This window comes from Protopterus annectens, chromosome 3.part1, assembly GCF_019279795.1.
Source record: "Protopterus annectens isolate FY-2018-M chromosome 3.part1, PAN1.0, whole genome shotgun sequence".
NCBI lineage: Eukaryota > Metazoa > Chordata > Ceratodontiformes > Protopteridae > Protopterus > Protopterus annectens.
In genome coordinates, this window is record NC_056732.1 from 1,718,755,175 (window position 1) to 1,718,899,353 (window position 144,179).

The 144,179-nt window shown below is 40.0% G+C and overlaps 1 protein-coding gene across 1 annotated transcript; it reads right to left on the bottom strand.

Annotated features, from left to right (window-relative positions):
* Positions 1 to 19,219: 19,219 nt before the first annotated feature.
* On the bottom strand, positions 19,220 to 103,838 carry LOC122797843 (vomeronasal type-2 receptor 26-like). The gene is made up of 4 exons (XM_044066363.1): positions 103,404 to 103,838; positions 83,684 to 83,807; positions 37,150 to 37,156; positions 19,220 to 20,111 (listed from the first exon to the last, which is right to left on the bottom strand). The coding sequence occupies exons 1-4, from the start codon at positions 103,836 to 103,838 to the stop codon at positions 19,220 to 19,222; spliced, it is 1,458 nt and encodes a 485-aa protein (XP_043922298.1).
* Between the last annotated feature and the right edge of the window lie 40,341 nt (positions 103,839 to 144,179).

Consider the following 144,179-nt stretch of genomic DNA (forward strand, 5'->3'; position numbering starts at 1 on the left):
CCAACAAGGTGGTAAGGAAGGTCAGTGATTTTGACTACATGGTAGAACTGCTAGGCAGGAGGCAGGGGCACAAATTGTATCATGTTAACATGATAAAACCTTACCATGATAGGGAGACCCTTGTGCTGAGTATTTGTAGTGGAAGGCAGGAGGAGTCTGAAGGAAATCTGGTGACTGATCTCTTCAGTGAGGCTCGAACTGGCACATCAGTGGAAGGGGTAACAATGTCCTAACAGCTATCCCCTACCCAGGTTTGAGAAATCCAAGCACTATTACAGGTGTTTGGAGGCATGTTCACTGGGAAACCAGGTGCAGCACCATGTGGATACACGACCCTTAAGGCCTATTAAGCAGGCCCCTCATAGGGTGCCTGAGAGAATCAAACAGACTCTGAGGGAGGAGATACAGGACATTTTGGAAATAGGGGTAATTCAAGAGTCCAGCAGTTCCTGAGCCTCTCCAGTGGTGCTGGTGCCAAATAAAGATGGCAGCACCAGATTCTGTGTGGACTACAGAAAATTAAATAGTCACACAGAGGCAGATGCTTACCCCATGTCTAGGACAGTTGAAGCCCTAGAGCAGTTGGGTGGAGCTAAGTATCTTACCACTACTGATCTTACCAAGGGCTACTGGCAGGTGCCCTTGACTCCCAGTGCTAGAGACATATCAGCTTTCATGATTCCTTTTGGCTTGTATGATTTCATGAAGATGTCATTTGGGATGCAAAATGCCCCAGCAACTTTCCAGAAGGCTAGTAGATCATATCCTAGCAGGAGCAGGAGATTTTGCCCTTGCTAACCTAGGTTATATTGCTATCTACATCCATTCCTGGCAAGAGCGCCTTCAGCATGTCAGGGAGGTGCTGGGCAGACTACAGAGGGCAGAGTTGATCATTAAGCCCAGTTAAGTGTCAGGTGGGTATGGCAGAGGTCTCCTACCTGGGACATAAAGTGGGGAGTGGTAAGATCAGGCCAGAACCTGCCAAAGTGGAAGCCATTCAGGCATGACCTGGCCCTGTTACCAAAAAGCAGGAGAGGACATTCTTAGGGACAACAGGGTACTACAGAAAGTTTGTCTCCAATTATAGTACCATAGCTGCTCCCCTCACAGACCTGACAAGGAAAAACAAGCCAGATAAGGTAGTGTAGACCCCAGCATGTGAGCAGGCATTCCAGAAGCTTAAATGAGCTTTAGGAGGACCCCTTGTGTTAGCCAGTCCAGATTACAGCAAATAATTTGTTGTGCAGGTGGATGCTTCAAACCATGAGGTGGGGGCTGTACTTAGCCAGGTTTCTCAGAGGGAGAACAGCACCCAGTGGTATATCTCAGTCGTAGGCTCCAACCTAGGGAGGAATGCTATGCAGCAGTAGAAAATAAATGTCTAGCCATAGTGTGGGCACTTCAGAAACTTCAGCCTTATCTGTATAGAAGGAAATTCACTGCATTTATAGACCACAATCCCTTAACATGGCTACATCGAGCCAGCCAGTAAAATGCCAAGTTACTAAGGTGGATCCTAGGGTTGCAAGCATATATGACAGTGCAGCACCCTAGTGGGGTTTGCAATGCCAATGCAAATGAGCTCTCAAGATATAGAATGGGGTACGTTATTCCCAGATAGGCTCAACCCTCTTAAGCAACATTTCTCAAGGGTCACTTGAAAAACTAGCTTGAGTTTTCAGGGAGGGGAGAAATGTGACACTGCCAGCCCAGCTATCTGGAATTTTGTAAATAAACATATGTCATTTATGAATATTAATATAATTCATATGCTTATCTTACAAATGTAAGAGAACTATATGTTATATGTATATTAAACTAGTGATGTAGAAGTGTGTGTTGAACAGGGTTGTACAGTACTGAGCTTTTGGGATGTGTCCACGGTGTACCCTACGGGAAAAGAACAGAAATGTATATAAACAATATACATGTGTAAATCTATGTTTTAATAGTAGAATCTGGAACATACAGAGTTAACTTGCAAAACTTTAAGAAAGTAGGTTGAAAATGTTTTGCGATTGTGTTGTCTCTCGGTTTCTGTAGGGCAGTCACAATGTCTAGAGCTAGAGGTTTTTCTATTGTCATGAAACAGAAGTAATTGCTGGGTTTCAAATGTAGAGGCATTTTGTTGTTTTGCAACTTCCATGTTCTGCAGACTTCTGAGAGATGTGTATTTTTGACATAAAGGTGTTGAATTCTTGGTTTTTGTTTTGGCCTGTGAACTGGGGTCAGATGAAGTGGAGTGGTGTCATCCAGACTAGCCCAGCAGTGATGTTTAATGTTGATTTAGGGACTCTTGCAGAGAGAGACTGGCATTTTGTATCTTGTCTTGGACGTAGAACATCCACTCATCTGCATTTGCCTTGCTAATAGTAAGTAACTAGGGAACAGTAATTTATTTTGCATATAGTTAAGAATATAGTAAAGACTAGTTTAGATGTTTTCTGTATTTGTTTGAGACTGTCCTGCAATGCTGTTTTAAAATATTTCCTGTGATTCTGAACTCTGAAGTAACAGTGTCTGTTTTCTGAGTATTGTCTTGTTCTTTTATTATTTATTATTAAATATATTTTAAACCTTTTAGTTGTGGCTGGTTTGTTTAGACATATTTAAGCTCTTAGGGTACTTGCATATGTATTTGGTGACACTGTACAGGTCACCTCTAAACAGCCTTGCAAGTCTTGGTCAACACTATCCTTTGGATAATAGTAACATTACACAGTAGGATTGGTCACCCTTTGGTAAGGGCCTTAAAGTAGCTGATAAGCGGTTCTGGTGAAAGTGATAACTACCTTATAGTCTGGGCATAAGGGGGCATAACTATGTAACCTGTGCCAGCCTTTCCCAGGTGTGTATTTGTATATAAATCAAATCTCAAAGTGTGTGTGTGTGTGTGTGTGTGTTTGGGCAGGGACACAAAGCATTGGACAGAGAGAGTGTTGGGAGGACTTGGCTTGGAACCCTAGCTATGGACTCAACTCTATAGCTATGCCAGTGGGAAGTCTTACTGGGGATCTGGAGAGCGAAGTAGAAGTCAGCCCCAGACTGATTGTGATCTCTGTGTGCTCTAAAGGGAAATTGCATTTTACTGTGTGTGTGTGCGTATTTGTCATCCTCCTATTGTGTACATCCCTTACTGTTGCCAGTGGTGAGGATCAAGGCTCCTTAATTACTGGGCCAGTGCAAGGGTGTCACATATAACTTTTTGTATTTAGGGGGATGTATATGGAATATTACAGTGATTGGATTGTTTTAGATTGTTGTTTCTATAATGCTGATCACTGACTTTATAATGATATATGTTCTTGCACACCTACAAATGCCTGTACTACCCCATTCCTCAAGTGTGCTAAGTTTTTTACTGATACTCATTTTTCTTTCCATCCTAACAGTGATATGGCTTCAAAATAAGATTGGTGAGCCTTGCAGAAGCCTCCTTTCTCAGATGCTGAGAATGATGTCATAATACATACTCTTCATCTCCAAATGGAAGTCTTCTTGATAGGTATTCCATTGATAGGACCTTCTGTGACTGTGTCTGGTGACAGGTGGTCAGTCATCTCAATGTTGTTGGTGGGCAGGGTGAAGTATGGTCTGACATAGGGCCTTTGACGTTTAAAAAGGCTACTGAAAGACTAAGACAGGGAAGCAAAGCTCTACTGATGGTGGTGATAATCTAATGAACCACCACTCACTGATATGGAGGAGTTCCTGCCAAGTATTAGGTATATCGGCATCCAAGAAGAATGTCACAGTGTGGTGCTGAATGTTGGTGCAGAGGTGGCAGACCCAGAAGACTTCCACTATTGATTCCTCAGGTATGCTGTTCAGGGTCTATATTAGATCACCGACCACTTAAAAAAGCAAACAGTGATTAGTCAACCCTATGTATGCGAAAGCTTACAATCTCAAACTGTCAGAACAGCAATTTTTTTCCTAGGGAAAAAAATTGCTGTTCCAAAACACATTCACACAACACAAGCACACCAAACAAACAGCAATCCACACACATACACCTAAAATCTTAGACCTAACCCTACACTAAACTACACACACACCACTAACTATCCACTTACCTTAACCCAAACCCTAACCCTAAGGTCCATCACTATTGCACACTCACCTCACCCGCTCCCTAACTCACCTAACCGACCTAACCCTCACATCCACACAATCACACACTTACCTAAACCCAACCCGTAACTTTCCACCACAGCGCTGAAAATACCGAAGCAACAGAAACGGACAACCAAATTCTTTCCCTAGGAAAAAATTTGGTTATCTGTTGCTTTGATATTTTAAGCTTTTGCTGCATAGGGTTCGATATTAGAAAATTTGAAGGTTTGCAACCTCAATGTTCTAATATAGACCCACTGTTTAAATATTTATTACATCCAACTTTACAAGTGATATTAACTTTAATGCTTATAATACCTCTGTCAACCATTGTGTATAGGTAAATTTGGCTTTGAGGTGCAATGACTGCTTGCACATAATATGAGTATACTTTGTATTAGTTATATATATTGCCCTCTCTGAGATTCTAGCATTTGCATGTGTGGTTGTGTTATCTTGACATATTTATTTTATATCTATATATTTATTTTTGTTTTATTTTTGATTTCCTTCGTGTATTCACAGGTTAAGCATTGCCTAGCGCTAGCACTGTGAACCTCCCTCTGTCTGATGTTGCAGGAATGTTAACCTCTGACAGTGATGGTGGTGATGAAAAGGCACAGACTGGGGTTGCGGGAGATATGTCAGACATGGGTACTGTGGATCCCATGTCCTCTCCAAAGTATGGATACATTAGAATGCCTACACATACCCATGACACAGAAACATGTAAGGGTGGATAGGTTGATGGGGACATGGTCGATCAGGGTAGTGTGATTACCTCAGCTGCAGATCTGGCTAAATTTCCCTCTAGCCATCACGAGGGTGAGATACCATACAGGGGTGACAGTACAGGAGTTCAGAGAAGGTATGCTTACTGCCCTTCCCCTGAGGATCATGTCTCAGTAGCTGCCACCCACTGTATGTGCATGTCTGTTGTGGAGGCACAGGCAAATGCCACTATGGCCTTAGAAGAGATAGTCAGACTAAAGCATGTTATGCATTCTGATGTATGAGTCTGAATGAACCATGTGTGTGACTCACTGGACAGGATGAATGACACACTGGACAGTGCAGTATCTGTTCTGAATCATCTGTTAAAAGGAGGGCAGCATCCTTGAGGCCAGTCTGCTGATCATCATCGGATGTCACTTACTTGGCCATGGACATGCCAGATCCCGCTCCTGCAGTGTTGGCACTTCCATTGTTACATCAGCAATGGGTGCCGCTACACCCAGATGTGGCAATGCACGTGGCTGGAGATGTAGTCATGATGACAAGTCATGCAGCAGGCCTTGTTCATGTTCAGGTCATACTCTGACTTCCTGCCAAAGTCACAGAACTAGCAGTGCAACTCCTGATAGAAGCAGTGCATGTGATTGGATGCTTCCATGAACAACTTGATCCTCTAGCATGCACGATTCACACATGTCCAGGGTGCCAAGGCTTAGTGTTGGCCCAAATACTGAGGTTGGTTCCCTGCAGAGTCACACACACTATACCTCATGTTGACATGATTCCACACACATATGCATGCCTACACACACACACACACACACACACACACACACACACACACACGCACACACACGCATATGCACATGCACACGCACACACACACACACACACACACACATACACATATATGCATGCATGCACGCACACACACACACGCACACACACACACACACACACACACACACACACACACACACACACGCACACACACACACACTTCAAAATTAACTTCATCATGTCTGGAGATAGTGGCCCTGAGAGTGCATAATTGTGTTTTCCTCACTTTTCACACTCACTCACAGTTCCTCTGTCTAAGACTTGCCCTCCTGTAACCCCCCCCCTCACACACACACACTCACACACACACACACACTCACACACACACACACACACACACATTTCAAAATTAACTTCATCATGTCTGGAGATAGTGGCCCTGAGAGTGCATAATTGTGTTTTCCCTCACTTTTCACACTCACTCACAGTTCCTCTGTCTAAGACTTGCCCTCCTGTAACCCCCCCCCTCACACACACACACACACACACACACACACACACACACACACACACACACACACACACACACTTCAAAATTAACTTCATCATGTCTGGAGATAGTGGCCCTGAGAGTGCATAATTGTGTTTTCCTCACTTTTCACACTCACTCACAGTTCCTCTGTCTAAGACTTGCCCTCCTGTAACCCCCCTCACATACACACACACACACACACACACACACACACACACACACACACACACACACACACACACACACACACACACACACGCTGTGCAAATAATAATGGCTGTGCCCAGACCTTTGCATAATATATGATGCACAAAGTGGTCAACAAATTCTTAGTTAATCAAAGGTCTTGTTTTCCTTTGGCTGTATAGTACTTTTGTCTTTGTTTAGAATGCTTACTTTACTTATTCAGTTTATGTATTTTATTTTATTTTACATTTGTTTACCGGGAATGTCTAACTGGGCTAAAAGCCCATTTTCTGTGGAGGCCTGGGAGAAAAGCTCCATTACATTAAGACAATTTATGGTGAAAAAAAGTAAAAGGCAACATGATGTAATTATAACTGAGGTTACATTTAGAGATGGACATATAGTATATCAGAGAATAAAAGGGAACTGATTACAGTACAACAAGTATAAAAAATGCTATTCAAAATGAATTTGCAAATATATAACAAAAATATGATACTTGTACAGATGATGGTGAGAGCGTTCTGCCCTCGGGAGGGGTGTCTCACTTGGGCTATTTATGTCTGATACACGCACGCTGAGCAGGTGGTGCATACTTTAAATAAAAATGCTTCTTTGTACTGTACAACTAGAGATTATTTTGTCTTAATTTATTTGTTTACATTCTATACTTAATATGATGCTTTATAGACATCTTGTTCATACAGTGCCCTACCTTCTATGGGTTATTTAACATGGCTGATTATGTCTGATGCACAGGGTGGCCCTGACATGCATGGGAAAGAATTGTCTGTTATGTTTGCATCACCATTGGTGTCTGTATTTGCTGGATATATCACGTATATTGTTATGATATTCCTGTATAGGTATAATTGATTTTTACCAAAACACACAAAACAGGCATCATAGAGGTATACAGGAATAATCTTCTACCACAGACCAGGGATCCACAAACTAATATATTTAATAACGATCCAAGCAATCATACAGGGTAACTGAAATGCAAGCAGGCTCCTCAGAATTCCATACGCCAAGAATAATAAAAAATCTGGTATACAAAAAGCACGTAAAGCAAGTGAAATAAAAACGAACGTTCTTTTAATGGATACAGTTAGCGCTTTCACCTCCTCGGCTTCATCAGACTGTGTTCAAACCATCCAGGACAGTCATATATATACCACATCCAATTAAAACTGTAATTACTTAATTACATTCAATTAAAAACACACTAGACTTGTTTAATAAGTCAAGCACAAATACACATTTATAAACTTGTTTGTTCTATAAAAAACTAAAATATTCTCCAAAAGGTGTGTACTGAAAAACGTGCACTAACACATATATATACTTGTGTACATATAAAATTGTCCACTCAAATCTATAAAAATACATATGTATAATAGTGGATAGAAAAACCTAACACAAGCATAGTCCTCTAATAAGAGCACGCAAATATAATTATGCAACCTTTTGACTAATGCGAACATTAATATCCTAAACTATAAATAAAAACACGAAATAAACGCTCTTAATTAATATAAACATATAGCTAAAATAGGAACTATTACATCTAGTCCTCCTGCCATAAAGAAACTCAGACTAAACTCTATACCTCTCTATTTTCCTTTTATTTTTAGTCTCCTTTTCTTTAGCATGGTCTGTACATTGATCTTATCATTTAGACCAGGAGGGTGGTCAGCTCTCATCCGGATGATCCATCTGAGTTCCATTTCTAATGTATGGTTCTCTAAATCCCCACCCCTAAGGCTGGTTCTAATGTGTTGGACCACACTAAAAGTAAACTTGTGTTCAGGGCCTGACATCAAACAATGTCTGGCTAACGCATTATGTTCCTGGCCAGTCCTAATGTGATATAAATGTTCCCTGATGCGAAACCTGAACTCTCTGTTAGTCTTACCTTCGTTTTTATTTCACTTGCTTTACGTGCTTTTTGTATACCAGATTTTTTATTATTCTTGGCGTATGGAATTCTGAGGAGCCTGCTTGCATTTCAGTTACCCTGTATGATTGCTTGGATCGTTATTTTTGAACTGGTAACTGGAACTTTACTCGCCTGGGTTTACATCGTGGTTTGTGTTATTTTACTTATTGCTTTAATCCAGGCTGAGAGCATGGCGTTCGTAGGAGGGGACGAGATTGAGTTGGCGTACACACCAGAAGTGACGTCGAGGTTGGACGACAATATTGGGAGATTTCGAGAGTGTATGGCCGGTGAAGAGAACCCACTACTTTTTTATGAGCCGGAAGAGGAGCGTGGACCCGAAGGGGATAACGCCGCGGAGCTTATCGCATTGTCGGAAGAACTGAAGAATGTAGAGATGGACTCTATGAAGTTAAAAAGATTACAACTACAAAGACAGCATTTCGAAGCTTGCCTTAAGAAACGGGTCATCCCCCGTGGCCTCCGAGTGTTAAAGATGCCAACCTCAGGTAATCTTTTTCCAGACTTATTGTTAAGATGGCAAAAATTGAATATGGAACTCAGCTTCAGTTACATGAAGCTGTTAATAGAGTTCCATAAACCTGAGGAAGATATTTTGAGAGGGAAAGTGAATAAGAACTTTGCATCTTTAGTTTCTAAGTACACCTTCCCCAAAGCGATTTTGGGGATGAAGAGACTAATAGACAATGTTACAGTATATGAGTATATGAGCGACGGTTACTAGACTTAAAAAAGAACAAGATTGAACGGGACATCAATGATTTCAAATTGGGCCAGGTTTTCTCTTGGCCGAGGACTGGTAACGGCTACAATAACTTTAATAACAAAAAAGTCATTACCCATGTATCGAGGGACAATGTGAACGATAAGGCGACTGATGGACAGTCAATAGCTCCTATTAATGACAGTAACAATATAGTAACAACGGATGGTTCAATGTTTGATAGCACTGCTGACAACAGGACTAATGACCGTAATCTATATCTGATAGTAGTGAATAATAAACATAAACATATTATTGCATTTAACAATGAATCTTCTGATACACATGATAGAGAGAAAGTGAAGGATATTATTTGCAATGAAACAAGTGTGATGAGTAATGAAGCAAGTGTTGTTGTTAGTAAAAAACAGAAGCATACTTTGGTTAGTCATGATGGGGAGGGGAATTTCACCAATTTTGTTACCCCTTTCCCCATACAGACACCACAGTTCAGAGGTCGGACCCGTTCCATGAGTCGAGGTCGGCAGAAACGCAAGACCTCAGACACAGATATGGAAGGGCCCACACTGAAAAAACTTTGGGAGAAGAAAATGAATCCATAGTGATTAATTTATCTAGCAGACAGTTAAATGATTATGAGGCACAGGTATTAAACAGAGGCTTAAGCTTCATTCCGAGTCAAAAAAGTGAGATTTCTGATTCCATCATTGATGTGAAGTTGTTCACTAGGAATATTCAACTTAAGTTAGATTATGGTTGTAATGATATGAGTGGTATGATGAGTATGTTTAAATCTACTAGCACGTATGTACCTATACTACATCCAGTGTTAGAGACATTTTCTAGGCTTGTTGAGAATGACCTACATAGTTACTATAATAATAACAGGAGGAATGAGAAGAGATTTTATAATAGGAACAATCTCAACCGTGTTGAGAAACAAGCGTTACATGACTTAAAAAATGACAGTTCCATCGTTATTACATCTGCAGACAAAGGTGGGTGCATCGTAGTCATGGACTATGAGCAGTATAAGAGGAGTGTGGACCAGTTACTAAGTGATAGTAAGTCATATGGCAAATTGAATAGAGAGGATGTCGCTACAAAAGTTTACATGGTATATGCGATGATTGATGACTTACTAAAAAGCGCAGTTATTGATAAGAACATACACAAATATTTGAAGGTTGAATATCCACTTCTACCCTTGTTGAAAGGCCTACCTAAGGTACATAAAGATCTGTGCAATCCGCCCATGAGACCCATAGTCTCGGGTCAAGGTTGGCTAACTGAACCTTTCTCATTATATGTAGAACACTTTTTGAGACCTATAGTAGATGAGAACCCTTCTATTCTTAAAGATAGTAAGGAATTCCTACTCCAGTTTTATGAGTATATTTCCAAATTAGAAGAGCGGGATGAATATATTTTTGTGACATTTGATGTCAATAGCCTCTTCACGGTTATACCCAATGACCGTGGAGTTCAATGGGTTATGTACTATTTACAGAAATACACTTCTTTGAATAAGGACTTGATAGATCTGTTAGCATTATTTCTAGAAACCATCTTAGAGAACAATGTATTTATCTTTGACAGAGATATATACATCCAGAAAGATGGCGTAGCTATGGGCACTAGTTGTGCCAATAGCTACGCCAACATTGTTATGGCCTATTGGGAGAAGGAAATACTTTTTGTTTCGGATATATTCAAAAAACATGTGAGTTTCTATAGGAGGTTCGTAGATGACCTCTTTTTAGTATGGAGAGGTAATGAGGTAGAGTTAACAGAGTTTGAGGGATATATGAACAACTCTATGGAATTTTTGAAGTTCACGTCCAATTCCTCTAGAGTGTCTGTTGCATTTCTGGACGTAAACATTATGAGATTGAGTAATGGAATAGTGAACACTTCTATCCATAGGAAGAAATGTTACAGGAACACACTTCTACACAGGGGCAGCATGCACCCCAGACATGTTTTTGAAAGCGTAGCTAGGAGTCAGTCTCTGAGGGCTTCGAGGTTAAACCCAATGGAGGAAGGTTTTAGATTTGAACTGACTGAATTGGGTCAGAGGCTACGAGATAGGGCCTATAAGAAAGATGAGATTGAGAGAGCCATTAGTACTGCTGTTGAACTCAGAGAGACGAGAGCACGCCCATATTTTTCCAATCTCATTCTCCAAGAGGAGTATGAAATGAGTGATGATATCCCTGTAAGTGGTGATAGGAAAGGACAGGTCTTGAACATGCCAGTATATTTTACATCTGATATCAATAACATTAGGAGAATAATACGAGAGCGATGGGATGTTCTAGGAGCAGATGGAGAAATTATGAAATTAGTAGGTGATGAACCTAAGTTCATATACAAAAACAAGAAGAACTTGAAGAGGTTGTTTCTTGGCAGGCCAACCATTAGGGAGGAAGTAGGTTGCAACACCACTTCTTGTGGTAATTGTAACCAGTGTGGTTACATCAACACTTGTAACTCGTTTAACCCCCCCCATGTTGATAAGGAATTCTTTTTCATGACAGGCACGAACTGCAAGAGTATGAATGTGATATATTTGGCCCAGTGTGAGACATGTGATGCGTTTTACATAGGTAAGACTAACAGAGAGTTCAGGTTTCGCATCAGGGAACATTTATATCACATTAGGACTGGCCAGGAACATAATGCGTTAGCCAGACATTGTTTGATGTCAGGCCCTGAACACAAGTTTACTTTTAGTGTGGTCCAACACATTAGAACCAGCCTTAGGGGTGGGGATTTAGAGAACCATACATTAGAAATGGAACTCAGATGGATCATCCGGATGAGAGCTGACCACCCTCCTGGTCTAAATGATAAGATCAATGTACAGACCATGCTAAAGAAAAGGAGACTAAAAATAAAAGGAAAATAGAGAGGTATAGAGTTTAGTCTGAGTTTCTTTATGGCAGGAGGACTAGATGTAATAGTTCCTATTTTAGCTATATGTTTATATTAATTAAGAGCGTTTATTTCATGTTTTTATTTATAGTTTAGGATATTAATGTTCGCATTAGTCAAAAGGTTGCATAATTATATTTATGCTCTTATTAGAGGACTATGCTTGTGTTAGGTTTTTCTATCCACTACTATACATATGTATTTTTATAGATTTGAGTGGACAATTTTATATGTACACAAGTATATATATGTGTTAGTGCACGTTTTTCAGTACACACCTTTTGGAGAATATTTTAGTTTTTTATAGAACAAACAAGTTTATAAATGTGTATTTGTGCTTGACTTATTAAACAAGTCTAGTGTGTTTTTAATTGAATGTAATTAAGTAATTACAGTTTTAATTGGATGTGGTATATATATGACTGTCCTGGATGGTTTGAACACAGTCTGATGAAGCCGAGGAGGTGAAAGCGCTAACTGTATCCATTAAAAGAACGTTCGTTTTTATTTCACTTGCTTTACGTGCTTTTTGTATACCAGATTTTTTATTATTCTTGGCGTATGGAATTCTGAGGAGCCTGCTTGCATTTCAGTTACCCTGTATGATTGCTTGGATCGTTATTTTTGAACTGGTAACTGGAACTTTACTCGCCTGGGTTTACATCGTGGTTTGTGTAATATATTTAATACTTTAAGTCAACACTTGGACAGCACAAAACAAAATGAAACACATTAACTGAGTCGTCGCATTTTTCATCCTGTCTTAGGACTTCTTCAGACATCAATTCCTTCCACACTTGCTCATTATTTATACACCAAATTCTGCTTATTAATTAAAAACAATAATTTTATTATTGAAAGTGATATCTCAAATTCCCCCTAAAAGGAGCTGCTGTATTTTATAATACCTTATTTAGAACTACCCATCACATGAAATTAAAGTCTCAAACCCTATTCCTTTTTACACACAATATGTTTAACCTTGTTCCTGTCAAATGTAAAAAGAAAAGAACATATAAAAATATAAATAATCTAATGTTCATAAAACTATCAACTACTTACTATGTACATATAATGACAGAGGAATCTAAAACTAATAAATACTACCCTCTAGTGTTCACTCCTTAGAAAGCTAACCACTGCAAAACAAAATGCATGGTGTAGTGGTGCAGTAATTAACATTCTTTTCTCACAGCAAGAAGTTGTCTGGTTTGATTCTTAGCTGGGGTGCTTTCTGTGTGGAGTATATTTGTGTTTGTGTGGGTTTTCTCCAAGTACTCTGGTTTCCTCCTACATTTCAAAGACATGTATCTGGAGCATTTCTTCCCCAGGCCTCTGTTGAAAATAGGTTCTGTTCTAGTTGGACTTTCCTAGTCAACAAATTAAATGCTGTACTCTAATGTTCAGTCATGAAAAGACTAAACAATACTAAATCTTTATATAAAATATGATTACTTAAATTATTTATAAAGGATCAATGTGATTTATGGTTGTTTTCCTTGACATTAGTTTATAATTGAGATTTATTTCCTGCCTACTTCAATTTATGTATCATACTATTTCTTTGTCACACATTCATCACTCACTTTGGATAATGTTCCTGAGAATGTCTTAGCCTAGGGTTTCCTATGTCTGATGCTCATATTACCATAGCTAAACAAAGTCTGGTTTGTCTGTATGCATCAGTGTTACTGTTAGTATGTGTTTAGCTCTTATGTTAATTAAGTGGTGAATGTACATGCAATCATGTGCCGTACCCAGTGCCATGACATATTTTGCCTGCCTCTGTCTGCTATGATCATCCCCTGCTGCTAGTTCGTAATCTGATCCCTCATCTGTATCAGCTGCCCTTGCCTGTAGTGTTGAAAACTGCACTGGGGCACCTTACTGTAACTGTTTCCTAAGTAAAATGTTATGCAATATGGCACATGCAGTAATTATTTTGACAGAGGTTATAGGGTCATATTGCAGGACACCTCTAAATCTATCCAGACAGCGGAATCATGATTTGAGCAGTCCTAATACATGCTCTATGATATTTCTAGTCTGAGTATGTGAAGTCTTGTAAGCTTGTTCAGTGGTGTTAGATGGGTTTCTTGTGGGAGTTATGAGCCAAGGTTCTAGGGCACATCATGCATCCTCCACTAAATGTCCATGTGGGAGTCACAGAAACTGCCTGGGTGGCCTGCACATATATTATAGATGACTTCTTGTGCATTACAGACCACCTGAAAGTTAATGGAGACATAATCTTTTCTGTTGATATACCTACTTTCCATTTCATCAGATGGGGCCTTTATTTCAATGTGGGTGAAGTCTATGGACCCCAGTACCTCAGGGAAATGAGCTACAACATAGAACCTTTGCATGATGGTAGCTCTGCCCTTGGGAATACATTGAAATCATATATACTCTCCCATATGTTGTAGTATTGCAGCAAGGAACTTTTGGATTATTTTTGAGACTGAAGCCTGTGATACATCCTCTGTATCCCTGAAGGTTGCTGAAAGGTCCCTATACCTAAAATATATAAAGATACAGATGCCTTAGCATCCACTGGGACAGGTTTTCCATGATTCCCATGGAGCCTCATATGGGGCTGGGAGATGTTTACTATTTTACCTAGTGTGTCTCTATCTACCCTATATTAGTCCACAATTTCAGTTTCCTGTAATCTATGGTACAAAAATAACAGAAAAAGGCGCCAAACAAATATAATATACCGGCCCTAATTAAAATCGGGGCTGCAAAGTGTAACATCATTTCATAGCATATCTGAATTGACAGCAAGTATTTTGACTGAAGCACAATGTGTCAGTGAGTGTGTAAAAATCAAGCAAGTAAAAAAAAAAAAACTTTTTACACTTATTAAAAAATTAAAAATATATATATATAATATAAAATTTTAAAAAATAAAATATAATTTAATATAATAAAAAAAAAAAATTATTAAAAAATTTTAACAATTCATAATAAACAATTTTTTTCATCATTGCCAGGTTTTGGGTGTGTACAAATATAACAAATACATGTGTGATGTCAAAAAAACCATATGTCACATATAAAAATTATTCTAAAAAAAATGTAAAAAAAAAATGGAGAAAAAGGTACCAATAAATTGAAAAATAATGTTAGAAAAAATAATGTTAGATAAACAAAACTAAAACATAACTAACTATATTTCATAATCTCTATATTTCAATACTGGCAATACTGGCTGGAAATATTTTAAATCTCTCATTTTTGAATGCATATTTTTTGATGCAATATTTAAGCTGCCATAATATTTAGGATATTAAAAAAAAAGGAAACAAATAGGACCTCCCCTGATGGTTTTGTATTTACAATCAATCCTATGTCCTAAATTGGAAGAAACATGCCATTGTTGCCAACTTGTTTGTGGCACACTGGGACTGGGAGAAAATTTCTAAATAATTTGTTATTATGTAAAAAATTTAGTTTTTACACACACAAGATTTTACACAAATTTTATCCTTTTTAAGGAATAAATTGAAGAAGTGCCTCTGACATTTTTGGTTTAATTTGGTAATATAACCACAACATTTAAAAGGTTTACTTCCAAATTTGATAAAAATTAGGACATAATAAGTAGATGTCAAGTTAAGTCAGGACATAATGAATAATAAGTTAATTTCATCCATCTTTCAAATTCATTAACTTACATTAACTACAAACTAAGCACACAAGCGCTACGAAAATAAATACAAAAAGGATATTGTAAAAGGGCAGGTAATAATTTAAAAGATAATTTGTGTCTTAGTTAAATATTGTTTAAGAATTTTTTTTTTTTTTTTACCAATCTTTAATGATAATTTCTTTTCTTTTTCATTTTCTGATAAAGCCAATTTTATAAATTACCTTTATAAGAATCTGATTTAATTTTTTAATAGACTTATAGTTTTTCTAGAAAGATTAGTTATAAGAAAGGTTCTTTTTAATTTTCTGGACAAATTTGTATTAATTCCTTTGCATGTTTCTTTTAGGAACCTAGAATTTTATTTTCTTTTAATATTTTTTTTTTATCAATCACAAGTTTTTTCTATAAAATCAGATATTTTTAATAAAAATATAAATTTTATCACCAATAACTCATTTGATAAAAAAAAGATAGTAAAAAAAAGAAAGAAAACATTTAGAAGAGAAAAAAAATTACAAGTGACTAGCGCAAATGGAGTAAAAGGACATGTAAAAAAAAACAGTGGTGGGAAACAAAACTGGATAAAACAACAAATTTAACTTTAGCGGACATGGAGCTCATTTTGTTATTAGATACAACAAATACTGGATAAACAATGAGAAACTGCAAATATATGAAAAACAAAAGAATATTTGCTCTCTGTGTCTGCTCAGTATAATATGTATATAGAGCTATGCAGCTCAGGGAAGCTTTATCACACGAAAGCAGACGAGGAATAATAAATGTGAAATATTTAGACATAGCTTTGTGTCCATTTAATTTGCTTGTAAGCGTTCATGGGGAAGCGATTAAATTCCAAAAACCATTAGGGAGGGGAGTAGAATTACAATGGAAAGAGAATATTAGAATATCAATATAGTAATTAGATCTTAGAATTCAAATATAATGTTTTAACATTCAATATACAAATTTTCACCATTATCTTATTATTTTTTTGCTAGACTTTTTTAATTTTTTTTTCCTAATGTTTTGTTTATTTTTTTCCATACTTTTTCCTATTTTTTATCCATTTTAATTTTTCTTTTATCTGATTTATTTTAACCTTTTTCTTATCTTTATTTTTTATGTTTATTGTTTTTAGAATTTATCACCATTTAACATTTTTAATTATATTTTTGAATTAAAACATATTTTAATTTTTTACACAATATTATTTTTATTTTTTAATTAAATTATATATTTATTTATTAATAATTTTTTTATATATGAATTTTTTAAATTATATATTATAATTAATAATTGTTTAAACAATTAGATAATTATTAAAACTTTTTAAGTTAATGACAATGTGTAAACACTTTTAAAAAGAGTCCTTTAGAAATTCATTTATGTTATGATCGGTTATTATAAATTTGGTTTGTTTTTTATTAGGCTTGTTAGCCTCTATTTGGTTACAATGCAGTTTTTTTGTGTTTGTTTGCCTGAATTTGTTTTAATGTTTTTTAAGGGCTTTTTTTTGTTTCTTTTTGCATTTTCTTCATTTGTAATCTATGGTACAGTATATCAAACATGGCCTAGATACTCTCCACATTCAAGGTCGGCATCTGTCATGTTCAGCAACTACATCTTCTATCAAAGCTTGTTGCACATATATGTCTACAATGGCTACAGCAACCCCTAATGCTTTTGAAAGTATTGTTGTGGCTGTATTCCAGCATAATCAGGGTTAAAGCACATATTTTCTAACTTTCTGAATTGCTCTGCATGTTTGTTTGCTTCATTTGCATATAGCTCGGCTCATTTTATGGTCATTAGCATATACGGCTGCTAACACTTGTTTTCTGGCCAGCTGCAATATGTGTTGCTGCTTCATGAATCATGACCTCCCTGTTTGTCGTGCACAAAAGCTTAATGCAATGAGCAAGCATTTATAAATCCCAGTCAGTATCTGGAGTGGGTTGAGATGTCAGTCAGATGAACTCAGTCAGTAGGTTTCCTTTCTTGTATGACCCCACTAATGTTAGGAGTATATACATTCTGTCTTCCTAGTTCATATGTCAGGCATTCGTTTTTTTTTTCTTATGGCAGTCATGTTTTTTGTGTACTGCAGGTATTTCTCTCTTGGTCTCTCTCTCTCTCTCTCTCTCTCTCTCTCTCTCTATCTATCTCACACACACTGTCTTCATTCCTCATTCACTTTCATACAGATTTTTTTTCCAGCTCTGTTTCTTTCTGGAAAACACAGAAGTGGAATGACCGATGTGACAATATTGTGACCCAAACATTGATAACAGTATACTCAGATTGTAGAATCTACTAAACTAATTTATGAGATGTTGTCACTTGACAATATAGGTTTCGATAATATGGGATATAGATTAACATGTCCTCAAATGATATTAGTAAATAGATGATGTCTTTTACTGTGCATGTAAGCAAGATTCTGGCCATTCTGTGACCTGGTGAATGTCACAATGAAATTCAGTAAAAAAGATAATCACACATACACAAACACACACCACGCACACACATATGCACATACAAACACACACACACACATGCACTCACACACACACACACACACACACACACACACACACACACTCACATACACACACACACAAAACTACATTCACACAGACATGCGTGCACACACACATGCACACAACTACACTCACACAGAAGCGCACAAGCGCGCACACACACACACACACACACACACACACACACACACACACACACACACACACTCACAAAACTACGCTCACATATACATGTGCGTGCATGCACACGCGCACAACTACACTCACACAGAAGCGCACACACACACACACACACACACACACACACACACACACACACACACACACACACACACACACACACACACACACACAAGTACACACATATATAACACTTATTTCCCATCATTGAAAAGAATCCAGCTCATGGTTTGATCTCAACATGTGCAAGCAGTAACGGGAAGGAAGAGCAACAAGCAATAATTAAAATATTTAAATTATAAATGCAGCACAGCATTTTACCACCAGCATATGACAGTCGATACATCAAAAAACAAATTTAAATATCGCATAGCAAAAGACTGACATTAATTATTATAAAGCACAACATAAAATTACTGAGTCAGACTTCTTTACCTGTGAGTATAGTGAGCAAATTCAATTTTGAAAGATGCATTATTGACAAAACACATTTCAGTTATAAGGCTGATGAAAAAGTTGTTAACTAAATTAAACAATATTTGCTCTTCATCTAGGTGGGCAGTGATTCTTTCTTATATATCTTAGCAGCAACTATAGAACTCTTGGTAGGATATCTGTTTAATGTCTTTATTTGTTGTCTGTTAGCTTACGTGTTTAAAAATAAAATTATTTCAAACAGCATATGGTATAATGGTTTTAATAGTAGGTGTGACCCCTGCTGGTGTGTAAAACAGCTTGAAATAGTCTTTACAGCAAAAATATTTACAGTTATAATAAGTCAGGGAAAATCAACATGAGATAACTTCAGATTAAGATTACATATTTTGTAAGAGGATGCAAAGTTTTATTATTAGACTGCATTGTCTTATTTTCCCGTTACTTTTTCTTTTAAATTCATGTCAGGTCTAAGCAAAATAATGTAGCATTTTGGGATAAATATACAAACAAGCAATCCTGCACTAGAAGTCAAGATGGCAAAGATCTCCACTGCAATTGTGTTCTTCCCTCTGGTGCTCAGATATGCTGGGATAAACGATAACCAGACACTAATGAATACAAACATGCTAAATGTAATGTATTTAGCTTCATTAAATCGATCTGGCAGATTTCTTGCAAGGAATGCAACAACAAAACAAATTCCAGCTAAGAGTCCCAGGTATCCCAGCATGCAGTAGAACATAACAGCAGAACCTTCATTACACTCAGTTATTATTTTCCCAGGTACAGAGTTCATATTGTTCTGAGGGTAAGGGGTAGCAGAAGACAACCAGATTATACATATAATAATTTGCAGCATGGAACTAGAAACAATGATGGAGCTGGGTATCTTCCTTGACCCCACCCGATTCTTTAGATTGCTGGATGGTTTAGTAGCATTAAAGGCAATAACAACAATTACAGTTTTGGCTAGGACAGAAGAAATGCATACAGAAAATACAATACCAAAGGCTGGCTGTCGGAGAAGGCAGGTAGTTCTCATGGGATGTCCAATGAATATCAATGAACAAAGAAAGCACAGGGTGAGTGAGATGAGCAGAATATAACTGAGTTCCTGGTTGTTGGCTTTAACTACTGGGGTATCCTGGAATTTAACGAAAATACACAGAACAGATACAGTAACAAAGGAACCAACAACTGCCAGACCTGCTAGGGATGCGCCCAGTGAGTCTTCAAATGCAAGGAAGTCGATGACTTTAGGAAGACACTTTTCTCTCTTGACATCTGACCAGAGAAATTCAGAACACTTAATACAATCACTGGCACCTGAAAGAGAAAGTTTATCAAATGTATTTAGATTTTTATAGGTTTTTTTTTGGTAAGTGGATAGGTCTAAATCTTGATAGCTGGAGACCCTTTCTCAGTTGTAAGACTTAGGAAACAGTTCTACATGAAATCAAAAATCCTTGATATAGTATCTAATGCAGCAACAAGATATAGGTGGTTTACTGAAACTAATATTCAAATTAATATAAGATTAGCTATACAAGCACAGAAACATTGTGGAAGTTAGTAAGGCTGTGAGCTGCTAATGACCTGTTTCCTATAGTCAATCAAGGGTACAGAGTTTTATTCATTCAACTTCCCATTTGCATATTATGTGACTTGGACCAGACCTCTTAATCAGACAGCTTACCTGGGTCATCCCTATAAAGCAACACTTGTGTCGTGTCAGGTGGGCTTACCCAATTAACAAATGAATAAAACAACTTAATCTTAAGCTAAACATGCATTCTGATAACATAGCCAAATATATATCAGAATGGATTTAAAAATCAGAATCACAGCAAAGGGGTATATATATATATATATATATATATATATATATATATATATAGAGAGAGAGAGAGAGAGAGAGAAAGTAGAGAGAGAGAGTGAAAGAGAAGTACTTACTGTCACTGCAACTCCCAAATACTGATGTTCCAACGTTGATGCATAAAGACTGAAAAAAATAATGCCAACCTGCCATTATGTGTGCTGAGAGGTATAAACTTACAGCAAACAAATTTTATAATGTGTTTTGTTTACAGGAGAAGCAAGCCCCTGTATCCCCATGTGAGGGGCTGTGCCCCCCCAACACCTCTAATTATTTGTTTGTTTATTTATTTAGTCTAATTCCGGTACTGCAAAATTCCTAGGTAAAGGGCATATTCCTCAACTCTGGGGACTGTACAGTCTCATGCAACTGTTGACCAGCATGTTTTGTCGGCCAAAGTGTGTCAACACAGCAGTGGTTGACTTAATTAAATTCAGCGAAAAGAAGTGCATCTATATATGGATAGAAATATTTTACATCTATCTATATATATCTGTATCTATATCTATATCTTTATATATGGGTCTAGGACTATTCACTGAAAGCACATTTCACTGAAACACATTTGACTGTGCACAATTCACTGAAAGCTCAATTCACTGAAAACACAATTCACTGAAACACATTTCACTGAAAGTTATATATGGCCTTTTCCCCACTGTAGTGCGACCCTGGAGTTAGAATATATAGTAAGGGGGGGGGTGTGGGGGGCACCGCCCTCCACATTGGGGGGTGTGGAGGCGTAGCCCCCCACCTATTTTAAATATTTTGAACTATGCACATGGATAATTGCAATTTCAATAAATTAGTCTTTTCTAAACTTAATATATATCCAAACTACGTGGGGGGCTATGCCCCCCACACCCCCTTTACTATATATACTAACTCCAGGGTCGCACTACAATGGGGAAAAAGCCATATATAACTTTCAGTGAAATCTGTTTCAGTTAATTGTGCTTTCAGTTATTTGTGCACAGCCATTTGAGTTTCAGTGAAATGTGCTTTCAGTGAATAGTCCTAGAACCATATATATATATATATATATATATATATATATATATATATATATATATATATATATATATATATACGTATATCTAGACCCCCACCCACACCTACACACACTTGTTTGTATATGTATGTATATGAATATGTTTATATACGGGTCTGCTTTGATTCACTGAAAACTTATTTCACTGAATTTCAAAACACTCACACCACATCGCTGAAAGCTCAAATCACTGAAAACACATTTCACTGAATCACATTTTACTGAATGTAAGTACTGTTGGGCAAATAAAACATATATGCCCTTTTCCCCACTGTAGTGTGATTTTGGAGTTAGTATATATAGTTAGGGGTGTGTGAGGAACACAGTCCCCACACTGGGGGTGTAGTCCCCCACCTACTTTTGATTTTATATTGTTAGGTTTTAATGAAATGAGATTCATAAATATAAAAGCTAAGTAGATGGGGGACTACTCCCCTCACCCCCCCAAAAATATATATACTAACTCCAGGATCGCACTACAGTGGGGGAAAAGGTCATATACGCTTTATTTGCCCAATAGTACTTACATTCAGTGAAATGTGATTCAGGGAAATGAGTTTTCAGTGATTTCAGCTTTCAGCGATATTTTTGAGGGTGAATTGAAATTCAGTGAAATGAGATTTCAGTGAATCAAAGTAGACCCTTATATATATAAATATATATATATATATATATATATATAGAGAGAGAGAGAGAGAGAGAGACACACACACACACTCACATACACAGACATTTATATATTTTATATATATATATATATATATATATATATATATATATATATATATACATATATATATATACACACACACACACACACACACACACACATATATATATATATATATATATATATATAGAGAGAGAGAGAGAGAGATAGGTGACATTAAAAACATCTAAAGACCCAAATGTTGTTGCCATTAACATCTACACAAAATAAAAAAAAAAAAATGAAACTGAGCATGCTCTGAAACATACCCTCAGAGCATGCAAGTATAAAGAATATTCTGGCTGAGCTCCCACACCCCTGCCCCTTTAAACTTCTTTTATTGCAGGGGAACAGCCCCCATGCACCCCAGATGCCTCCCAAACTTATGTATGCTAACTCTGAGATCACCATACCTCAGACAAAAGGGAATAATGCAGGAAATGGCCATCCCAGACTTGTATATGTATGTCCATTTTTTTGGCCATTCAGTCTCTGTGTATGGGTCATGATGTTTCAGATGATTACTTAATTATCACTTTACGAAATCCAAGCAATCACCATTTAACGGACACTTAAGATGTCTTGCCAAACATCTCTGATGTTAATGACGTCATTACTCAGAGGCTGAATAAATTTAACATAGGCAGGATGATAAATTCAAACAAGCACTAGAAAACTGTCAGCAACCTGTAGCAATAGGACCGGTATCTTTGGGAAAAAATAATTAGATATAAAGTCACATACTGCATGTCACATCTTCCCCCTTATGCCTTTATGATTAATAATTTAGAATTAAATATCCAATACATATTATCAAAAGCTGTTTGTCACAGCAGTTACAAACTGACAGATTTAAAAAGTAAAAAAAATTACAAAGACTATTACTTCACTGAAGAACACTGTTTTAATGAGAACATACAGTCTCTAAAAATAAGACTTGTTTGCACCCTTTTCTACCTTTGGTAGCAGCAAAGGCAAAACATTATATTCTCAGCTCTTTTTGACTTTGGTGTCAGTCTAGAGGGAAAAAAAAGCAATATAGTCTAATGTTATATTATGTATCTGTCAATATTTGTTGTCAGCAAAGACAATTGCTGCTGTGTTGCAAATGGTGTTCTTTTTCGTCTGCAAGGTCAAAAGCATTTCATCTTCACATTCCCACAATTTTCCTTCTGCTGTACACTTTCTTAATACTTACATTTGTATGATGATTACATTTGCATGACAACTCCCATTCTCTAGCAAATAAATGTTACGTTTCAGTATTCTAAACCTAGGTTAGTATTTATCTGTTCACCTCTAGGTTAGTATTTATCTGTTCACCTCTAGGTTAGTATTTATCTGTTCACCTACAGACTCTGGTTCTGTTTCCTCTAGGTTCCATAGACACCTGCTCTTAGCACACCTTACCCCTAGCAATATTGGGTGGATTTTGCAGACACAGCACTTCCCAAGTGAAGCTCTGACAGTGCTAATTAGTTTCAGTGCACAAGATGTGTCATTGAACATGTTGCTTTTAGCAAACATATGACTGTAACACTCTACTATAAATACATTCCTGCCTGATTTATTCTAGCAAGTATATTTGTTAGACTGACTCCCCTTACTAGGATTAGGTACAGAATTACTAAGACTTAGTGGCTTACTATATTTCTGTTTACCAGTGACCACTCCACTACCTTCCCTCTAGACAAGGCAAGTCAGATTAGAAAGCTGACAGCAAGGCTCACAGACTGCCTTCCTCCATACTTATTCAGGTGCCAGGATGCAGCACTGCAGGGCATCTGTCCTCCTTACTATTTTTATGGTATTGCTCACACAACCACAACACTGAAATAGCAGCCCCTATTGCGATGTGACTATGTACACATGGCTTTATGGGACCTTTTTTATAACAGTGCATTACTACTTTCACACATTTAACTGAGAGTCCAACATTCTTACCAAGGGCAGGTTGAATGCACTTTGATAGTCCGCACATTCACACATGGATTGAGTCATGCTGCTGACCCACTGATAGGACATCAGTCTCTAGCCACCTATCCCCAACCCTAGCCACCCCTGGAACATTACACATATACCTATTAGGGACCATCTGTAAATCTATTCTGTGCTTCACTTTCTTTGCATTTTACAAATCATACTACTGCAGACACACGTTAAATACTTTTTTTCACATTTGCACTATAGACTATTAACCAATTGCACCTATACAACTTCCAGCATGTACTCTACCTAAAAATCCTCTAACAGATCCAAGAGCATCATCAGTTAATAGCAAACTAAAACTGTTAGTAGCAGTCTCCCACAATCTGCTCTTACATAACTTTTAGCACATAGCCATGTCACAAAAGTGAGTGCAAACCTTCTAGGATTCAAATATTTACCTTCTTCCCTCTTTCACCTACACAAGGGCACCAGCAGGCAGGTGCAAGGGGGTGCACTTGCACCCCCCTGAATTTTCTTAATTTAAGAAAATGATGGATTTAGGCAGGGACGCATGCCCGGCCCCTTTTAAGTTGTACCTGATTAAAAAAAAACATCTTCCCAAAGAACCCTGTCACCAAACATGCCAAATACATCAGGGATGTGATTGGAGGTTTCGGTCAAATGATTTTTTTTTATAACGGTCCTCCAGCTGCATCTACATAATTTTAGGTGGTTTGGTGAGAAGAACGGTCACTGTGATATCGTAAAAGTTAACCCTTTGTGAGAAATTTAATTTTAAAATAGAATACAGTGGGGCTAACAACTTTGAAACTGCTCCTCAGCAGTGGGGGAGTAATCTGCATTGAGGTAATGCTTATTCTTGTATTTTATGGACTTACAAAAAAAGCAGTACATTTTTCTCCGGCAGAATACAGTTCTCTGTATTCTTTAATTGACCATGGAATGGATAATGATTTTCTTAGTTCTCACCTTAAATAATTTATATACTCATTTTGAATTCTATCCATTCAGGTAGCTATCATAACGGCGCTTAACAGGCTGGACTGTTACTGTTATTTTGGCTCATAAAGTCAGGTGGTCATATTCTTGGCTCACGTTTAAATTATGGTTGTTTTCTTAGCCTGTCAGAAAAAAATGTGTATTTCTAGTGCCATACTGATAACATTAAATGTTGATATTAACAGACATTTAGCACACTGCTTCAAAACATAATTGTCTAAATGCTCTACGAAGAGCAAGTCTAAACATTTAGTATATAGCTTCAGAATTACTGCCCAGAGTCCTGACTATTCAAGCAGTCACATTTAAGTGTGATCCATTGTGTAAAAAAATGAGATTGTGCTGTTTGTATATATTTTGGTCATGTAAAGCCACCAGCATATATTTCCACAGCAATCCTTGAATTCAACAGAAAGTGAACAACACTTTTACTAAACTGTAGACTGTGTAATATTATTAATATAGCTAGATCAACATAGATACTAGAGAATAATTATATCAAGGTTTAATGAAGAACAGAAAAAAAAAAAACTTATTTTGTCCCAAAGCAAAACTGTGAGTTATTATAGAACAGGTCGCTTTTGCACAAACTATTACAGAAAGAACACATGTCTGAAAGAAGCCTGTCATCATTACACATGCTACAAATTTAGCTTAAAAGGTGGCAGCACTGTAATTGATATTATCATCTTTAGTAAATTACAATTAGTTTATATTTTTAGTTTTTCATATGGTCATTATTCAAAAGTAAGTTAAAACGTATTATAGCAATAACCCATGCCTGGGTGTGGGTAATGCTGGATTTACCCACAGTTGACGTGGTTTGGTCCCGAGGGCGAAGCCCGAGGGACCAAACAAAGCCAACCGTGGGTAAATACAGCATTACCCACACCCAGAAGTGAGTTATTGCTATTATACCATGACATTATTTAAGAAAAGAAACTATTACTTTTCTTAAATAATGGCATAGTATAATGCCTGTTTACTGCCCTTCCGCAGATGTCTGGCATCCACGGCAGTTCTGATGTATCAGAGCTGTGGGCAAAAGCAATGGAGAAAGCAAGATCTCCGTTGCTTTTTTTTTTTACTGTTTTCGCTATGTTAAATGGGTTTAACATAGCAAGACAGTTTTAAAATAAGCAACGGAGATGTCCGTTGTTTATTTTAAAACTGTCTCGCTATGTTAAACCCATTTAACATAGCGAAACAGTAAAAAAAGCAACGGAGATCTTGCTTTCTCCATTGCTTTTTTTTTAAAACCTGTCTCGCTATGTTAAATGGGTTTAGCATAGCGAGACAGCTTTAAAATAAGCAACGGAGATCTCCTTTGCTTATTTTAAAGCTGTCTCACTATGTTAAACCCATTTAACATAGCGAGACAGTGTTTTAAAAGTAGAGTTATACTAATGGAAAAAAGTTCGGGCGACCGGACCTTTTTCCATTAGTATAACTCGATTTACAATGTGCACGCTGGCCAATCAGCATGCACGTTTTGGGGGGGGGTCATGGTATAATATCAGTGTTGTGACTGATAACATTCATATGCTATCACTGAAATACAAGCATTTACAAAGGTCCCTTAACATCCTGTTTTCAGGATGGGCCTTCCGTCCAATGACCCTTATTCCATGACAAATTAAGTGAACAGGTTTGCAGAAGAGTCTACAAAGTCTGTCTCTAGCAGTATTGTTTATGTTTACATCTCTCTCTCTCTCTTAAATAATAATAATGAAACTTTTGCAATATTTAAATTCTGCATGGATCTTTACTGGGGAAATGGAAATGCTCTACTCACATAATTACGCATACGCATCCTTTACTGTGTTTGGGGATATCATCCACCCCACCCAACCATAATTTGTGCAACTCAGTTATTCTTAGGTAGGACACAGGTGCGGCCAACTTTCCAAGCATCTGTGGGTGCTTCTTTTCCTGCACAAAATGAAACCCCCAATGAAATCAGAGTGCTGAATATATACAAAAACTGAAAGTTATAACAAGCTGCCATAATGTAGAGTGAAGGGAATCAGTCACAAGTTGCTTGATGTTTAGATGACCAAGAGGTTTGGGTTTACCTGTACTTGTGAAACGTTTCTTTTTTGGGGGGGTGAGAGAACAGCTTGTCATGCAGATCAACAACTGTGATGACCATACTCTGGAACAAACTACCTATCTATATCAAACAAAGCTCCTCATTAGCACTCTTCAAGAAAAATCTTAATGATTGGATGGGAGATAGGAAATTCACCCCGGGGATCACTTCTGTGGCTCTGCTCGACAGTGGCACAGGAAAATAATTTTCTTGGGTGGCGAAAGCCAGGGTACATTTGGCTAGGCTTATATAGGCCCCAGGGCCAATAGCCTAGTACCTACCTATGAACCTATGAACCATCAAAACAGTTTTAATACTTCATTCAATGGTGTTTAAATGCACTAATAAAACATAGTCATCCGGCTTTGTCAACTTTATTTTGTGTTCTTTCTATAAGAGCACAGGATAGAAGACCAAATAACCTAAAGTGTGTTACATTGCACTTCCAACAGTTCTCAGCCACTGAAATAACTCTGGTGGCTACATTATCGTAAAACAGTGTGGCTGTCAGAAGTACATTGCAAATGTGTATTTCTAGTGCCGTACTGATAACATTAAATTTTGATATTAACAGGTGGATAATATATCCATATATTAACTTTTAACAAGAGTTGGTGTCCTACCAAAGTAATGCAGCACAAACTCATGCATTGCTCTTAATAATGTACAGTAATATAATAAAACAATCAAGTCATAGAAGTTCTTAATCACTTTGGGTAAAGAGCAGTAGCGTTACCTACAAGCAAGCACAAAGCTCTAATTAAACACATTTAACTGAGACCATAAGGTATAGAGAAACAGCATGGATGATGGCATACTCCACTTAATACTGTTTGACTTGGGCTGAAGTACCTATTGAGAGACTTCGTAACTGCAGTCAAAAACTGGCCACAGTGTCAATTAAATTCATTTTTATTTAGAGCCAAAATAGGTTACAAGACACACAGATCTGACTTTTCAACAGCACTGATCCATCCATACATTCACAGCCCTCTTTTTCCCCACTTGTGTGTACATGGCGTCAGGATGTCAGTTCATTAACAGCCCTGGTGCTCTTAGTAAAATGAAATGATGATTAAAAATATAATTGAAATATAAAAGAAAAATATATAATTGAAATAGATGTAAGGAAAAGAGACAAGACTTGAGAAATAATAATAAAAGATTAACTTATTTTACAAGGGCGATACGCATAGTAGCCAGTAACAAGTGATAGCGAATATGTATTTTCAATGGGTGGTGTTTGGGTTAAAGTTTCTAAATAATTCAAGAATGTTGTTTGTGTATATACCTGTGTAGCTCCCCATAATGTGAAAGTTTTACTAACAGCTGCATCTAGAAAGCTCACGTCATGATTAATAATGTCATAATTAAAAGAGTATATTGAGGAATTGACATGATTTTGTATTTACAACTGACATTACAACTGACAATTTGTATGGAGTTACATGTATTAGCATATCTAAATATGACTATGGAATCTTTTTTTATAAGACCCGTTGCCCCTACTACTACTGGAACTATCTGGCTATCTTTCTTCCACATTACTCTCGTTTCTGCCTTCAAATCCTGATATTTTATGAATGTGTCTCTGTATGCAAGACACTGTAGTCATTGGGTGTGGTGATTTCAATGATCAATGCTACTTTTGTCTTCTTTTCTTGGACCACTATATCCGGTTTTCTAGCAGTTATCTTTTGAACTGTTGGTAATGGGTGAAAATGTTCAAAACTTTAAATTTAAAATACATTCTATGAAGTGGTGCTGTATTATACAAGGGATATAATTCAATTATTATATATTAGAATTGATTCACCTTCCTGACTGCATTAAAGAACTTTTACATTGCCCTAAAATGTGTACAAGGGGTCAATGATTTGAAAACAGCCCAAAGGTAAACTTTTGGGCAGATGCATTTTCTTTGAATATGGGTTTCAGTGCTGTCTCAGTTAATGTGACTTTCAAAGGTAGATACGTTTTAATGCCAAGTCTGTTTTCATTGTCAAATGTCTATCAGTGTTTGTGCTAAAAAATTGTAAATTCAATCGAAATATCTGTAATATTGTAGAAGTAAAGCATAAAACAGTATGCACATAGAGTTTTGAACCATGTGTATGGCAACTGGGAAGAAATAGCCAAGTAATGGGACACTGAAATGGCTGTGTGGGGGGAAGGGCTGCATGGGAGGAGTGGGCGGGGCTCTGGGTTTGCACCCCCACTGCAAAAAATCCTGCGAGCTCCCTTGCACCTACAATCCTTTTTTGTTTGTTTGTTTGTTTGTTTGTTTTGAAACCACCTGTTATGGCTTCCTATTTATGAGGTCCTTACTGCTGAATACACAAAAATTAGAACCTGATTTACTCTTTCTTCTTCGCATAATTAAAAATGTAATACCAGGCCAACATCCTTGCATCTTCATACTGCCACAACAAATATATCCACTATACTGTACTATAACTACCTACATTCAAATAGATATTACCTTCTCCTAGCTAATACCTAAAACCAATATCCTTCCCTACCTCATTTTTATCAGCCGTGCCACTATTGCTATGAAAAATCTATCTGTCTTCACCAGTTATAACACTCGCAGTACTTGACTGACAGTACACATTCCCTCCAGCTTCCTCTTCCAGTTTTGTACCTCTTTACCACTTAGCCACAACTACTAATCAAAATTCTATATCCCATTTACATTTTAGCACGAGAGCCATCACTTTTCACTTGTAAGCTATAATAACTTTTTCACTAAATGTATAGTGTACCTATCCATTCCAACAAGTACAGGTATTTTACTCCTTCAAACTCCAACCACAACAATCTTAGCTCTACCATCTTTACTCCTGCCTAGCCTCTACATGGAAAACAAAACCCTTGAACTTTGTTTTCAGTGAATTCACCAAAGCCCAATAGAATGTAGGCACAAACCTCATATGCATGTGTATCCCACTGCTATTAGTATCATTATGTATTTCACCTGGGCTGAGGCTGAAATTAGTCAGTATTGATCAGCGCACTACCTCATTTCATAAATATAAATAAATAAAAATCCCTTTGATATTTCCTGCTCCTTCTCATTAGGTATGACAATGTCTGTTTGTAGTACCACATACCAAGCCATAACACAGAGCTACAACACACTCCACTTACACATTCCTTTTAGATCTCAACTTCAAGCCTCTTCTTCATTCACCTACACAATTTACAGTGCCATAAGGAAAAATACTCTAACCATTATATCATACAATCCATGCTATAAGGAAAAATGCTGTAACCATTATATCACACAATCCATGCTATAAGGAAAAATGCTCTAACCATTATATCACACAATCCAAACAAAGTCATCCTCAACATAACCACACTAAACTGAAAAAGCAACTCTGTACATTATTCAGTTTAGTAAGTAAATTTGGACGCACCCACCCCATTCTCAGCCATTTATGTCAATAGCCACAGTCAATATGTCATATCAATTTTTCGGGAACCAAAATGTGCTACATTAATATACGCAGCATATGCAACAAAACAGTGAAGCTATATGCATGGATGTCAAAGCACACACATTCTGTCCATCTCAGAGATAGGTTAAAACCAGACATTAAAGATGACAAAATCATCTCACACATAATATTCTACAAACTGATCTTATTAGTAAAAAGAGCAGGTGGTGTAACTGTAATATATTGAAATGGATATGCCTTGTACAAAAGTAATCTTCCAATAACAAATTAAAAAAACAGAAATAATACTAGCTATCAAGTAAAAGCATTTGAATAGTCACTTTAGATACCACCTAACAATAAAATATCTATTGTGGAAACTAAACTCTTGTGGATAACATCAAATATCACATATGAAACTAACACCTGGGGGTTAAGGTTAGCACCATGTACTATTAACTAGCTACTTCCTGTGGTCCTGTGAAACTTTAATGAGTACCATTATCGACCAACTGTAATAGTGTTTTACCAGGAAATCAAAGATTATAGGAAAGACAGGGCAAAAATATAAGGGAAGATCAGGGATATCCTGCAAAATTAGGAACATTTAAAAGATACAGCAGGTAGAAATGAAGTGTCACCCCAATAAAAGATAAACCACTTCTGTCTATTTTGAATTTTGCCCTAATGAAGTCCAAAGTTATATTTTATAGGACGAAAATGCTTATCATTTTTTATTTCTGTATGACCTTCAATTTTTATACTGGTCAAGCGCTTTTTATCTGTGTAACTCTGTTTGGTATTTGGAGACTCGTACTTCCAGATTTTGCTTGATGTTTTTCACCTGAGTGTTTCACATCCCTATTGCTATCTGTCATACATTTTATTTATATGTGTGGCACAGTGACATTCTTAAAGCTTTTAAAGACTGAAACACATTTTATTGCTCTCTTTGCCAGCTGGGTCTGTTTCTTGTGCAAGACCCGATTGTAACAGTGCTTGTGGATGTGTAACAAACTGCATTATGGAAGATCTTCACAATTTTAAGCTTCTACCCAGTTTTGAAGTGTAATCACTACACTCCAAGTATTATGATGTATGACATGACAATGTAACAAACCTAAAATAAAATTCAGTAACACTTTGGATCTCAATAAACTATTTGCTAAAGCCTTGTAAAAACATAACTGACCCCTCCTTCTATCTAATTCAGGCTATGACATCACAAGTAAATTTAAAAGTCACTTTATTTTTGCTTAGTATAATCTTCTAAATTACTCATTAGCCATTCAACATTGTCTTGTCTGTGGCTGCAAGACACCCACACCCCTAATATAAACACCAGAAAGAACAAATTCTACATTTATATAACAGTAACAATTAAGAAACTCCTCTCAAAATTAAAACCATCTTCATTGCCCCTAATATTTTAACAGTAGAATACATCAAAATAATGACATATCTCATAGTTTAGCCAGTACTTAGAAACCTCTCTATAAAATAATCCTATATGCCCTAATCTGTGAAAGCATTATTACGTCATCCTTCTTCAGAAGTAAAGGTCATCACATGAACTCCTACAAATTAGACTTATTGCTATCCTATTACCTCTGTCTAAAGTACTAGAAACATTTTTATAGCGAATAGTAGTATCCCATCTAATTAATGATAATCTATTATCTGCTACACAATATGGATTAAGACCAAATCATAAACCAGAGATTGCCTTTTTCACATTCCTGTATGTACTCTACCAAAGCCATAACCAAGGTGATACATCTTCATCCATATTCCTAGACGTATTCAAATCACTTGACCCTGTGTCTCATGATCTATTAATGAAAATATTAAGTTAATCTCCATACAAAGTCACTACAGTGGTTCTCAAGATACCTTTTTCATTGATCATAGTATGCAAATTTAATGTTACTATCTCATCTTCCTTGCCCATAACTGTTACAGTTCCTCAGGGATTCACTCTATGCCCATTAATATTCAATATCATCATAAATTATATCACTCTCTCATCTGAAAAAATCTACTGCTATCCAGTATGTCAATGATTCTACTTCCATTTGTTCAGCATCCGGCTATCCTCAATTGCAAACTATAATAAAAGAATATCTTCTCCTCTGAAAAGTCTCTTCAAAATTCCTAATGTCTCCTAAATTAACAGCCTGCATATCATTGCTTGAACCTGTGTCTAACAGAGCTCTTTTCAAACTATCTGGAAATATACAGAGCTAAGTATGTTTTTTTGGTTCTTCAGAATTGTGCACTGTAAATTGTTGCTGGACTAATTTTATTCAGAGTTGTGCACTGTTATTTTTGATTCACTGTATAGTTTTTCAGATCTCTGCTGAAAGTGTTTTGTCCCACCTCCCCCTATTTTCTGCTGTGTCTTAAGTTCTGACTATCTGAAGGATTACTTGCATAACGATAGACCCTGTTAGTTAACAGCCTGCATATCATTGCTGGAACCTGTGTCTAAGAGAGCTCTTTTCAAACTATCTGGAAATATAATACAGAGCTAAGTATATTTTTTTGGTTCTTCAGAAGTGTGTACTGTAAATTGTTGCTGGACTAATTTTATTCAGAGTTGTGCACTATTTTTGATTCACTGTATAGGTTTTCAGATCTCTGCTGAAGGTGTTTTGTCCCACCCACTCTCCCTATTTCTGGTTTGCTGTTTAAATTTTGTGGCTTTTGCAGTTGCCCGCCCCACTGTAGATTTGATCTGTGACACTCCCCTCAGTCCCATCTCTTTACCACATTCTACCTAATACACTCCTTCTGCATTTGTTTTTAGTCATTTTTAATTTAATTGCATTTTTTCAAACTGTGTTTGGTCTAATATTGCCACATACTCAAGTGTGCTAGCTTGCACTGCATTTGAATTGTTTTTACTGCTGTTTAGATACTTTTCTGTAAAAAAAAACTGTAAGCCTGTTTCCTACCTTTCCTGTAACTAGTGTAGTCCATATACAGATTTGCTGTATCCAGGACTGTATGTAAGCTTCTGAGCCCCCCAAGCCTTTTTGTGTTGGAGGGAAGCCTTCTAGCTTGTCAGTGGGAGTGGTAAGCACTAGGTAACCTGTCTACCACATAAGGAGTGGTTCTAGCCCAGAAATTGTAGTTACTGGCCGTCTGGGCAATCTTTTCTATCTCTCTAACTTTCTGATTTGAAAGCCTACATTTGCACTTGTTTCTTTCCTGTAACTAGTCTAGTGCCGATACAGATTCTTAGTTTTAGCACTTGAATTTGCTTATTCATGCTCAGCACATGTTCAGAACTTGTTGTAAGCACTAAATAAGCTACTAATTACTATAGCACTCAACCTTCCTCATTACCTAGAGGAAAATGTTTTTTTTGCATTTACTTTCACTTGCTAAGAGAAAAACATCTCTTGTACCTCACTTTCCTCACTTATCTAGACGAAAATAGTTTTTTTATTCAGGCATGTCCAAAGGGCAGCTCCCAGTGTTCTCCCATGTCTATCTGATGAATCTGGGCATCTTGGAGCAATGTAGAAATTGCCTCATGTACACAGACAACCCTCTCCTCCTATCACCCAACACTATAACCTGTGAGAGATGCACTTATCTAGCCAAACTGGAGGTAAAGCTCTCTCCAACCAAGATTGAACTTGACATTCAAGAGTAGAAGGTAAACACTTGCACCACACCACACTTCTCACATAGTCTCACTAAATCTACACCACCAAAATCAACACATAGAAACACAAAAACATTCGCGGAGGCTCTCAATAATAATCTGCCCAAGCAACAGAGACCTCCAAAGCAGAAACGCAAGCAACTTCCACCCCCAACACAACCCAAATGACACATAGCCCACAGACTCAGTGTGCCACTCAACCACAGCCAATAAGGCAAAACAACATATCCAACACACTAGTCATAAGTGACTCTATAGTCAGGCACACTGATGTCCCACTCACCAGGCTAAACAAGGAGAAGGTTACTGTCAGCTGCCTGTCAGGTGCCAGGATCTGCCACATAACCCACGCACTCAGGTCACTCCACAAGTACAAATATGACTCTGTCATTGTCCATGTTGGTGTGAATGACCTGAGATGTACCTCCCTGGACTACATGAAAAAGACATGGAAGAGCTCTCTGATCTTGTAGCCCAGGCAGGTATGACCCTAGCCCCGAGTAGCATTCTGCCATCACCCAGAATGATACCGCAGTACAAGGACAAAATGATTGACTTCAACAACTGGCTAAGCTTCTGGTGTCATTCTAAGCGGATCCAGCATCTGTCTGCTTGGGATGACATGGTTGACAGACCACAATGCTTTGCCAGAGATGGCCTGCAGCTGTTGCCCCTGGGATTCCAGATACTGGCTAAGGCTCTTGCCACCCATATAGTGCCTTTTTTAGGCAAGGTTCAAATGACAAATTCACCACCATAACAGGAACAGGCAAGCAAAAACTGAGGGTAATGCTACTCAATGCTAGAAGTCTAAATCTCAAAATACACTCACTCGAGGCACTCCTTAAAATAGAGAACATCGATATCTGTGCAGTGACTGAGACCTGGCTCAAGGCTCCAGAGAGCACTCCTGCACTACCAGGCTATAACTCATACCACACTTCTCGACCATGTAACCTGGACCAGAACACCAAAGGTGGAGGTGTGTTCATATTCATTAAGGATATCCACACGTCCAGGCTAGGTGCTCAGCATAATGCATCCAAGGTTATCCAAGTGCAACTAACTCTGGGCAAAACTGTAATCCAAATTGTAGCTTGCTACAGATCCCCCACCATGCCCCAGGATTCCCACTCCTCTTTTCTTGATGTACTGGAAAATATTAGGGTTCAACCAAACACCCTAATAATGGGCGATTTCAACTACCCCACCATTAACTGGGAAAACTACTCATGTACCAACTCCTTCACACAACGCTTTCTGGAATTCATAAACTCCAATGCACTGGATCAACTTATCCAATGCACTGGATCAACTTATCCACGCTCCCACCAGGGGCAACAATATCCTAGACCTAGTCATTACCAACATGAGTGACCGGTGTTCCATACCTGAAGTCAACTCCTCATTGGTCCGATCCGACCATAAGCTAATCACCCTTGACATCCACATCCCACCCCCATTACAGAAACCATGGTAAAAAATTTCTCCAAAGCCAACTTCATGCTTCTTAAGACAGAAGTATTGAACTTCATGACACCCATGCAGATGGACAATACAGTTACGACTGCTGAATCCTACACAAATGCACTCTATAAGCACTTACATGAGTGCATGGATCATGCTATCCCAAACAGAACCAAGACGCTATCCTCCAAAAGAAAAGGAAGCCAATCTGGTAGTCTCCTGCCATAAACAAACTGTACAACAGAAGGAATAAATTTTTGCAAAAGAGAGTAAAATCCATGAATGGAGAAGCTCCCTGGTCAGCCTCAGTAAGAAGCTGAAATCCCTTACAAGATCCTCCAAAGCTAGCTACGAAAACAAAATCATCACTGATTCTAAGGACAACCACAAAGCATTATATAGCTATGTCAAGAATCTCAATGGCAACACCCAGATCTGCTCTGAGTTACAGCACAATGGCATGAAAATTACAGAACCAACTCAAATTGCCAACATCCTGGTAGATAGGTTCAGTGCTAACTTTACCCCCCCCCCCACACACCCCCTAAAGCGCCCATATCTATACAGGAAAAATGCAGAGTCCCTGTAATCACAACTATGCAGGTAAACTTCAGAACTAACTTGCTCCCTACCTAAACACCATGTTCAATCATAGCCTCACATCAGGTTTTGTGCCAACTGAATGACATATAGTAACAGTTATCCCACTCCACAAAGGGGGAGCAACCACTGATCCCGGGAACTATCGCCCTATTAGCCTGACGAGTCTGGTCTGCAAGGCCATGGAACGTATCATCATAGAACTCATAAACAAAGACATTGATAACCTCCAAACTCTGGATCCCACCCAGTTTGGGTTTGTAAAAGGCAGATCATGCCTCCTGAACCTGATCAACTTCTTTGAGGCAGTCACCAAAGCCGTAGATGAGGGTAAGGTGGTTCACACAGCCTATCTTGACCTTGCCAAGGCTTTCGACACCATCCCTCATTCTGGAATTATAGCTAAACTCACTAAACTAGGTATAAATCCCTATGTCACAAGATGGTTTGCCAACTGGCTCACTGACAGAACCCACACTGTAAAAGTTGCACACTCCAAATCTGACCTCAAAACCAGTGACAAGTGGAGTACCACAGGGTTCAGTCCTGGGACCTCTCTTGTTTGGTATTTACTTCTCTGAAGTACAGGCTAACACAGAAGGCCTCTGGCTAACGAAGTTTACAGATGTCTGCAAACTAGGAGCCATAGTTGAGTCCCCAAATGATGTGGAAATCCTACAGAAGGGCCTCGCTAAGACAGATGCCTGGTGTCAGAGCCATGGCATCAAGCTCAAGTGCATTGTCATCCCCTTTGGTAAAAACTCTGTACCCATGAACTACTACATAGATAGCAGTATACTTAACAATGAATGTGTGATAAGAGACCTTGGGACTCAGGTGGACAGTAGTCTGTCCTTTGATAGTCACATCGCCACAGTAGTCAGGAAGTCCTTCTCTGTGGCACACCTCATTATAAAAGGGTTCTCATCCAGAAAAAAAGAGGTCATTGTTCCCATCTACTCGATACTCATTAGACCCATTATAGAGTACAACGCCCCTTTTGGAATGTACCTCACAAGACATCTGCAGCAGCTGGAAAGGCCACAGAAGTACCTCACAAAGAGGATTACTGGCCTCAAACAGATGCTCTACACTGACCGTCTCAAAAAAAAATCCAGCTTTACTCCATAGCATATCTCCTACTCTGAGGTGATCTCTGCCTAACATAAAAAGCTATGTCAAACCCAGAGCTGTTGGACATGCTACATCTAAAGAAATCCCAATAGCTCCAAGCTACATGCTCTAGGGACCTAAACCTTGTCACCACAATAAACAGGACATGCTGGAGGGATAGAGCCCTGTCCCAGAGACTTTCCATACTCTGGAACAGGCTACCCATCTATGTAAAGCAAAGTTCTTCATTAGCACTTTTCAAGAAACATCTTGATGAGTGGATGGGAAATAGGAAATACACCCCGGGGATCACTTCTGTGTCTCTGCCCGACAGAGACACAAGAAAATAACTTTCTTGGGTGGCGTAAGGCAGGGAACCTTGTTGGCTAGGCTTACGTAGGCCCTCGGGCCGATAGCCTATTACCTACCTATGAACCTATAAACTCAAATAAAACAAAAGTGGTAGTATTCTCTGCATGTACAAAACACTACATACAGCATCTCTATCACATCTTTTAACACAGAAATAGAGACGGCATCAAAAGCTAAACTATTAGAGGGAATTATTGATAATAACCTAAACATTTGATTAGAACATGCATTCTAGTCCCAAAAAGAACTGCAAACCTGGACTACTTTACAAAGTTAAGTCCTGTCTTAGTTCTACAGTATACCTGACTACTAACTGGGGTTTCTATCTCCTACCATCCTCAATGCAGTTGCCGTTCTAATTAATTTTCAGACGGATCAATTAGACCAACTATAAAAATTGCCAGATTTATGTAAAGCAAACTAAACAAAAAACAACACCACTGCTTAGCAGTAAAACAAATCCATTGATGTGACCTGCCCAATCTCCTAACTTACTCCCAGATATAAAAACACATGTGTCTTACATTTTCCTGACAAACATGATTGCAACAGTCAATTACTACAGTGGTACAAACCCACATGTTTGTCTTTGGTCTAATAACTAAAATTTGCCCTCATCCAAAATCCCACACCACTTGAAGAGATTGTCTTTGCTCTTGCTATGCTGTCAAGCTCTAGAACTATTTAGTTCCTGCCCCTAGTGCATCCAAAACTAGTCTAAAAACATATCTTAGTAGCACGTGGATATGTTCCTGCTGCCTTCCAATAGATTAAATCCCACATTACTTAGTCTACCAATCATAAAACTGTAGCATTAACACTAGGTCTCCTTCTCTTATGTATGCTATTCATATCCTTTCTGTGACTGAGAGCTGCAAATACCCCATTACTGTAAATATAATCAGTAACTAATTCTTATTTGTTATATCTCTGGTACCATTAGTCTAAAATGTGCGGCTCTCATTTATGTATTTGTAATTATCCATAGTTTACATGTTTCCTGGTTTGACTACAATAAGATTTTTAAATACACGGAAGGCATGGCATATATACTCTAATAACTGTAATTATTAAATCAGAATAGTACCTCATTTGCTTTCACTCGAATGCAAGAATAAACAGTATTTTTAAATATTTTAGTCCATAAAGTACACCAGTCCATAAAAGCTGTCCCAAGACACAGGTAGGTCATTGCCTAGGTATCTCTCCAAGTTCAGGTACTCATAATGCAGTGCCAGGCTGTAGGCATCCTTCTTCAGCCTCATTCTTGTCTCCTAAAGTTAAGCACAGTCCCCATTTCCCTTGACTGGGTCCTTTTTTCAATCTATGCCTTCAAGTCTTCCTTTTAGCACAAAACACACTGTCCTTCCAGAGAAGGAAATCAATCACTCACAGCATGGCTGTCTTACACTTTCCTCATTATAAACATTTTTGTATATTTCCTAATTCTCTGTCTGACACTGTTTCTATCACACTTCCCCATTCAGTTTATCTACATCTGACTATTTTCTAAACTTCTCAATCGTATAACCAAATTACCTTTGCTAATGCTAATTACTACACCGTGCATTACAAACAAGCAACATGTAATCCAGCTTTATCTTTTCCAGGTGCATCTGAAATTGGACAATGCTCTTAAAAGTACTACCAATATTACATTTCCAATCTATTAAATTATTGCGATCTTGAGATATTTTTACAAATCCAAGTCCAGACTTCAACAATCAAACAGGTCAGGGACCCAGCTGAATATGGCTAAATGTCTTAATATTATATTGCTTAATACTGGTAATAGTGATATATGGACCAAGTTAGAAACTTGGTCCTTTAACAAGAAGCCTGCCATAGAGGAAATAACTGAAACGTTGTTTAGTAAAAGGGCAGGGTCTGTTTTTCAAACATTATAAAAATACAACTACGTCACTACAATCTGGTTAAATTCAGCAGTCCCAGTATATGAGTAAGTGATGTGAACTACTTCTTATAATTTAAAAGTAAGGGCTTCTGTTTCTGAGTATAACACCTCACCTAACTGGATTTCAGCTAATCTAATTCTGAGTAACAGTACATCTCCATGTATTAGGCACATACAAATCAGCCACCATACATCTGTCCTCTTCTCGAACAAACCCTAATGGATACATACCCAAAATGGCTTAACAGAGACACCATCATTCTCAGAAACTTTAACTTAAATGTTGCAGGAGACCCACTCCCTAGCTATAAAGAACATAGCAGTTTATGGATTATTTTCAAGAACATTCACAACTTTGAAGTTACTAAGACATGGTTTCAATGCAATGACACCACTCCTTCTCAACCAGTGGTTAGTACTTATCACAACTTCATGCCCTTGGACAACTGCAGGAAAGTATCTGTATTTGTCAGTAACACAATTACCTCACATCATATTACCCATAACCATAACTAAGATCTCTTGGAGATCAAAATCACCTTTAACAAATCCAAATATTACATCACTGCTAGTTACAGACTGCCATCAATATCCTCCAAAGAGCATGGAAATTACCATACATATTAAACCAAATGCATTCTTATAGGACTTCAATTCCTCAAGCGTTGATTGGGTAATAAGCAGCTCATGCGTGTACTTCACAGGTTTAGAAATGTTAATTGGTCAGGCATAGTAAATATGTGAATACACCACCATTCTCAGTATCATCATAATCCTTTTTCCTGTTTTCTACATGGGTTGGAGTGTCATGTCAACGGTTGCCATCTCTGTCTATTTCGTGCCAGTCTCCTAACTTCTTTGACAGCTTTACCTGGCTGTCATGTGTTTCCCCTTACACAATCTAGTCCTCTCTTTGCTCGACACCCATCATTTTCTCTTTCCTTTTTTCTTCACATCCCAAATCTTCATCAGATTGTCTTCTGCTTTTCTGGACATGTGCCTGAGCCACTGTAATCAGTCCTCTTTGAGCTTTTCTGTAAATAGAGCTGCTTTGGCTTCTGATCTGATGTCCTCATTTCTTTGTCTGTCCCACAGTGTGCATCCTACCACCCATCTCAGGCACTTCATCTCCCTCATTTTTAACTTCCTCAGCTGCTTGGCCTTTACTGCCCAGGTTTCTGTACCATACAGTAGTACTGATCAAGCCATTGTTGTCTACACCTTACTTTTCAGTTTCTTTGGCAGTCTTCTGTCATACACGACCCCTGACACTATGTGCCAGAGGTTGCAGCTTCCCAATTCTAGCTTTGACATTCTCATTCACACTTCCCTTCTCCTCAACCAACCCTCCCAGATACTAGGAGCTGTTAACTTATGGCAGTATTTCCCCTTTTATCTCAAATTTTACTTTTGTCTGAAATCCCCCATTTGCTGTCATTACAACTGGCTTTTCTGTATTCAGTTTCATCCCATATGCCTTCAGTTTTGAATTCCATTCTCCTATCCATTGCTTAGGTTCTTGCTCAGAGTCTACCTGCAATGCCACACTGATTGCATACAGCAACTTTGTTGATCTGTCCACGCTGACCAATTTCCTAATATAGTCTATCACCAGTATGATTAGCAGTCAGGTCAGAGATGCACCCTGACGGACACCCCCTCCCACTGAGAACATCCTCTGTGACTCCACACATTGTTTGTGTTTGAGTCATTGGGTCCTTGTACATATCCTGCAATAATTCAACCAATGTTTCTGACACTGTATGTGAGTAAAATAGGAAGCTATAGCTAAATTCTAAATAAACTGAATTTAAATGGTATATAATAACATAAGAACATAGGAATAATACAAGCCAAGAGATCACAGGGACCTAAAGATGCCTAGACATATACACATATACACCTTTAAACAGACAAACGTAAAAGTTCTTGCTACCCTTATCAAGTACTTAATACTCCACACCTACCAAACTGAGCAGGGCCTTATGTATTTAGTCTGGTGTAAATTTCTGTCCACCCATCCTGTCATCAACATTAGACTTAAAAGTAGCCAAAGTAGTACTTTGTTTGACCTGTAGTGGCAACTTATTCTAAAGGCTAAGGGTAAACTATGTTAGGAACTTATCCCTCCAGAATGTCTTGTTTGTGTTTTGTGTAGCCTTGGGTTCCTAGTGCAGATGTTTGTAGAGGTATTGGTTTTGCAAACAAATAGGAGGTACAGTAGGAATGGGGCTATGTGTGGCCCAAAAAACTGCATGCAGGTTGCATTAGACAAGCTAGTGACTACTACTATAAGAAAAAATCATTCAGGATAGTTGAAGGATTTAAAATCTTTAATATTCCTGATTACAGATCTTTAGGGACTTTCCAGTTAAGCAACATGCTTTTATTAGTACATACCAAATTGATTAATAATACCTAATGGAATATGAGATCACTGTCTTGTTTCATCAGTCTTGGCTTTCAAAATACAGACAGCCCCCCACCCTCACAATAGACCTACCCTTTAAAACATGGAGGATAATCTTCTCCACCACTTGTGCTGCATAGGGACTAGACTCCAAGATACCAAGAGAATTATCTAGAATGATTCATGCAGCACAGGAACCCTGAAGATTCCCATGCTTGGGAGTTGCTAGGTATCATCACTCAGAATGGCGGGATATGTAGAGAATGTTGCACCTTTTTATGGTTTATGTTTGGGATTGTCCCTGCTACTGGCATGTATTTGCCAAGGTCAGCTTCAGAAATAAGTATAGATTATGGTGTGGATCTGTCAGGTGGAGCTGGTAGTGACATTTCATAACATATGCCAGTTACAATTAATGTAGGTTTCTGCAGGGACATCTTACAATGTGAGGTTGTGTTGCTCCAGCTTGCAGTGATGGCACACTACTTGCTGTATCCCTGTGTGTTACTGTGACATTTTCTGTGCAGGTATGTTAATGTATATGCAGGAGAGACACATGTTCTTGCTGCCTGTTATGGAGCAAAGGGGATATACTTGGGACTAACACTTGTCTTACCTTGTAAGTGCCACATTTTTCTGATGTGCCATTTTACTTTCAGCATAAAGACAGCAATTATGTCACCTTCTACAGGAGTCAGGAGAGGCTTGAATTTAACCATATTTAGTTCCACACAGTGCTTATGTCATGTGTTTTGAATATATTAAGTCCAGCATTAAGACAGTTCACGTACAACAAACTTTCCATTGTAACTGACCATCTCCAGTGACATGGAGAGTCATGTCCAGGTTATAGCCCAAGTGACCTAGCCTCGGTTATGGAGATGAACAGCTAACACAGCTGGAAGCAGGGATGATGAAATGATACAAATCTACATGAATCTTCCTTCATTATTGTGTGTATGGGCCAGCAGAAAAATGTAGCTAAACTCCAAAGAAAAAAAAAACAGCATCCCAGTCAAAAGCATATACTACAATGCACCAAAGTAACCGGTTTAATGAAATGTATTTTATTAATGTTACTTTAAATAATAGTTTGAAAAAAAAACTGTTACAGAGAGAAAAAAAGAAAGATGGAGTGCTCATCCTTGGTGGAAGGCATCTGCAGGTGAAGGTGGGTTATTTGTTGAAGCCTTGCTGGAGATCAGGGCTTGGAACAATTGCTTAGGCTGTGTATGCAAGATGGCCAAGAAAACATGGTTGCTCTACTGCACAAAGCAGGCATGCCCTCATAATCAACTCCTCATTGCTCCCCCCATCCTTCATAAGTAGCATCGTCTTGTTAGATGGTAGGGCCTAAGAAAAGCCTGGTGTAAGCAGCGTATATGATGCTGAAGTCCACTCAGTCCTCTCTGTGTCCAAGCTTCTCTCCACTTCCCCCCCTTCCCACCCTGCTATGTGGTGTCACCTGGGGATACTGCAGAAAACCAAAGCCACTGTCCACTGCCCCTTCTTTGGTTTTCAGTAGCCACTCCAAGGATGTAGTACCAGTAGTAAACATTGGTGGGGTATATGGCAACTGAGAGTTAAGCTGCAGCACCAGGGAACAAAAAAAACCTGTGTTCTTCTAAGGCTGCATCTAAGAAAAGTGAGGGTGATGAGGCTGGGAGTACTTCCAGAGAATGAAACCAGTTCTCACTGGCATGTAGCTTGCCTGCATTGCACTACATGGTCCAGCTGCACCTGCAGCAGGTGATGGAGGTTGTGATGAAGAAAGCTGATTTATAGTTCAGATGGAAAGACTCCTGGAGCAGAGTGTAGATACACTAATATAACCAGCCATGAGTAGATGGTTATAGCTTCCTTCAACTGGTTACCATGATCCATGATGTTAATATCTCGACTGCTGTGGTGGTGCTGCGGTAGCGTTGTCGCCTCATAGTAAGACGTTGTCCTGTTTGATTCTCAGCTAGAGCATCTTCTGTGTGGAGACATGCATGAATGGGCGTACCTTCATTGAAGGTTGTGCGTCAGAGCTGGCAACTCGGCACGTAAAAATCTACTGCCAATCATTAGCGGACTGGAGTTCCGCTGTGGTGACCCCTAACTGGGAAAAGCCAAAAGACACAACAAGAGCAAAACAGCAGGTATCAAACGACTGCTGACAGCCCAGTCAATTCCCAATCATGTATGGCCCCACCCTCTTGTGTCATATCTCACACCCTCTGTGTTGTCAAGCCCTCCCCATTGCCATTTGTCTGCCATCTATCTCCATCCTAATGTGTGTATAATTATCCCATTTATCTATATTATGAGTGTCAATCTGTCTGCTACGGTAATCTGCCCTGTCCACATTTCTGACCTTGCTTTGACTTTCATCCTTCCCCTTTTGTTTTCTGTCACTATAAAGAAAACAGGGGTCCTTTCCCCACAAGAAAAAGTTGGCATACCCTCCCCATCTTGCATACTCCTATTTTGTGCAACGCTACTTGTATTTTTCTTTTTCCCTTCTTTTCTATATTCCCTGTTAATCCCCACAATCCCCAATAAAGCATATATATGGATACCATAGCAGTGTAGAAGCATATACCTATCCATGTATAGCTTTTTGTGGCACATTGTGCCATCCTGCCATGCCACATGCTAGCATGTACTGCCTAGCAACTACATGCACTGTTTTATTTTACAGATCATTCAGTCTGTTAGGTCACATTTTTGTTTTCATGAGATTATGCAATTTGCCATTGACAAGGTTTTTGGATGATGATGTACACTTCTGGTTACATGTTTGTCCTTGCATAGTTGTTATGTTGCTCATTAGTATAACCTAAAGCACAGCCAGCTACTCAAGAGCAGTAGCTAGCAGTGCTGTTTCCCTGTCTGTTACACCCCCCTTTACTTAATTAAAAATAAAAGTTCTTTCCTTGGAAAAAAAATCATAGTCTAGGGGGAGAAAATCTCTTTTCTTTTTAAACTGTAGTGGCTTCCTGCAGTTTATACCAGACATGAAGCACCAAACTTCTTCAATTCTGACTGCAAGTGTAATTCAAAACTGCATGCCGGTATTATACAAAAGTTTGATTTGCACATGCCACCTTGCCCTGGGGCAGCTGCCCCCCCCCTCCCTTTTTTCCACCCAAGCTAAAGTCTCTGAGCTATACAGAAGCATTTCTCATGGAACTTTAGATATTCACTGCCTTCCACTGTTGCACACTGCACATAGCTATGCATGTGTTGTGCGGAACTGCAGCTCATCTGCATGAATCCTGGACACTGTTTTTAATTTTTGCAGCACATACTGTTTTAATATATTTCATTTTAATTCATTATCTACATTTTTAAACTGTAAATAGTTATGAAACACATAAAGTACAGGAATTACTACTTACCACTTATTAACTTATTGCACAAAAACATACTTTTAATCAGTCAGTTGTAACTGTGGCTGAATTAATTTATGTTATCATAGTTTATGCTCTTTGCACACACTCATAATTTGTCAAATCATCTAGCAATGAAAGGCAGCTTTGTAAATTCTCTGCATATGTTGACATCCAACCCCTCTATACCCTACAGATATTCCAAAAGCATCATCTAAACAATTCTAAACAGCAGGCCAGGCTACAGTGCAGATCTGCTTTATGTGCTGACACATCTGACAAGCTGGACCAAACCTCACTGGTTTACATGCTGGTTTTATGCAGCCACATTCACATATAATATATCCTGACTGGATTAGATCACACTAAAGCTATTTACTAATACCATAATATTCTTTTTCGCACATTTCATCTGTCTAATCATGTATTGTCTGCCTTGGTGTAGGTCATGGTTAAAAATGGTCAAAGGACCAGTCTCATCTTGTTAATGAACAAACATACAAATACACAAATGCAATGCTGGAAACAGCAGCGTGCTCAGTCCTACATAAGCGTACAAAGACAGCAGCTTACAGTAGCATGCCAGACCTCCTAGTTAATTATACATGAGAGCTTCATTTTGATTCTTCTTTGTGGATCAGAATTTGTGTTACTCCTGCATGACAGGCTTATTATTTATTCACAAGAGCACCATCTGCCTCCTTTTTCATGTATTAGAACTTGTGGTTAAACGGATCCTGTGCAGAGTGGTGTGCCCCAGGAATGAGCTGCAATATAGCCTTTTTGATTTTAGTCAGCTCGTGTCATTAATTTTACTTACTTTTGCCATCTGGATAAGAACAGTAGGTAGAGGTGTCTCACTAAATATTTGACACCACCTTCATCGTGTCACCACTAAAATAAACATGAATAAAAAAGATTACCACAACACAGAATGCAGCACAATAGAGAATGTTTTCTTACACACACACACACACACACACACACACACACACACACACACACACACACACCAAAAAAATAATTCTAGACAGTATTTTATGAATTCTTCCCCAAAGATAACATAGTTTATCACTTTAAAACCGTATGTAGTTTTCAGATAGTTGTTTTTTTTACTTGCACCACATTTAATTAAAAGTGGGACATCACTGGGATCAAATGTGCTGCTTGCTGTTGTTGTCCAGGAGATATTACTGGAATGCATACAGGTGTATAAATAACACATCTTATACATGAACTGTTTTAAAGTCAGTTAAAAAAAACTTGCATGGGCACATTTATACTTATTGACTGGGTGTTTAGTTGCTCACAGTTGTTCAGTTTTTTTTTGTGTGCGTCTTAACTCTGGTTGTAAGCATTAGGGTTGTTCATGAGAAAAGTTAGGATGAAGGTACATATATTACTACAGATGATCTAAAGCATTTCTAAAGTTTTTCACTGAATTGTTAATGAAACAGCTACTCTTGTACACACTAGTAAAAATATGCATCTTCCAATGACCTCTGATTTCTTTTTTAGAACTGGAATGACCTTGTGATATGCTTCTAATCACAAATGCAACTTGTTGTAGATCTTACAGATATGATCAGCAAATTAGATGCTGGGGTCTATCCTTATGTAAAGAATAAAAAAAATACTCTTCAAGTGCCACATTTTGCACTATGTATTTATCCCAGCTGGTCTGGATGGGTGACAGCTTAGTAGATGACTCAAATGGCATCATCTTAATTTGTCTCTGTATTATTTAAGAATTAATTTTCAGTGAAGCATACATAATTTATGAAGCACACTAAATCTTGCTTAGATTTTGTCATGGTGTCCTTGACAGTAGGTCTCCTCTTGGTAATCACTTGCCCACTGGTGAAAAAGAATAACCTAATGCCTAGCATGTTACAATACTGCTCAGTCTTTCATTGATTCATTCATTTATAGATTCACAGATAGATATCTACTAGGAAGGACATCTAGGCAATCATAAAGAGCCTAGTTAAGCAAAAGAGAGACTTTATTGAGTGAATATGCTGATTTGCTACCCCACTTGATGACAACCTAACTGTTTACATCAGGAGTAAATTTACCCATCCAGTTGTCAAGGGAGAGTTTGAAGGAGGCCAATGTGTTATACTGTTTGTCATGCGAACAGGGGTAGGGGATTCTTTCTGTGAGGAAGCTATCTCTCCAAGAGGTCTTCTTTATGTTGTGATGAAGCTTGAAAGTCTTCAGAACAACTATTTTGGTATTATCAATATTTTTGAGTTGGAGAAGGTCTAGAAGGATAGGAACTTTCATGGCCTAGAAAATAAGGCAGAGGTCATGACATAGGGGCTGGTGTAGTTTTTAGTCTGTTTGGGTAGCTAATGGAATCTACATTTTTTTACTTTAGTTAAGTTAGAAAATTCTGTTGTGTTTCTAGCTGGGCAAGGTGTTTAATATTTTAAATTTCAGACAATGTACTGTATCTTATGACAGGCCTAATGAGGAAAGAATGGAATTATAAAAGTCTTGTACCCACAATATATACCCTCAATAATAAACTGGGCAAAGTAGAAGGAATTCATTACCTTAATCTATACATGATTACTAAGAGATACTCCATTGTTGATGAGGATGTCGAAATTTCAAATGACTGAGTTATTCTTAAATGGGATACTGTATATGTGATAATTAGTGGGGAATTGTGTACATTTTGTTTGTAATCCTGTGAGTCATTATGGAGTTTCTGTGTGAGATTTAGACTATTAATCGGAGTCTATTGTGATGCCCCCTTCACTGGCCCAGTAATCAAAAAGCCTCAGTCCTCGCCACAAGTACCAGTGAGGGACGTACACAATGGGAGGATGACAAGTGTACACACATTTAAATACAATTTCCCTTAAGAGCATACAGACATCACAGTCAGTCTGGGGCTGGTTTCTCCCTTTATCTCCAGATCCCCAATAAGACTCCCCACTGGCACAGCTATAGGGTTAAGATCTCAGCCGAGTGGCCAAGCTAAGACCTCCAGCACCCTGTCTGTCCAACCAGTGCTTCGTGTCCCTGCCCAAGTAGCTAACACACACACACACTTTGAGATTTAATTTATATACAAACACACACATACACCTGAGGAAGGCTGGCACAGGTTTACTAGCTATGCCTCCTTCTGCCCAGGCTTTAAGGTAGTACCAGCTGCCACCAGTCACCTTTACTTATCAGCTACTATAAGGCTCTTACATTACTATGTAATGTTACTATTATCCATATGGTAGTTTTGACCAAGGCTTGCAAGGCTATTTAGGAGTGGCCTGTACAGTGTCACCAAATACATATGCAAGTACTCTATGAGCTTAAATATGTCTCACAAATATCAGCCACAAAGATAGGTTTAAATATATTTAATAATAAATAATAAAAGAACAAGACAATACTCCAAAACCAAACACAGTTACTTCAGAGTTCAAAACCAAAGGAAATATTTAAAACAACAATGTAGGACAGTCTCAATTAAATACAGAAAACATCCAAACTAATCTTTACTATATTCCTAACTATATTTAAAAAGAGTTACTATGCCCTAAAGAAACTTACTTACAGAGCAAGGCAAGTACAGATGTTGATGAGTGGATGTTCTTGTTAGGCCCAAGACAAATGCAAAATGCCCAGGCTCTCTCTGAGAGAGTTCTTAAATTAATAATAAACATGACTGCTGGATTAGCTTGGATGACATCACTCTTTGTCACCTAACATCAGAGACTAACAGAATTTTAACATCTCTGTGTGAAAAGTACATATCTCTCAGAAGTTTGCAGAGCTGGGAAGTCATAAAACAATAAAATGGTTTTACATTTGAAACCTAGTAATTATTTCTATTTCAAGATAATACAAAAACTTCTAGCTCTAGACATTGTGTCTGCTGCTGAACTGAAACTGAGAAATAACACAATCGTAAAACACTTTAATTTCAACTTATTTTCTTGAAGTTCTGCAAATTAGCTCTGTATGTTCCAGATTCTACTATTAAAACATACATTTGCCAGGTATATAGTTTATATACATTTCTGTTCTTTTCCAGTAGGGTACACTGTGGACACATACTTGAAGCTCAGTACTGTACAAACCCTGTTCAACACACACTTCTGCACCAGGAGTTTAATATACACATAACATATAGTTCTCTTGTATTTGTAAGACAAGCATATGAATCATGTTGATATTCAAAAATGACATAGAATTATTTACAAAATTCCAGCTAGTTGGGCTGGCAGCATTTTGGTTTGTCACATCCATATTCTACATGTGCTTGTAGAATGCATTTGCCTATAGCTATCTTGGGTATATAGAAAGAAAGGTGGAGATTTTGTTGGCCCAAAATCGTAGCATGTTATATTGTTTTCCTAGCGATTTCTGAATATAGACTAAAGTTAAGGGATAGGTCAAGCTGACTTCCTGGTTATTTACATGAAGAGCAAATTTCTTATGCAGTGTTATTGTGATCAAAGATTGGATACGTTGGGATTTGCTTAGCTTTGCCTTAGCTCCGAAGAGTATTGTTTTTGTTTTGGTAGTTTAGATGAGTAAACTGGCTAAGACTGTCAATTGTTCTAATGCCAGGTTGTAGCAAATTGCTAGTGACTGGATTACATTTTGAGAAGGCTTTATTAGAAATGTACTTTCACAAAACTGCAACAAAGAAAGCTGCTGAATATGAATATGTGTTAGTTGAATGAGTATGTGTTAGTTGTTCAGAGGAAAAAAAGCATGGAAGTATCAAACTCCTGTCATACTGCATGAAAGTATTGCAGAGAATGACTAATAAATGAATACACAGAGTAACTGAAAATAAGATTGAAAATGAGCAGTTCATAGTTGTATCAGGACGCAGCACAACTGACTCACTGTTTTAAGAGAAACAGATAGTTGAAATGAAGCTAAAAATGAGGAAAGACTCCAACTGGGCATTCCTAGACTTGGAGAAGCATATAACAAGGTCCAAAGAAAGCTGATTTCGACAGTTCTATTATGGTTCAATGTCCTAGAAACATGGGTAGAATTAGTGCAGGTTATGCACTAGGACCCAATAACAGAAGTATGAACAGTGTTCAAACTCAAAGAGGGGGTTCCCAGTGGAAGAGTGTGTATATCAGAGTTCAACTCTGAGTCCAGTTCTGTTCACAATGGTCCAAAATTGTTGCACAGATGAAGAAATAAGGACATCAGAGGCAGAGCAGAAGCGCGAGTAACACCAACTGCAGAGAAGGTCAAAGAGAACAGATTACAGTGGTTTGGGCACATATTCAGGAAAGCAAAAGACAATCTGGTGAAGAAGTTTTGGGAGAGGCAGAAAGAAGGCAAGAGGAAATGAGAGCATCCAGCAAAGGGGTGTATGGATTGTTTTAGAGAAGAATTGCAACAGTCCGAAATGACCATCAAAGAAGGTAGGGGAGTGGTATTGCATCTAAAGAGATGTTTGTTTGCATGACCCCTTGCAAAAAAATGGGAATAAAGGGGGTTGAAGAAGATGAATTTTACAGGAATACCAGCACTATGCTGGTTTGACTATATATTTAAGCAACATTGGGCTGTGTTATACTATGATATCTTTAATAATTAGCACTACACCATGGTTTTAGGTTCATAGGTTCATAGGTTCATACTAGGCTATCTGCCCTAGGGCATTTATAAGCCTAGCCAGAATGTGTTTGGCTTTCGCCACCCATTTTAAATTTATTTTGCTATGCCCTTTTTCGAGGTTAGTATACTGTGCCTCTGTCTAACAATGACACAGAAGTGATACCCGGGGTAAATCTACGATCTCCCATCCACTCATCAAGATTCCTCTTGAAGAGAGTCAATGAGGGACTCTGCCTAACCTGGACTGGGATTTTATTCCAGAGTGAAGGGAGCCTCTGGGTTATGAATCTGTCCCTCCAGCATGTCCTATTTATTTCAGTGCTGAGGTTCAAGTCCCTCGAGCGCGTAGCTCGATGGGATTTGGATTTTCTGAGGTGCAGCATGTCCATTAATTCCAGGTTGGACATGGCTTTATACGTCAGGCACAGATCGCCTCTGAACAGGCGGTATGCCACTGAGTAGAGCTGGAGTTTCTTTAACCGGGCAGCATATGGCATCTGTTTGAGCCCTTTGATCCTCTTGGTGAAGTACTTTTGGGGTCTTTCCAGTTGCTGCAGTTGTCTGGTAAGGTACATCCCAAAAGGGGCATTGTACTCAATTATGGGCCTGATGAGGGATGAGTAAAGAGGCACGATGACTTCCCCTGATCTAGATGTGAATCCCTTCATGATTAGGTGGGCTATATAAAATGTTTTTCTAACCACTTTGGCCACGTGGTTGTCAAATGAGAGATTGCTATCAACTTGGGTCCCCAGGTCCCTAATTACTTCTTCTGTACTTAATGGATTACCACCTAAGTGGTAATTTGTGGGCACTTTGTTTTTGCCAAAGGGGATGGCTATACACTTTTTGGCATTTAGCTTGAAGCCATGGCTCTGGCACCAGTTGTCTGTTTCTATCTCCAGATCCCAAATAAGACTCCCCACTGGCACAGCTATAGGGTTAAGATCTCAGCCGAGTGGCCAAGCTAAGACCTGCAGCACCCTGTCTGTCCAACCAGTGCTTCGTGTCCCTGCCCAAGTAGCTGACACACACACACTTTGAGATTTAATTTATATACAAACACACACATACACCTGGGGCAGGCTGGCACAGGTTTACTAGCTATGCCTCCTTCTGCCCAGACTTTAAGGTAGTACCAGCTGCCACCAGTCACCTTTACTTATCAGCTACTATAAGGCCCTTACATTACTATGTAATGTTACTATTATCCAAATGGTAGTTTTGACCAAGGCTTGCAAGGCTATTTAGGAGTGGCCTGTACAGTGTCACCAAATACATATGCAAGTACTCTATGAGCTTAAATATGTCTCACAAATATCAGCCACAAAGATAGGTTTAAATATATTTAATAATAAATAATAAAAGAACAAGACAATACTCCGAAACCAAACACAGTTACTTCAGAGTTCAAAACCAAAGGAAATGTTTAAAACAACAATGTAGGACAGTCTCAATTAAATACAGAAAACATCCAAACTAATCTTTACTATATTCCTAACTATATCTAAAAAGAGTTACTATGCCCTAAAGAAACTTACTTACAGAGCAAGGCAAGTACAGATGTTGATGAGTGGATGTTCTTGTTAGGCCCAAGACAAATGCAAAATGCCCAGGCTCTCTCTGAGAGAGTTCTTAAATTAATAATAAACATGACTGCTGGATTACATCACTCTTTGTCACCTAACATCAGAGACTAACAGAATTTTAACATCTCTGTGTGAAAAGTACATATCTCTCAGAAGTTTGCAGAGCTGGGAAGTCATAAAACAATAAAATGGTTTTACATTTGAAACCTAGTAATTATTTCTATTTCAAGATAATACAAAAACTTCTAGCTCTAGACATTGTGTATGCTGCTGAACTGAAACTGAGAAATAACACAATGGTAAAACACTTTAATTTCAACTTATTTTCTTGAAGTTCTGCAAATTAGCTCTGTATGTTCCAGATTCTACTATTAAAACATACATTTGCCAGGTATATAGTTTATATACATTTCTGTTCTTTTCCAGTAGGGTACACTGTGGACACATACTTGAAGCTCAGTACTGTACAAACCCTGTTCAACACACACTTCTGCACCAGGAGTTTAATATACACATAACATATAGTTCTCATATATTTGTAAGACAAGCATATGAATCATGTTGATATTCAAAAATGACATAGAATTATTTACAAAATTCCAGCTAGCTGGGCTGGCAGCATTTTGGTTTGTCACATCCATATTCTACATGTGCTTGTAGAATGCATTTGCCTATAGCTATCTTGGGTATATAGAAAGAAAGGTGGAGATTTTGTTGGCCCAAAATCATAGCATGTTATATTGTTTTCCTAGCGATTTCTGAATATAGACTAAAGTTAAGGGATAGGACAAGCTGACTTCCTGGTTATTTACATGCAGAGCAAATTTCTTATGCAGTGTTATTGTGATCAAAGATTGGATACGTTGGGATTTGCTTAGCTTTGCCTTAGCTCCGAAGAGTATTGTTTTTGTTTTGGTAGTTTAGATGAGTAAACTGGCTAAGACTGTCAATTGTTCTAATGCCAGGTTGTAGCAAATTGCTAGTGACTGGATTACATTTTGAGAAGGCTTTATTAGAAATGTACTTTCACAAAACTGCAACAAAGAAAGCTGCTGAATATGAATATGTGTTAGTTGAATGAGTATGTGTTAGTTGTTCAGAGGAAAAAAAAGCATGGAAGTATCAAACTCCTGTCATACTGCATGAAAGTATTGCAGAGAATGACTAATAAATGAATACACAGAGTAACTGAAAATAAGATTGAAAATGAGCAGTTCATAGTTGTATCAGGACGCAGCACAACTGACTCACTGTTTTAAGAGAAACAGATAGTTGAAATGAAGCTAAAAATGAGGAAAGACTCCAACTGGGCATTCCTAGACTTGGAGAAGCATATAACAAGGTCCAAAGAAAGCTGATTTCGACAGTTCTGTTATGGTTCAATGTCCTAGAAATATGGGTAGAATTAGTGCAGGTTATGCACTAGGACCCAATAACAGAAGTATGAACAGTGTTCAAACTCAAAGAGGGGGTTCCCAGTGGAAGAGTGTGTATATCAGAGTTCAACTCTGAGTCCAGTTCTGTTCACAATGGTCCAAAATTGTTGCACAGATGAAGAAATAAGGACATCAGAGGCAGAGCAGAAGCGCGAGTAACACCAACTGCAGAGAAGGCCAAAGAGAACAGATTACAGTGGTTTGGGCACATATTCAGGAAAGCAAAAGACAATCTGGTGAAGAAGTTTTGGGAGAGGCAGAAAGAAGGCAAGAGGAAATGAGAGCATCCAGCAAAGGGGTGTATGGATTGTTTTAGAGAAGAATTGCAACAGTCCGAAATGACCATCAAAGAAGGTAGGGGAGTGGTATTGCATCTAAAGAGATGTTTGCATGACCCCTTGCAAATAAATGGGAATAAAGGGGGTTGAAGAAGATGAATTTTACAGGAATACCAGCACTATGCTGGTTTGACTATATATTTAAGCAACATTGGGCTGTGTTATACTATGATATCTTTAATAATTAGCACTACACCATGGTTTTAGGTTCATAGGTTCATAGGTTCATACTAGGCTATCTGCCCTAGGGCATTTATAAGCCTAGCCAGAATGTGTTTGGCTTTCGCCACCCATTTTAAATTTATTTTGCTATGCCCTTTTTCGAGGTTAGTATACTGTGCCTCTGTCTAACAGTGACACAGAAGTGATACCCAGGGTAAACCTACGATCTCCCATCCACTCATCAAGATTCCTCTTGAAGAGAGTCAATGAGGGACTCTGCCTAACCTGGACTGGGATTTTATTCCAGAGTGAAGGGAGCCTCTGGGTTATGAATCTGTCCCTCCAGCATGTCCTATTTATTTCAGTGCTGAGGTTCAAGTCCCTCGAGCACGTAGCTCGATGGGATTTGGATTTTCTGAGGTGCAGCATGTCCATTAATTCCGGGTTGGACATGGCTTTATACGTCAGGCACAGATCGCCTCTGAACAGGCGGTATGCCACTGAGTAGAGCTGGAGTTTCTTTAACCGGGCAGCATATGGCATCTGTTTGAGCCCTTTGATCCTCTTGGTGAGGTACTTTTGGGGTCTTTCCAGTTGCTGCAGTTGTCTGGTAAGGTACATCCCAAAGGGCATTGTACTCAATTATGGGCCTGATGAGGGATGAGTAAAGAGGCACGATGACCTCCCTGATCTAGATGTGAATCCCTTCATGATTAGGTGGGCTATATAAAATGTTTTTCTAACCACTTTGGCCACGTGGTTGTCAAATGAGAGATTGCTATCAACTTGGGTCTCCAGGTCCCTAATTACTTCTTCTGTACTTAATGGATTACCACCTATGTGGTAATTTGTGGGCACTTTGTTTTTGCCAAAGGGGATGACTATACACTTTTTGGCATTTAGCTTGAGGCCATGGCTCTGGCACCAGTTGTCTGTTTCTGTGAGGCCCTTTTGGAGGATGCTTGTGTCAGCTGGAGAGTCGATTATGGCGCCCAGTTTGCAGTCATCTGCGAACTTGGTCAGCCACAGTCCTTCCGTGTTGGCCTGTACCTCCGAGAAATATATACCAAACAAGAGAGGTCCCAGGACTGAGCCTTGTGGGACACCACTTGTAACTGGTTTGGAGTCTGACATGGCTCCAGCAATTCTAACCATGTGGGTTCTGTCCTTGAGCCAGTTTGCAATCCATCTAGTGACATAGGGGTTTATATTTAAGCTGGTGAGCTTATCTATAATGCCTGAGTGGGGTATTGTATCGAAGGCTTTTGTGAGGTCCAAGTAGGCTGTGTGGACCACCTTCCCCTCGTCAATGGCCTTGGTGACTGTTTCAAGGAAATCAACCAGGTTTAAGAGGCAGGATTTGCCCTTAACAAAGCCAAACTGGATAGGATCCAGTGTCTGTAGGTCCCTAATATCTTTATTTATGAGATCCATGATGATCCTTTCCATAGCTTTGCAGACCAAGCTAGTTTGGCTTATGGGGTGATAGTTTCCAGGATCCATTGAGGCACCACCTTTATGGAGAGGGACCACTGTTGCTGTACGCCACTCTTTGGGCACATATCCTGTAGTAAGGCTGAGACTGAACAGTAGTTTTATGTTTGGGTTTAGCTCTTCTTGGAGTTCATTTAGGACACAGCCCGGGACACCGTCTGGTCCCATTGATGCTGTGTTTTTTGCTTTGGAGAGGGCGGCTCTTACCTGAGCATCTGAGATGTCAGGGGGCAGCACTCTGCTGGGATAGATATTTGCCCTTTGGTGGGGAGAAGTTTGCACTGAACCTGTCAGCTAGGATGTTGGCAATGTCTGTGGGTTCGGTGTATTTTTTGTCATTTCGGACTAATTCTGAGCATATCTGGGAATTACCACCCAGGTTCCTAACATAACTAAAGAAAGCCTTGTGATTATCCTTAGTGTCCTGTGCAATTTTTCTCTCAAAGCTGGCTTTAGACAATTTTATGAGTGCCCGTAGTTTTTTGCTAATACTGATCAGTGATGCCTTCCCTTTTTGGGATTTTGCTCTATCATTTAGTAGCTTCCTCCTTCTATTGTATAGTTTGTTTATGGCTGGGGTCCACCAGACAGGACGTCTGCCTTTGGAGGATTGGGTCTTGGTTTTATTTGGGATCGCATGATCCATGCATTCCTGAAGGTGTTCATAGAATGTGTTTATAAAGGATTCTGCGGTCTGGGCCATATTTTCCACAGGCCCAGGGGCTTTGAAGGATTCCACCTCGGTTTTGAGGAGTGTGAAATTTGCTTTAGAGATGTTTTTCACTGTGGTTTTCTGGGCAGGGGTGGGGTCGGGATGTGAATATCCAGTGATATTAGTTTATGGTCTGATCTTACCAGTGAGGGATACACTTCTGGTCTGGAGCATAGAGTCCCCATGTTGGTGATGATCAGGTCCAGTATGTTTTCCCCTCTTGTGGGAGTGGTAACAAGTTGTTCCATAGCATTTGAGTTTATAAATTCTAGGAACCTTTGGGCTAGGGTGTTGGAGCTAGAGTAATGCTCCCAGTCTATGTTTGGGTAGTTGAAGTCACCCAATATAATGGTGTTTGGAGAGACCTTCATATCTTCCAGTGTTCTCAGGAAGGCCGAGTGGGGTTCCTGGGTTTGGGACGGTGGTATGTAGCAGGCTATAAACTGGAAGGCAGTTTTACCCACTGTTAGTTGCACATGGATAGTCTCTGATGCTTCGTGCTTTGCCACCAACCTGGAGGTGTGGGTATCTTTGATGAATATCGATACTCCCCCTCCTTTTGTGGTTCGGTCCAAGTTTTGGGGCCGAAAAGCATGGTATGAGGTATAACCTGGTAGTGCTGGGGTGCTCTTGGGAGCCCTGAACCAGGTTTCTGTTACTGCACAGATATCAATGTTCTCCATGCTAAGGAGAGTTTCGAGTGCATGCATCTTGAGGTTTAGACTTCTGCCATTGAGTAGCAGTACTCTTAGTTTCTTATCCCTTGTGATACCTATGGAGGTGGGTTTGTCTTTTGAGCCTTGCCTAAAAAAGGCACTATGGGGGTAGCAAGAGCCTTTGCCAATATCCGAAAGCCCAGGGGTGACAGGTGCAAGGTTTTCCAAATGTATTTGAAAATCTCTCCCTATAACACTGCCTATTTTATGGGACTTTCTGCACAAGAAGTACAGATTGTGAATCTGTGAATATGCATACATTTTATTTACCTAACATTTGTTTACCAGGAAGTCCAACTTGGACAGAGAAAATTTTCAGCAGAGGTCTGAGGAGAAATTCTCCAGACACATGTCTTTGGAATGTAGGAGGAAACCATAGCACACAGAGGAGACGCACAGGAATGCAGGGAGGACATGTACACTCCACACAGAAGGCACCTCACCTGAGAATCAAACCAGAGAGCCTCTTGCTGTGAGGTGCATGCACACTCCACACAGAAGGCACACCACCTGAGAATCAAACCGGTGAACCTCTTGCTGCGAGGCAAGAACACAAATCACTGTACCACTGCACCATCCAAACATCATCAACTTCATACATACAGACAGTCTTTCAGAAACTGTGTGCATATATTATTTGTTTTATCCTTTGTTAACCAGATTAGCCCCAATAGGCTAGTAGCCTCTTTTCAGGGGAGACCTGATGATATTGATATATATATATATATATATATATATATATATATATATATATATATATATATATGGGTTCCGTCAATTTGTTCGAAGTTTCACTACTTCGAACTCCACTTCATCAAGTCCACTTGTTCGAAGTAGTGAAACTTCAAGCATTGACTTCGGCAGGCATACTATAGCATGGAATGGGAATATTCCCTTTTCCCTGCTGTAGTGCGATCCTGGAGTTGGTATATTTAAGTAGAGGGCATGTGGAGGGCACAGCCCCCCACATGAGGGGTGCAGCATGTTTTAGTGTTTGTTTTTTTGGGGGGGGGGTAGTAGACCAGCAAAAGTGCACTTTCATTTAAGTGGACTTTTGCTGAAGTGTAGGGTCTACTGCTTAAGTGTATTTTCGATGTTAAGCAGTAGACCCATATATATATATATATATATATATATATATATATATATATATATATATATATATATATATATGTGTGTGTGTGTGTGTGTATACATAGCTATCTGTATCTGTATTCATATTTATCTATACGTGTGTGTGTGTGTGTGTGTGTGTGTGTGTGTGTGTGTGTGTGTGTGTGTGTGTGTGTGTGTGTGTAGGTATGTCAATAACCATATTTATACAGCATTTATATATATATATATATATATATATATATATATATACAAACACACACACACACACACACACACACACACACACACACACACAAAACATCGAACTTGAAACAGCCGAGACCATAAGATCAAAGTTTTGAAACTCTCAACGTTTTAAATGGAGATCGCCATGCAGTTCGGAATAGTTTACTTACCATTTTCCTCACTGTTGTGCAGTCTCGGAGTTGGTATATTTATTTAGCAGGGGGGTGTGGGGAGTGCAGGGGGGGCTTGCCCCATTGGCAAAAACATTTTTTTTTTTTTTCATTTTTGAAGTTTCAGAACTTCATTCTTCTGGTCTTGGCCATTTGAAGTTCAAAGTTTTGAAACTCTTTAGAAGCAGATCCACATATATAAATACATACATATATATATATATATATATATATATATATATATATATATATATATATATATATGGGTCTACTTTCTATCACCGAACTTCCAATTCACCGACACACAAGTTACCGACCCCAAACAACTGAAAACACACAATACCGACAAACACCAACAACTCAAAAAAACGAACACCACTACACCGACACAAAAAACGTCAACTACACATTGCACACAATAACATATCCACTAACCTTAACCTAAACCCTAACGTCCGACACTACCGCACACTTACCCAACCCGCACCCTAACCCTAACTCACTTAACCCACCCCTAAACCTCAACACCGTCACTATCGCACACTTACCCTACCTGCACCCTAACCCTAACTCACTTAACCCACCCCTAAAGCTCAACACCGTCACTGTCGCACACTTACCCTACCTGCACCCTAACCCTAACTCACTTAACCCACCCTAAAACATTCAGCCCGTCACTATCGCACACTCACTCCACCCGCATTCTAACCCTGACACACTTAACCCTTCCCTACACTGCTCTATGTCACTTCCACACACTTACCTTACCGGAACCCTTAGTCCGACACTACCGCACACTCACCTTTCCCACACCCTAACCTAAAATCCCTCACTATCGTACACTTACCTGTCCGCTCCCCAATCCTAAATCTTTCACTTTCGCACACTTACCGGATCGCACTCACACGCTGCCATTGTCGGTCTCTCAGCTGTCGGGATATCGCGTTTTCGGTAGCCTACCTGTTCGATCGTTCCGTCTCGGTCTTCCGGGTGTCGGTGACGTGGCGCTTCGGTTATTCGAAGTAGACCCATATATATATATATATATATATATATATATATATATATGGCATACATTTGTTTTGTCAAACTTTTTTGATAGCAAAATGAAAGCCTGCGTATGTGATCAAAAATCAACTGATAGCACATGTCGATTTTCATTACCATGTGAGATCGTAGTGTAGTGGGGATAACTAAAGCTGATGGGACCTCCTTCTTCAACAATGTACTACTGAAGTTTGATGACCTAATATGCCATTGTAAATACCACATATTTAACTGTAACGTAGTATAAATTATGAGTCAATTGATATTCAGATGTAAATATGTACACACAAGGATTTGTGATGCACGTATTAACTCCCTCCTATTGCTCTTTGCTCTTATGAGTCCGGGTCTTAACTGAGAGTGGTAATTTGACCAGTTCACCCAAATGTCTATCAAATAGTATATAAATAAATAAATAAATCACACTCACATTGTGATGCAGTTGCTATTTCAGATATCAGAAACACTGATGCAATAGACATAAACCATGCATTGTGGTAGAAACTAACGCTCTCTAGAGACAACATATTCTAGCAGTAAAAGCATGTATCAGCATAGTTAAAGTGGATAACCTCAAACATTATGGTTAATACAAGGGTTGAAAGCCCATGGCATTTGAGACATTTGCCTCATGCTGAGAAGAATTTCATGACTAGGGGTACAGACTCCTGGGGGATACCTGACCAGAAGAAAATGCAGATGTACCAAAAGCCTGTCTATGGGTTTGCTTAGAGAGTACCAGAAGCTTAGCTGATGGTTTATCCAAGGAGTCTGTTTTTGTTTTGGCCTTCTCTGCACCTGGAGATACTTTGGCTTCTTCTCTAAAGCCACCATTTCTTCATCTGTCCTGCAGTGTGTATATTATCATCCATCTTGGTACCTCATCCCCATCACCTCTACCTTCCTCAACTGCTCTGCCTTCACTGGCTGAGTTTCTGTGCCACGCAGAAGTGTTGGTTGTACCACTGCTTTGTATGCTTTACTTTCATTGACAAGGTGTGCACGTTTGATTCTAGTTTTGACCTGCTCCTTCAGACTTCACTTTTTCTCAGCCCCCCCCCCAAAAAAAAATATCTGAAGCTATTAACCTGATCCACTATTTCCCCCTTTTGCTTCAGTTTTCATCTTCTTCTGATTTCCTCCGTTTGCATTCATGACAACTGTCTGGTCTGTATTCACTTTCATCCCATGTGTTTTTGGTTTTGCATTCCATTCCTGTATCATTTGCTGAATTTGCTTGTAATGCCACATTGCCTACATACAGCACCTTTGTTGCTCTGTCCCCCATGACATGGTTGCTAATGTAGTCCATCTGTGGTATAACCAGTGGCCTCAGAGTTGGGCCCTGATGCACACACAGACACTTCCATTGGGAACCCCTCTGTGAGTCCAAATACTGTCTGTACTTCTGTCATTGGATCCTTGTACATGGCCCAAAGTAACTGCATAAATGTTTCTGGAGCTTCAAACCAACAAGGGACATATGCTTTAATGAAGTCTAGGAATGCCCAGCTGAATTATTTTTCTCATTTCTATCTTTTTCTCTCCTATCTGTCTCACTGCAAACTTCAGACCAGTTGTGCTGTATTCTTATGTAAATCCAAACTGTTCATCTCCCATCCTATTTTCTTTAACTCATTTATCAATCACCCTCTCCTCATTTTCATGCAGTGTGACTGGAGTTTGATAACGCTGTACTGATCTCAAGGGTATAGCTAGGCATACTCAGTGTACTCAAATGAGTACATTTTTTTCTGAGCATCTCTTGGAAACTTCAACATTCAAAAAAGAACAGAATGTTTAGAACTGTGCAAATGAATATTTAGAGTACAGAGGCATACAAAAATGCTTGTGCGAAAAGAATACAGCTCTAAAACAGCTATTTATGGGGGTAAATGATAATAGTTGAAAATAACGTGCCACCTTCCTATATGTATTGGGGTAGCACTTTGAGGACTGAGTTCATTTTTAAAATACTAGGTGGGTGGTGGGTACAACAACAAGAGGTTTGAGTACAAAATGCAGATTTCTGGCTACACCCCTGCGATCACAACTGTGTATGTCCCCTTTATTCTTGTATACTGACTCTAGAATGCTTATTCTGCATTCATCTGATGTTCACCTTTTTCTCCATTCTGTTACGAGTACCTCAGGAACCATTTCACCTCAGCTTGCACAATAGCTTGACCACATCTGCTGTAAATTAATCTGAGCCCTTTCCCTGACTTTATTTTCCTTAGTTCTGTTCTTCCTTCTTCTAGAGTAGTTTGTTCTTTCTCTTTCATCATAGGCTTTGAGAGGATTTATTCATTCACAAGTCGATAGAAGTACTGCTTCCATCTGCCTGTGATGCCATGTTTACTGCTTACAGAATAATAGGCTCATAGGATCCACAAGGCAATTTGACTAGAGGCCATCTGCACATTACCAATAACCACCCTTAGGCTGTATCACCCCTTCCAAGGTGAGGAATGCCTGTAGGTCCCACAGTAAAGTTAATAGTATTCATGCAGTTGTCCACACACTATGTTTGAAAGAAGAGAACTACATTGCTTGACAAATAGTGTGAGTCTACTTCAAAGTAGAAGGGGCACTAGGCAAAAAAATGTATCCTCCATATAGTTTTATTTATTTATTCCCAGATGTAGATTGAGCTCTCTTGTTCTACTATTGGCTACAATATTATATTTATTGACAAAAATGAAGTCAAGTTAGCAGGATTCCTGAGGGCATGGTAAATGAGGTACAGATCCCCCTTAGAAGCCTGTAAGACAGGGACAAGGGTTCCAGTCTTTCCTGGTAGCTACAATTTTTTGACATTTAGAGATTGTTTTGTTAGGAACCTGTACTGTATTTTAAACACTGTTTGTATTTTAAACCCTGCTGGGCCAAAGTCTTGTAGTTTATTTCACAGTTGTGGCAGAACTGTGTAATGCTACTACCACATTTGTGCCTTAATCATTGTATTACTGATTTTTTTCCATAAACAGTGCTAGTGGTAAATTTCTGCATTGGCTGGTGCCTTAAACTCTAGTAGAAGTTCAAATGTGAGAGAATTGTCTCTGTCCCAGTTTGTGCTTTTATATTCTGCTGATCATTTACCTGCTTGCATTATGTGTCTCCCAATCCCCCACTAACACATTAAAATAAAATTTCTGCAAGAGCTCCAATTTTGCATTTATTTAATTGGTAGCTCTCTAGCTACCTTCTATTTCCAACACAAAGTTACCCACTAAGTGTCTTTTATCCAAGACTTGGAGAGGTATGGAACTGTCAATAACTAGCATTTCAAAAAAGGGAAAGATAATTAATTTATTTTAATTATTTCAATTCTGCTTAAACATTTAAGTGCACTTATAGTGACGTGTGTGATTATAATACTTTGTACATTAGTTTGTTCTGGGACCTTAGTCATTCTGCACTTCTATTTCCACAAGTAGAATTACTTATAAGAGCTATCTGTCTGCATTTTAAACCCTGCTGGGACACAGTATTTTTGTTAAGATGGCACAGTGGTGCAGCAATTGTGTTTTTGCCCCACAACAAGAGGTTCCCCAGTTTGATTCTCAGCTGTGGTGCCTTCTGAGCAGAGTCTGCATGTCCTCTCTGTATTTGTTTGAGTTTTGTCCCATATTACAAAGACATGTGTCTGTAATGTTTCTCCCTGGGTCTCTGTTGGAAACTGCCTTCATTCCAAGCCAGACTTTCCTGGTAAACAAATGTTAAATACATTTAACTCACAGTTGTGGCAAAACTGTATAATGCTACTACCAGATATGTGTCGTAATCATTTTATTACTGATTTTTTCCATAACAATGTTACTGGTAAATTTCTGCATTGTCTGGCACCTTAAACTGCAGTAGAAGTTCAATAGTAAGAGATTTGTCTCTGCTTCAGTCAGTGCTTCAGTGCTTTTATATTCTGCTTATCATTTACCTGCTTGCATTCTGTGTCTGTCCCACCCCTCACTAGCACATTAAGCTAAAGTTTCTGAAAAAGCTTCAGTATTGCCTTTATTCGTTCAAATGTCTCTGCAACTATCCTGCTTGTTCCTTGAAAATTTCCCAACCCTATAATGAAGCTGTGTCTCTGGCCTTCACCCCTTATGATTATTTGATTTCCAAAGCCCTCCCTCCCCTTTTTCATTGATATTGACGGTTATATAAGCTATTTTTGTACTCTTTCCACCCATTGTTTTCCATAGACACATAATACTGACTACCACCCAGCAACCAGTATTGTTCTTGAGTAAATCTCCCTTACTACATACTGTCTCCTGCTCATTTTCCTGGAGCTCAGCAAGGCCTGCATTCCTGAAGTGTTTTACTTGTATCCAGTGCTATCCAGGCAAAGTTAAATACCGTTTATTGCTAAATCGCACTTCAGCTGTTTTCAATGATCGTGTTTGTTTCCTGTTTTTATTTGTGCATTTCACTGATTTTTTTTAAGTAGAATTCAGTATTGTATAAACACTAATGTTAGTATAATGCAGAATTGTTTAGCTTAATATGCCCCAATAAAGCACCCTTATTAGTCTGCACAAACTAAGCCCAATGCACCACCCCCTTTTAACTTACAAATCAAAGGACTGGACATCACGGGTATGCAATTTTCTAACTTCTCTGTAGGCAGCTTGGTGGATATGGGTAATCTGAGACAATGTAGCAAGTGTTTCATGTTTACTGGAAACCACATAATCCTTAAAGAATCAAGCACAGTATGCGAGATGTGTAATTATACAATGACACTGGAGGCTAGCCTTTTGTATACAAGTCTGTGTCAGCTTGTTCAAACAACATACACAATATCCACCTCTCAAAGCATAACACACACATAGACTAACATATGCTGAGGCACTTAAAAGTAATATTCTTAAACAACAAAGATCACCTAGACCATCAGCTGTCAATGCTATACCCCAGAAGCCCAAAGGCACTCAGGACTCTCATCATAGGGAACTCCGTTGTAAGATATACTGGTGCCCCTCTAACCAAGCTGAAAAAGTAGATGATAACTGTCAGTTGCTTATCTGAAGCCAGGATCCACCAAATCATGCACAAACTCAAGTCATTACACCACAGGTACCTGTATGATTCCATAATAGTCCATGTAGGTGTAAATGACCTGAGATGTACCTCCCTGAGCTATATGAAGAGAGACATTATAGAGCTTTCAGATTATCTGTCTCAGGCTGGTATGAACGTGGCACTGAGCAGTATATTGCCATCACTGAGAATGATGCCACAATATGAATAAAAAAATGATTGATTTCAACAACTGGTTGTCTTTCTGGTGTAATTCTAAGGAGATCCAATATTTATCAGCTTGGGATGACATGGTCATTAGACCATGTGGCTTTGCCAAGGATGGTCTGCACCTGTATGCCCCATAGTGCATTTTTTAGGCAATGCCAAATCGACAAACCTGCCAACATAGCAAAATCAACTCATCAGAGCTTCAAGGTGTTACTGTCAATAATATGAGCCAAAATAAAAAAACTACACTCCCTCCAAGCCCTCTTGACACTCTAAAATATAGATATCTGTGCAGTTATTGAGACATAGTTGAAAGAAGCAGAAAGTACCCCAGGAGTGCAAGGTTTCAGTACCTTCCACACTTTTAGACCAATAGCTGCACAGACAAGGGTTAAAATGGAGGTGTCTCAATATACATCAGTAACAAGCATACCTCTAGAGTGGTCAAGCAGGATGAGCTGCTGGAGTTCTTCCATGTGCAGATCACCATAGTGAAAATTCTGTACCATATTTTAGCTGGTTATGGGTCACCTTCCATGTTCCAAAAAGCTCACAATGCATTCTTGGACTTACTAGAGACACTTACCATCCATCCTAACATCCTACTCATAGAAGACCTTAATTATCCCCTATATAGATTGGGAAACCTATATGGATTGGTAAATACAAACATTCTTGACAAAATAGTCAATATGGCCACTAGAAGCTCCAACATTCTGGACCTTGTGCTCATAAATATGGGAGAATGCTAGCCCCCAATGTCTATCACTCTCTCTGGTAAGGTCCATTCATTAAGCTGTTTCCTTCTAAATCAAAATCAACTCCATAATCCCACTGAATCCATTATCAGTTAGGAATGATTCAAAGGCAAATTACCCATTATTAAGTGACAGCTTGTCAAAATTCAGTGCCACTCTAAATCCCGAGAACACACCAGCCTGTGCTGAATTGCTCACAGAAACTCTGTACAACTATGTCAATGGCTGCATAGAAGCTGTCATACCTACCAGAAGTAAGTCAATAACTAATCCCGGAAATAAACTGCCCTGGTGGCATCCCAAATTAAACAGGATATACAATGAAAAGAAAAATAAATATGGCAAAAATCTATAATTGTAATTCTTGTAAAGATAAAAACTCTCTCATCAAACTAAATAGGCAACTAAGAGGGATAACTAAGTCAAACAAACCCAACTCTGAAGATATCTTCCCAGATAAAAGATAACAGTAAGGCCTTCTATAGCTATGTCAAAAACTTCAAGGGCAGTAGCTGAACTGGTGGTTAATGGTGCCACATTCACCAAGCCTGTCAAAATAGCAACCTTGTTAGCCAACAAATTAATTTCCAACTTTACTCCCTTCTCAGCCCCAAACCATCCCCCCAGTAATACCTTAACATAACCCCTCCAACTAAAACTAGGGAGCATGTGCTGGCTGCACTGACTAAAGCCAAGAACATGGCCTCAATAGGCCCGAATAACACTCAGGGTTGCCACAATAACATTCAGGGTTGCCCCAATAGCATCCCTTGTTGCCTCCTGAATAGTCTAAAATATCATTTATCCAGGACCCCTGGAGTTATTACTTAACTATAGTCTTAGAACATACTTTGTGCCATGTGAATGGAGGACTGCAACATTCATCTCCCTTCAGAAGAGAGGCCCTTCAACAGATCCTGGAAACTACAGACGCATTAGTCTGACTAGTCTTATTTGCAAAGCCATGGAAAGAATTATCATGGAAATTATCAGCAGGGATATAGAAGACCTCCAGACACTGAATCCATCCCAGTATGGCTTTGTCAAAGGAAGTTCATTCTTACTGAATCTGGTAGATTTCTTTCAAAAGGTCACTAAGGGGATGGAAGAGTAGAAAACTGTGCATATTGCCTACCTATATCTGGATTTAAAACCCCATTTGGGCATTGTCAACACACTTAGAGAACTAGGTATAAATACCTTTATAACATGCTGGATAGCTAGCCAGCTCACTGATAGGACCCAGGAGGTTAGAATCAGTGAGGTCACCTCCACAAAGAGGCTGGTCACCAGTGTAATCTCCCAGTGGTCTATGCTAGGCCCACTCCTCATTGGCATCTACTTCTCAGATGTCAAAGCCAATGTCAAAGGCCTATGGCTAGCCAAATTTGCAAATAATTGCAAACTGGGAGCAGAGATAGAGTCCCTTCAAGACAAGAACACCTTTCAGGAAGGTCTAATACAGACAAATGCTTGGTGCCAAAGCCGTGGCTTAAAATTCAATACCAATAAATGTATTATAGTACCATTTGGAAAGTGTGCCACCTCAATTACTACGTCATCAATAAAACACCTTTGAAGTTGCTAAACTAGTCAGGGATCTGGAAACTCATGTAGATAGTAACCTAACTTTGACCAACATTTGTCCAAGGTAATAAGTATATTTTTCTATGTTGTTCAACTTGTAAGCAAGTCCATGTCATCTAGGTCCAGAGAGGACATCATACTACTGTACTTTGCCCATATCAGGCCCATCATAGAGTATAATGCCCCCTTCAGTAGGTACCTGACCAGATACATACAGCAATTGGAGCTCCCACAAAGTTCCTTATGAAAAGAATACAGGGAGTAAACAAAATGTCCTAAGGTGATTGCCTCAAAGCCCTGTCTCTTTATTAAGTATCATACAGACATCTGAGAGGTGATCTTTGCCTGGCATATAAGGCATCCCTGAGCCCTGTTTTGATGACCTTTTTGCACATTGACAACACAAACAGCATCAGAGCTACTAGATTAAAAGGTCTAAATTTTGCTTGCGATATAAACGGAACATGATGGAGAGACAGATACATTTCTCAGAGAATTCCCATTCTATGCTACAGACTCCTCATCCATGTGAAGCAGAGTTCCTCTGTATCCCTATTTAAGTGCAACTTGTACCAATGGATGGGTAATCTAAAATTCACCCCTTTTAAGTAAGGGGATGAACTTTGTTCCCACAGCAACACATTTTACAGAACAAACAATTACTGATTTAAAAATGTATTTAAGACATTTGAATTTAAAGACCTGGTTCAATGACAAACTTAACCAACACAATTATAGTATTTTAAGAAAGAGTAGTACATTTAACCCCCCCTCTTGATTTGCCTTTATTAGTATTCGAAAAAATTTCTGAATCTGACATTCGTACTTTATGGCAAGACAATATCGCTAATATTTATTTAAATTTCCCAGTGACAGAATATGAACTATTGAAAAAGCTGTGTAGTAACAAATCTATCATGGTTATGACACCTGACAATGGAGGGGGGATGGTATTATTGACTATGAAGACTATTTAAACAGAATGCATGATTTTGTATTTGATGAGTACTATGATGAAATGTTATTAAATTGTATACCTATCTCATACTCTAAGATAGATTGGATATTGCAAGATATGTTTGATCAAGAACAAATTAGTTATGAAGAATGGTTGTTTTTATAATGTCAACATCCTGTAATAATGGGTTGCCAAAAATACACAAAGATTTAAAGAACTCCCCAGTGAGACCCATTGTCAATGCCTCAAGATCAAAGACTCACCCTTTAGCTAAATATATTTATATCAAGTTGAAAAACATTTTGGATAGGTTTTCACACATTTACAGGGACTCTTGGGATTTTTTTATTGAAGCTTAAAAAGGTTAAATATGCAAACTATTTTACATTTGCTACTGTTGATGTAGTCGATTTGTTTACTATGATTCCACATGAAATAGGACTACAATGGTTCCAATGATTTTTGTTTGAAATCATTGAATTTAATAACAGTGAATTCAATGTGTTAGTTACTTTGATGGAACTAGTTTTGAAAAACAACTATGTGTACCTATATGGCCAGCACTTTTTACAGAAAAAATTGTGTAGCAATGGGGGCAGCACGTGCTTCCATTTTTGCCAATATTATTATGGTGTATTGGGAGAAGAAGTTTATTTTTGGATTTGTAGGACTGACCCCATGGGAATTATGTTTACATTTCCTGGATGACGTATTCGACATTTGGAAACAGACACCGGGTTTAATAGTAATATATACAGGAAACCTGCATATTGTAACAGTATTCTTCATTTTGATAGTAGTCATCCTGAACATCATAAAAAAACTATTATTAAGGGGTAGTATGTGTGTGCGACTTGCAAGGTTAGCATCTGAAGAGACTATTTATCAGACAGAAACTTCAGTCCTAGCCGATATGTTCTGGGCCCGGGTATATCCTAATACCCTTATTCAAAAAGTGAAGGAAGAGGGGAAAATAAAAAGAAGGGATGGTTGGTTTAAACCTTTACTTAGAATCGATGGAGAAGGTGAAGTGTTTAAGTGGAGAACTAAACCACCAGTGGATAAAGAATTTCATTGCTCTTTTGTAACCACTTATAATAACAAATATGAACAAATCAATGACATTTTGAAAAAGAACTGGAATTTATTTTGTTGCTTTGATGGTTACACTGATATTTTGGGTACTGGTCAGCAAGTTGTTTATAGAAAAGGGAAAACAATTAAACAACATTTAAGGTGGGTTGAACACTATAAATTTTTACACCCACAAAAAAAGCAGGGACAAGTAGATGTGTTTTTTGCAGGCAATGCAATTATTTGTGGTTGGTTAGAAGGCTAAAATCAACAATGTGGTGATTAGGACCCCATTTTACTGTGACTGTAATTCACATGTCATTGTCTATTTGGCTTTATGCCAAGAACGTCCATGTTTTTATGTAGGTAAGACTCAGAGAAAATTTTATGAACGTATTTATGAACATTGCTTGAATATTAGGAAACAGAATGTCAATAATTCCCTTGTAAAACACGTTTTGAAATTTTCTGAACATGCTTTTGCATTTATATGCATCAACATGGTAAAGGAAAATCATAGAGGGGGCCATGGAAGGTGCTGCTTGAATATAAGGAACTAAAATGGCAAATTAAATTGAATGCATACAGTTTTCCTGGTTTAAATGAATGTGTTTTGATTATATTCCTATGAGGTATGATTAAAGATGCGTTTCTCTTTAAAGTGAATTTTACTTGACTGAGGAATTTCTATGACTGGATAAGTTAAATTGATGGATTTTGGTGGTTGGATGTTTTATGGCATGTGACTTATTTGGAGGATATTTAAAACCCTGTTGTTACATGAAATATGTTTCTGAGGAAGTCTGTGTTTTAAACATGATGAATACGCTTAAACATTTTGATCTGTGCCGTTTCCAATAAATGTGTCTCATTTTTACCGTCCTGTTGAGTGTGGTTTGAACTTGTCTTTTTTTATTTTCCACAGCCAGTGGTACGTAAAACTGCATTTAACTTAAAGAAACGGTTTCCAGCGAAGATCCTTTGCTACAATATATATGCATAGCTACACACCAAACATACAAACACACACACACACACACACACACACACACACACACACACACACACACACACACACACACAAACACACACATGATAAATCACAAACTTGCTGTATCACTGATTCCTAAGTTGTTTGAACTCAACAGCTATATGCAATTTGTTTTCACATAGCTTTATATGTTAGTGGAGATCCATTTGACCTCAGAGAACATGTTTGTGTCACTGTTAAAGATCATTGCATTGCAGTGACTGAACCTCTGGGTGCAAATGTAAACACAATGGCATAGATGAGATTTATTCAGAACAATGTTTTTTTTGGTCTACTTCTGCCTCAGAAATGCATGCATTCTTCCTTAGAATGTTGTAAATAACCATCTTAGTCTAAGAGACCAACAAAAATGTAACACATTCAAGTACAGATTACAATGATCTATGGAACTCGATCTCTCTCACCTGATATGTCTAAAATAAACACAGTAAGATGCTTTATTTTAGGGCACTTTTTAGATTACTCAAGGCATATATGTGACACTCCTGGCTATTATATTTCAGTCTTAGTACTGCTACTTTACTAGTTTTCTAGGGTACTGACCCACAGGACATAATTTGCAAAAAATAAAATCTTGGTCCTCAGGGTATTAGTGCTGGTGTGGTAATGAGTGTCACAATTCAGGAAGTGCCTTAATTAACTACCTGTCGGTCTCTCTCTCCATATATATATATATATATATATATATATATATATATATATATATAAAATTGTGTGTGTGCGTGTGTGTGTGAGTGTGCGTGTGCGTGTGTGTGTGTGTGTGTGTGTGTGCGTGCAGCGCGTGTGCATGTGTGCGTGCGTGCGTGTGCGCGTGTGCGTGTGTGCGTGTGTGTGTGTGTGTGTGTGTGTGTGTGTGTGTGTGTGTGTGTGTGTGTGTGTGTAAATGCAGACTGAAAAATAACAGCAGAGGAAATGCAGCAACATACATCCAGTCAATGCAGTCCTAGTGCTGGAGCTCACACTTCTCAATAATCCCAATACATAAAGTAACCAAACAAAGAGGAGAGAGAGTGACTATATATACATATCTCTACATATCTATCTAGCCTTCCATGTCTATGTATATCTACCTGTGTTGCCTTTTCTGTCATTAAATCTAGAGATTAACCTCCTATATAACTAATAGGCAGTGATGTGATATGATGTTTACTGTTTCATAAACAATTTTATATTGGCTAGCAAACTTAAAGACATTTGTTTACAGCAAAGGAGATTGTAAATGTATCTAGTTAAACATTTAAATGTATTCAACATTCTGCCTTCCATTCTCTTCTTAACCTTTTTCATCTTGTGCCATGTCCTCTTGAATGTCTCTATGGATTCTCTCTCTGTTTCTCTCTTTCCACAACCCATTCTGGTAATCTATTCCATGGGTTCATGACCTTGTCCAAGAAGAAGACATTTCACAGATTCAGGCAGTAGCTGTTCCCTAAAATCATTCAGCCTGATTGATCACTGCTGTACCTATCATGCTGTCCTTTCCCATCCCTGTCCTTTCTATTCAGCACAAACCATTCACATGTCCATGACATGTTTTTGTGTGAATGTGTAAGGCTCCCAGTTTCTCTTCCAGTATCTTCTAGGAGAAGATTTCTAGTTCTTCTACTCGTTGGTCATATTCTCGCACAACCTATACTATACTCTTTTCTGGGGCCTATCCTCCACACTCCTTCTAGCAGCCTGGTGTCTCTTTCCTTATACAAGCCTATAGAGCTGCAGACAGTGCTCAAGGTGGGGGTTAACTTTGGCTTGGCAGGATGGTAAAATTAATTATTTGCCTCTGGAGATAAGTGTTGTGAGGATATACCCCAGTGTTTATTGGATGCTATTCCACCCCTCCTATTCTGCTTATAGCGGTCTAGTCTAGGTAATAGCAGGATATTCTAGTCTTTTTCCTGTTGTGTTACCATCAATTCCACACCCCTGGCTGATATGTCAAAGCAATGTTGCTGTGAATCAGCTGTGGTGCTTTTCATTTGCTTATGGTGTGCCTCATATCTCATCTGTTTGATCAGCCTTTCCAAGTCTTTCATTATAAATTGCCTTATTGCCCACTGCTGCACCTAACTTTGTGTCCTTAGAGAAGAGGTTGATTGTTTTCTGTCAGTGACAGGATATCTCTGGAATGAGGAGATGGAGGAGTACTGTACCCAGGAATAACACCTGGCATACCCCTCCAGTCATCTGGAATGAGGAGATGGAGGAGTACTGTACCCAGGAATAACACCTGGCATACCCGTCCAGTCATCTGGAATGAGGAGATGGAGGAGTACTGTACCCAGGAATAACACCTGGCATACCCCTCCAGTCATCTGGAATGAGGAGATGGAGGAGTACTGTACCCAGGAATAACACCTGGCATACCCCTCCAGTCATCTGGAATGAGGAGATGGAGGAGTACTGTACCCAGGAATAACACCTGGCATACCCTTCCAGTCATCTGGAATGAGGAGATGGAGGAGTACTGTACCCAGGAATAACACCTGGCATACCCCTCCAGTCATCTGGAATGAGGAGATGGAAGAGTACTGTACCCAGGAATAACACCTGGCATACCCCTCCAGTCATCTGGAATGAGGAGATGGAGGAGTACTGTACCCAGGAATAACACCTGGCATACCCCTCCAGTCATTTTCTGTATGTTAATCTCTCCACAGTGCTCGCTGTCATACCCTTCAGCCATACAGTAGTCCAGTTTTGTAGTCTTGATCCTTCCCCCAGCCCCTCCAGTTTTTGTAACAGGTACATCTATGGGAATAAGTCAAAGTCCAAGTGAAGGCCAGGTACACCACTGGTACTCCTCTTCCAAGTTTTCTTGTAACTCAGAAAAAAATTAACCAGATTTTGATGACAGATTTTTTTCAGGGAACTGGTGATTGTTTTACTAGGGTGTACAGGAAAACAACAACAACATACCTCATGATTATCTTCATGACTTCAGGCTAATATGAATGTAGTCTATTGGATAGTTTCTGCTTCCTCACATGTACAAAGGAACTATACTTGTTATTTTCTAGTCTTCAATTACTCCCAGAAATGGTCAATGATGTAGTGAAAACCTTCTTCAGTGGATTTCACAGAAAACTAGATAGATGTCTGTGGACCATGGGAGATAGCTCACGTGGTCCATGTGCATTATCATCCCTCACTAAAACTAGTTTACCCTCAACGTCCTCTCTTTCTATCTCATGTTTGTTTTCCTGCTGTCTCTACTGTACTCTACCTCCTTCCCAGCATGGCACCCCCATTTCACTTTTCATTATCAAGACTGAATCAAAGTAATCAATTAATACCTCTACTTTTTTCTTATCTTTCATAATGTCCTTCCCTCTTTGCTTACCCTGGCCAAGTCCATCTCCTCCTGCTTTCTTTCATTCTGCTATATATCTAAAGATGTCTTTATTCCCGCTTTTGTAGCCACAGAACTGAGAAACACTTGGCAACCAAGCTGCTGTTTCCAAAATGTTTGGCTTCAATCCAATGTAATTCAAGTACAAGATAAGTACTTTTGGTCATTTTTGCAGTTTTTTTTTAATTATTTTGACTGTGTTGCTGTTATATTTCCAAACTGTTTGTTATATTTTGTTTTTCTTTGTCTTTGTAAAGTGCCTTTGCATGTCACTGATCTTATTGCTGGCTCATACACTGTTGAGTATTTTTTATGTTTCCTCGTTTGGTCAGGTGATTACAACTTAGTTCCCAATCTTTTGTCTTTGTGATTCTACATTAAAGTAACTCATGACTGAACTACATACCTCTCAACCTCAGAGCAAGAAATCTGGACAAAGCCATAAATAAAAGTGGGACAAAAGCCCAAAAATAGGGACATTTTTTAAATATTGCTTTTACAAACTTAGAAAGTTGATAAAATAACAGGTTTTGCATTAGCATGAATTTTCTGAAGGGTATGAAGTCTGAAATTTTATTGTCTGTCAGTATTTTCTAACTTTAATTTTACTGATTTGACACTAATTTGCCAGAAAACCACACTTTTATGAAAAAAGAACCTAAAATATGAGGCAAAATCAGGAGTCTGCGGAAATTTGTACCGTTGAGATGTATGCTGCACTATGGTGGGAGATGAGGGCAGCTTAGTCAGTTCTCAATTTGAAATCAGAGAGAAATAAGTTCAACTTTCAAGCAAAACCAAGACTCACTTCTCCAAGAAAAGGAAACCAGTCTGGTGGACCCCTGCCATAAGAAAGCTATACAATAGAAGTAGAAAACTAGTACAGAAAAGAGTAGAATCTCAAGAAGGGAAGACATCCCTGATCAGTATCAGCAAAAAACTACGATCCCTCATAAAATCATCCAAGGCAAGCTTCGAAAGAAAAATTTCCAAGGACTCCAAAGATAACCACAAGGCATTCTTTAGCTATGTCAAAAATCTGAGTGGCAATGCTCAGATCTACTCGGAGTTAGTGCAGAATGGCACAAAATACACTGAACCAACCGATACTATCAACATCCTGGTAGATAGGTTCAGTGCAAACATTACCCCCGTCTCACCCCAAAAGGGCCCATAACCATACCAGATGATTGTAGAGCCCCTGAAATCACAGACATTCAGGTTAAAACAGCCCTCTCCAAAGCCAAAAACACAGCATCAGTGGGACCAGACGGTGTCCCAGTCTGCATCCTACACAAGCTCAAAGACGAACTAACCCCTCACCTAAACACATTGTTCAAACTCAACATCTCCACAGGCTACATACCCATAGAGTGGTGCACAGCAATGGTTATTCCACTCCACAAAGGTGGAGCCACAACAGACCCCGGGAACTATCGCCCTATAAACCTGACTAGCTTGGTCTGCAAGGCTATGGACCAAATCATCATGGAACTCATTAACAGAGACATTGGGAACCTCCAAACACTGGACCCTACCCAGTTCGGCTTTGTTAAGGGTAGATCATGCCTCCTGAACCTGATGGACTTCTTTGAGACAGTTATTAAGGCTATAAACAAGGGAAAGGTGGTACACATAGCCTACCTAGACTTTGCAAAGGCCTTCGACACCATTCCCCATTCTGGTATTATAGACAAGCTCACCAGCCTGAACATAAACCCCTTTGTCACAAGATGGGTTGCCAACTAGCCCATGGACAGAACCCACATGGTGAGAGTTGCAGGAGCTAGGTCCGACTCTAAACCGGTTACAACTAGTGTTCCCCAGGTCTCAGTCCTAGGACCCCTCCTGTTTGGCATATACTTCTCAGAGGTACAGGAAAGCACAGGAGGACTATGGCTGACCAAGTTCGCAGATGACTGGAAACTAGGGGCTATAACTGACTCTCTGGCTGACACAGACATCCTCCAAAAAGGTCTCACTGAGACAGATACCTGATGTCAAAATCATGGCTTCAAGCTAAATGCCAAAAAGTGCATAGTCATCCCCTTTGGAAAAAACAAAGTACCCACAAACTACCACATAGGTGGTAGTCCCCAAAATACAGAAGATGTAATAAGGGATCTGGGGACCCAAGTAGATAGTAATCTCTCTTTTGATAATCACATTGCCAAAGTGGTTAGAAAATCCTTCTATGTGGCTACCGAATCACAAAAGGGTTCGCATCCAGATCAAAAGAGGTCATTGTGCCTCTCTACTCATCAGAGCCATCATGGAGTACAATGTCCCATTTGGGATGTATCTTACAAGACACCTGCAACAGCTGGAAAGACCACAGAAGTACCTCACCAAGAGGATCACTGGCCTCAAACGAATGCCCTATGCAGCTCGACTGAAGAAACTCCAGCTGTACCCGGTTGCATACCACCTACACAGAGGTGATCTCTGCCTGACATACAAGGCCATGTCCAACCCAGAATTGATGGGCATGCTCCACCTATAGAAAATCATATCCCCTCGAACCACATGCTCTAGGGATCTCGACCTCACCACAACAATAAATAGGACATGCTGGAGGGATAGATTCCTGTCCTAGAGACTTCCCATGCTTTGGAACAAGATTCCAATCTACATTAGGCAGAGCTCCTCGCTAACACTCTTCAAGAGAAACCTTGACAAGTGAATGGGAAACAGAAAGTTTATCTCGGGGATCACTTCAGTGGCTCTGCTGGACAGAGGCACAGGGAACTAATCTAAGGGGGCAGCGAAAGCCAACACATTCTGGCTAGGCTTATAAATGCCTTCAGGCAGATAGCCTAGTACCTACCTATGAACCTATGAACCTATGAACTGTGACATCTGACTGGCTACAAGGCTGTTTTGTGTGTTTAGTCAGTTTCTGTGCCTGTGTAAAGTTGCACTGTTTGTACAAAGCTGCTTATCACACAGTGGTTTTAGCAGTGCCCTGTATAAACAACACCTCTCAACTGTCCAGATTTTCACAGAATGTTCACATTTTTGCCTCATGTTTTTAGTCTGTTCCTCATAAACTTTGTGGTTTTCTGGAAAATTATTTGAGTTTCAGACTTCATATCCTTCAGAAAAATTAATGATAACACAAATCATATTATTTCTAATTTAATATGAGCAATATTTAAAATCTGTACCTATTTTGGGGCCTTTGTCACCCTCCCATGCACACAGTATTTTAGGCTTTTCTAGATTTTGTGCACAAAGAAGTGGAGAGGTATGGTATAGATGCACGCAGCTAGAATTACCATTTTCTCTATAAAACTATCTTTGGAACATCTCATGTCCTTAATTGTGCTAGGAGAAACTAACTTGTGCAGTGGCAAGCATTGCCCCTTGAGTTTTGCATTAGACAATCCTGTTTTTACTTTATAACTCCTTCAGCAACCCTCTGATCAAGTAAAAAGGGTGTGCAACCATGGATATGAACTCTCTTGCTATCTCTGCAGCCGATTTGGTGAATATGGGCATCCTAAGGAAATGCAACAATTATCTCATGTTTACTGACAACCAACTAATTCTTAAACAAAATGATAAGGTGTGTGAGAGATGAAATTACACAATGGCACTGGAGGCAAAGCTCTCACATGCAAGCACTCATAATATCAATCAGGTCATAAGTAATGTACCCAGTACACCCACCACACATAATAAGGATCAGGCACATAGACCCACATATGCTGAATCTCTTAAATGTAATCTTCTTAAATCCCAAAAACCTCCCAGACATTGCATATGCAACAGATATCCTCAGCATCCTCAAAACCACTCCACCAAAACAACATGGGAAGCAATACATACAACTACATCTCATGGGTCCTCAACTTCTAAACCCATAAGACAAGTCACAACACAAGACAATATTTTGGTCATAGGAGAATCCATTGTGAGACATACAGATGTCTCACTCACTAGGCTGAGTAAGGATAAAGTCAAGGTCAGTTGTCTATCAGGGGCCAGGTTTCACTAAATCAAGCATGCACTTAGGTCATTGGATTGCAAGCACCAGTATAATTCAGTCACAGTCCATGTGGGTGTAAAAGATATGAGCTCTGCCACCCTCTAAGACTATACAAATAGAGATAGGATGGAGCTCTTATGTGTCGCAGGCTGATATAGGCCTAGCATTGTGCAGCATTCTAAATTTTCCAAGGATGATGCCACAGTATGAACAGACGTTGATTGATTTTAATAATTGGTTTAGTTTCTGTTGTCACTTCAAGGGGATAGAATATTTGTTAGCATGAAAGGATATGGCCAACAGATCATGCTGCTTTGCCAGGGATTGTATGTTCCTGAACTGACAAACCTTCCGTCATAGCAAAACCAACTCAAAAAAGTCTAAAGGTGCTACTCCTCAATGCCAGGAGTCTAAACAAAAAACTCCAATCCCACCATGCTGTCCTCTTCAAATCCTGGAATATGCAGACATTTTTGCATTTACCGAAACATGGTTTAAAGCCATGGATAGCACTCTGGCAGTGCAGGGTTGCAATGACTTCCACACATTTATACCAGCTACTAAACAGGCAGGGACTAAAAGTGGAGGTGTATTGATTTACAACAGAAACAAAAATGCCTTAAAGCTGGTCAAACAGGATGATGTGCTTGAGCTTCTCCATGTCCAGATTATCTTAGGCAAAGTCTCATACCATATCCTTGCAAGCTTTAGGTTCCCCTCTATGACCCAGGAACCCATGACATGTATTTAATCTTATTGCAAACACTTGCCATTCAGCCCAATACCATATTCATGGGCAACTTTAACTACCCCACTATAAATTAAGAATCATACATGCCCCCAGTCTAGCAGGCACAGAGATTCTTGGACTTTGTCAACACAAATACCCTGGATCAAATATTCCCCATATGCCCACTAGGAGAGCAAAAGTATAGATCTGGTCCTCACTAGCATGGGAGAACACTGCACCCATCTTAGTGTAATGTCCTCCCTAATAAGGTTAAACATAAAGCTGCCTCCTTTGAAATAAAAATAAAACCTGAAAAACCTGATAACCTTGGAATATTTAGGATCTATTCTAAGGCAAACGTCTTACTATTTAAACCTGGCAAAATTTCAAGCCCCCCCCCCCCCCAAGCTTGATAGCACTACTACCTATGCAGAATTGTTCACAGAGACCCTATACAATCATGTTAGTAGTTGCATATTGATAACTGAGTCTACCAGGAAAAGTCAAGGAACAAACTCAGAAAGCAAGCCACCCTGGTAGAATCCCAACATCAATAGGATGCATAACAAAAGGAAGAAAGTCGTGACAAAATTTAGGAAGTGTAATGCTCAGTGGGAGAAAAAAATCTCTCATCAATCTAGATAATCACCTCAGAGGGCAAATCAAGTCTACCAAATTCAAATCTGAGGTAAAAATATCCTCCCTTACCAAGAAAACCATAAGACTTTCTTTAGCTCTAACTACAACCTCGAATGCAGTACACAATAAACCAAAGGTCAAAAGATATATGTAGGAATGCTGATTTATGATTCTCCAAAAAGTGAAATTCCATTCTCAAGAGATGAAATCCAGGAATTATACCCATGATTTTAAGTGATGTGCAATCATTACCATAGTTTCATTACATTTCCCTAGTGCATCTGTATGTATGCAAAACTAAATCAGATTCTTGGTACAAAAGTTGCAATAAAGCAAGTACTAAATGCGAGAAGAAATTAATATTGTGGTAAATGAGTGTTGTGCTCTAAAAATCTATATTTCATGAAAATAGAAAATTCACCCCGGGGATCACTCCAGTGGCTCTACTCGACCGAGGCACTGGGAACTAAGGTCGGGTGGCACTATGCCAGTGTAATCCTATGTGCTAGGCTTGTAAAGGTTCCAGGGGCATTAGCCTAGTATACACCTATGAATCTATGAACAATACTCAGGCAGTTCAGAATCAAATTTGAGATTTGGTGGCATTTTCCCAGAAAAATGAAAAATCAGTATAACTGGATATATGACTTTAATGGTAGTTTCTATTTTTTTTTTTATAAAAGCTATTATATATGGTATTTTATTTAAGGATGCTGAGGGAATTTATTAGTAAGGCTTATAAATCCATCCACAACCCCTGTTTTGCATATGATTTGGGATGTCACTTCAACATTGACAATCATCAAGAGCCAAGGTTTACACTGCTAGGTGGCTAGCCCTGCCACAATAGTTCTTCCATACCACACACTCACATATGGCCAATTTAGAGTGTCCATTTCACCTACAGCATGTTGGAGGACACCAGAACACAAACACAGGGAGGACATACAAATGTCACACACAAGGCACGCCAACCATGAACTGAACCAGGGAACCTCTTGCTGTGAGGTGACAGCACTATCAACTGTGCCACTGTGTCAGACATCAACAAGGCTTATAAATCTTTTATGCAATGTTTCATTCAAGATGGCAGACTTGATACATCTTTACATAACATAGTTGCATTTATTGCCATGTTTTTATACACCTGAAAAGTCTGTAGAATGCAAAAATTTTGGCATTTTTTCTTAATAGTGTACAGTATGCATAAACTTCTTAAAATGCTGAGTTTGCTCAAAGACTTTAAAAGTTCCACTTGAAATATTGCAGTGAAGTTTATCTGAATAATAAATAGTTAAAAACAAACACCGCTGAGCAAAACAATGGAGGATTGCAGTCTCATTTAAATCACAAGTAGCTCCTAAATCCAATAGCCAATGATGTAAATAATCCAAGTGCAGGCGAGGTATGTAAAAAGCAGGTTTATTAATAAAAGAGGTGGCGCTTTCATGAGCTTCTTCAGACCTATACAACTAAACTGTCTGTAAGCATCAGTTTAAAAGCCAAAATGGCCAAAATCCTGTCCATTATTTAAAGGTACATGGCTCATTAAAAATATCATGTAAAAAGTCATATATAAAATTCCTATACACCATCATAAAACAGTGCGGCATTTCAAAACAAAGCCATTCATATTCATATCCATTATTGGAATAAATAAATCAAAAGTATGTGTGACAGATGGGAGGGAGGAAAAATTTTTAGTAACATAACTATCAAAACATTGACAGAGCATCTATGCATATAAAGGTTCAAAAAGACCCTACTGGCCACAAAGTAAAAACTCTTCATAGCCTCTTAACATCTTTTGGACAATAACCTTCTCGATTTCAGCAGAGGTCAGGGGAACCCTTCCATTGAGACCTGGGGTGATATCTGCCCTAAACTTAATAATCCAATGGATTTCCCTGGTCTCTGTATAATTGTTAATGTCCCCTCTCCTGTATGTCCTTGAGATCTGTTCCAAGATCCTGAACTTAAAACGATGCTCTTGACCTTTGTCATTAGTGTGTTTGGATAGTGCATTATGTGTAGTACCTCTCCTTGTGTGGTATACATGCTCACGAATCCTATCCCTCAGTGTCCTATTGGTCTTGCCTACATAGTAGGCTGGACAGACTGTGCAGCAGGCTAGGTAAACTACATCTCTGGACATACAATTGCCCCTCGTCCTGATGTAGTAAATACCCGAACCATATGGATATCGGAAGACAGGGTCGGTTTCTATATATGGACAAAAATTGCGGATGTCTAGATATACACCCCTAGACAGTCATCTGGCAAGTGAATTAGGAGACCTTAGCAGCAAATTGAGGGAACGTGGCTATGACCACTTAGATATCTCCAGAGGGATGGCGGGCATTGCAGATCTGAGGATAGACAGAGCGAAACCATATTTCTCAGATGGTGCTGTTGAAATATACGCGGGAGAGGCCAATGATGGCTTGGATAGCCAAGAGGGCGGTTCAAATATGGACAATGGAATTGCATTTCCCATTTTTTACACCAGGGATGTAGGTACACTTAAAGATATTTTCTCTAAGCATTGGCACGTTTTATTAGTTGACCCAACTATTAAGAGCCTTACAGGTACTCGACCTAGATTCGTTTACCGGAATAAAAAGAACTTAAAGAGTTTGCTCTGCTACCCAAGGGTCCATAATGATCCACCTGCTTTGTTGGGTCCCTACATGACCACATGCGACAAATGCAATTTTTGTCCATATATAGAAACCGACCCTGTCTTCCGATATCCATATGGTTCGGTATTTACTACATCAGGACGAGGGGCAATTGTATGTCCAGAGATGTAGTTTACCTAGCCTGCTGCACAGTCTGTCCAGCCTACTATGTAGGCAAGACCAATAGGACACTGAGGGATAGGATTCGTGAGCATGTATACCACACAAGGAGAGGTACTACACATAATGCACTATCCAAACACACTAATGACAAAGGTCAAGAGCATCGTTTTAAGTTCAGGATCTTGGAACAGATCTCAAGGACATACAGGAGAGGGGACATTAACAATTATACAGAGACCAGGGAAATCCATTGGATTATTAAGTTTAGGGCAGATATCACCCCAGGTCTCAATGGAAGGGTTCCCCTGCGACCTCTGCTGAAATCAAGAAGGTTATTGTCCAAAAGATGTTAAGAGGCTATGAAGAGTTTTTTACTTTGTGGCCAGTAGGGTCTTTTTGAACCTTTATATGCATAGATGCTCTGTCAATGTTTTGATAGTTATGTTACTAAAAATTCCCCCCCCCCCCATCTGTCACACATACTTTTGATTTATTTATTCCAATAATGGATATGAATATGAATGGCTTTGTTTTGAAATGCCGTACTGTTTTATGATGGTGTATAGGAATTTTATATATGACTTTTTTACATGATATTTTTAATGAGCCATGTACCTTTAAATAATGGACAGGATTTTGGCGCCATTTTGGCTTTTTAAACTGATGCTTACAGACAGTTTAGTTGTATAGGTCTGAAGAAGCTCATGCGAAAGCGCTCACCTCTTTTTATTAATAAACCTGCTTTTTACATACCTCGCCTGCACTTGGATTATTTACATCATTGGCTATTGGATTTAGGAGCTACTTGTGATTTAAATGAGACTGCAATCCTCCATTGTTTTGCTCAGCGGTGTTTGTTTTTAACTATTTATCTTTGAGCTTGTTGTTCCGTTGAGCATTCACTCCACTGGTCCTCTTTATTCATTATAGATTATCTGAATAATAGCTGACTTCTAAATATTAGATTAATGTGAGCAAAAGTATGATTTTATGAGTACATGTGAATAAAAGGAAGCATAGAAACTCTACCTGTCTGGTTGGTGATCTCCCCCATGGAACAGGGTACACAGTCAAAACAGCAGATAGGCTGTCCTACCCGAGCGGCCTTCCTGTAGCCAGAAGGGCAGGGCTCACTGCATACTGAGCGGGGCACCTGTAATGCACATAAGACATTAACAAAGATCCAATTTTACAAGAACAGAAAAAATAGTTAAATGGTTAGTCTGAAAATATATAGGCATACCAGTTTACTTATGTTTTATTGTGGTTACTAATGATCTTCATAAAAATGTATTATTTATTTTTTCATAACTTTTTATTATAATTTTAACAACAAAAATGATTAACAATTAACAAACTCATAACTATATACAAAAGTCCACAACATGAGTAATATATATATAAATGATAAAAAAAAAAAGTTTACAATAATCATTCTTTGGCACCTTTCAAGTGCAATCTGAATGATTGGATGGGTAACCATAAATTTATCCTGGGAGTTCCACCTGTGCCTCTCTTGGGCAGGGGCAATAGGTGCTGATCATTGAAACAAGGGGAGAAAATGGCTAGGCTTGTAAAGCCCTAGGGCCATTAGCTTAGTAACTTTCTATGATCCTATGATCAAAATTTTCAAGAAGATCACTTAGTTTAAGCCAAGATTTGTAACATGATAAAAGGAGTCATGTATTACTAGGCCGTGACTGAGATCAAACTCTTAATAAATGCATTGATGCATTCTGTCTTTCCTTGAAGGTTTCATTTTTGGGATGACTGAAACTGATTTAGGTAATGGTGAAAAAAATATGCCAGATTGTTACAGGTGTAGCTACAGGCTGTAGGTGCCCAGCACTCTGTCTCTGCATTATTAAACATTCTTGAGAGACACACACACACACACACACACACACACACACACACACACACACACACACACACACACACACACATACACACACGCACACACGCATGCACTAACACATGCGCGCGAGCGCACGCACACACACGCACACACACAAACACACACGCACATGCACGCGTGCACACACACACACGCACACACACACACACACACACACACACACACACACACACACACACACTCACACACACACAAACGCACACAAACACATGCACACACATCTACCTATCTCTCTCTATATATATATATCATCATCATCTTCTTCTTTCGGCTGTTCCTGTTAGGGGTCGCCACAGCGGATCATCTGTTTCCATTTCTTGCTGTCCTCTGCATCATGCTCTTTCACACCAACCGCCTGCATGTCCTCTCTCACCACATCCATAAACCTCATCTTAGGCCTTCCTCTTTTCCTCTTACCTGGCAGCTCCATCCTTAGCATCCTTTTCCTAATATACCCAGCATCCCTCCTCAGCACATGTCCAAATCAACGCAATCTCGCCTCTCTTGCTTTGTCTCCAAACTGTCCAACCTGAGCTGACCCTCTAATATACTGATTCCTAATCCTGTCCATCCTAGTCACACCCAGTGCAAATCTTAACATCTTTAACTCTGCCACATCCAGCTCTGACTCCTGCCTTTTCGACAATGCTACAGTCTCCAACCCATATAACATAGCTGGTCTCACTACCCTCTTGTAGACCTTCCCTTTCACTCTTATTGGTACCCGTCTGTCACAATCACTCCTGACACTCTTCTCCACCCATTCCACCCTGCCTGTACTCTCTTCTTCACCTCTCTTCCACACTCACCATTACACTGAACTGTTGATACCAAGTACTTAAACTCATCCACCTTTACCAACTCTACTCCCTGCATCCTCACCATTCCTCTACCCTCCCTCTCATTTACACACATATATTCTGTTTTAGCCCTGCTGACCTTCATTCCTCTCCTCTCTAAAGCATATCTCCACCTCTCCAGGGTCTCCTCAACCTGGTCCCTACTCTCACTACATATCATAATGTCATCTGCAAACATCATAGTCCATGGGGCCTCCTGTCTAATCTCATCTGTCAACCTGTCCATCACCACTGCAAATAAGAAAGGGCTCAGAGCTGATCCTTGATGTAAACCCACCTCCACCTTAAACGTATCTGTCACTCCCACCGCAGTCCTCACCAGTGTCACACTACCCTTGTACATATCCTGTACCAATCTTACATACTTCTCTGCCACTCCCGACTTCCTCATACAATACTACAACTCCTCTCTAGGCACCCTGTCATATGCTTTCTCTAAGTCCACAAAGACACAATGCAACTCCTTCTGACCTTCTCTGTATTTCTCCAACAACACTCTCAGAGCAAATATTGCATCTGTAGTGCTCTTTCCTGGCATGAAACCATACTGCTGATCACTAATCATCACCTCCCTTCTTAACCTAGCTTCCACTACTCTTTCCCATAACTTCAAGCTGTGACTGATCAGTTTTATCCCTCTATAGTTACTGCAGCTCTGCACATCACCCTTATTCTTAAAGATAGGTACCAAAACACTTTTTCTCCACTCCTCAGGCATCCTCTCACTTTCCAAAATTTTATTAAACAATCTGGTTAAAAATTCCACTCCTATTTCTCCTAAGCACCTCCATGCTTCCACTGGTATGTCATCTGGGCCAACAGCCTTTCCATTCTTCATCCTCTTCATAGCTGTCCTTACTTCCTCCTTGCTAATCTGCTTCACTTCCTGATTCACTATCCCCACATCATCCAACCTTCTCTCTCTCTCATTCTCTTCATTCATCAGCCCTTCAAAGTATTCTTTCCATCTACTCAACACACTCTCCTCACTTGTGAGTACGTTTCCCTCACTGTCCTTTATCACCTTTACCTGCTGCACGTCTTTCCCAGCTCTGTCCCTCTGTCTTGCCAATCCATACAGGTCCTTTTCTCCCTCTTTAGTGTCCAATCTCTCATACAACTCTTTATATGCCTTATCCTTAGCCTTCGCCACCTCTCTCTTTGCAATGCGCCTCATCTCCTTATACTCATGTCTACTTTCTTCATCTCTTTGACAATCCCACTTCTTCTTCGCCAGCCTCTTCCTCTGTATACTCTCCTGTACTTCCTCATTCCACCACCATGTCTCCTTGTCCTCCTTCCTCTGCCCAGATGTCACACCAAGCACCTTCCAAGCAGTCTCCCTTACTAGCTCTGCTGTAGTTACCCAGCTATTCGGTAACTGAATATCCACATCTTCCAGTCTCCACAGCCTCTACTTCTTTTGCCTAAGTTTGGTAACACGATGTTTATTTTGAAGCAGCTTGTTTCATGCTATAGTTTTTATCAGTCATTCCATAATTTCTCAGGGATCACACTCTGCCTTACTTTATATTTTAGGGAAGACTTCTAGATTCCCTAGTAATAACATTCTCCATCTTAACACAGACTTTCTATGAAAGTTTGTAAACTGATGAGCAAAATAAAGACTGAAAATTCTTCCCATGACTAATGTCTGTGAATTGGACATTTACATTTATTTATAAACTTATTGCATTTGTTTAACAGGATTGTGTGGATGGGCCATTAAAGACCTTTCTTTAGTGGAGGCCTGTGGAGAAAAGCTCCATAACATTTTATAATATATCATATTTGGGCTAGCATGATAATTAGGTAAATATGTGTCAGGTAAAATATTTCATTATTTTATATACACATACGTACGAAAGCAAGCCCATCTTACAATAAATGTCTTACAGTGAGTTAAAAATATTGCAGTGCAAATCAGTCAGTAAATGTCCATCTCTTGGCTGAATACTTTCATTTCCTTTTGCCATCTTCCTGCCTGCCCCAAATCTTCTTCAACAGATTGTCTTCTGCATTCATGCACATGTGCCCAGACCAGTGTAACCTGTACTCTTTGACCTTCCCTGCAACTGGAGCTACTTGGACTTCTGCTCTGATGGTCTCATTTCCTCATCTGTCCCACAGGGTGCATTCTACCACCCATCTCAGGCACTTCATCTCCATCATCTCTACCTTCAACTGCTTTTTACACCTTACTTGTCAGCTTCTTTGGCATTCTTCTGGCATATACTACCTCTAACACTCTGTGCTATTTGGTTGCAGCCCCTCTGATTCTAGGTTTGACCTCCTCTTTCAAAATTCACTTCTCCTCAATCACGCCTCCCAGAAAACTTACTGAAGCAGTTAACCTGCTCCACTATTTTCCATTCTGTCTCAGTTTTCAGCTTCTTCAAAGCTGCCATATTTAAAAATAGCCGCCACTACAACTGCCATATCTGTATTCAGTTTTAACCCATCTGCCTTCGGTCTTGCATTACATTCCCCTATCTTTTAGTGAAGTTGCTGTTCAGACTCTGACGTAATGCCACATTGTCTGTATTTAGCAACTTTTCTGATCTGCCCTCTCCTACCTGTTTGCTAATATAGTCCATTACCAGTATGAACAACAGTGGGCTCAGAGCTGAACCCTGGTAGACACCCACTCCAACTAAGAACCCTTCTGTGTGCACTTGTCTTTGTGTCATTGGGTCCTTGTACATAGCCTGCAATAATTCTATCAATGTTTCTGAGACTTCAAATTAATGCAGGACTGCCAAAATCAGCTTTCTTGGGGCCTTGTCATATGCTTTCCTACAAGTCTAGGAATGCCCATTGGACTCCTTCCTCATATCTCGCTTCTTCTCATCAACTTGTCTCACTGTAAACATTGTATCAGTTATGCTGCATTGTGATCTGAATCCTGACTGCTCATCTTTCATCTTACTTTGCTGGCTCATAAGAGCTTGTAGCCTCCCTCTCTCATCCCTTAAGTGATAGTTACCTGAGGCATTCCTCCACACATATCTGTGAAAGGCTTCATGGGGGAAATCTGGGGAGACTTTGTCAACCAATGGCCTCCAGCCAACTTCAGCAGACCCCTGATCCAGAATTTCATCATGCCATCCTTGACATGAATCCCCCACCCTGGCTTTCAACCTTTCAACCCTTGCCAAATCTAATGATTCAATAAGACACATATAGTAGCTAAACCCTTCAGACCTTGAACCACAATTTGGTGCTGTTGCTGTAAGCAATGACTCTCACTCTCTCTCCCGCTCTCTCTCTCTCTCCCGCTCTCTTTCCTGTTCTCTTTCAGCTACCGCCATTAATCCACGTGGTGCTACCATAAAATGTTTTCTTCAACAGGTCCACTGGCTCCTTTTCCATGTCTCACCACATGCCTCTGAAATTATCTTCCCGGGATTATGTTATAATTTAGCTAATAGCTATATTGCCTGAGATATGGCTGCCTTCCGTGTACCCATGAATTGCTCAGATTCTGTTGTTATACTGTGCTGAATGCAAACCATATACAAAATAGTTACCACAATAGCAGCACTAACAATCTCTCTTAGTCAGTATAACTATGACAAGAAAACAAAATGTCTCCTGACTTACTCACTGTAATCCCTTACAGACTTATGCACAGCATATTCTAATATTTAATTCACCTATCTGGTTATGTTGTAAGGTAAAATAAACATCTAAAGTTTGTTACTTGTCTAAATTCTACATTGTTCTAGAATCTAGATGCCTGGGTGAGATATTTTAGATTTAGATAATATGTACTTTAGATTTAAAAGACATTACTAAATAATGTAAATTATGGTGAGAAACGAAGATTAAAGTGGGGAAGTTAAGAAGAATGCAACAGCAAAGGAAGACCACCCTTCTCTGCACCTACCCCTACTGCTCCTAGCCCACTAAAACCCCTTCTGACACACGTTCCAATTGCAAGTTTCATATAATAGACTAAATGCATAAATGTATTAATATTATCCTACCAGTCATTCACTCAGCACTTCCTATGATGTCACATACCTCTGGAATAAATTAGGTCTTTAGGCAAATTTCCATAAAAAAGGCTGACCTCTGACGATATCATAGACAAATATAGCCACCTCCAGTGTGCACACTGCAGTCTGTGCAGCTATTTAAATAAAGAAAAAACCCCAAGCAAAATTTGAAAAGTAACAACAGATGATTAAAACCTGAAAGTATTTAGATTAATGTCTTAGATTACCCAAAACACATTCATTCACTGAACCACATGAAATTATGCCTTTGTTTAGTCTGCTTTACAATTCACGTATGTGTGTTTGTAGTTCATTGTGGCATCCTATACTACATATAAAATGTATAGTATTGAAGCTGTGCTGTGTAGAAAGGTGACCAAGACTTAAACCACTGATAAGACTAAGGGCAAGATTCACGAAGCCCCCGTGTAAGAGTTATAACTCATACACGGAGGCTGCAGATAAACGGAGTGATGTCAGCATGCTCTGCATATTAATTAAAGAATGCTGAATCACACTTAAGGCCAACACGGTCCGTGTAAGACAGTATGGGGCATGTCCGTAGGCCGAGCCCTGTAAGTGGACACGCCCCCAGAAGAGGAAAAGTACCCAAAGTAAACACTCACGACAGAGTCCACGGAAATGTGAATAAACATAACACAACACATGCCCCCACAGACTATGAACAGAAAACAAATAAATAAACATGTTTTATATTTTTTTTAAATTGTAAAAATGTTTAACCGTGAGTGCACTCTTTTGCGCGGGCGTGCCCGTAGCGCAGCTACAGTTAGCAGTCAGTGGGAAAGCATATAAGAACTAAATATGCAAAATAAGCCAGGAAGCAATAGCGTAGCGGTAGAGATGTTGGCTGAAGAGCAGCCATTCATGGTTCGAGCCCCCATAACACCAATTTTTTTTTTCAAAATAAGCAGGAAACAAGTCCCTGACAAATATGTACACATAAAACCCCAATTTATGTAAAATGTAATGAAATAGCCCATTTATATTGAAGACATGTGAGGTAACAAAAGAATAAAAAATGCCAGATGTGCTCATAGCTGAGCTACAGTTTAACAGAGTGAGTGCATCTGCCCGTAGATGAGCAGTGGTTTAACTGGTGCAAAATGAGTGCCCGTAGCTGAGCAGTGGTCTAACATGCTAAATCTATGTGCCCCTAACTGAGCTGAGCGTAATATGCGTGCCGATAGCCAAATGAGACTTAAACCAGCGTACCACATTTGCGCGGAGCTGCGCACCGTGCAAACAAACTAACCGGCGGGCAACGTTGAGCAAGCCGTATCAAAACTGACTTTACACAAACACACCCCTCAGCATGTCTAGACAGTCATGAAAAATAAAAAGCAGTGGCCGGGTTTGAACCCAGGATACTATACACCATAGTCAAGGTGCAGAACCACTAAGCCATGACAGCAGTACCTAGAAATGCAATAATAGCTAATATATAGGAATGAATACAAACTACAGCATGACAATGCAGGTTTACTGAAGTTGATACAATTCCAAAATGGCCAATCACCGATATGTGTGGGAAAAACGGACTATATAAGCCCCATAGGCGGGAATACACAACATAAACGATTGTAGAACTGACCTGCAGGCAGAATGACAGGAGTAGGAGAGGGTAGTTGCTTCTGAGCACAGAGGTGGGGTGCTGAGGAGTCCAGGTACATGGTCTGGCTCCTAGTCCATAATCATGAGGCCCAACTCATGCAGGGCCAGGTCCTCTGGGGAGCATACAGGGCCGAGGCATGGGACCGGTTGGCTCATGATCTCACCAGTGCCACAGGGATTCCAAGGACTGGTGAGCAGGTCCGTCACCACCATGCAGACCTGAAGAGACGCAAGCAGGACCAACTGAACCTTTGGATCCAGGAGGCCCGGCAAACACCCAACGCCCCACTACTGAGTAAGTAACATTTAATTATGTATGTAAGAAATTAAACTAGCTGATATTATGGAGATGTGTATTCCAATATTACTTCATTTATATTACAGCTGCAGGTGTCCATTCTGCGAACCGCAGAGCCTATGGCGATAGGCTGGTGCGGTTGCGCCACCAGGCAGGTCAGTAATCCACTACCAGTAACCGTAAAGAAATATAAAAGTATGACAGTCAGCAAAAGAGTGCAGTGTAGTCAGTAAGGAATAAAATCTGCAAGTAACAGTGTGAAAGTGTCTGCAAGTCTTGCTTGATTACAAAAGTGTTTCAGCCTGTAAGTTAAACCGAAAAATGAAACTGTCTGACATATATTCTGAAATAAAAATGCCCTACCTGTAAGAAAATAGTACACAACCTGCAGCAGGCTGAGAAGTATAGCTGCAGAAGATGATGAAATCACATGTGTGAAATATATCCCTGTGGAAATACTGAAACATGACAGAAGTGAGACTGCTGGAAAGGATTGTAATAACTAGCAGTAAAACATGTCAATAAAGCCTAGAAATAAGTACCATCCTGAATAGTAAAATGAAAGCAAGTGAGAGAGTGTGAGAAAGTGTCATGAATCCAGCAATACAGTAGTAATAACCCCTGAATAAAGCATACTGCAGTCAAGACAGAATGAAATGCATGTGAGATTCAAAACCAAACAGCAAAATCTGTTCAAAGTGTTGCTGCATGTGGAATGTGTATCCCAAAATCTGGATATGTTGCTCTCAGTCTGAAATATGCAGCTAGGATGATTGTCTGATATACCAAACATCCACACTTGTCTACAGCTATATAAAGCAAATGTAGCAAGATGATGTAGCTGAACAAAGCTAGATATGAATGTGTATGAAGAACACTAAAATGTATATTGATGTTGCAGTAACAGTCCTATCGCCAAGTTGAAATAGTTATCATATAGGAAACTGTAGTTAGAACAGTAGTGTGTATATAACTGTAGCTATTAGAAATGTACAGCATTTTACAATTAACACCCCTGGACGTTTGTCCTGTTGGGTCATATATATCTGCATGTCCGTTGATATATGTATTGTTATTCAAAGGTGTTAATATTACTTTCTTTACCCCACCCTATAACCACATATAACCCATTCCATGTGAAAATGGTATGTGCAATCACAATTAACACCCCTGGACGTTTGTCCTGTTGGGTCATATATATCTGCATGTCCGTTGATGCATCTGCCCTGTTCATACATCCGCACCTGATGGCCTGTTGCCATCAATTAACCCTGCATGTTGTTGGACTGTGTATTTCTGTTCAAATTATGCATGTGTTATGCACGCTGTTCAATGGTGTGAATATCTGGGTGTTTGGTTAATGGGAATACTAATGCACGCTGTTACAACTAATTGTGAATGGTATTATATGTCACTAACCCAAACTGTCATGACATAATGCAAAACATAGGATGACAGGGAAGGCGGGTTCCAGCGGACCCACCTCTCCCACCTCAGCTGGCGAGTGCACCTGTCACTAGTGCCGAGTCTGGAACCTCCTCCGGTGGCCCTGTGCCACCTGCGGGTGGAAGCGCTGCAGGGGATGGGGCTCACCCCCCCTCTGCAAGTGTGGCCGGAGGAGAACCACCACTCACCCTCCGTAGCATCCGGACTGTGGTGCGTAGGGAGATTTGGGACTCTGTTCTTGAGCCCCTACACCAGCTCGAGGCACAGGTGGCGCAACTAACAGGCATGCCTGTTGCCCCGCCTACACAGCCCCCAGCACAGCCCCATCCTGGGCAGTGAAGGAACAGTGGCAACTGCCTATGGGTGGGGATATCAGTTCCACTGTTGCCATCTGTGGGCTCATGGGCTCTGGATATCCAAACCTCCATCCCAGTCAATTGTGTAACCCCCCCCACACATGTCATACACCGCCCCTGTATGCGTCTTGTTTGTCTTGTCTGTTTATCTACCCAACCTACCTCCCCAGCTATACCGACTTCGTTCACCTGACATACCACTCTCACCTGAAAAAAAAAAAAAAAAAAGGGCACTCTGTACCCACAAAAAAATTATGCCCCATACATAGCTGCCCATTCCACACACATGTCTGCTGGACATGGAACCTATCAATTACAATTGGCTGTACAACAAGTATTATTGTTGTCCTGACACCTCTCTCAGGGGTGGAAGGTTTCAAATGTCACACCAAATTACATACATATGCACAGCTGTTGCTGATGAAGAAATGGGCAGCTATGGGCCTTACCTACATCCCTCCTGCACATCCCAAGCTTGTTTCCCTACTGTCTTACCCTCTTTGTGACCCCTTTTTCACCACTTTCCTGTCTCCCCATTTTCTTTTCTTTCAAAGAAAATAGCGCGGGTGTGCGCCAGAGTAAGCACCGTTAAGCGGTTGTAAGCGGATGTCCGCTTGTGTGCGTGGAGCTAAATGCCAGTGCGCATGCGTGAGCTCCACGCAAACCAGTGCTAACCCGGTTACAACTGCTTAAAAGTGCCTTAGTCACTTTGATTGACAGGTCCTGTACTCAGTTCAAAAGCAAAATAAAATCCCACTGTCAGTCCCGAACCCAGGACTTTGACAACACTAGTCTGTACGACCTACCACTAAGCCATGACTCTTATACAAAAACATTGTGCTAAAATAAATATAACATGTAATAGTAGGGATGAATGTAAAGGGAATATAGGATGTGTAGTACACAAAGCATGTCATTTACAATTACTGTCAAAACTACTGGATTTCCATAATAGTAGTGTGTGAACAGAAACAGCCATGCTAGTTGGCAGCTTGTAGATAATAAGGTCAGTTAAAGTACATAGATATATGTATGCATATGTACATATATATATATAAATATATATCTATATATAGTTGTAGGAGTCAATGTGCATACACACTTGCTACAGGGAACATGAGAGAGGACTGGAGAATTGTGAATATACAACACAGCCTGAATCATGAGAGAGATGCTAACCTTTACACTCACAGAACACTGTCCACAGCATACCAGCATGGTCCCCGCCCTCACAATCTGAAAGGGCAATGCCTATCCCACATACCCTTTTATAGCCCTGACCTGAAATCACAGTGAGAACTGCAATCAGTACACAACTGGCTGTATGCAATTAGCAAATGCTGGCTTACAATTGGTGCAGAGGCCATCACATGGACCTATGCAGATACCTACAAAAGCATCAAGGTCTAACACTCCGTACATGCAATACATTCATTGCATTGTCTGTAAGCAGACAGAGGGAGAGCGAGAAGTGAGAGAGAGAGAGAGAGAGAGAGAGCAAAAATAAAAATAAAAAATCAGACACTGTGACTCTGTCACCCGAAGCTGTCAGCACTGACAGTAGCAGCAGCAAGCAGAAGCTGTGGTAATGCAACCAGCTGTGACAAACAGAGGTAATGCAAAATAGCAGGTTAATAGTGTGCATACTGTGAACCCTCCAAATGTGTCATAGGTCTGTATCCATAGGTATGTCCATGTGATATGTTGTGTGTACGTAGTTCCACCAAAAGGGGATGACCATACATCACATGTCAATCAGTCTTAGGCCATGATCCTGGCAGCATTTGTCTGTGCGTTGGCCCAGCAATGGCTGTAGTGACTGCTTTGAAAGGTCAGCCAGGTTCAAAAGTCAGGATCAGCCCATCCCAAAGGCACACTGGCTGGGAACAAGTGTCTGCAGGTACCTGATGTCACTGCATATGCATCCCATACTGCATAATTCCATAGCTTAGCAGACCAAGCCCGTTATGCATATGATGTGGTAATTCCCAGGGTTAGTCGAGGTGCCCCCTTAGTGGTGTGGGACCACTGTTGCTGTATGCCACTGTCCAGGTACATATCCTGTAGTACGGCCAAGATAAACTATCAGTGTTATATGCGGTTGTATGTCCTCTCGGAGTACCGGTAGCACACATCCAGGGGTACCACGAGGTCACAGTGATGCTGTGTGTTCTCCTCTGCTGAGGGCAGCCCTGACCTGGACATGTGAGATGATAGGGAGGTTACATCCAGCTGGGATAAATATTTTAAAGGTGGGGGAGAAGGAGGGGGGATACGTGCACCGAACATGTCTGCAAGATTGTTGCCAATATCCGTGTGTTTGGTGAATGTTAAGTAGGTGTGGATTAACACAGAGCATATCTGAGGCATGTGGTCCATATGTGTAACATAACTGAAGAAGACCTTGTGATCATCCATAGTGTTTGTGTCCATTTCCCTCCCAGAGTAGGCCGTGGCCGTTATGACGGACCATAGCATAGTACCAGTGCTGACCACAGATGCCTTCCCTTAATGTGAATGTGCTCTGTCCTGCAGTAGCCTCCTGCTATTGTTATACAATCTGCCTCTGTCTGGGGTCCACCGGACAGGATGCCTAACCTTTGTGCATAGAGTCTAGGTTAGACATGTGTGTGCAAGTTCCATGCAATCCATGGCATGTCCGTGGTAAGCATTTGCAAAGGGGTCAGCAGTGTGGCTTGTGGCTTCCACTGGCCCAGTGTGCTGCATGGATACCATCTCAGTCCCAGCAAGTGAATAACTGTCTAATCACATACCTATCAAAGTAGTCTACTGTGCTGGTGGTGGTGGTGGTGGGATATGTATATCCAGGCCGAGTAACGTCTGTCCACATCACAGTAGTGGGCGGTGTCCCACATACAGTACCTTGGGATGAACCCCTAGAGTGAGGTTGTGCATTGCACCTGTCAGTGTGTGCTGACCGATGGGGCATGCTACTATGTTGTATGGAATGTGGCAGGTATTGTTGCACAGGTGTTGGCTGAGCACTGATATCTGGCCATGTACCTGTGTATCCACCACGACACACACACATGCAACATATGGGAGTAGTAGTATATCACTACACATGAGTATCATGTATAGTATGTGTGCCATATATTGCTGACATGGTCTGCTGATATCCTGTCTGCGTTCTCTTCCAGGGAGATGGCGCGACAGCGTAACCCCGCCTACTCTGTGGCTGAAGATGAGGAGATCCACCAGAGCCTGGTGCGGGAGTATGACATCCTGTTTTCCCGCACCAGTCAGAATCAGCAGGAGAGGGCCGCACTGTGGCAAGACCTTGTCCGTAGGGTAAATGATATTGGCACGCATAACAGGACATATGAGCAGGTACGACATCACTGCAGTGATTTAATCCAAAGTGTCCGGCAGCATGCATCAGATATCCACAGGCAACAGGTCGCCGCAGGAGGTGGGGTGGCCACACATCCCCCCCTCACCAGACTGGAGGGGCTACTCCTAAGTGTTGTGGCTCCAGCCCCGTAACACCAACAGCAGTACACCTGCATTATGATGGAGGCTGGTTCCACACAGCAGCACGACATGGAGTGTGCAGGTAATATGCCATATGTACACCTGACTGTTCTGTACACTGTATCATATGCAATATCAATGGCATAGTTGTGCCCACTGACATTAATCTCATCATTTCTGCAGGTCCATCCAGGGTTACAGCAAGACAGGCCATCCATGCTGGTGAGTGTGTTTAACATAACCTATAATAGTCCTGATAATGCTAGTAACAGTAGTGTAACTCAGTAGTGCTCTGTGTGTATACTGCGGGGTGTGCATGTGTGCAGGTGTGCCTGTGCCCATGTGTGCATGTGTGCATGTGTGCAGGTGTGCCTGTGTCCACGTGTGCATCTGTGCATGTGTGCCTGTGTCCACGTGTGCATGTGTGCATGTGTGCATGTGTGCCTGTGTCCACGTGTGCATGTGTGCATGTGTACACGTGACCACGTGTGCATGTGTGCATGTGCCCATGTGTGCATGTGACCACGTGTGCATGTGTGCATGTGTCCATGTGTGCATGTGTCCACGTGTACATGTGTGCATATGTGCATGTGTCCACATGTGCATGTGTCCACATGTGCATGTCTGCATGTGTGCATGTGTGCCTGTGTGCATGTGTGCATGTGTGCCTGTGTGCATGTGTCCATGTGTGCATGTGTGTATAAGTGCATCACTGGTAACAATGTCTGGAGACTGTAAACTGTGTTTCCTGTCTTCATCCCACAGGTTCTGGGGCTGCTCTGGTGACCTGCAGCAGGAAACCTGAATCCTGTGCCACGGCTACTGGTAATGATGATATTTGTGTAATGGCACAGGAAGGTGTGTCAGGGTCTGCCATTGGTCAGCCAATTGACAGTACACAGCTGTCAACCCCATCATTGCACACAGTCATCCTGCCTGTACATCCTTTGTCACCATTGTCCCTAGGTGATGGACAGGATACAGTGGGCATAGACCAGGGTAATGTGGTACCTGTGGCACATGCATCCCCACACAGCAGCCATGGGCAGGGTCCTCCGATGGTACCACACAGACAGTTGCCCATGGGTTCTCGTGTTAGCATCCATGGGCGTACTGCCTCTGGCCGACGTGCCCAAAGAGGTCTGTCAACCTCAGCTATGTTTCAGACTGTCATGCAGGCACAGTCACGTATGGAAAGGTACACCAGACAGGGTCTGAGGGAGCTGAGAGCATGTCGCACAGCCATGACAGACAGTATGCGTGAGATTGCGGATGCTATCCGTAACTTCACCGATGTCATAGACAGAAGTTGTGGGGACATATTACAGCAGTTCCACAACCAGATGTCCATGAGCCAGGGCAATGGTGGGCATTTGCGGCGTCGACGTGGCTGTATGTCAGCAGCAGCAGCAGCTGGTAGTCGGCGCGGATGACAACAGGCTCGCGCACGCCCCCATAGTGCCAGAAGCAGCCCCAGCAATGCTGGGTCTGTGCTGTCATCGGAACGCCCCAGGAGACCACATGCACGTGGCTCTGGACAGTCCCAACAGGGACTTGTGTCCAGTCAACACACTCCCGCTTCTGATGACAGTACCCAGTCTGGCTTTGTACTGGATATGGTCCGTAGCACCCCTGCCAGGAACAGGTACCATGTCTGTGCACACAGACACTGATCTGTATGGCCTGCCAGGTGCAGTCCGTGGCTGTCCACAAACCCCTGTATATGGCAGCCATGAGGTGGAACTGTGTGCGTGCATACACACATGCGAAATGTTAACACCTAGGGCAACCACATACACGCACACACTGCACCAACACTGCCCCACCCTGTACTGCTGCCCCTCACCAACACACATACACACACATGTCAATTGGTGGTATCAGTGGCTGACTCAGGCATACCTAATCCACACCCTGTGCATATGATGACACTGTGCCACCTCCTGCAATCTCCAACATCATTGCGGGAAGAGGTAAACACGTTGCTGATGCACAGGGTGACTACATAGAAGTGTATTAATAGTATCATGTTGGTAACAGTACAGTGTGCTGCTATGACTGTGTGTTTATCCCACCATGCCTGTTGCAGTAACTGTATAAATGTCCTGAATTGTTATCTGCACCCATAGTACATACCAAAGTATAACAGCTGCACATAATTGCATGCCGGTGGTAAGGTTGTCAACAGATAGCCGCATACATGGGTAGCACAGGGGGAAAGCTAACGCAAGTAGTGATATGCAATGGTGGACATGTACAGTAATGGTGTCAAGTTGCCCACAACAACTATGCCATGTGGATGTTCGCGCATGTAGATATGTGTGCAGTACCAATGTAATCCAAATCACAAATAAGTATGACATAATATCGGTTCTACCATGGGCATCTGCGCTGCGTATTCCTGGGTACATGTTGATAGTGCCTACATATTTGCATTGTTACTTACTGTTATTGTTACCCCTTCTTTGTTGTATAATGCACTACTTCCAGCCCTGTTTACTGTAGCTTTGTTTGCATGCATGTTCACTTGGGGTCCCCTGGAACACTGCTTACACCTGCAATGCAGAGTTACAGTGCTTCTGTAGACTTCTAGTGACATCTGCATAGTGTACGATACGTATGTCAACTTTACACATGACAGGACGTCACTGTCTGTCCTGTATGCATGTACGTTGCCAGTGACACATTGCACACGTCTTACCTGGAATTTACCCATGTGTGCAGTCATATATGTCAGTGCTATGAAACAGTAGCAGTACACCCACACATACACACCTTCAGTATGTTGTTCCCCATTGGCCCTATGTGTTGGTACTCACCATGGCAATCACACTACATGGGTAGCATGTGCAAAGGTAACCTGTGAATCGCCTCTATGGTCCAGTTGTGGTTTATGTGAGTCATGTGTCATTGTCACAGCTGCCACATGTATGCAGTCAGCCATCACCCTTGGCCAGGAACGTACAGCACATGTGTGGGATGCCACCACACAGCCAATCTGGGGACTGGTCTCTCTGAACCCAGTAATGCCATACCCTGTCAGGTGGCATGTCATATTACTACGTCCTGGACAAACGTCAACCCCAATCCCTGCTGCTACTATTGATAATACCCCTGAAGATGTTCCAGATAGTTTTGACCGGTTCTTTATTGAGACATTTCAGGCCCTAGCTAGCATCTACCTCCTAGCTCCCCTGGTCCTGAAACTAGCACCCCTAAAAAACTACTTGCATCCAGCTGCCAACCAGTCGCCACTTCACTTCTCTGTACCTTGATTGTAACAGTGAAACCCACTATACTTTCTGCTGATCAACTCCCTGCCGAGTACCTATCAAAACCAGGAACAGATACAAACCACGACAATAGAAGCAGCCAAATAATCCTCCACTTTATTGTAATACGAATGATACGAATTCTCTCTTTAAACAACACAGTAGGACAAGCGCTTTCGCCTGATAAATATCAGGCTTTATCAAGACAAATTGTAAAATGGATGTGCTCACATTTAAATACTACTAACAATTAAAAACCTTAATTGGTTCATAGCAATTACAAACCAAATGGGTACATTTTAAAGTGCTAATGCTTCATGAACTACTGTACAAAACTGTTACTAAAATGTTGGATAAACACTTCTGTGTTAAATAAAAAACTTGATCAGTACTTATTAATGAATCGAAGTACCTAAATTAAATAAAACAAAACTTTATCTATAGTATGAGTGTCAACTAACGCTAAATAAAACTGAGTAGGTGTATGCTTGTGCAACTTGTAAACAACTAGGTTTGTGGAAGCCTCCTAAATAAAAACAGTCAGTACTCTTTAAAATAACTCGACTGAAACTTCAAAGCAGATCGATTGTTTTAAAAACCATAAAAATCTTAAAGATACATTAAAAGAATCCATTGAATAATGTTTCTGAGAGGAATATGTTAAAAAACCATGAAATGCCACATTTTGCTAATGTAAACATAACACTCTTTCAAATAAGCTGCCATCATAAAAATATTAATCCATGAAATAGCTACAACCGAAAATGTAAAAAATAAATAAACAATTAGGGATGTTAACATTAATTATGAAAATTAGCTAATCTTACAAAGAAATCTAGTTTAACAAATGGACAACAACAAAAGGCAAGAAAGGTTAAAAGGAAACAATACTTGATACCCCATATACGTGTAGTGTTTGAAACTGCTTTAACTTCATTAACATTCTAAAATTCATCTATTAAATCTTAATCAATAAGTAATACATAGTAAATAAATAAATAAATAAATAAATAAATAGATTAAATATAAAATGTTAATTACTAAATATTAAATACTTAAAATATATGTATGTGTATATCAAATATGAATATTGTTACAACCTGGCTCGTCTAATTTTTAACACACTTTTGATACTAATTGCGTCGTTCATTCCTGGGGGTTTCGTGGCGTTTAACCTAATCTGCCATAATAATTCTTTGTATTCTAAAGAAGCCTCCCATTCACCACCTCTAGGGTTCTGTAACACCTGCTCTAGAACCAGAAACTTTAAAGACATGGTGGGACACACTAAAGAATGCTTGTAAAATGCATTTGATTCTTTCTTACTGTTAATTTCATATAAGTGTTCATAAACTCTTTTACGAAGTGTTCTTTCTGTCTTCCCAACATAGAATCCAGAGCAGCTTACACAGAAGCCTAAATATACTAGACCTTTTGTGGCACAATTGCAATAGTTCATAGGAGCTATTTTAAAGTTTCTAGAAGCAATGTAATACTTACTGTCATTATAAATATAAGGACATTGCCTACAAGCTCCACATTTGTATGTTCCCACTTTGGGTTTGTGGGTGAGGGAAGCCATTATGTCCTGTCTCTCAAATAAACCTTTTAAGTTAATGTTTCTGGTACTAACGAAATTAGGCTGTACTGCTGTAAAATTCCTAATTTCGTCATTTGATTTTAAAACAGGCCAATATTTTAAAACAAGTTCTCTAAATCTTGCTGAATCATTATTAAAGGTGTGGACAAGTGTGTTATGGGTTTCTTTCTCTTCATTAGTGTTCAACTTTGTGGGAAAACTAGAGCCTTTACCCAACAATGGTATGAATCTATCTAATCTTGAATTGTTCACTTCTTCAAACACTTTTTCAAATAAGCGTTTGGGGTAGTTTCTTTCCGAAAACATTTTTTGTAGAGTTTGCGTTTCCTTTAAAAATAATTCTGTAGTACTACACATCCTCGCTGCTCTGATTAGTTGGCCTTTCAAAATCCCTCTTTTTTGTGTTAAGGGATGTCCACTATCAAAATGGAGGTATGAGTTTGAATAGGAAGGCTTCCTATAAATGGTTGATTCGAAGCCTCCTGTGTGTAGGTTCTTCACCAGCAGTACATCCAAATAGTTTACTGTACTATCACTAATGTTATATGTAAATCTTAAAAAGTTTGTTGTCTCATTAATGTATTCAAAAAAATCTTTAAATTCTTGTAGGGAACCATTCCAAAATACACAAATGTCATCCAGAAAACGTTGATAGTGGGCTATATTCTTAGCCCAAGTCGAAGCAAATACATGTTTCATTTCCCACATGTGTAACACAATGTTGGCGTATGCCGAGGCACAAGGAGTGCCCATCGCCACACCTTTCATTTGCTTAAACAATTCACCATTAAAGAATATATAATTATTATTTAAAATCAGCTCCATAAACTCAACCATCAGTCTGATAACATTTGCATTAAATTCACCTGACATCACCAAAAATTCATTAAATAACTCTAAACCTTCTAAATGTGGAATGCTTGGGAAGAGTTCAACAACATCAATAGTCACTAGATATTTGGTTTGTTCATATAACTCTGTTCTAACATTTTTTAGAAATTCCCAAGAATCTTTACACACAAACTTTAAAGATCTAACTATTTTCTTCAAGGAAATGTCAATGAACTTGCCGAGAGGTTCAGTAATACCCCCCCCCCCCAGCCACAATCGGCCTGAACTTCAAACGGTTCAACCCTTTATGTACTTTGGGAATTCCAAATATTGTGGGGGTAACTGGTTTGTTCACAAGTAAAAAGTTGAATAATTTCTCATTGATGGCTCCTTGCATTAAATTATCATGTAAAATGTACTTAATCTTTGAATACGCAATGTTAACTTCATTAATAGAAGTGATAGTATATTGCTCAGAGTCATGTAGGATGTCAAACATTGCTGCCTCGTAGTTACAACCAAACATCAAAACTACCCCCCCCCCCCACCCTCTTTGTCTGGCTTCATGATTCTTATCATATCGGCTTTCATAAGATTAATTAGTTGCCAACATTCTGACGATAAGTTCTGTACTTTAGAAGTATTACCATTAAAATTATTCCGGATATCCCCTTCTACTAATTCTTCAAAAGTTTTCAGTACTGGATGTAGGGGTGGGTTGAATGTGCTTTCTCTTGAGAATTTTCCTTGTACATGTTCCTGCCCTTTAAACCAAATGTTCAGGTTTAATTTCCTAGTAAACAATTTTAATTCTAAAATTGCTTTTGTGACATCCAAAGGACGCATGGGCACAAAATGAAAGCCTTTGGTAAATAAATCAAAATGTACATTACTAACCTCCATGTCAGTAAAATTGTACACTTTGAAGTTGTTCTTGGAAATAATTGAGTAAGGAACACTTACTGTATCAAACACATTCTTTGTAATGAAGGCTAACTGTTCTCCCCCATTGTGTGGTACTACCTCTGTTGGTTTACCCAGCTCCTTTGCTGGTAGAAAGGACCCCTGTTGTTGGTCCTGCCTGGGGGAAATTGAAAAACCTGTTGCCCATTTCTAGCATTTGAATTTGATTTTTGTGCAAGTCTTTCACTTCTACGTGGACCATCTGCCGGTGAATCAATGTTATCCACATTGTCCACCCTATTAAATCTATTGTTTGTGTTATAGTTTAACTTGTGAGCTGGTTGGTATGCAATACCATTCTTGTATTCATTAAGGTCTCTTTCCAATTTCCTAACCTTTCGGTTCACAATCTTAATGCAGTGTTGGTCAACATCGTGAAAAACATGGTCATAATCTCTCTTGACATGTGCAAAATTAATGTCAGTAACCACATCATTGTTTAATTTATTCAAGTCCACTAATAATGTGCCAAGTTTGGATTCATAGTCTTTTAACATATATTTAATCATTTCCAACCCTGTTTTGTTAAAAAGTTCTGTCAAATCTTTAAATAGTGTAGACCCTGGTGTTGCATTGTTGGGAAATTTAGTGCAACGAAGGCCTTTGGGAACTCTCTGAACTCAAAGGCATTCAGCTAAATAATCTACTTCAAGTTGCGTTGCCTTGTATGCATATAGTTTGTCACTGAATAGTTTAAATTTATCAACAGTAGGTTCATTGTCAACATCGTAACGTGAAAAAGTACCTGATTTGAAAGCAAACTGCTTGGTTGTCCAAGCGTTGAAGTTAAAGGCTGCCGTTGTCACCTCCACCCCACCAGTTGAGGTGGAAGGCAAGTTGTTCAATCCCTCATCAGCTCCTCTTTGCATTGCCGGTTTAAAAGCAGTAAGCGTTGACTGCTTTTTACCATTTGCGTTAATGGCACTTTTGCTCTTTCCAAGCCCTTGTAGTTGGTTGCATGGAACCTCGTTCGTGTCCAGTTGCCTCAAAGAGGCAGTTAACTGAGACAAAAGGTTAACAACCTGGCGAAATTCTTCCCGGGTTACGGGGACGTCATCTGGCACATCCTTGAGAATGCAGGGTGTCGTATCAAAGTCGGACTGGCTGACTCTTTCAGTCATGGTTAGCGAAACAACTCCGAATTAGATCAAAAGCACAAAGAAACCAGGAACAGATACAAACCACGACAATAGAAGCAGCCAAATAATCCTCCACTTTATTGTAATACGAATGATACGAATACTCTCTTTAAACAACACAGTAGGACAAGCGCTTTCGCCTGATAAATATCAGGCTTTATCAAGACAAATTGTAAAACGGATGTGCTCACATTTAAATACTACTAACAATTAAAAACCTTAATTGGTTCATAGCAATTACAAACCAAATGGGTACATTTTAAAGTGCTAATGCTTCATGAACTACTGTACAAAACTGTTACTAAAATGTTGGATAAACACTTCTGTGTTAAATAAAAAACTTGATCAGTACATATTAATGAATCGAAGTACCTAAATTAAATAAAACAAAACTTTATCTATAGTATGAGTGTCAACTAATGCTAAATAAAACTGAGTAGGTGTATGCTTGTGCAACTTGTAAACAACTAGGTTTGTGGAAGCCTCCTAAATAAAAACAGTCAGTACTCTTTAAAATAACTCGACTGAAACTTCAAAGCAGATCGATTGTTTTAAAAACCATAAAAATCTTAAAGATACATTAAAAGAATCCATTGAATAATGTTTCTGAGAGGAATATGTTAAAAAACCATGAAATGCCGCATTTTGCTAATGTAAGCATAACACTCTTTCAAATAAGCTGCCATCATAAAACTATTAATCCATGAAATAGCAACAACCGAAAATGTAAAAAATAAATAAACAATTAGGGATGTTAACATTAATTATGAAAATTAGCTAATCTTACAAAGAAATCTAGTTTAACAAATGGACAACAACAAAAGGCAAGAAAGGTTAAAAGGAAACAATACTTGATACCCCATATACGTGTAGTGTTTGAAACTGCTTTAACTTCATTAACATTCTAAAATTCATCTATTAAATCTTAATCAATAAATAATACATAGTAAATAAATAAATAAATAGATTAAATATAAAATGTTAATTACTAAATATTAAATATTAAATACTTAAAATATATGTATGTGTATATCAAATATGAATATTGTTACAACCTGGCTCGTCTAATTTTTAACACACGTTTGATACTAATTGCGTCGTTTATTCCTGGGGGTTTCATGGCGTTTAACCTAATCTGCCATAATAATTCTTTGTATTCTAAAGAAGCCTCCCATTCACCACCTCTAGGGTTCTGAATACAAAGAATTATTATGGCAGATTAGGTTAAACGCCACGAAACCCCCAGGAATGAACGACGCAATTAGTATCAAAAGTGTGTTAAAAATTAGACGAGCCAGGTTGTAACAATATTCATATTTGACATACACATACATATATTTTAAGAATTTAATATTTAATATTTAGTAATTAACATTTTATATTTAATCTATTTATTTATTTATTTATTTATTTATTTATTTACTATGTATTATTTATTGATTAAGATTTAATAGATGAATTTTAGAATGTTAATGAAGTTAAAGCAGTTTCAAACACTACACGTATATGGGGTATCAAGTATTGTTTCCTTTTAACCTTTCTTGCCTTTTGTTGTTGTCCATTTGTTAAACTAGATTTCTTTGTAAGATTAGTTAATTTTCATAATTAATGTTAACATCCCTAATTGTTTATTTATTTTTTACATTTTCGGTTGTTGCTATTTCATGGATTAATATTTTTATGATGGCAGCTTATTTGAAAGAGTGTTATGTTTACATTAGCAAAATGCGGCATTTCATGGTTTTTTAACATATTCCTCTCAGAAACATTATTCAATGGATTCTTTTAATGTATCTTTAAGATTTTTATGGTTTTTAAAACAATTGATCTGCTTTGAAGTTTCAGACGAGTTATTTTAAAGAGTACTGACTGTTTTTATTTAGGAGGCTTCCACAAACCTAGTTGTTTACAAGTTGCACAAGCATACACCTACTCAGTTTTATTTAGCATTAGTTGACACTCATACTATAGATAAAGTTTTGTTTTATTTAATTTAGGTACTTCGATTCATTAATAAGTACTGATCAAGTTTTTTATTCAACACAGAAGTGTTTATCCAACATTTTAGTAACAGTTTTGTACAGTAGTTCATGAAGCATTAGCACTTTAAAATGTACCCATTTGGTTTGTAATTGCTATGAACCAATTAAGGTTTTTAATTGTTAGTAGTATTTAAATGTGAGCACATCCGTTTTACAATTTGTCTTGATAAAGCCTGATATTTATCAGGCGAAAGCGCTTGTCCTACTGTGTTGTTTAAAGAAAGAATTCGTATCATTCGTATTACAATAAAGTGGAGAATTATTTGGCTGCTTCTATTGTCTTGGTTTGTATCTGTTCCTGGTTTCTTTGTGCTTTTGATCTAATTCGGAGTTGTTTCGCTAACCATGACTGAAAGAGTCAGCCAGTCCGACTTTGATACGACACCCTGCATTCTCAAGGATGTGCCAGATGACGTCCCAATAACCCGGGAAGAATTTCGCCAGGTTGTTAACCTTTTGCCTCAGTTAACTGCCTCTTTGAGGCAACCGGACACGAACAAGGTTCCATGCAACCAACTACAAGGGCTTGAAAAGAGCAAAAGTGCCATTAACGCAAACGGTAAAAAGCAGTCAACGCTTACTGCTTTTAAACTGGCAATGCAAAGAGGAGCTGATGAGGGATTGAACAACTTGCCTTCCACCTCAACAGGTGGGGTGGAGGTGACAACGGCAGCCTTTAACTTCAACGCTTGGACAACCAAGCAGTTTGCTTTCAAATCAGGTACTTTTTCACGTTACGATGTTGACAATGAACCTACTGTTGATAACTTTAAACTATTCAGTGACAAACTATATGCATACAAGGCAACGCAACTTGAAGTAGATTATTTAGCTGAATGCCTTCGAGTTCAGAGAGTTCCCAAAGGCCTTCGTTGCACTAAATTTCCCAACAATGCAACACCAGGGTCTACACTATTTAAAGATTTAACAGAACTTTTTAACAAAACAGGGTTGGAAATGATTAAATATATGTTAAAAGACTATGAATTCAAAGTTGGCACATTATTAGTGGACTTGAATAAATTAAACAATGATGTGGTTACTGACATTAATTTTGCACAGGTCAAGAGAGATTATGACCATGTTTTTCACGATGTTGACCAACACTGCATTAAGATTGTGAACCGAAAGGTTAGGAAATTGGAAAGAGACCTTAATGAATACAAGAATGGTATTGCATACCAACCAGCTCACAAGTTAAACTATAATACAAACAATAGATTTAATAGGGTGGACAATGTGGATAACATTGATTCACCGGCAGATGGTCTACGTAGAAGTGAAAGACTTTCACAAAAATCAAATTCAAATGCTAGAAATGGGCAACAGGTTTTTCAATTTCCCCCAGGCAGGACCAACAACAGGGGTCCTTTCTACCAGCAAAGGAGCTGGGTAAACCAACAGAGGTAGTACCACACAATGGGGGAGAACAGTTAGCCTTCATTACAAAGAATGTGTTTGATACAGTAAGTGTTCCTTACTCAATTATTTCCAAGAACAACTTCAAAGTGTACAATTTTACTGACATGGAGATTAGTAATGTACATTTTGATTTATTTACCAAAGGCTTTCATTTTGTGCCCATGCTTCCTTTGGATGTCACAAAAACAATTTTAGAATTAAAATTGTTTACTAGGAAATTAAACCTGAACATTTGGTTTAAAGGGCAGGAACATGTACAAGGAAAATTCTCAAGAGCAAGCACATTCAACCCACCCCTATACCCAGTACTGAAAACTTTTGAAGAACTAGTAGAAGGGGATATCCGGAATAATTTTAATGGTAATACTTCTAAAGTACAGAACTTATCGTTAGAATGTTGGCAACTAATTAATCTTATGAAAGCCGATAGGATAAGAATCATGAAGCCAGACAAAGGGGGGGGGGGTAGTTTTGATGTATGGTTGTAACTACGAGGCAGCAATGTTTGACATCCTACATGACTCTGAGCAATATACTATCACTTCTATTAATGAAGTTAACATTGCGTATTCAAAGATTAAGTACATTTTACATGATAATTTAATGCAAGGAGCCATCAATGAGAAATTATTCAACTTTTTACTTGTGAACAAACCAGTTACCCCCACAATATTTGGAATTCCCAAAGTATATAAAGGGTTGAACCCTTTGAAGTTCAGGCCGATTGTGGCTGGGTGGGGGGGGGGGTATTACTGAACCTCTCGGCAAGTTCATTGACATTTCCTTGAAGAAAATAGTTAGATCTTTAAAGTTTGTGTGTAAAGATTCTTGGGAATTTCTAAAAAATGTTAGAACAGAGTTATATGAACAAACCAAATATCTAGTGACTATTGATGTTGTTGAACTCTTCCCAAGCATTCCACATTTAGAAGGTTTAGAGTTATTTAATGAATTTTTGGTGATGTCAGGTGAATTTAATGCAAATGTTATCAGACTGATGGTTGAGTTTATGGAGCTGATTTTAAATAATAATTATATATTCTTTAATGGTGAATTGTTTAAGCAAATGAAAGGTGTGGCGATAGGCACTCCTTGTGCCTCAGCGTACGCCAACATTGTGTTACACATGTGGGAAATGAAACATGTATTTGCTTCGACTTGGGCTAAGAATATAGCCCACTATCAACGTTTTCTGGATGACATTTGTGTATTTTGGAATGGTTCCCTACAAGAATTTAAAGATTTTTTTGAATACATTAATGAGACAACAAACTTTTTAAGATTTACATATAACATTAGTGATAGTACAGTAAATTATTTGGATGTACTGCTGGTGAAGAACCTACACACAGGAGGCTTCGAATCAACCATTTATAGGAAGCCTTCCTTTTCAAACTCATACCTCCATTTTGATAGTGGACATCCCTTAACACAAAAAAGAGGGATTTTGAAAGGCCAACTAATCAGAGCAGCGAGGATGTGTAGTACTACAGAATTATTTTTAAAGGAAACGCAAACTCTACAAAAAAAGTTTTTGGAAAGAAACTACCCCAAACGCTTATTTGAAAAAGTGTTTGAAGAAGTGAACAATTCAAGATTAGATAGATTCATACCATTGTTGGGTAAAGGCTCTAGTTTTCCCACAAAGTTGAACACTAATGAAGAGAAAGAAACCCATAACACACTTGTCCACACCTTTAATAATGATTCAGCAAGATTTAGAGAACTTGTTTTAAAATATTGGCCTGTTTTAAAATCAAATGATGAAATTGGGAATTTTACAGCAGTACAGCCTAATTCCGTTAGTACCAGAAACATTAACTTAAAAGGTTTATTTGAGAGACAGGACATAATGGCTTCCCTCACCCACAAACCCAAAGTGGGAACATACAAATGTGGAGCTTGTAGGCAATGTCCTTATATTTATAATGACAGTAAGTATTACATTGCTTCTAGAAACTTTAAAATAGCTCCTATGAACTATTACAATTGTGCCACAAAAGGTCTAGTATATTTAGGCTTCTGTGTAAGCTGCTCTGGATTCTATGTTGGGAAGACAGAAAGAACACTTCGTAAAAGAGTTTATGAACACTTATATGAAATTAACAGTAAGAAAGAATCAAATGCATTTTACAAGCATTCTTTAGTGTGTCCCACCATGTCTTTAAAGTTTCTGGTTCTAGAGCAGGTGTTACAGAACCCTAGAGGTGGTGAATGGGAGGCTTCTTTAGAATACAAAGAATTATTATGGCAGATTAGGTTAAACGCCACGAAACCCCCAGGAATGAACGACGCAATTAGTATCAAAAGTGTGTTAAAAATTAGACGAGCCAGGTTGTAACAATATTCATATTTGATATACACATACATATATTTTAAGTATTTAATATTTAGTAATTAACATTTTATATTTAATCTATTTATTTATTTATTGATTTACTATGTATTATTTATTGATTAAGATTTAATAGATGAATTTTAGAATGTTAATGAAGTTAAAGCAGTTTCAAACACTACACGTATATGGGGTATCAAGTATTGTTTCCTTTTAACCTTTCTTGCCTTTTGTTGTTGTCCATTTGTTAAACTAGATTTCTTTGTAAGATTAGCTAATTTTCATAATTAATGTTAACATCCCTAATTGTTTATTTATTTTTTACATTTTCGGTTGTTGCTATTTCATGGATTAATATTTTTATGATGGCAGCTTATTTGAAAGAGTGTTATGTTTACATTAGCAAAATGCGGCATTTCATGGTTTTTTAACATATTCCTCTCAGAAACATTATTCAATGGATTCTTTTAATGTATCTTTAAGATTTTTATGGTTTTTAAAACAATCGATCTGCTTTGAAGTTTCAGTCGAGTTATTTTAAAGTGTACTGACTGTTTTTATTTAGGAGGCTTCCACAAACCTAGTTGTTTACAAGTTGCACAAGCATACACCTACTCAGTTTTATTTAGCATTAGTTGACACTCATACTATAGATAAAGTTTTGTTTTATTTAATTTAGGTACTTCGATTCATTAATAAGTACTGATCAAGTTTTTTATTTAACACAGAAGTGTTTATCCAACATTTTAGTAACAGTTTTGTACAGTAGTTCATGAAGCATTAGCACTTTAAAATGTACCCATTTGGTTTGTAATTGCTATGAACCAATTAAGGTTTTTAATTGTTAGTAGTATTTAAATGTGAGCACATCCGTTTTACAATTTGTCTTGATAAAGCCTGATATTTATCAGGCGAAAGCGCTTGTCCTACTGTGTTGTTTAAAGAGAGAATTCGTATCATTCGTATTACAATAAAGTGGAGGATTATTTGGCTGCTTCTATTGTCGTGGTTTGTATCTGTTCCTGGTTTCTTTGTGCTTTTGACCTATCAAAACCAGATGATGCTATTGCTTACCCCGTCTCAAAGGTAATCAAAGGAACCATGTTAGAATCTAACTTTCCCACCATCTGGAAAATGTCATATGTAATCCCACTTCACAAAGGAGGCAGCTCTACTGAAGTCTCCAATTATAGGCCAATAGCTATACTCTCTCCACTTGCAAAGATTATGGAAACTTTCGTCATAGACAAGTCATGCACCACCTAATCCAAACTCGCATTATGGCAGACACTCAGCATGGCTTACGTCCTCATCACAGCACTACGTCAGGCCTCCTAGCCTTTACTAACACCATAAGCCATACTTGCAACAATAATTTAATATCCACAGCCCTCTTTTTGGATATTTCAAAGGCATACGATATGGTTGATCACCAACTTGTACTCCACACCCTGCAAAGACTGTCTAGATACTGGAGCCTTCCAATGGTTTCAATCCTACCTGCATGGTCGACAGCAGGCTGGCCTCTGGCAGAACAAACTCTCTAACGTTCTACCTAACACCCTCAGAGTACCACAAGGCTCTATACTAGGGCCCTTGCTGTTCTCCATCTTCATTAACGACCTTTATACTGTCATCCCAAAAGTCAGCTGTATCCAATATGCTGAATACTCTACTCTGATCTGCTCAGCCACATCTCCAGTAGAGTTATGGTCAGCTACCCAGACCACCTTTAATACAATAGTAAACTGGCTTTCTGAACATCGTCTGATCCTAAATCCCAATCAAACTAAACTGCTGTTATTTCACCAACACGTAGGTCTACCACTTTCACCATTACCATAACATCAACTGATGGCACAATAATCTCCCCTGACCCATCTCCAAAATTATTAGGTGTCATCATAGACAATAATCTCAAATGTGACATACATGTTAACCAGATTATCAAAGCCATCAATAGAAAACTAGGGTCACTTTACAGAATTAAAGCCTTCCTAGCCCCTCCAGCTAAAGGTGCCATAGCTCGCTCACACCTTGTTCCAACCCTTCTGTATGCATCCCCTCTACTCTCGAATATGAACCAGACTGTCCTTAACAAACACTCAATTTGCTACAACCACATTGCCAGGTTTGCCACTGGGCTGCCTTTTAGGACACGTCATTGCATCAATCTAAATCAGCTTGGTTGGCTTGCAATATCCAGCCTAATACAGTATAACCAACTGATTATGGCCTATAAAATCCTCTATAATCCAGACAATACTCCTGCACTTCAAAAATTATCACCCCCTATAACAATCCTAGACCGCTTTGATCCTCTAACAAAGTACTACTTCAGACTAGCAAGTTTAATAACACAGATTCTCTCTTTGCAAACCCTGTAAGTAGATCCTGGAACTCACTTCCAGCTGATATTACCCTACTGTCCACCTTAGGTCAATTTAACAGTAGACTCAAACAACATTTGTCACTTAACTGGCTATGTCAATGTATCAAGCCTGGCTAACTCGAATGTGTAAAATCTGTGAACCACTTTACTGTGTAATTTTAATTTAATCCTGACTTGTGCACAGGTCTAACATTAACCTGTGGAACATGTTTGACTTGCTTACTTATGTAATCTCTGTAAATAATCTGTTTGTAATATGTAATGCTAGTATTATGTAATGATGTATCTGCTACCCTCGTAGCTTGTCTCCACGGGCCTCCCTGAAATGGACATGCATCCAGTCGGGCTATCCCAGTCAACAAATGTAGGATAAATAAATAAATCAATACAATATATTACAGTGACAATACCAGTCAGACATTGACACACACTGACAGCATGCTGAACACACTGGGGCATATGTGGGGACTCAGAATAGCAGCCTGCCTGGGCATCACACACCTCCGCAGCTGGCACACAGGCATATGTGCCATCGGAACAGAGCACATGCCACACATGGCATGCACATCCCCTGTGCCACACACTCACAGCCTGTAGGGCTACACAACACACCTGCTACAGACGTGTCAGGTACCTGTCTTGTGTGCTGCACTGGGGTCTCGCTCAACAGGCTGTATCTGGTGAAGGTCACAGTGATATGACTCAGGGGCACTATGGTCCACCACAGCACACATGCATACAGGTCAGTCAGAGGCATGGACAGATATGACTCACTCATTGACCATGCCAGTGTGGCTGCCTGAGACATACCTCCCTGGACTACATGATAGGGAAAATAGAATGGATCTCTCAGCATGTGGCACAGGCCAGTATGAGCCTGATGTTGGTTGCCAACATACCCTCACCAGGTATTCTACCACTATATGTGGGAAGGGTGTTGTATGTCTACATTATGCTCAGTCTCCACTGTCATTCATAGGGTATCCACTGGCTGTTAACGTGTACTTACATGCTAGGGAAGCCACAATGATGTGCATGGGTAATCTTGCACGTGACACCCATGGCCCGATGTATAATGGCAAAGCTCCTTGGTACACACATACTGCCTTATGCTGCAGGACATGGTTTACATAGCGACCTCCATGGGTATCACACAGGTTAGGACACTAACAGTGCTGCTACACAACAACAGCAGTGTACACCGGAAGATGCATGCACCAGACACTGCCCTCAGCACGGTGAACTGCAATGTCTGTGCAGTACCAGATTCATGATTCATGGCTCACAGGTGTTACCCATCACTGACAGGTTATGCCCCATACCATGCCTGTCGTCCCCTACACATGTAACACACATGGATAGGGGGGTGGTATCCCAAGATAACACAGATACACACACCTCCAGGTTGTTGGCACAGCACAAACCATCAGGGCCTACTCATGTGCAGCTGACAGTGTGTCGGACTGCCATCTGGTTCATAGCCTGGCACACACAACCCTCACATACACAGGAAGACCACATATCCTCCATAACAACACTGGCAATATGACAGTCTCAAGAACTGTGTTTATAAGGCCGTACTGCATCCAGCCAAACATTGTGTGTGAGCATTACTGTAGCTACAACACACTAGTTGAAGAGTTCACAGCATGTGGTCACCGAATTGCAGTGGAATGACATGTTACCACTACCACAACAAGTGGGAACATGCAGCACCTGTACATCGACTACATGTACACTATATGGCCCAGACCAGATGTGTATCCCCTGCTGTAGGTCTTTCACCATAGACACCCACACTGTATAGGGACATACCACGTGCGGACCCTGCACAGTAAGACACAGTCATATTGGTATACATTGCAAATACCATTTATCCACACAAAGCATGTGTCAGACATGGTAACTACTGCAGGTCACAGGTATTTATGTGTATGTGTCACACACACATCATGTGTGCAATGCCATTGCTGGTTTAGGCAATGGCATGCATTATGTACAAACACCCACACAAGGTCATACTGTGTGACACAACCACACGTGACAGTTGTGGGTTACCAAAACATACCTATCTGTACTCTGACAATGGTAATAGACACAGTAGCAGAGCACACTATTGGCATTACTAGCCAACTAGCCCTGTTTGGCTGTGCTGATAGTGTGGTGACATCCCCTGTGTTTACTGGGGGAATATGCAGCATCTGGTGTATTGTAGTATTTGCCAAATGGATCTGTGCGCTCACACTTGCATTTACACACACCCTACTACCCCCACACACATGCACACTTGCCATTTGCAGGATTCATTCCCCTACCTAACTAAGTCATGACACGTGAGAGAGACGCAATTAGCAAAGCACACTATTCGGTTTACTAGATAGTTCCTCTTCTCTGGCTATACTTATAGGGTGCTGACAACATCAGTATTTTGAAAGGGTAATGTGCATCCGGTAGTGTGATCTCCTGATTGCCAAAACTAACATGTTTTTCATACGGAAATGCACACACATGAACTCCCCACATCCAAACACACACACATGCCATTTACAGGTTTCAAACTCCTACCTAACTACATTACGATACTCAGGAGAAACACATTAGCAGAGTGCACTATTCACATTACTGGGAGGCTTCCTTTCTCCTGCTGTACTTATAGGGTGCTGACATCATCTGTGTTTAGAAAGGGGAGTGTGCATCCTGTAGTGTGTTCTCCCAGTTGCCCAAAGGGGGATTTCCCTCACACAAATTTGCACACACACAGCAACCCCCCTCATCCAAACACACACACTTGCTATTTGCAGGATTCAAACCACTACCTAACTATGTTATGACACTCGAGACGGACGCATTAGCAGAGCGCGCTATTCGCATTACTGGGAGGCTTCCCTTCTCCTGCTGTACTTATAGGGTGCTGACATCATCTGTGTTTAGAAAGGGGGGTGTGCATCCTGTAGTGTGTTCTCCCAGTTGCCAAAAGGGACATTTCCCTTACACACACTAACTCCCCTCATCCAAACACACACACTTGCCATTTGCAGGATTCAAACCACTACCTAATTATGTTATGACACTCGAGATGGACGCATTAGCAGAGCGCGCTATTTGCATTATTGGGAGACTTCCCTTCTCCTGCTGTACTTATAGGGTGCTGACATCATCTGTGTTTAGAAAGGGGAGTGTGCATCCTGTAGTGTGTTCTCCCAGTTGCCAGGGATATTTCCCTCACACATATTTGCACACACACACACAGTAACCCCCCTCATCCAAACACACACACTTACCATTTGCAGGATTCAAACCACTACCTAACTATGTTATGACACTCGAGATGGACGCATTAGCGGAGCGCGTTATTTGCATTACTGGGAGGTTTCCCTTCTCCTGCTGTACTTATAGGGTGCTGACATCATCAGTGTTTAGTAAGGGGAATGTGCATCCTGTAGTGTGTTTTCCCAGTTGCCAAAAGGGACATTTCCCTCTCACAGCCTTTCACACACACAAACCCCACTCACCCACACACACACACACACACACACACACACACACACACACACACACACACACACACACACTGAGCATTTGCAGGATTCGAACTCCTACCTAACTATATTATGACACTTGAGGGAGACACATTAGCAGAGTGCACTATCCGAATTGCTGGGTATCTGTTCTGCACCTGTAGTATTTCTAGGGTGCTGACATCTTTATTTCCACAGAGGTATGTAGATGTAGTACTACCTGTCAGGTGGGGGATAGCATATATATGCATTTGCAGCCACGTACGTCAGGGTCAGATATGCACGTCGCACTGGCAGGTTATGTTCTATACCATGCTTTGGGACCACAGGACCTGTAACACACAACACAACCACTCCAGAACACCACACCCACATCCAGGACACACACTTAGCTTCCCTGGGAACAGTGCCAGGATATGCAGGTATTCACATACACCATTCCAGTTGTTAACATCAGGTACAGGCATATTGTGTGTGAGAACTACTCAGGCCTCTACCACTTTACCCTACAGCCACTACAATTTGTGGGTCCATGTGCTATGGCAGAACCACACACCACAGCTACATGGGTGAATACATATTGCACCTGTCCATCTGCAACATGGGTACTCACTGTTCCACACCAGAGGTAGACCACCATTGTTGATATCTGACCATGACCACCTTTCTCTGGACATCCATATCTCATCTCCACCCCCAGGCAAGGTTGTCACTGCACACAAACTGTGTTTAGCACAAGCAGACTCTACACTTGTGTAGACTGGGGTGGATGACTTCAGAGGACCCATGCTGGAGGACTATACTGGCCACTCAGCATAATCCTTGACACTTGCATCCTATGAGCATGTGTACAGTTTGCATTGTTCATGCTATCCCACATATACCCATGACTGCTCCACAACAAGACACCTGTCAGCTGTACACCGGCCATATATGCGCCGTTCAACAGACAGAGTGACCTAATACATTGCAGAGCTGTAGCCCACAGAGGGTGGACATCTGTGGACAGTTCCAGCACGGCACTCCATTCACACATACTCATTACAACACAGTGTTGACAGTGGAATCGTCCAGATAATGCAGATAGGGCTCCCCTCAGTCTGTTATTGACGGACACCTACTGTCAGAGATCCTCAGCAACCCTCTCACAGCACACACCGACAACATGGCTGTGGCTTAGCACATTCAATCCCTGAGACCTTCACGGTGCCCCTGCTTGACAGAGGCACAGCTCACTAGCCTCACATGTTGCCTTCTCTGACCTACTTTACAGTGGCACGGTAGCCTACTATCCTGGGGATGCAGATGCCAAACACACTCTGGCTGAGCTGTCATTCCCTGGGGCAAGAAGCCTAGTATTGACCTCTACACCCATATGTTCAATTGTCGGATGCACAATATTTGTTGTGCTGTTCAACTGTTTGCAGGTCTTTATTGCCATAGCATTCCCTGTTCCTATAACCAACTTGTGTATCTGTGGCAGATGTTTGCATATGACGGCGATCCACTATATCACTTATGTCTCTGTGGTCATTTACTGTGTGCACTGGGCTGATTGCTGTGTTGTGGTTGGTTCCTGGACTGACACGCATAAATACCAGATATGTGTGGCCAACTGCTACACGGAGATATGGCCTAAGTGTGTGAGCATGCCCAGTTCAGCCTTTCCATGGCATGTTGTCTGACATATGCCTCATTCATCAAAGTGTGCGAGCATGCCCAGTGTGAGCTTTCCATATGTTGCACTCTGAAGTCCAACACATATTTGGGTGTGTGTGACCTTCGACATTACCGCACGTTTATGATTGTGTGCTGGGTGTCATGTTGTGTACTAACTGGCCAACTGCTTCATGTCTGCCACAACAGGGATTATACTGTGCCTGCAGGAATTGCATGGGATACTTTGCAGACAGTTCTCAACATACTTTCATAATGACCTAACACTGTAGTACCGTATAGTGTACTGGTTCGGTACTTTCACTGTAGTGGACAGTATCCTGGGCTTTAGTCCTATCACTGCTTGACATCTTCATAGTGAGCACAACAGACTGTGTACATATGACCATGTTGCAATATGTTCAGATATGGACTACCTACACCAGGCTCGTCCAACATTGCTAGTGTATTCCACAACATTGGTGGACATTGGCAAACACTAGCGATGTTCCGTAGGCCTTTTCTGATGGTAGTCACAGGGTGTGTTTGTCCTTCGACACACATTGTAACTGGAGTTTGCCATTACATATGTCATGGTTGGTATACTGTGCCTCTGTCTACCTCTGACATAACAGTGATACCCAGGGTAGCCTACCATCTCCCATACACTCATCAGGATGCCTCTTGAGGGGTGTCGATATGTGGCACTCTGGCTGACCTGTACCAGGAGTTTACTGAAGTGTGGGGGTGCCTTCTGTGTTATGGATCATTCTGTACAGCTTGTCCTATTTATGTCAGTGCTGGGGTTCAGGTCTCTCATTTGCATAGCTCACTGCCATTCAGATTGTACAAGGTGCAACATGTTCATTCATTCCAGGTTGGACATGGCTTCATACATCAGGCACAGCTTTCCTGTAGCTGGAAAGGATGGCAGTGTGTGGGGCTGCAGTTTGTTTACTCAGGCAACACATGGCATCTGTTCAGGCTCTTTGCTACCCCTGGTGGGGTACTGTTGTGGACTTTACAGTTGTTGGAGGTGTCTGCTGCGGTATATCCCACAGGGGCTATTGTAGTCAGTTGTGATGCTGATGGAGGATGGCTGCAGAGCCAGAGTGAGTTCCCCTTATCTACATCTGCCAGCCTTCATGTTTGGGTGGGTATATGGTACATGTTTCTGCGAACACTACAGACACATGTTTGTCCAGTGCAGGATATTTATCACCTTTTGTACCCAGGTCTCACATTACATTTATTTATTTTATTTTATTTATCATTTGCTGACTGGGAAAGTCCGACTAGGTTCCACAGAGCCTGTTTTCAGCGGAGGCCCGGGGAGAAATGCTCCAGATACATGTCTTTGGAATGTGGGAGGAAACCGGAGTACCCGGAGGAAACCCACGCAAACACAGGGAGAACATGCAAACTCCACACAGAAGGCACCCCAGCCGAGAATCGAACCGGAGAACCTCTTGCTGTGAGGCGACAATGTTAACCGCTGCACCACTGTGCCGCCCATGTTAGGTGCCTCATGGGTTAACACCTGTGTGGTAATTTGTGGGCATTTACTGTATATCCATGGTGGTTGTCTATACACAGTTCTGCGATTAGCTTGCTGACATGGCTATGGCTACAGTTGTCTGTTTGTAGGTGGCCCTTTTGTGGGTTGCTTGTGTCAGCTGGGGGTTGGATATGGTGGGCTGTTTGTACTCCTCTGCATACATGCTCAGTCACAGTCCTTCCATGTTGGCCTATACCTATGGGACATGTATACAGAACGGGGGTGGGGGGGCCCAAGACCAGGCCTTGTGGGATGCCACTCATATCCGCTTTGTAGTCTGACATGGATGCAGCATGTCTGACCATGTTAGTTCTGTCCTTGGTCTGCTTTGCAACCCCTCTACTGATATAGGGGTGTATATTTAAGCTGGTGAACATATCCATACTGAACACGTACGGTATTGTCTAGAAGTATGTGCACGGTCCAACTACGCTGTGTGGACCACATAGCCCTCATCAATGACCTTAATGACTGCTTCAAATGGGTCAGACATGTTTAGGGGCCAGTTCTGCAGTTACAACAGCCACAGTGTGTAGGGTCCAGTATCAGTAGGTCCACATTAGCCTTCTGTCTGCGGTACATACTGATCCTTTCCATAGCTGTGCAGAACAAGCTTGTCAGGATCCTGGGGTGGTAGTTTGGAGTATCCATTCAGTCAACACCTTTGTTGTGATGGACCACTGTTGTTGTACACTGCTCTTTGGGTACATATCCTGTGGTAAGGCTGACATTGGCCAGTAGTGTGATTTTGCATTCCATTACTCTTGGGGTCCATGTTGGCCTCAGCACAGGACACCATCACATACCTTTGCTGCTGTGTGTTCTGCTTTGCAGATGATGGCTGTTACCTCAGCATCTGCAATGTCAGGGGACCATCTGCTGGGATAGGTATTTTGCACTCGGTGGGGAGGGGTGTTTGCACTGCACCTGACAGGTTGTATGTTAGCAATATGTGTGTGTGTTTGGTATGTTGTTTGTAATATCTGTGTGATTCGGAGCATATCTGTGGATGCCCAACATGGTTCCTACCATCAGTTGGGTAAGCCTTGTGATTATCCTTAGTGTCCTGTACGTGTTGTATCTTCATAGGTTCATGGGTTCATAGTAGGCTAGACACTCTAGGCCATTAGTAAGCCTAGCTAGAGTGTGTGTGTCTTTCGCCACCCCTTGCTATGTTCAATTATGGCCATTTATGAGGTTCTTCACTGTGCCTCTGTCTGGTCGTGACACAGTGGGGACCCCCAGTATACATGTATGGTCATTCATCCACTTGGCAATATTCCTGTTGAGGGGTGTCAGTGAGGGGCTCTGCCTACCATGGATTGGGATCCTGTTTCTGGGTGTGGGGAGCCTATGGGTTATGTATCTGTCCCTCCAGCACATCTTATTTCATTATGTGTTGAGGTTGACATCTGTGACTCTCACAGCTCCAATGGCTTTGATTTCCTGTTGTGTAGCATGTCCATTACTCCTGTGTTGGACATGGCCTGGTACAACAGACATACAATGCCTCTGTGTAGGCAGTGTGTGACTGCAGTCAGCTGGGGTGTCTACAGCCAGGCAGCATATGACATATATTTCACACCCTTTATCCTGTTGGTGGGGTAACTATGAGGTCTTCCAAACCGCTGCAGGTGTCACATATGGTACATCCCATATGAGTCATTGTACTAGATTATGGGTCTGATAAGGGAACAGTACAGCGGCACAGTGACCTCTGTTGATGTTGATGTGAATCCTTTCATGATACGGTGTCCAGTATCAACAGTCTTCATCGCCCCATTGGCATTGTGGCTGTCACATGACAGATTAATGTCATTGTGTCCCTAGGTCCCTGATGACTCCTTGCATACATAATGGTTTCATGATACGGTGTCCAGTATCAACAGTCTTCATAGCCCCATTGGCATTGTGGCTGTCACATGACAGATTAATGTCGACCTGTGTCCCTAGGTCCCTGATGACTCCTTGCATACATAATGGTTTGACACCTATGTGGTACTTTGTGTACTTTGTCTGGTATTTGGTGGGACATCCATACTGTCCAGTGTCTTCGGATGTCTGGGTGGGGTTCTTGTGTGTGAGAGTGTGGTCTGTCGCATGCTACAGACTGTACAGCAGTTTTGACTACAGTTATGTGCACATGGGTGGTGTCCGCTGCTTTGTGCATTGTCAGTTACCTGGCTATATGGGTGTCTGTGCTGCATATGGATACTCCCCCTCCTTTGATGTCTTGGTGCAGGTGTTGGGGCCATAACACATGGTATGTGGTATAACCTAGTAGTGTTGGTGTGCTATCACTAGGCCTGCAGCAGGCTTCTGTCACTGGACAGGCATCAATGTTCTCCATAATGGGAAGTGCCTCAGGGGCATGCATATTGCAGTTTACACATCTGGCATTGGTCAGCATTACCCTTATGTTTCCTACCACTTATGTTTTCTAGGGTGGTGGGTAGTCTTTTTGGCCTTGCCTACATACGGCTCTATGGAGGCAGCAAAGGCCTTATCCAGTATCCAGATGCACACGGGTAACAGCTGACAGCCATCCCTGTAACAGCAGCATGGCTTGTCATGCTTGACATCTCAAGCAGACACACATTACACCCTCTTGGACTGACAGCTGTAACTGTGCCAGCTGTTAAACATGAGCATTCTGTGTTTGTACTGTGGCATCATTCTTGGTGAGGGTTGGATGCTGCACACAGCCAGTGTCATCCTGCCCTGGGGTACATACTCGGAGGGACCATCTATGTCTCATTTGATGTTGACCAGGGAGGTACATCTCAGGTAATTCACACCAGCATGGACATTGAGTGCATCATATTTCTGCTTGCTTTGGGGTGACCTGCGTACTTGTGTTAAGTGGCATTTTGTGGCTACCTACATGCAGCTTACTCTACCCTTTCCCTTATTCAGTCTGGTGAGTGGGACAGCTGTGTGTCTGCCTATACAGACACCTATTACGACTGTATCAGGCATGTTGTTTCTCCTTCGGGCCTGTGACTGTTTGGCACACCAGCTTTGCATACTATTCGTTGCATGTGCTATGTTTGAAGGTTGTGGTTGCTTGTGATCTACTTTGGAGGCGTCTGTTGGTGTGGTGTGTTTGTAATTAAGGCCTCCAGGAATATTTGTTTGTGTTTATGTGTTTGGTTTACAGTTGTGGTAGGTCTATGTGGGACTGGGTTTGTGGTGTATGTGGTTACCTTCTCCTCCTGACTAGCGTTGACAGTACTGAGTTGTTGGAGCTCAACCTCTGGTTTGGATACATGGATGCATCTATCACATATGTTTGTATTTATTGGGGGGTGTTGTGGTTGTCTGTGTACTTGGTACTGGCATCACATTGCCTCTGGATTCATAGATTATACTTGTTGTGACTGGACTTAGTGGATTGTATGTGTGGACATATGTTGTTGCCATACTACTGGTCAGTGATTACTTCCCTTTTTATGTTTGCTCTATCATGTGGTATCTTCCTCATTCTCTTGCATGGTTTGGTAATGGCTGGAGGCCAGCATGCCAGATGCCTGCGTGTATGGCATTGTGTGTTGTTGTTATTTGTGATTGCATACTCCAAGCATTCCTGGCTGTGTTCATGGAATGCCTGTATAACATGTTCTGTGGTGTGTCCCATATTCTGCACTTTCACAGGGCCTTTTGTGGATTCAACATCGGTTTTGAGGGCTGCAACCTATACTTTACACATGTTTTTCACTGTGGTATTCTGGCCAGGGACTGGGGTCAGGGTGTGTATATCCAGTGTGATTACTCTATGGTCTGGTCTTACCAGTGAGGGGTACACTTCTCATCTTGCCATCCAGTACACATGTTGCTGATTATCACATCCAGTATGCTTACCCCTCTTGTGGGAGTAGTACATTGTTCCTGGGCATTTTGGTTTATGGAATCTGGGTAATTTTCTCCTACTGTGTTAGTGCTAGTACAATGCTACCGGTGTATGTCTGGGTATTTTCAGTCGAGCAATATAATGTGGTTTGGGGGGCTTGATATATTCATGTATTTCGACATAGGCCAGGTGCTGTTCCTGGTATTAGGACAGTGGTCTGCAGCAGGCTATATACTGTGAGGCAGTTTTAGCCATTGGTATTTGACCATAGATATTCCATGCTGCTTCTTGTTGTGGTACCAACATGGGGGTGTGGTTATCCTTGCCATTTCTTGCTAGTCACCCTCCTTTTGTAGCTTGTTCCATGTTTTGCGGCTGTACAGCACAGTATGAGGTGTGACCTGGTAGTGTTAGGGTGCTGATGTGAGCCTTGCCCAGTTCTCTATTACAGGACTGGTATCTACATTCTCCTTAGTGTGTGCGTTTACACTGCACACATCTTGCTGTTTATACATCTGTCATGGGGTAGTATTACATCTAGGTTCCTATCCCTTGTAGAACCTATGAGGTTGGGTTTGTGTTTTGAGACTTACCTATTCAGGGCATGTTGTGGGTACCGACAGCCTTTGCCAGTATCCATGGGGCATGGCATGATAGGTGCATGCCACCCCTAGCAGGTGGTGCATCATGTCAAACTCCGCATATCTTCCCAGCCTGTAACACATTGGCTCCCCTTTGACTGACTGCATTACTTCAGCCAATTATTGTATTTGATCTTCTTGTCTTCATAGTGTGGCATCATGCTTGGTGAGGGTGAGATGTTAGGCAGGGTCTTCATGTTTGCATATACTAGATGGTGTTACATTGCTTAACACATGGCAATCATGCCTCAGGTGGTGGTGCTGCAGGGCTGCCCCTGTCGGATGCACATACTACACTCCCTGTACGTGTTTGAGAGCAGGTTGTGTCATGTTAGGCATCCCTGTTACTATATGAGTGAGTCAGAGAGGGGTATCATTCCCAGGGTTCCTACTGAGCCAGTGTATGTGCTATGAGTTGCCTCTTTGCCAAGGCCAGGGCATACTGGGCACACCTCCTTCTGCCTACTGGGGCAGGCTCAGGTTGTTCCTCCTCCGAGTCACGCTCTGCCTGTGATGGCCTTGGCAATGGTGGGGGCTGTTTGGCCCGGCCCTATGCTGGTCCTGCTGCAGCTGTTTTCGCAAGATCATATTATGTAGCATAGCACATACCATGACAATTTGGGTACATGTAGTTGGTGTGTACTGCAAGGCTCCACCAGATGTGTCCAGACACCGGAACCATGACTTGAGCAGCCCAAACACACGCTCTATCACATTACATGTTTGTGCGTGTGCCTCATTATGGCGTTCCTGTTCAGGTGTGTGTGCGTTTCTGATGGGTGTCATCAGCCATGGCTCCAGTGCATAACCTGCATCCCCCACTAGGTGTCCGTGTGGGATGTCCCCATTGGCAAATGTCTGGTACAGCTGCGTCAAATGCCAGATGTGGGAATCGTGATAACCCCCAAGGCAGCCAGCACACACATTCATTATTATGCCCTGGGCATCACACACAACCTGGCAGTTGATGGAGGGGAAGCCCTTGTGGTTAATGTAGGCCCTACCCTGCTCACCGGCTGGTGCTTTGATGTGTATGTGCGTGCAATCTATTAAACCCAGTACCTCAGGGTATTCCGCTATTTGCTGGAAGAAATGCATATTGCTGGCCAATACCTCACGGGCATTGGGTAAATATACATGATCACCGACATGTGCTGACATGGCATCCAGGAACTGGTGTAGTACCCTGGAGGCTGATGCCTGTGATATCCCCATCATATTGCCAGTTGGTCTCTGGAAGGTACCTGTTGCTAGTATTCTTAGTCCAACACATACCTTGGTTTCCACTGGGATGGGTTCCCCTCTGTTGGTTCTGTGGGTGAGGCGTGGCCTGCACAGCTCAACAATTTGCTGCAGGCACTCTCTGTCCACTCTATAGCGCTCTACTATCTCCAGCTCATGTAACCCATGGTAGGTGACCCTGGACCTGTACACTCTTCTCCGTCTCCTCACTGTGGGTTGTGTTTCACCATCTGCATTGTCACCACCCTCAGCAAGTCGCCTATGTCTCATTATGACAGCTATGGCAGCCCCTAACATTTCTGCTCTGAGTGAAGCTTTTTCAGTTTTCACTTCTATTAGCTTACTCCTGTCTTGCAGTGTCTCTTAATGGAAACATTCTGCACTACTGTTTGCAGAGTTTTAAGTGCTGGGCTGGGCTACTATTCTGCCTGTGTAATTGCCTGCTTCTAATTGTTTTCACCTGCTAGCTTCAGCAGTTATCCCTGCTAGCTTCCTATTAATTCTGTTGCTTCCTTTTTCCTCTCTGTTTCCTCAGGGGGGAGCAACTTGCATACTATCTGAAACATGCTCACAGTGGCTTACACGCGCGCACACGTGCTTACACGGTTCAGAATCTATTTATTCGGATTTAGACGCACGTACACCCGCGCAAACACTGTTGCACGTCTGCCAACAGCCTCCAACATACTCAGCCTGCCTTAAACGCGTGCACACCCACGCAAACAGTGTTAAACATCTCCCAACACGCTCCCACATGCTCACACTGCCTTACACGAGCGCACACTGTCATACTCGCGCTTCATGGCGCACACATGTGCGCATGCACGGCCAGCAAGAAACTTTGGTGTAGGTAACAGTGTACACCTTCCATTTCTTGACTTTCTATGACTTATCTAGTGGCACACCTCTTTCCATGATCTGTGCCTGTCATCTGTCATGTTACACTGGCCTCCAATGAACTGCATTTCTTTCTACCATTCCCCCCTGTGATGTCACCTATCTCCTACTCTATTCCTCCCCCTTTTGTATCTCTTACACTACTCAGACTGTGCTCATTTGGTATGTGACTGTGAGATTCAGTATCCGAACCCTCATTTACATGAGATTGCCTACTAATGCTTAGTTACATGTCTTAGACTCAGCTTCCCCCTTAGCAGCCACTACACGGTGGCCATGTTGGTTTTAGTCTGCTGGTCCCTGCATTGTCATTCCATGTATTGCATGAAACCCACATTTGTGGGTTTATAACCTTCTTTTTTATGGTTTTATACAGCACAGCCTGTTTGCGCGGGGCTGCGCTGGGTTTAAACATTACAAATTATATTTTTAATATTTTTGCATTGGGTTATCTTGCCAATGGCCACATATCTGGCCATTGGCATAATCATATGCAACCTTTTTTTGGAGCTGACATCGCTCCATTGTGGATTTTGCAGAAATGTACTCAGTTGTCAACAAAGTACATTTCTGCAGCTAAAACGTCTCCTACACGGACTGGTTTCTGCTTCGTGGATCGCTAATATACCTCATTTGCATACCTTTCGGATGCAAGTGAGGTATTTAGCATGTCCACGCCCAGTCCGTGTAAGAGACGTTGTAGCTGGTCTCTTACACGGAGTTTAGGGCTGTTCCTGGATCGCGAGGCTTGCATGGAGTGTTGCACGTCTCTTACACTCCGTGCAAGCCTTCGTGAATCCTGCCCTGAGTATATAAGGTGCCAGTCTATAATCAACACACAAGCAGAGAAAGTTTTATAATCGCATGCTGTAACTAGAGAAAGCAAGTGTCTTGCAAAATAAATTTGTATGTACGAAGCATTTTAGATCCCTAATCTGAACTATATATAACCTACCAAAATCAATGCAGTTGTAACTAGCCTCAAGGCTGGCAAAATGTTCATCATTAGATCACTGTTCCAGTAGTCTGAGCTGTATTGGATGTCCTGCCAAGTACTGGACCAGCTGGCAAGCTTGATAAATTTTATTCCCTAGCTACTGGCCTGCACAAGGGAAGCAGGATAAAATCAGTAGTTACAGAACCAAAACTTCAGAACTTTCTTGACGCTGAAGAGTTTGCTCCTCTGCAGGCTCTGGGTGAGCAATGGTCAGCCAGTGTTTCTACAAGGCCGGGAGGATAAATTCCCCATTGAGGATTACCTTCCACATCATCGGTTTATATATGCAGTAGATTTGGTTGCAGCATGAATTTATCATGTGTCGTGATATTTGATAAATTTTGTCATTGATTATAGTAACTGAATTATATTACAGGTGCAACAGGGTAGCACATTCACTTTTGGTGCAATAGGCTGCAGGTTCTATTCCCACACCTGGTTGATGGATTACTGACATTGTAGTGCAGCCTAAAGGGGGTGCTGTACTCCTGAGTGCATCATCTTTCAGATGTGATGTTAATCCAAGGCCCCATCTGAGTCAGTGGCACCTCAGGTGGATGTAAAAGATCCCACAGCACCTATCAAAAGGAGTGGGAGAAGTTCTCCAATGCCCTGGCCACATTTCCTCTAGTATTATAAATGGCATGACAGGTTGCCCCTAAAAAGCATCTACTAGCCTAGTGGGACTAACCCAGTCAACAAAGAATAAATAAATAAATACAGTCAAACTGCGACAATTTTACTGTAATATAATTTCAGGAGTTAGCCTCTCTCTCTCCATGGTTGTGTAACTGAGGAATTTGTATATTTAATTTCTGGGGGCCTCACATGCAGTGTTTTTGTTTTTGAGTGATCACAGATGTAAGCCATTTGTTTACATTTCTGAGAGCTTCAGTTGATTGGGTTTTTTTTTGTTAAATATTTTCATCACCAATGAACTTTTTAGAAAAATTTTATATATATATATATATATATATATATATATATATATATATATATATATATATATATATATATATATATATATATATATATATATATATATATATATATATATATATATATATATATATATATATATATATATATATACATACATACACACATACATATATATATACACACACACACACACATATACACTACTGCTTCATCTCCGAGCCACAATGAGAAAAAACTTATCTGAGAGACTTTAGTCTTCACTCTAGCTTTCCTCTTCACCTCAGCTACCAATGCGTGACTCTGCTGTGGTCAACAGTTGTTCCTCAGATTGCTCAGTTCTTTCTTTCTTTCAGTTCCTCTGGTTTTGTTCCTCAGGAAGCCACTAAGGACAGAATGGCAGACATGTCCTCTGCAGCTGTTCAGCTGCCATTTTTCTGATAAGAGATAGAACCACCCTTCCTGGCATCAAAGAATGAATTGGGGATGCTTATTCCCTAAATTGCTCTGAGGAGCTTCGTTCCCAAGGAAGGAACCATCTTTTAAGCCAGTCATAGGATCATTGAAGGTTACTAGGCTAGCAGCCCCAGGGCCCTTGCAAGTATAAGCCTAACCAACTTCAACCTGTATTCCCAAGGGTGCCTGGTTCAAGCAGACAATAAAATCAGCACCTACTGCCCCTGTCTAAGAGGGACACAGGTGGAACCCCTGGGGTGAATTTCCAGTTACCCATCCAGTTGTCCAAATTGCACTTAAATAGGGACAATGAGGGGTTTTGTTTAACATGAATAGGAAGCTTGTTCCAAAAGTAAGGCAACTTCTGTGAGACAAATCTTTCTCTCCAGCAAGTTCTGTTGATATCACATACTAAATTAAGGTCCTCTGAGCGAGTGACCCATATGCCATTTGACTTGCGAATGTGCAGCATTTCCATCAAAGTTGGGTCAGAGATTGCTCTATATGCAAGACAAAGGTTGCCTCTTAGCAGTCTGTATGACACAGAGTAAAGTGACAGTGATTTCAGTCTGTCTGCATAACACAGATCTTGAAGACCCTTCATTTTCTTCGTAAGGAACCTTTGTGGTCTTTCCAATTGCTGCAGGTGTTTGTAAAGGAACATACCAAAGAGAGCATTGTACTCTGTTACTGGCCTGATGAGGGAAGAGCACAGGTGGGTTATTACTTATGAGATGAGCAATATAAAATGCTTTTCTTACCACAGTAGAGATGTGGTGATCAAAATTAAGGTTGCTGTCAATCTGTGTGCCCAGATCTCTGACCACTGACTGTGTGCTTACCGTATTGCTATCGATGTGGTAGTTTGCAGGAACATCACCCTTGCCAAAGGGGATAATATGCATTTTTTTGCATTAAGTTTAATAACATGACTTTGGCAGCAGTCATTAGTCTGTGTAAGACCTTCTTGCAGGATGTTGACATTGCTAGGGGTTTCAATGATAGCTCCCAGTTTGGAGTCATCAGCAAACTTTGTCAACCACAGTCCTTTAGTTTTAGCTTGCACTTCAGAGAAGTTGATTCTAAACAGTAGGGGTCCCAGAACCAATCCCTGTGGAACAACACTGGTTATGGGTCTTCTGGAGGAGGTGGAGTCCCCTATTTTGACCGTATGAGTTTTATCAGTGAGCTAGTTTGCAACCCACCTGACAATATATGGGTTGACACCCAACTGGGTGAGATTACCAATAATGCCTGAGTGGGGGATTATGTCAAAGGCCTTGGTTAAGTCTAGGTAGGCCATATGCACAGACTTGCCCTCATCTAGGGCTTTGGTGACTTTCTCAAAGAAGTCCACCAAGTTTAACATGCATGATTTCCCCTTGACAAAGCCAAACTGGTTGAGGTTGAGTATTTGGAGATTTCCTATATCTTTATTAATAAGGTCCATGATGATTTGTTCCCTGGCCTTGCAGATAAGGGATGGTCAGGCTAACGGGCCTATAGTTCCTGGGGTCCATGGATGCACCCCCTTTGTGAAAAGGGATGATGGTAGCTGTTTTCATTTCCATTGGGATGAAGCCAGTGCTTAGTTGAGATTGAAAAGCGTGCTCAGTGGTGATGCTAATTCCTGTTTTAACCCATGTAGAACACAGTCTGGGATGTTGTCTGGTCCCATAGAGGCTGTGTTTTTGGCCTTGGAAATGGCATTTAAAACCCACTCCTTCTGGAGATACTATGCAGGGGACAGGTGTTTGGGATGCTTTGGGATATATGTGACCAGGACAGGGGAGTGAAGTTTTTGCTGAACCTGTCAGCCACCAGGTTTGCTATAGCCACAGGTTCTATATATGTAGTACCGTTAACTATGAGTTCAGCACAAATCTGGGCCATACCTTTGAGGTTACAGATGTAACCATACCTCTCAACCTGGAAACATCAAAAATCTGGACAAGGCCCATGAAAAATAGGTACAAATCTGTACGCCGATTAACATCTAATTTGCATACATAATTATGTAACCCCGCCCACTCCAATGGGATTGTTGTATACCAACTTTCGAATGCAAATTGAAGAACAGACAACCAAAACATGGCACCAGACCAGAGTCCCCCTGCAGCCATTCCAGTGTCCTGTTACCTGGCTATTTCACCCCATTTACCATAAACACTAATGTATGCATAAGTCACTAAATAATAACAAATAATGGAAGACATTTGAATTTCAGATCTCATATCTTTCAAAAAGTACATAATAATGCAAAACCTGTTATTCTAGCAAGTTATCAACTATTCAAGTTTGCAGGAGGCAATATTTAAAATCTGTCCTTATTTTTGGGGATGTGTCCTGCCATTATTTTTGGCTTTGTCCAGATTTCTTGCTTTGAGAGATTGAGAGGTATGGACGGGATGCAGATCAATATTACAATTCAAAAGAAACAGAGTTTCCCATTCAAATGCAGCCCATTGAAACAATCTAAACTGACGAAAGATAGCAGCACATCATTTTAATAACTTGTTAACCAGGGTAGGATTCTCATTACCATTCTCAAAGGACCTTTCCGGGTGCCTCCATTTACTGGAAGGTCATTGCTTTGGTATTGGTGTGATGTATTCAAAAAAAAAATATATTTTCAAATAATTCAGCCATTTTTCTCTGCATATTAAGGATGCTGCATTAGTAACTAAATATAATAAATGGAATGTTTAACAAGCATATAACTGCAGAATCTGACAAAAAGTGGTATAATAAATGGAACAAAATGTAAAGCTCCAGCAGCAGCCATTATAATGGTCATAACGTTACTCAATCTCAGATTAAGTTGCAAGGAGAGTTTGCCTTACATTCCTCCAGTTCTGCAGCAGCTTTAAAGGACCAAACTAACCCGCTGAAGTTTTAAGCAGTTTGTCAACAGCTCACACAAAAGATATTACCTCAAAAATACAACTTATTCTAGAACTGGTAGAGGAGAAAAGGAAAAACTTCATGTGGTTGACTTGATACTGTTGAATATAACTTCACACTACAAATCCAGAAAACCAAAACTCTATTATTCTTCACTGTCAGTAACACTAACATTTATTTACATTGCAACATGGCTTCTGGTATATATATCTACATTACTTCCTGTAAGCACAGCAATGTGCCACCCAGATGCAAAGAAAGTTAAGAAGGTAAAACAGGAATGCAAAAATTAGTCACCCCTTGTTATAAGTTCGACCTGCTGGATAAAATCAATCAGCTCAACAGATAGGAACGTGAAAAAATATTATCTTCGTACTATTTGTAAGTTGTAACATTTGCTCAGATGTCCATAAAGCTGAATTTATGAAGGTCCAGGTCTCAGTCTACATAGAATTTGTTTCCCCCCACCCATGTGAAGCAGTCTCATAGGTTCATAGGTTCATAGATTAGTACTAAGCTAACTGCCCTTGTGAGCCATTTTAAGCCTAGCCAATTATCCCTTGTGAGACTCAAACCCTTTACAGTTAAATAGCTGTCTCAGGCTTGAGCATTCTAGTACTCATAAGCAGGACTCCCCTCATTGTTTCACTCCAAATCACTCAAGCTTTTGACTTTCAAACTCATTTCTACCCAACAAGTTCCCTCTCCTATTTCCAACATATTGAAACAGTTCACCACTTGTAATTATTTTCTGAACCACAGAATATTTTGGGAAGAATTTATTACTTCTTTACAGTCAACTTTTAAAAGGCGTATCCGACAAATAGCCAATTGACCGTGCCATGTGTTAATGTGTTTTTCTCAATCTTCTGCAACATGTTTTTCCTGTGTGTTAAGTCAGGCATCCTGCATCAACCCACCCACAACTGTCTATAATCATCAGTTCTTGTCTGATGTTAATTCTGTGGTGACCTATCCAAAAACTTTACCAGAAAGTGACAGCGTATCTGCCAAGATCGTTACCACCACTGGCCAGTCTACTCACATACGGTCCTATAGGTGACAGTGCATTCCTTGGACATTTTATTTAGTGTAAAATATTACAGCGCCAACCACTTTAAATTACAACATAAATAATTTCCTACCACCGTATCTAAATTTCTACTGTTGATTGTTAAACTGTAAAATAAAACTCACTAATACCAGATTTCATAATAGACAAAGATAAATACAAGTGTTTACATGTTGCTAGACTAAGTACACTTTTAGAACTGCATAGTACTGACTCCTGTGTTCCCAGTTTCTAATTTTCAACTAGCTGCAGTGTCCAAGGCCTGTGTTTTTTATTTATTTTATTACTCTATCGACACCAATTTGCTCAGACAAATGCACGAAATACACAGTTTATTTGAGAAAGCTCCTAAACGTCTACAAATTCAGATTAAGCTGCAAATCACATACACACACACACACACACACACACACACACACACACACACACACACACACACACACACACACACCGAATAAAGGTCTCAGCGAGGCTTCTAAATAAAAGAAATCCTTTCTGCCCATACTTACTTCTTCTCTGTTGGTTCCTCGCGGCCCTCTGTTCCCGTTCCCCATGCTGCTACCATCCGGTCCGCTGTATCCCCAATTTGCTTCAGCTTCCCAGCCCAGGCGGCCCTCTGTTCCTCGGTGTATCCATGTTTCCACATCCCCATTTGCTTCTTCAGCTTCCTAGCCCGATGCTATCCATGTTGTCCACATTTGCTTCAGCTTCCAATCCTGGCCTTATACTGCTGCTATCCACGCTTCAACTTCGCGGTTAATTCCAACCGCCAGCCAGAAATGAAGATGCAAGCTCCTTGAGCTCAATTCCGACTGGCTGGTAGCCTGACGGCACTGATGTCATCACGCACTTGATGATGTCAGCTCTGACAGCGCGAAAATTTTAAAAAAGAAATGAAAAAATCGGAAATGAAGGGGTGCCACTCGGGAAACGTGGCACCCCTTCAATTGGACCCCAAAACTCGGTAAAAAATGAGTAATTTGGGACGGTTGGGAGGTTTGGATGTAACTAAAGAACATCTTGTGATTATCTTTAGCTAGGGAAGCTAATTTGGATTCATAGTTAGCTTTAGAGGACTTCACTAGGAGTCTTATTTGTTTAAGTTGAGGAGGGAGTGTTATAAATGATTTTTCTAGGGATCTCCAAGAAAGTGACAACATAAAAATAAACATTTTCCCTCACCTAAAGCAGATAAGAAAGATTGTCTGGGCCTTGTTAATTGTTTAGTTAGAGCATTTCAGACTTTACATGCTGTTTCTCATTATAGAAAAAGGAAATGATTTTCCTCTCTCTCAGATATTTATTTCAGTTTTGAGGGACAGGAATTAGACTTGGACCGTGTTTCTTAAATTCCCTCTCCACAGAATGGAGAATCTTTCTCTGATTTTTTTATTTATTTTTATTTATTTATTTAACATTTGTTGACTGGGAAAGTCCGACTAGGTTCCACAGATCCTGTTTTCAGCGGAGGCCCGGGGAGAAATACTCCAGAAGCATGTCTTTAGAATGTGGGAGGAAACCGGAGTACCCGGAGGAAACCCACGCGAACACAGGGAGAACATGCAAACTCCACACAGAAGGCACCCCAGCCGGGAATCGAACCGGAGAACCTCTTGCTGTGATGAAAGTTTTTGTTCAGATTCCCTTCCTGAGAAGTTGTCTTTTTCTGATACTATTGCAAGAATGAAGGAATTGTTTTAGTGTGAAAAAAAAATACCTGAGTTTCAACAAAGATACTATGATTTGTTACTAGTGGATTTCTTCTACTTGCAGCTGTTCTTCCTGTGTTGCCAGCATTAGAGGATGCCTTTTAAGCAGCCTGTAGTTTGCTTGACAGTCAGCCACCTGTTCCAAGAAAGTCTGATAAGTTATATAAAGAGCCCCAGTCCCACAAATTCCATTTTTTTTGCAACCTCAGGTCATATCCTGCAGTAACTTCTTTGTCAAAGTCAGAGTCTATGAAACTCCTTACAGTTGCTAGACCTATCCCTTCTGAAAAAGTGGAAAAATCTTTGATAGGTTTGGGAGGTGTACTTTTCTTCTACCCTGGGCTTTAGAATAATACATTTTCAGGCTCAAATGTCTAAAATGTGCTAATCCCCCCCTTCAGAAGCTAAAGCATGTCTGAATTCTGTGTGTTAGGTAACCAAATAGTTTTTAAACTGTGCTTTATGACACTGCTCATGCTGTGTCCAGAGCAGCTACCATTGGCTCTGTGATGAGAAGATCTGGATGGCAACATTCTCAGAGATTAATAGAGGATGTCAAAGCTGAGATCCTGAATGCTCATTTGAATAAAAAAGAGTTTTTTTTTGGCCTTCCTTTGCTGAGGTCCTTAAAAAAAACATGATTAAAGGGAAGAAGAAAGTCAGTTCAGGGAGTTTCACATATTTTACAAATATCCTTACCAAAATATAATAAAATATGTTCTTCCAGTTCAGTTTTTTTCAGAAACAGAATAAGCTTTCCCAGCACAGCACAGACAAACACAGCTTCAAAAGACTGTAGCATGCAGGGAAGTTCAAATAAAGGATGTTCCAAGAAAACAGACTGACTGCATTCTCCCTTGGATATTTCTACCTCAACCCTCACCTTGGCAATGCAGTAAAACTATCCCAGAGCCGATCATTTCACTTTCCTTTGTAGCTTCAGACACTTCAGTACGGAGAAAGCATTCTAAATGGTTACAACTGGCATTGGGATTCCCTTCCTTCTTTTCCGGGGATTCTTCCACAAATACCCAAGCACACTTTCCTTTTCTCTCCCTGCTGACTTAGGGGTTTATATAGGCTGCTCCGACAGACCAAAGAGGAAAAGAATTTTCTTCAAGAATCTTTCAGATGCCAGTGAAAAAAGGAACATGGAGGCCTGCCCTAGCCCTTTATTTTCTGTACCTTCACATCAAAATTCTAAAATTCAAAACAGTCTTTCTGCAGTCTGAACCAAAACAGTATTTCTGCAGTCTGTATTACCCCTCTTTCCACTTCTCAGTTTTCTATTAACTTCGGATTTAAAAGATGCTTACTATCACATACAAATCAGCAAAGCTTTCAGATGTGTTTTGCATTTTATGTCTCTGGTTTACATTTTCAGTTTTCTGCTTTATCCTTTGGTTTATCTACATTTCCAATAGTGTTTACAAAGTGCATATCTCTTGTAATAGCCCATTGCAGAGAATTTACATTTTTTTTTACATTTACTAAATCTTTTTCCCATCCTGGGATTTCAGGTGAACAAAGATAAATCTTCTCTCATTCCTTCCCACAGGCTAGTGTTTCTGGGACATCTGTTGGGTACAACATTCATGCTGGCATTTCTTACTCAAGACAAAGTGAAATGTTACAAGGAGTGATTTCTTATATTTTCCACCCTAACTCAGGCATCTACAAAGGAATATCTCATAATTATAGGTTTAATGTCCTCTACTATTATTATGACTCTTTTCGGCCAGATTTAACATGAGAAAGATTCAATGGTTTGTCAGATCAGTTTGGACTCAACACTTGCATCCCCTTTCATTTCAAATTTCAGTGCTGAGGTTTGTGAAAAGGAAATTACTGTGGCAGATGAATCAATTGTCTCACAGCCAGCATTTACAGATGTCTCTACTTGATCGGGACTGTCCTGAGATCAGCAGCCCAGTCCTGAGTTCCACACTGCCTCTTAAAATCCCGGCGAAACAGTCGGCCGCTCCACATTGAACAGAAGAGACTCCGCTTTGTGATTTTTTTTTGCTCTTCATTTAGCGTGAAACACCTTTTTTTTCAGTGACAGTCCCAACCTGTCAGTTCAGAAATCTGGCGACCCTGCTGTCAACCCAGATCTTCCTTCCTCCATTCCAGTCTCTACTCAGTTTGCAATGACAGATGTATCAGACTTTGCTTTGGGAGCTGTGTCCAATGGAGTAAAGTACTGGGGCTCTGGAAGAAAGAAAGTAAGTTAAAACACATATATGTCAAAGAAATGCTGACTCTAATAATGGTCTTAAATCTCTGAACCATCTTTGTATGCAAGGCCCATGCTAGTAATTGCAGACAACATCAAAGTGGTACAGTACATAAAGAAATGGTGGGGACCAGGTCCTACCCCCGTTGCAAACTAGGTATGGTAGCCTGGGATTTACCGACTCAGTTCAGTCTGTCCCTCCAGCCTACTTACATTTCATCAGAGTAAAACACTGTTGCATTCAAGCTGAGCAGGACCAGAACACACCCTCCCAAATGGATGTTACACATGGAGATGTGATGATGTCAGGTATTGCCAGCTATGACAGGAGAAGTAGGACAGTGGATATGTAACATATGCCAACACAGCTAGCCTGAATTTTATAAAGAATTATATGTCATTTGTATATCAAACTGATTTGTACATATCCTTGTGTTGAAAAATGTATTTGTAAAGCTGCTTGTGCTAAAAATTAACAAACAGTCGGTCCTGACTGTATTGCAACTGATTAAATGTATATGTTTTAACAGAGGATACTGGAAGAGAAGAGGTTAACTTCAACCCACCTAACTTTGAAAAATAGCAAGAATTTAAACTACTTGATTTAGGCCATAAAGATTGTATCTTAGAGTTCTGATTGCAGCCAGAGGCAAAATGTCTGGCAAAACAAGTACTAGCAATCCTGCTATATTGTCCTTAGGGGTGAACTAACTGATACCATGGATGGGTGGAAGTTTTGAAATGGTTTTATAGCTTCCAAAGCTCTGTGTGTGTGTATTATTGACATAAGTGCTAGATTCTGATTCAGTTTCTAGTAACGGGTAGTATGGGAACCAGAATTAGATGAACAGATGTATGTGATATCATTCTGTAGTTCAGCCCTGAAATAATGTTTTAATTTTAGATAAGACAGAGGTATCAGGGCAGTCTGTTTTTGAAAGCTGACCAAGAAGGAAGATCACTCACCCACTTCATCATGCCTTGCTTTAGTAAGTAACCAGAGAATAGTAATTCTTTAGATCAATCAGAAAAATATAGTGATATTAGTTAAGTACTGTTTTTCTGTATTTGTGTGAATCTATCCATCTGTGTTTCTTTATTATTTATTTATTAGCATATGTTGTCCAGGAAAGTCCATTGGGCCAAATGAAGCCCATTTTCAGTGGGAAACCCAGAGAGAAAGCTCCAAGGAGATATGCAGAACTTTTATAAAATTTTGAGTAAAGTTACAAGCAATTTCAAACATATCAAGGAAATTACATAAAATAAATATCCAAATAGTACGTAGAGTAATTAAAATATTATACATATCATAAAGATGAGGCATATTGGTTGTACAGGGAATAATAACAAGGCATGTACAAGGCAAAATGTTATACAGTTATGTGACCAAGGAGTGTAAGTAAATTCAGGTATTACATTGAGTCAACACTAAACCTTTTGAAGAGAGAAGAGCATAGGAACGTAGAACATAGAAGTAGAAGGAAAGTGGGATAGGGGAGGGAAAAGGGGAAGAATCAGTTAGGAAGTTATGAGAATCAGGAGTATTTGAAAGTTTGTTAGGAGTTATCATGGAAACAAAAGTCGAACAATAACTAGATACATGTCCAATTGAAGAGAAGGTGATTAAATGGTGCAGTTTTGAAGTTAGAGGGTCTTTGTTGTATACGAATAGAAGTGGGTAAGTTATTCCATATTCAAGCAATATACCAGGAATATAAGAACTCGCCTGCAGGTAATTTGGGTTTATGAACTTGCAGAAGAAATTGGTGTTCAGATTGCAAAGGCCTAATGGGGTTGTAAAGTATAAGTAGGGAGCTAAGGCCAAGACATTCATGAGATTTATAAATAATTGTATATGTAGTCATGAGCAGAAGATGTAATAATTAGTGGAGGAATTCAAGCCATTGTAATTTTTTTTATAGCAATACAGTGATGAGTAGAGTAGTGACTGTTTGAAGCAAATTTAGCAATCTTGTTACAGCAAGTTTCTAATTTTGTTTTCAGTGAGGACTGTGGGTTGGTTATTAATGGTGCACTGTAGGTTGAAGAGGGAAGCAGGTAAGATAAATCTACTACTTGTTTAGTTGGTAGGGAGAGGAATCTATTATGTCTGTAGAGTAACCCAAGTTTTTTATGTGTTTTACTCATATTATTTTGGATGTGCAGATCGAATTTGATGTTTTCATTGATTATTACCCCTAACAATTTGGTATGGGTTACTAGCTCAATTTTGTTAGCGTTAAGAGAGAATACTTTGTGGTCGGCTTTATTGATAGCTATACTTCTCTTGGGAGTGAAGACCATCAGCTTAATTTTTCTGGCATTTAAAGAAAGGTGATTTTTGTGAAACTAAGTTTCTACAGTGGAAAATGCTGTTTGGGTATTTTGCTGTTAAATATTTATGTCAGGGGTTGAGCAGTGGAGTCATCTGCATGTTGGACTAGGGAGCCATGTGGGATAGCTTGGTGGAGATTGTTTATGAAAATATTGAACAGAATAGGGTGTCATTTTTAATTTTCCTGTGGTTGAAAGTCTGGTACAACCCCACAAGGCCTTTGTGATCTGAACACCAATTTCTTCTTCAAGTTCATAAACCCAGATCACCTGCAGGCGAGTTCTTATATTCCTGATAACCCACTCCATTTGCCCTCGTTACACTCGGGCTCACTCCACTCCCCTACTGTACCCCCTCTTTCATTAGATTTATACTCTCCTAGACACTATCCCTCACTATACACCTAATCACCTTCCTCCACTTCACTTCCTCCAATCAAAGTATCTCCACTTCATTCTCATACATCACTTTGTCAAAATGTCTCTCCTCCCTCAAAGAACAATACTCCCATGCCTTCTCTCCCTCTTTCTCTTACTTCTAACACATGCTATGGCATTACACCCCTAACCATTACTTCCCAAAATAAACTCTCTAACTGACCATACATGTTCCACTCATTGTCCCTCTTCAAAAATTGGTCCTAGCCTATATTATTCAACTCCTCTCCTCTGTGCCAAACTTCACGTTCTCTCCACCAACTACTCCTTATACTATACACCCAACATTCAACACCACTTCTTTCTCTATACAGTCTATAAGCTCTCACACATCATACTCCATCTCTACTATACCTTTGCTTCACTTATCTGTTCTGGTGACATGTACTCCAACCCTGGGCCCCCGACCCCTTTCATCTCTTCAAAGCCTAACTCCCCTAAAAGTACAAAAACACTTCACATAACTACACTAAATATTCAAAGTATCTGTAATTAAACCACTGGGTTACATGCCTGGTTCTCCCAAAATGAAACCTATGTTCTAGCTGCAACAGAAACCTGGTTAAAACCCTCTATACAGGATTCTCAGTTTCTACCTTCTAACTTTAGTGTACTCAGGGCAGATAGACATAATAAAAAAGGAGGTGGTATTGTCATCATCTACCCCAACACCTTTAACATCCCACCCTTTGCAGACTCTATTCCTTATTTCCAAAATTCTGAGATTCTGATCTCCTTTCTGGAAATCAACTGCTCAAAAAATACTCTGTATTATTGTCCTATACATCCCCCCTGGAAATAATACACCAGTATTTGAAAAGATCCTTCCTTGGATTACCCATACTATAAAAGAATGAAACAATTATCTTAGGTGACATGAATATTGATTGAGCTTCCATTTTCTCTTAATAATCACCCACAAGCATAAACCTGTATCATTTCACCCAATTAATCCCCACCACTACTAGGTATAACAATAAAACAAATGAAGGCTCCATCTTAGACTAGATTCTTGTTTCAGACCCCTCCAAATACGTAACATCCGGCACCATATCCAACTCCATTAGTGACCACCTTCATGTCTATGCTATCTGAACCTGTTCATCCTTCCCTAAAACCTACAATATCAAACTTGTCCAAAACCTATCAACATTTAATCCCCAGACATTTAATACCATACCAAAAAGTTTTAACTGGAATACCTTTAAAACTCTTCCATTGGACGGCACTCTACTCTGTTTCAACAATTCCTTTCTAAAACTCTTGGATAGTCTAGATCCTACCAGAAAGAAAAGAATAAGAACCACATGGTTAACAAAGACCACTACAGAAATCATGACTAATAGGGACAAAGTATGGAAACTCTGGCTTAAATCTAAAAAAACCTTCCAAGTTCATCCATTATAAACAGCTCTGAAACCAAGCTAAAAAATGCATCTCTAAAGACAAAAAGCAATACTTCTGGAACCAGCAAACAAATGTAAAAAATAACCCCAAATTATTCTGGTCATCCATCAATAATCTCCTACACCCTGGCATCAAACCCAATCCCCGCCCATATCCTGACATGCCTCCAGAATATATAGCCAGCATATTTAACTCCTACTTTATTGATAGTATTGCTAACATTACCTCTAAATTTTCTTTTCACCTCCCAAATAAAACTATCTCTATACCCTCCTTTCCTCCTCCATCACAACACTCTATACCTCAGACCCACCCCAATACCCCATCTACTTTCTATCTTTCCTCTCCAAGCCTTAACACCTCCTCCATCTCCACACATCAGTCCCAGCCAAAAAACAATCTCTCACCCATCCCTACCTCCTACATCAAAAAACTTCTCCTGAATCTAAAGCCATGTTCTAATTCAGCCAATAGTCCAGCCATCCTCAACCCCTTTTCCCATTTTGCACATAGGGTTGGGGTGTCTCTTCACAGTGACAATCATCTTGAGCCAAGCTTTACACCACCAGGTGGCTAGTTCTGCCATAGTAATTCATTTGTACCACTCACCCATGCACACACTCTCACCTATGGTCAATTTAGAGTTTCCAATCCACCTACTGCATTTCTTTGGAATGTGGGAGGAAACTGGTCCTGCTAAATTCCTTATAACTGTTGATGACTCAGTAGACTAGCCCATTAGTACTCTTATTAACAGATCTATATAAGAATTGTATGTCCCTTGCCTTTGGAAAAAAAGCAATCATCTTATGACTTCATAAAGGAGGCCCATCAACCGATATGTCTGATTTCCAACCCATTGCTATACATTTCCCCACCCTAAAATCCTTGAACAATATGTACAATGACAACTCTTACACTACCTTCCAACCAACAATATCCTCTCCCCAGCACACCACGGTTTCTGTCCGGGTCACAGCTCATTCTCTGCACTAATAGCCTTCTTAGACATAGTCAATAAAGCCCGAGACTCAGGACACATTGTATCAGACCTTTTCTTGGAACTCTCGAAAGCATTCAACACCATCTCTCACTCTATCCTCCTCTCACAGCACTCCAGTATAGTACTAACCCCTCAGTCACTTAAATGGTTCCAAAGCTCTCTCTTCAACAGAGAGCATGCTGTTAAATGGGAAAATTCTATTTCCCCCTATCTTCACAACCCTACGGGTGTATTACAAGGGTCAATTTTAGGTCCTCTTCTGTTCAGTAATTCCTATGGTTGAAATGCTGGTGTTTATTGTAAATAGATATTTAGTATTTTCACGTTCCTTTATTATTTATTATTAAATATATTTAAGCTTTTCATTGTGGCTGGTCTTTTAAAGAATATTTTAACCTTTGAGAATATTTTAACCTTTGGTGACACTGTGGCCAGTCCTGAAAGCCTTGCTGCATTGGTCAAACACTACCATTTGCATTAGTATTTATTTTACTCAGTATAATTGGGGACCCTTGTAAAAGCCATAGAGTAGCTAGCTGCATGAAGTAAAACTACCTTATAGTCTGAGAAAGGTAGCAGAGCTTGTAATTCTGTGCCAGCCTTTTATGTGTGTGTGTGTGTGTGTGTGTGTGTGTGTGTGTGTGTGTGTGTGTGTGTGTGTGTGTGTGTGTGTGTGCATGCGTGCGTGAGTGTGGGCAGGTGTACGTGTGTGTGTGTGTGTGTGTGTGTGTGTGTGTGTGTGTCTGCTACTTGCAGCAGGAACACAGAGCACTGGTTTCACAGAGAGAGTGGTGGAGGACTTGGTTTGGAATACTCAGCTGAGGACTCAACTGTACAGCTGTGCCAGTGGGCACTCTTATTGTAGACCTGGAGAGAGTGGGGGGGGGCTGCCCCCAGACTGAGTGTGTTCCCTGTGTGCTCTTAAGGTAAATTGTACTTGATGCAGAGAGCTGCACCTGAAAATACTAGGTATATCCATTTTTGTTCAAAGTGAACATCCCTCTCCAGTGTCAGTGGTGAGGATTCAGGCTCCTTGATTACTGGCCCAGAGTGGGGACATCACAGGCGGTCTTCCAGGAAGTGATCCAACTATGGGAAATTGCTCAAGTAGATCTGTTTCCCTCAAGCCATGACAGACAAAGAAATTCTGACCCAGGGATCCTTGCAATCAGGCTTGGAAGGCAGATACTTTTTCATTCCAATGGTCAGAAATGTTGCTATATGTTTTTCCACTCTTGCCTCTGATAAACAGGTTTCTTCTAAAGATACAGAAGGACTCTCCAAAGATAATTTTTGTGACTCACTTTTGGCCCAGGTAACAATGGTTCTCTCTTCTTCTTAAAAAAGCCAAGGGCAATTACCACCAGTTTCCTCAGAAAATAGACTTACTCATACAGGCTGTTTGATATACCCCAGTCTTCAGCTTCTTCTGTGTGAGTTATTACCATCTAGTCTCTCTTAGTATTTTACCAAGTTTTGTCTCTCAGCCATCTGCTTGCCTGCCCTTTGATCCTCCATTTTTCATACCTGAAGTCAAGCAATTTTTTGAAAGGGATTTTACATCTTCCCACATAGATGACAAGTGGATCATTATTGGTATCTTAGTTTTGTACTGGAAAGATTACATTGTTTCCTTTTGAACCTGCTCATGATGCTGATATAAAGTGCTTATCATGGAAAGCAGTTTTCCACATTGCTCTGACTTCTCCAAGAAGAGTACCTACATATCCTTCCTTTATGCCTAAGGTTGTTTTAGAGTTTACATTGGGTCATGCTATTCAACTCCCTGTTTTCTTTCCAGAACCTAGAAATGAGGGAAAGAGAATTTTGCAAACTCTAGATGTGCATAGGCAGCTCAGGAACCATAATGACAGGATAAAATCTTTCAGGATTGTTGATCATCTGTTCATTTTCTACAAAGATTAGAGAAAGAGACAAGGAGAAGACATTTCTAAATGGTTGCTCCATGCTATTCCATTTTGGTATTCTTACCATAATAAAACACTCCCAGGTGAAGTCACTGCCCACTCTACCAGAGCTTTGGCTATTACTTTGCCATTCTCGAAAGGGGTGATCTCTGGAAATATAGTAGAAGCAAGAACTTAGTCATCTTTGCATGCTTTTATCGACCACTACAAATTAGATTTCGTTTTCTCTAGGTCCATAGAAGGGTGTGCTAGAACTATTCCCCAGGGATTCCAGGACTCTCAAACCTCTTCTTCCTTTTATTCCTAAACTCTGGTATTCATCCCATGCAATAGTAATCTAACAATGACCAATGATGGCTGTTCATTGTTTCAGTTGTCTAGTGACTTTGCACCTACTGTAATTACTTCATGTTTATGAATTAGTTCTGTTTTTTTTTTTTTTTTTTTTTTTTATTAATTTGATTTTTTTTTAATTTCTTCACTTGAGCTGTACTTGCATTGTGATCAGTGGACTACTCTGGTAAACAAAATTAAATAAACAACCATATTACTATGGTGTACCTAAACTTACTAGATCATTGTTGCAGTCATGCACCCCCCACCAATCCCCCTAATTTTTTTCTTTTTTTAATGTCAGAGTATGGACATGTGTTCCTTTTAACTAGCACACATTTACCTGTCAGGGCTCTAGCCTCCCCGTTCTGAGGCAAGAAAGCTCTGAAGTTTTGGCAT

Excerpts from the sequence above, each read along its gene's own strand:
- LOC122797843 (XM_044066363.1), bottom strand. The coding sequence starts at position 103,838 with ATGATTAAATATATGTTAAAAGACTATGAATCCAAACTTGGCACATTA. Across the intron at positions 83,808-103,403 it reads TCTACCAGCAAAGGAGCTGG|GTGCCCCGCTCAGTATGCAG; the intron begins GTAAACCAACAG and ends TGTGCATTACAG.